Genomic DNA, 144,179 nt, shown 5'->3' on the forward strand with positions numbered 1-144,179 from the left:
TAAATCGATCCACGAATCGACACCCGTACTCCACCTCGGCAGGAGGAGTAAGCGGCATCGACGGGGGAGCTGTGGCAGTCAACTCGCCACCGTGAGGATGGCCAGGTAAGTTGAACTAAGATACTTCTTAGTTCGAACCACCCCGCTAGTGTAGCCCAGGCCTAGGTAGTATTTCTGATACTCTCCTTTGCTCACCATATAGTATTGGTGAACTTTAACCAGAAACTGGTCTTTATCTCACCGGCTATAGCAGAACTATCACTCTTCTGTAATATGTCATCCTCATGATGTTACTACTCTTTATTACATGTTTATCCCACATTCACACTTACACAGTTTAGGATGATTTTAATTAAATGGCTTCAAGTTTCAATTAGTATTTTTAGATTAAAAGTTGATTTAATAAATGAAAATTATTCATATGCAAAACTAAATCATTCTACAGTATGTACACTTACAGAATTATGTATAACAGATTACAAAACAAGCAAAACAAATATCATAACCAGCAAAATCATCATACTTATAGAACTAAGGCATTTGCATTACATAAAAAAAAAATTCATTGTTATACCAACAAAAATATTGTAATTCAGAACTATCAATATTAGTCAAAGTGCTTGGTTTTTAAATATTTTCATGATGTTTTATTCATTCAAACTTCTTCCCAGAGATTATTTTTCTTTAAAGTCCTATTAAGCCATTGCCAAACTATTATTTAAAAATTGCTTACCGCAAAAATTCCAGTCACCTGTGTACTAATATTTGTGATCATTTCAATGCTTGTAATATAATTGAAAAAAGCAACAGTATTTTAAACGACTCCATACTGAGTGTCTACTTGCTGGAATTTATTTAAACTGAAAAACCAGAGAAGGACCTTTCTGAACAGCAGAAAGTAAAAACATCACCCGTAAACAATGTATTTAAATCTACCATTAAGAACTATTGCAAACAATTGAATTAGTCATTTGGTCTTTAAAATATAATAGATCACATGCATTTTCTAAAGCATTAACACTTCCACTGTTTGCACAGGAACAAATCTTTTTTCAGCTGAACCACAACAGAATATAAACCAGATACTGTTTAAGGCCCCTATCCTGCAAACACATATCTGCTTAACTTTACTACTGTAACCCCATTGATTGCAATAGTACTATTCACAGTCATGAAGTACAGCACATGTATAAGTGTTTGCACGATGAGGGCCTTAGCCGTGTATAATTTAGTGCTTGTTGCTGTTGACTTGAAAATAAATATGTTAATTTAAAAAGTGAAATTTCATCTGATGAAAACTATTTAGTCCTTGCAATTTTGTCTGTAGTTGTTGAAAGCAAGTATGGTAACAAATAAGAAATTCTGTGATCATTATTTAAGAGCTGCTTATGACTTTCCATGATATCAATGTTTTCCATTCACATAGACAAAAATAGAGTTTTTCTGGTATCCCTCAGTGTCTTAGAGATTTCTGATCTTCAGAGCTGGAGACTAAATGATACCTTTGTAGTATAGCAAGGCATAGTTTCTGTAAAAGGAGAAAAAATATACTATTTAAAATTTCAGCTTCTACTGGTCTGTGTTATGCAGAATGTCAATCTAGATTATCATAACTGGCCTTAAAATTGAAACTGTGCATCTGCAAAGGTGAATATATTTTGTGCCTGTCTGACTTCACAGGATTAGCACTTATGGGTAGAAACAATTTTTAAATATATATTTATTGATTTGCAGTTCACTTTTACCAAAAAAACCAACAAAACACCATAGTGTTTTGAATAATAATAATAATAATTTATTTAAATTTGCACAAAAATAAATGAGTATATATCCAATGCCCCGGGCTCCCAGGACAATTTTTAAAGACTACATTCATTAAAAAAAAATCTGTCAATTATCCCAGATCAAACCAAATAACCCAGGAACACCACAAATGAATGGACTTCCTCACATATGACATCCCCACCAGTCATGCAAATAGAACACCATCACTACACACTTGTTTTGTACACATCTTCAAGACCTTTAAGGCCAAATTCTGATCTGACATTTTTTGTTTATTTTCCCTCCATGGTGGTACTACTAAGGGAGCAGAGGGGGTGACCCAGCTCTAAAGTATAATTCCAAGTTCAGTGTGGGCCTGTTCTCTAATCAGGGCCTCTTGGCATAATAATAACCATAATTAGGGCCCTACCAAATTCACGACCATGAAAAATGCGTCACAGACCGTGAAATCTGGTCTCCCCCCATGAAATCTGGTCTTTTGTGTGCTTTTAACCTATACTATACAGATTTCACAGGGGAGACCAGCGTTTCTCAAATTGGGGTTCCTGACCCAAAAGGGAGTTGCAGGGGGGGAATCACAAGGTTATTTTAGGGGGGTTATGGTATTCCCACCCTTACTTCTGCGCTGCTTTCAGATCTGGGCGGCTGGAGAACAGCAGCTGTTAGCCGGGCACCAGCTCTGAAGGCAGTGCAATACCGTACCATGCCACCCTTACTTCTGCGCTGCTATCTTCAGAGCTGGGCGGCCGGAGAGTGGTGGCCACTGATTGAGGGCACATCTCTACAGGCAGCAGTGCAGAAGTAAGGGTGGCAATATCATACCATGCCATCCTTACTTCTGCGCTGCTGCTGGCGGTGGCTCTGCCTTCAGAGCTGAGCTCCCAGCCAGCAGCCACCCCTTTCCAGATGCCCAGCTCTGAAGGCAGCGCTGCTGCCAGCAGCAGCACAGAAGTAAATGTAGCAGTACCGCAACCCCTGCCCTACAATAACCTTGCGACCCCCACACAACTCCTTTATGAGTCAGGACCCCTACAATTACAACACAGTGAAATTTCAAATTTAAGTAGCTGAAATCATGAAATTTACGATTTTTAAAATCCTATCACCAAAATGGACCATGAATTTGGTAGCGCCCTAACCATAACGAATTTTGACCCCTCCACAAAGTTTGTATATGTTTGTTCAGATCCAGGGCTCGGATTCTGGCATCTCTCATCAAAACATATCTGAAAGCTCATCTTATTTTGAAAAAAAGACAAAGAACTTTCCCCCTCCTCCAATAGCATATAGAACTTTTACAGCTTTTAAAATTGCTTGTTTCATGTGCTCTTACATACGATTGTGCTCTTACACTAGTCTTCACTTTTTTATAAAGATTCAGGATATTGTTGATCTCTCTGTATAACCCAAGCATATTATTTTGATGTGGCCAGGAAATCTTTATGAAATCTACATTTATATCAGAAATAATGGGAGATGTACTAAAAATTTAGTGCATATACCTCTTTCTTTTATGTCCGCAATGTAGGCTTTCATAAATTCTTTCTCAAATTGCTCTCGATCACGTTGACTTTCTACGATGTCTTCAGTATCGTGATACAAGAATGTTTCAAGAGGATTATCCTTAAGGCTTATAAATCTGTAGAAAAAGAAATATTAACATGAAAGGATAACTTCTTAACATGAACAGCCAAATGTAGTTTGCTATATGTCAAATATTGATTATATTAAAAATAAATCCCTCTTCTGAAATTACAAACAGTTTGAATTGATTAGCTCTATGAATTATATTTACTAACTTGTTTTGTTTGGGTGTATCCCACACACAGTCCATGCATGTGACCAACAGGCCTGTCAGTTTTATAAGCCAGTCAACATTACTTAAAAGTGGCAACTCGCAGGCAGAGGGGGAGTTGTGAAGAATCACTATGCTTAAGTAATTGAACAAAAGTGTTTTATGGTCTTTCTATTATGGAGCAAGTAAATATTTTAGGTAGCAATGTCTTTACACTCTGTTCTCCCTAATACAATTCAGTACGTCCATACTGCAATATTTTTTTCGGTAGGAACAGAGTTTTAGCATTTTGGGGCATCTGTACATATCACACTTCACAACATCTGACCAGCTGTACCATAATTCTACAGCAACTCCTGATCAGAACAAAAAACTTCAACATAGACCCCATCCTATCCAGGTTTCACAGCATTCCAGGATTTAGTCAGAATTCCTTAGTTGATGATGCACACCCTTGGGAGTTACAGTTACTTCCCAACATCCATTACAACAGAGAAGTTCAATCTGCGTCCCCTTTTTGTCATGTTTGTAAATATACTAAACCAATACTTTGAAAATGAAAATCACATGGTTGCACAAACGGCTCAGTAATTCCATGCACAAAGTATGTGTACATCATTCTGAAAATTATGGGAACATCTCTTTAAAGCAACAAAAAGAAATTAATCAGTGAAATTTCAACTATCAAAAAGAAAAAATATCACTCCAATTAATCATATGGCATAGTAACACTACCAGGAACTGCTCTGTCATATTCAAATGACTTCAGGTCCTAAATCCTGAGTGTCAAATCAAAACATGGGATTATCATAGTTACAAATGGGAAAGACTTAGGAGTCCATCAATCTGCATCTATAGGATATAGTCTCTCAACCAAGAATATACACATTATTAAACTGACACAAACACTGAATGTTGAGAGGCAATAAAGTCTCAGTAAAAGTACAAAAGCACTCCTTGGTAGCAGGTGAAATATCAGGAACCCTGAGGTATACTTGTATAATTCACCACTGGACTTCAGTGATTTCATTGCCCTTAAAGAGTGGTTCTCATGTAAATGAGGTCAGAATTTTGCCCCAGGTTTGGTGGAAGTTGCACAGGTAACAACATACCCAGCCCAGCAAGCATGAATGCAGAATTCAATAAAAGGAAAGGAAAAGAGAATTGTAAAACTGTTTTTGAGGACCATTACTGCACTGGGTCACTTACCTTTCTACTTTTGAGCATATTCATTTCTCCCTAACTATAACTTACTTTAAACCTGTGGGTGATTCACAAACGTCTGTGGGTATCTCGACCAGATCATCACCACTAACCACCAGCAAGCTGAGTTTTGGCATATTGAGCAAAGCTCGTGGAAGATAAGTCAACTTGTTTTTCTGCAGGAGAAATGTCTGCAGTTCATCGAGCCTAAGGAAGCGTAACAGAGAAATGTGGCTTAAAAATACAATATATTTTAAAGATTTTTTTATTATATATGTGTATCTATTCAAACACCAACTGTTAATTTCTTCCTCTGGGAAAGAAGTATGAAAATATTCACATGAACTATATGCTTTTCCTTATGCTGTTTTGTATTTTCACAGAACACTCCAATGACTTCAATGGGAAGTTTCATACATGGTTTGACAATATAGATGCTAATAATACACCCGTGAGAAGAACTAAAAGTTGTGAAATCAGAAGCTAGAGCAGCAGTGTGCACTTTCGTGGTACAGTGAAGGTGTGTGCACACGATGCCATGCAACACAACGTGATGCAAAGTTCTCATGTACCTCGTTCTGTCAGAAAGTCATCAAAATATAGGTGGGAACAAAAATATATATGGGGACTACTTGTAAGAATCATGTGACCAGGATTTGGCCTTTATTTTGTTCCCCAAAATATAGGTGGGAACAAAATATATATGGGAACTCTTACAAGTATGACTGAAATCAATATAAAGGACCTAATCTTGTGGTTTAGGAAGTAGGCTTCTTTCATTTGTTTTGTGTCCCCTTATCCTTTCTTCACACAATAGTAAATTTGGGGCTGAACATTTGGTCTTGAGAGTGAATGTGGGGGCCAGAACTATAAAACCTGAGGTACTACTGTTTTTCTCATTAACCCCGTATAGGTGCTGGTTCTACTTCTAGAATAGTGATGCAGCTGTATTGCATGAGAGACATTTCCTTTGAGTTCTAGAAGGTGCGGCAAGTGATGCTTCAGCACATTAGACAGTGTTGCCAACTCTCATGATTTGTATTGTGAACCTCATGATATTTGGTGTTTCTCTTATATAAAGAGTAAAAGTTTTTAGTCCTCATCCTTGCAGAGAAAAGATTGAAGCAAGAGCACTCTAAAATCTCAGAAACCAGAAGGTTAATAAAAAGAACCAAAAATGTACATATTTAAATATACATTATTTTTAATCCAATCTTTTGATTTGGAGGGGCCTAGCTGAGAGTTTTAATATTTGGAGTTAGCAATGCTAGGTTATCAGCTGGATGAAACTTTGTAATGAGTTGGGTTAAAACCCCATTGATGTTGATAGGCGTGAACTCACCCTTCAGTTATCATAACTGTAAACATATGTCCCATCTGAGACCAAAGGTGTGTATGAACTCACTCAGGAGCTTATGGGCTGAGTATTGCTTTGGGTAGGGAGAGGTGTATGACAAACAGATACTGAGGTCACAGGCAAGAACAGAGAGAAAGAAGCAAAGGAAATGAAGCAAGAAAGCCAAGCCGTAGCACATGAGCCCAGTGTGACCCTGGAAAAAGCAAGAGAGAGAGTGAAACCAGATATTGTAGGGATAACAGAAACATAGTGGAATAGTAGTCATGGCTAGATTATAGATATTGAAGGGTATTTGCTGTTCAGGAAAGAAAAAAAGGGTAAAAATAGTAGAGTAGCATTGTATATTAATGATGAGGTATACTTTAAAGAAATTAGAAGTGATGGAATGGATAAAATGGAATCTATTTGGTTGAAAATCACTTTGGGGAAGAAAGCTAACTAATACTCCACTGGGATAGTGGATAGGGTATGCTACAGCCCCCCAGGATCTGATCTGGATATGGATAGAGACCTCTTTAATATTTTTAATGAAATAAATACTACTTGGAATTGTGTGATTATGGGAGACTTTAATTTCTTCGATATCCATTGGAGGACAAGTGCTACTAATAATGGTAGGGCCCAGATATTCCTGGATGTGATAGCTGACAGATTTCTTCCATCAAAGTCACCGAACCAGCAACAGGTGATGCCATTTTATATTTAGTATTAGTAAGTACCAAGAACCTCACAGAAGAATTGGTTGTAGAGGACAATTTTGATTCAAGTGATCATGAGCTAATTCAGTTTAAACTAAATGGAAAGATAAAAATAGGTATGTAACTAGGATCCTTGATTTCAAAAGGGCAAACTTAAAAAACTTATGGGAGGTATATAGGGAAGTGGACTGAACTGAAGAACAAAAGGATCTGAATGAGGAAGAGGCTTGTAATTCGTTTAAGTCAAAGTTGCATAAGCTATCTGGAGCCAGCATCCCAAGCAAGGGGGGAGGGAAATTGTAGGGAAGGGTTGCAGACCGAACTAGATGAACAGGTTATTAAGAGAAAGCAGAAATCCTAAAAGGAATGGAAGATGGTATGGATCAACAAGGAATACTACCTCTTGGAGGTCAGAAGATGTAGGGGGGGAAAGTGAGAACTGCCAAAAGCAAAGCAGAGTTGCACCTTGCAAAAGGAAATTAAAACCGATTAGACCCAAGGTTCTTTAGCCATATAAATAAAAAGAAAAGAAAAAAAGAAAAAGTGGGACTGCTAAGCTCTGAGGATGGGGTGGAGATCAAAGATAATATAGGCAAGGCTCAACACCTAAATGAATATTTTCCCTCAGCTTTTAATAAGGGTAATGAGGGGCTTTGGGATACTGCTAGGGTGGCTAATGGAAATGAGGATATGGAAGTAGAAAATACCACATGGGAGGTGGAAGTCAAACTCAAACAGCTTACTGGCCAAACTGGGGAACCAAATAATCTCCATCCAAGAATATTACAGGAACTGGGACATGAAATTTCAAGCCCAATAGCAAGGATTTGTAATGATTTTGTAGGGAGGAGGGTGGAAATTTAAAATTCATACAGATTAGTTTGCTTACCTACTGATGTTTACCAGGCTCGATAGCCACATTCAGCATGCTTTGGCTTGACCTTTCGCCCCACCTCATATTCCTTTCTGTGTAGCTGTACAGTTGCTGCCCCTTCAGTTGCAAGTTTGCTGCTTCTATCTCCACACAGAACATTATGTTGTTCAGGAATAAGACAGGAAGAGCAACTAGCTAACCACAAAACAGGGAAACTGACTACACACCATGTGGTCAACACACTAGAAAATTGAGGAAAATATATTTTGTTCTCCAATATCTTTCAGTAATGAAAATGGTAGGCTTGACTTGTAAAATACTAGATACATTTGCAGGTGGAAATGGAGTTTTCCAGTGATGGTGTCCCTTTCAAACAATAATTAGTAAATTAAAATTTGCTGGTTACTGTCATGTTACATTCTAAACAAATTTTCTAGTTCATGAGCCTATTTATGAAATGTAAGGAACTACCTGTCTATATCTTGTGGGAGATCTTTCAGTTTGTTGTTGCTAATATCCAGCCAGTGCAAACTTGACATCCGGAGTATACAAATTGGAATAGTGGGGAACTTGTTTGCTGACACATCCACAAATGTGACTTGTTTCAAGTTACTTAGCTGGAAAGAAACAATGCAGCATTTTAGGTACATTCTACAGAATGTTTTATGAGCAATCATTAAACTCTTCAAATAAATATTATTGCTTCTCCAGATCACTTTGAGTACTGAGGATTGCATAATGTTTCTGATTTGTACTCGGCTTTATGCCACACACATCACAGCCATCATTGTTCAGGTAGAGGGATACCAGACATAACTCCCTCCAGAACTTTTCAACACCTCTAAATTCACCAGAGAGACCTCTAAAATGACATGAAGTATTATTTCCCCTTTTAAAAAGCCTGGAGTCTGGGAAAACAGCAACTGGGACAAAGTATTGACCCTGGTCTTTCCCCAAAATGGTACAGAAAACTAACAACCAGTAAATAAAACTGTTTTGATAACTAATAGACTTAGTTATTACACACTATATATATATACTAAAAAGTCATTTTTAAAAACATCATGGAGGTTTTATCAATATATCATCTATTTACTTTAAATAGACTTCTTTGACTATACACTCATGTAATGCATTGAAAATGTTTAGCTAAAAGACCACTTGAGAATTGCAACTTTACCAGTTCACGTCAGCCTAGAATACGATCCAATATTTTGTTAACTAAAGCTGTTTAAAAATACATTTTCTGTGTCCCAAACTAAATATATATATAAAAAATGCACTAAATCCTTTTATTTGAAGACCTGTCAAAGGAATTACATTTTTAAATAATAAACTGCTAGTGTATCCAAGGTTAACTACAAATGTAAAGTAGACCAGTTTAAGAATTAAATGTGTTAAATGAAGGGCTCTGTGTACTAAATCAATTCTTTATAGTAGGGCTATCAATTAATCGCAGTAAGTAAACTCACACAATTAACTCAAACAAATTAATCGCGATTTAAAAAATTAATCGTGATTAATCGCAGTTTTAAATCACACTGTTAAACAATAGAATACCAATTGAAATTTATTAAATTTTTTGGATGTTTCTTTACATTTTCAATTATATTGATTTTGATTACAACACAGAATACAAAGTGTACAGTGCTCACTTTATAATATTTTTATTACAAATATTTGCACTGTAAAAAAGATAAAAGAAATAGAATTTTTCAATTCACCTCATACAAATACTGTAGTGCAATCTCTTTGTCATGAAAGTGCAACTTACAAATGTAGATTTTTTTTGTTACATAACTGCACTCAAAAACAAAACAATGCAAAACTTTGGAGCCTACAAGTCCACTCAGTTCTACTTCTTGTTCAGCCAATCATTAAGACAAACAAGTTTGTTTACATTTACAGGAGATAATGTTGCCCACTTCTTATTTACAATGTCACCAGAAAGTGAGCAAAGGAGTTCGCATGGGACTTTTGTAGCCGGCATTGCAAGGTATTTACATGCCAGATAGGCTAAACATTCGTATGCCCCTTCATGCTTCAGCCACCATTCCAGAGGACATGCCTCCATGCTGATGATGCTCATTAAAAAAATATTGCGTTAATTATACTTGTGACTGAACTCCTTGGGGGAGAATTGTACGTCTCCGGCTCTGTTTTACTCGCATTCTGCCATATATTTCATGTTATAGCACTCTCGGATGATGATCCAGCACATGTTGTTCATTTTAAAAACACTTTCGCTACAAATTTGACAAAACGCAAAGAAGGTACCAATGTGAGATTTCTAAAGATAGCTACAGTACTCGACCCAAGGTTTAAGAATCTGAAGTGCCTTCCAAAATCTGAGAGTGATGAGGTGTGGCGCATGCTTTCAGAAGTCTTAAAAGAGCAACACTCCGATGCGGAAACTACAGAACCCGAACCACCAAAAAAGAAAATCAACCTTCTGCTGGTGGCATCTGACTCAAATGATGAAAATGAACATGCGTCGGTCCGCACTGCTTTGGGTTGTTATCAAGCAGAACCCGTCATCAGCATGGACGCATGTCCTCTGAAATGGTGGTTGAAGCATGAAGGGACATATGAATCTTTAGCGCATCTGGCATGTAAACAACAGCTACAACAGTGCATAGGCGCCAACTCCGTGGGTGCTCCGGGCCTGGAGCACCCAAGGAAAAAAATTGGTGGGTGCTCAGCACCCATCGGCAGCTCCTCGTGGCCCTGCCCCCCTGCTTCAGCTCACCTCCGCCTCCTCCGCGAGCATGCCGCCGCATCCTGCTTCTCCCCCCCTCCCTCCCAGGGCTTTTGCCACAAAACAGCTGATTCGCGGGGCAGGGAGGGAAGGGGGAGGAGGGGGAACGCGGCGCGCTGGGGGAAGAGGTGGGGCCGGGGTGGGGATTTGGGGAAGGGATCCAATAGGGGCAGGGAGGGGGCGGAGTTAGGACAGGAACTTTGGGGATGGGGTTGGAATGGGGGCGGGGACGGGGTGGAGTCGGGGGGGGCAAGGGCGGGCGGCGTGGGCAACAGTGCCATGCGAATGCCTGTTCTCACTTTCAGGTAACACTGTAAACAAGAAGCGGGCAGCATTATCTCCTGAAAATTTAAACAAATTTGTTTGTCTAAGCGATTGGCTGAACAAGAAATAGGACTGAGTGGACTTGTAGGCTCTAAAGTTTTATGTTGTTTTATTTTTGAATGCAGGTTTTTTTGTACATAATTCTACATTTGTAAGTTCAACTTTCATGATAAAGAGACTGCACTACAGTACTTGTATTAGGTGAATTGAAAAATACTATAGCTTGTGTTTTTTACAGTGAAAATATTTGTAATCAAAAATAAATATTAAATGAGCACTGTATACTTTATATTCTGTGTTGTAATTGAAATCAATATATTTGAAAATGTAGAAAACATCCAAAAATATTTAAATTATATTGTATTCTATTATTGTTTAACAGTGCAATTAATCACAATTAGTTTTTTAATCGCTTGACAGCCCTAATTTACAGTACTAGTGTTCATGAAACTATGCAGACATCTTAAGTGACTGTCAAAGCAGATAACAAAAAAAGAAATATTTTAAGAGTGGAAATTAACTTTTAAGCAGGTATATGAGATGATAACCTACTCCAGTCCTGAAGTGAGATGTGCATAGGACTTCACCAATACTTGAACTAAGGCATTTTAGAATGCAGGGGAAATTTTCTAAACAAACAGTATAAACAAGTGAAAGTATGATTTTTAAAATTATTTCATTTGTAATAATGCAGGGTGTTATTAGTGACATTGGTAAGGGAATTTTCTTTTTCAGGATGAGATCCTGGCTCTACTGAAGTGAATGGCAAAATTTTTATTAATTTAAATGGAGGCAGAATTTCACCCTTAATATTTAACTTCACACTGCTCCTTTAAAATGTTCATATTCCCAGTGTGATGCTGTGTCAAAGTTCTAGCTTCCTTTCAGATACAACCTGATATTGCTGCCAGCTTTCCAAGAACAGGCTTTAGAACTTGAGGGAACCTATTCAAAGAGCTTTATTGAAGAATATTGGATTACATAGGATACTATTAAATTCAGCCTTCAGAATCAAGATAGAGGCGCAGAATCAAGATAGAGGCACAGAGGCTCTCAAAGTCAAGATACAAGTTAAAAGTCTGCCTGCTCCCACTTTACAGCTGCTTTCAGGAAGCATCAAAGTGGAAACCCTTCACAAGTGAGTCAAAGCTTTCAGGAAAACATTTTAAAGAGTGATGTGTCTCATTTCCAAACCGCGTCTCATTTCATTTTCCAAAAGCACGCAGTTCAAGTTTCTCTCAACTCAAAAAAATTAAATTGTTAAAAGTGTGTCTCTGCTTCTGACATAGAAAGCATAAATGGATCTGACACAGAGTCTAGCAAGGACAGGGTTAAAACAGAACCCCAAACAACCAGATGCCAATGCAAAGGTTGCAAACTCTCCTCAAGTAACAAGATCCCTGGTCTCTCACTTCCAACAGGACCTACCTGACATCACCCCTTTCACAAGCTGCCAAACATTTCAGTTTTCCCAGACAACTGCCACACTGCAACAGTTCTGTAATGTTAATACTACATTCCACGGCAAACAGAAATTTCTGCCCAGCGTAAATCGGAAAACATATAAAAACAAAGTGTTTTACTGAATTAGATGTTAAAAGGAACATCAATACTGCATGACTGCATGTTATAAGAATAGCTATTTTTCCATTTATTATATGCTATTGACAAATGATCTTTTTAATATTTAATTTTGTATTTCTTCAGAGTTTATAATCCCACAAAAATGAATTTGCCACAGAAATATGATTGTCTTGATACAACACTTTGGTTTGGCATGCCTCACAATATATGGGGCTCTAATTATATTGTGTAGGCTACAAGCCCTCATTGCTCTTTCTTTTAGGGAAATAGTTAACAAAATCTATCTGGTTTCTACACCGTGTTCCAGCAAAATGGAGTTTTGATTTAATCTGTCACTGAAATGCTACCAACAAACCCCTGGGGAATATGACACACTGGAAATTATGGCAGCTACATATTATATTTACTAAAGAAAATCCTATATATATTTATTTCCTTTTGAAAGACTAATGGATTTTTGCACCTCCTATAACATTTCATTTATAAACAAGCCTGCCAACCTTATCATTTTTACTTAAGCGGTTTATTTTTGCTATTTAACTTGGTTATCTGACTTTGAATCAGTCAGAATATAGGCTTTATGCAAGCTCCATTTTAAACACTAGGTACATTTGACAGTCTAACTACCTGGCCACAGTTATTGCGGTCCTTTCTGTTAATCATAATGGTCATCTTTATTTGACAAACTACCCATATTGCTTCTTATCTTAATAATTTTGCTTTTAAAGAAAATAGTTGTTGCAGCATTCCAGAGCTCCACTGCTTTTCTTTTCTCTGACAGTTAAAGTTTCAGTTGAGAGAAAAGGACACTATGTCCCTGAGTTGAATGAGTTGTTTGATTAATGGGTGTGTTTTTATTTCTGCTTTATTTTTGTCATTGAAAGGGATTTACTGATAAGGTCTGTTGCTTGTGGTTTTAGTATGAGCTGCCCATTGCAAGGCATCAGCAAATGCAAAGATCTGAAATTACAACACTAAATTAGATACAAATATTCTGTGGCAGAAACAATCTGACTAAAACCAACATAAGCCAGGAAATACAGAGAATTAGCACAGCTACGCTCAACTGCTTTCAGTTCTGTCCAAACAATTGGTGACCTAACACACGAGGAGCCCAATTTTGCAAGAAAATCCTGGCCCCATTGAAGTCAACATGAGTTTGGCATCATTGATTTTAATGAGGCCAGGATGTCACCCAACCTCTCCTGCCAGGTTTGGATGGCACTCAACACCTTGCAGGAGGCACTCAGTAACTTCCAGGACTGGGACACATCTGTGCTGCAATACGGATGACAAGAGAACTACTCAGGTCAATTCTTTAGCTTTAACTCTTAGCTAACTAGCTCTTGTCAATTTAAACTACACCCTTAACATTTCTTTCGTATGTATTTTTAAAAAATTATTATTATTATTACCATCAAGGTTTTTTGCAGAAGAGTACAGCAGTTAGCAGGGAGTTGGTAACAAGAAGTATACCCTATTCTCCACCAGAGACAGGATGCTAGATGAAACTGCGGCAAAACCATTCCTAGGGTTAGAGCCTGTGATTTCATCAACCCAGGATCTTGACAGTAACATAAAGAAACTCACCCCAAAGTCTTAACATGGGGGCAGGTTCCTAACTAGACGACAGAATTCTGGTAATTGAAGAATGTTAAATTGGTCCCAAAAGAAGATTTTCAGAGGCATTGGACACCCTTATCTTGTACCACTGGAGTCAGTCAGTGCAGCACCTCTGAAAATCAGGCCACATTTATTTTGATGCCTAATTCTGGATTTAGGAGTTTAACTTTAGGCACCCAAGTTTTAAAATGTTGGCCCTATTTCCTTTGACCCTTTTATCTTTAAAAAATTACATATACTTAAAGAAAACAGTGATGAAGTAAAATGTCTCGTGTGATTTGAGACGCAAGCAAAAATGCCAACTATTTCAAAGAATGAGTAAACTGGCTGCATATAAAATACTAATTATTACTGTAACATTGGGAAATGACCTACAGTAGACTGTAAAAGTGGCATCAGGACCACGTTGGGGGTGAGAAGAAAGACAACCATGTACTCATTGTTGTTATTATTTATTTGTATAGCTGTAGCACCTGGAGAACCCAGCCACACTGTGCTAGGTACTGTGCGCACACTGTATAATAAAATGATGGTCTCTGCTCCAGTGTTAGTTCTGTAGCTCTAGCAAGACCAATCCTTCTCCCGTTGAGTATGTCTGCAGTGCAATCAGTGGTGTGACAACAGCATGTATAGACATACCCGAACTAGCTTTGATCGAACTAGCTTGAACAACAATAGCAGTGAAGTTGCAGCAGCATAGGTGGCAGCACAGACTAGCCCTCAAGTACTCACCGTCCCAAGCAGGCTTGCACTGCTATTGCTACACAAGCTAGCTAGATCAGAGCTAGCACAGGTCTGTCTACAGGTGCTGTAGTCATACCTCTGATCACAATGTAGACAAACTCAATAGCAAAACTACCACTGACACTAAAGGCAGCAGGATTACTAGACTATACAAGCAAAGAGCCATGATGTGTGGAAGTGTTTTAACTGGTTTTACATTTTTCCTTTATTCCATTGACTCCTGTACTTTTGTTTCATCCCTTGATCAACATACATGATTGAAGAACTGCATGGTAATAACAAAAGCACTATGCTGCATAAAGACCTGATCCAGCAAGAAAAGCACACACTTACATTTAAGCATGTAAATCCATTTCAGTCAATGGGACTACAAAGGTGCTTAAAATTAAGCATGTGCTTAAGTGCTTTGCTGGATTGGGGCCATATAAACGGCAAATATCCCAAAGGGTTACTTCCTGTTGATTAGAGTTATAAATTATAAATCATCATACTGCTAGTACTCCAACCACATGTAATCCACATATCAATGCAATTTGCCAATACAAAATAGCTCTGTTTTCTAGATCTCCAAATCAGATAGCATAGGAACATGAGGGGGTGAAAATCTAGCCACACACCACTGAAGTCAATAGCAAAACTCCCACTTACTTACCTGGACCTAGAAAGTCACACCAAGGGCTTACTTTTCATATTCTTTAATTAAAAACACTAGTTAGAAAAGCCCTGTCAATAGTATTGCATATTATTTGACCTCTCAGTAATGTTCTGATGGTAAATATCTTTTGATTTTCAAAGATCTCTTTTAAAATATATTCTGCTCCATCACCAATAAATGAAAAAAAATGTATGTCTACTTTTATAACAGAACAGGTACAAATATACCATTTTGTTATGCTCCCTCTACACACTGCAGCAGCAATTAATGGAGAAATACTATTAGAGTGACACAGACGTAATGATATAAACACACAAACAAAAACATTTTGGCATGACCAGGCACTATATCTACTAAAGTTGTCATTTTGTTTGTTAAAAATGGTCATATTCGTTTTAGATCTTACAGAAACACACAGTAAATCAATCAATATTTGCCAAAGGGAGAATGAAAAAAAAAATCAGTAGAGAAGTAAATTTTATTTTCAAGCAGCTAGAAAAAGTATTATAAACCAAGAAGATGACAAATGCATTAAGAACTGTAAAGCACTGGTTGACAGTTTTCTTTTAGGTTGGTAAACTAGTAACGACTCACTTTAGAAGATATACAGAGGACATTTAAAGAGACAGTATCAGTACAATAGAATGTTGTCATAGGATAATATTGGCGGATGCTAAAAAAAAAATCAAGAAAAGATGAGATATAAATGTTAAGGCAAAGCTGAAAGGCACTGATCCTGTGCCTCAGTACTGTTACAGTTGCTGACTGATATACAGTAGATATATTTGGTCTGATGGATATTGGTGCGGTGCAGTGACAATGGCTGACTGTACCACTATGGAATTGTTGATTCTGATTAACTAAGAAACCAGGCTTTTGGGGTGCTTCAGCCAATCAGAGTTCAGCTGTTCTATAAAAGTAAAGGTCTTTGTTTTAAAGAATAAATTGTTTTTATTAATGAATCATAGTTTAAAACAAAACTTTTAGAGGCTAAATTCAGGAACAGTCCCCCTATTTTTAGGAGCTGAGAATAGAGGAATAAAAATGGTCTTGTAGTTACAGAACAGGACTAGAAGTTAAAAGCTTTGGGTTCTATTCCTAAGTGTCAGACTTCCTGTGTCATACTGAGAATCAATCACTCTCGGCCTCAGTATTCTTATCTGTAGAAATGGTAGTGATAATACTTTCTCTATACCTCACCATGGCTTTGTCAACCTTAGTTCACTAGCCTTTGGGAGGTCCTTATCTACTATGTTGATGAGCACCACAGACATGGTCTATAAATAATAATTAGGAAAGCAGGCAAAAGTACTCCCACTCAGTCTTTGGTGGAAAAGCCTCCACAATTAGGCTTGGGCTTGCTGCTTCCTAAGCTAACACTTTCATAGCCAAAATCCCAAGATTCAATGGAGTCACACCAGGGATAACCCTGTCCCACGCTTTAACAGATCAGGTGTAAAACTCAGCTGACCCTGTCCACATCAGTGGATGACCTTTTCAGTGCTGCCTGAAAGTCTATTATCAAATATGGCTCATTTTCTTAATATAGGTAGATCCACAGAATCTGCCTTTGGGTATGACACATTTCATGAGCCTACAACTGGGCACAATTTCAACAATTCACCTGGCAATTCAAAGTCTTGTCCCCTGCCAGGATTTCAGCAGTCTCCCTCCTTCACCCACGCAGAGTGCTCTCAGATTTGCACTTCCATTCCAGAGGTTTTCTTTTAAAACTTTTTATGCACAGATCCAATTATAGCTAGAATGGCCTTAGATGGAGTAACTACTTTTACTGTGCTTTAATTAATTACCACCACCAGACTAGCGTGGAATGTTTTCATCTCATCTATCCTGTTTATTATCCTGCATTATTCTTTTTCTCTCCACATAATTCTCAATATTTGTAACATGTAACAGGTTTCTTTATGTCCTGCCCCTGTATGCATGCACAAAAACTCTATAAAGCATGTACCACTAGGGGATTCAGAAAGAGATGGAACTATGGCTCCACCCCTCTCTGCCCTGGCCTGGGAAACTAACTGGCTGAAGAAGAGTGTGCACACTGCCCCCTCTCGACAGGTGGCACAGTGGTCATGAGGAGACACCCATAAGGCTGCCTAACAAGGACCTTCTTGTACACAAGGGAGCCGGCTCTCAGCACAGAGCCTCCAGCAGCTCCCACTGGATCACTCCCACTCTGCATCACCCTAACTTGGGGCTGTATCTTTAAAACACAAACATCCCACAGAATACATTGTATTATTAGAATTACGTATTCATTTGTTACAAATGTCTGCTGATGGAAATACAATTGATGTAGATGCTAGAACATTTACTTCTTTAGATTAGTGATAAATAAATAATAAATAAAATAAAATAATAATAAATTATCTGGCTCGATATTTAGCCAGCTGGCTCAGCCCTGAACAAGCAATCTGTATATGGCAGGAGGAGCAGTGAATCAAACAGAATTACATACAGTTGTATAAATATTCCTATGTAAAACCAATGAGTGAGGTCCTCACCCCTCACTTGCTCTTTTACCCCAATTAAAGGTCTGGAGCAGTATAAAGGGGTCCTAAAAAAAAAAAACAGTTCCAGGTGAGAGTGGTTTCCTCCAGCACAGACACTGCAGAGACAACCAGAAGGCTGCCTTCTAAGGACCCCTTCATAAGCCCTGGTGTAGGGGGCATGACAAGGGTGGGAGAGGCACCTTGAGGTGGAGTCACAGCACACAGTGCTGCAGAAATTCCAAGCAGTGCTGCCACCCATCAGGCAGTCCAGAGAGGCAGCTATAACTTGGATAGGCTCCTAGTGCTGTCTAAGATATGTTAGGAGCTTCTCCAACCCCCAGATGAGCAGGGCTCAAAGCTACCTTAGCCAAGCCTCCCCCGGGCTGCTAGTTTTGTACTGTGTCCATACGCACCTTCCAAAAAAGCCTATTTCTCTACCCATGTCCTCTCACTCTTAGGAACCTTTTTCTAATGTGTTGCCTAAACTTTTCTTTGCTTAGCTCTGTGCAATTGCTGATGATGTGTATTCCCATAAACATTAATCTGTATTAGCCAATTGAATAGTTCTGCATGGTTGTGTATAATTTGTATACTGTCACAGAATATTTTCTGTGCAGATAGCATTTCAATAATACCTATAGTATAGCATGGATATATCAGAACATGGGGTTGGGAGAGGAAACTGTGGATAATGAACAAATATTTAAGTGAACAAAATTAATTATGATTAATGGTACATATCTGAAATATTTGAGTTTTCATGATGGTATATGAAATTCAGTGCTGACAAATATAAACTGGAAGAAATAATGTCAATTACTAACATGCACATTGCTGATTACTAAATTAACTGGAACCCAGGAGGGATGGTGTCATAACTATAAAGGGAAGGGTAACAGCCCTCCTGTGTACAGTACTATAAAATCCCTCCTGGCCAGAGACTCCAAAATCCTTTTACCTGTAAAGGGTTAAGAAGCTCAGGTAACCTGGCTGACACCTGACCCAAAGGACCAATAAGGGGACAAGATACTTTCAAATCTTGGGGGGGGGGGAAGGCTTTTGTTTGTGCTCTTTGTTTTTGGGGGTTGTTCGCTCTTGGGACTAAGAAGGACCAGACATCAATCCAGGCTCTCCACATCTTTCTGAACAAGTCTCTCATATTTCAAACTTGTAAGTAAACAACCAGGCAAGGCGTGTTAGTTTACCTTTGTTTTCTCAACTTGTAAATGTACCTTTTGCTAGAGTGTTTATCTCTGTTTGCAGTACTTTGAACCTACGGCTAGAGGGGGGTCCTCTGAGCTCTTTAAGTTTGATTACCCTGTAAAGTTATTTTCCATCCTGATTTTACAGAGATGATTTTTACCTTTTTCTTTAATTAAAAGCCTTCTTTTTAAGAACCTGATTGATTTTTCCTTGTTTTTAGATCCAAGGGGGTTGGATCTTGATCCACCAGGAGTTGGTGGGAGGAAGGAGGGGGGATGGTTAATTTCTCCTTGTTTTAAGATCCAAGGGGTTTGGATCTGTATTCACCAGGGAATTGGTGAAGAGTCTCTCAAGGCTACCCAGGGAAGGGAATTAGCTTTGGGAGTGGTGACAGCGGACCAGATCTAGGCTGGTAGTTAAGCTTAGAAGTTTTCATGCAGGCCCCCACATTTGTACCCTAAAGTTCAAAGTGGGGAAGTAGCCTTGACAGATGGAAAGATAATTATTTAGGTGAATGAAAACTTCTGTTCAATGTACACTGGAGGCCAAAGAAAATACTACTTTAATACATAAGGAGTGGGATATATTAGAACAGTGAAATTATTATAGTGTTGTTGGGGGCCACTAGGCATAGCTACCAGGTAACTCGGGAGAGTGGAAGACCAAAGTGTCGATGAAGCTCTTTTGCTCTGGGCCTATCTGCACCCCCAAACCCCATCTTGTGAACTCTCACCTACTTCTGTGCTCACTGCTTACAGGCTTTGTAGCAAGCTGAAGCAGAAATGTAAGGGTCAGCTTTTCTAGTAGGCAGACTGCTGTAAACAGGCCTTGCAAGGCCACAAGATAAGCAGGCGTATGGGAACTTTTCTAATTGTAACTGCTAGAGAAGGGAGGGATGGGAGGTGTAAGAGGGAGTAACAGGACAAAGGCTTACACAGAGACTGCTTGAAGTATAAAAGGTAAAAGTTATTTGTATTTGTGGCACTGGATTTGAGACATGCTGGTCTCCTAGTGCCATTTCAGAGCTCTGAAATAAACTTGGCTTGCTTTCTCCCCTCGGTGTCTTTATTGGTGCCAAGCACACCGGGCAACGGACCATTTGAAGTCCGCCTCGAGCACTTGGGCGGTAACAGTGTCACTATATATATCAATCGTACACCTTGACCTGCAATACTATGTTGATGTCTGGTCACTCTGTCTCCAAGAAAGATACAGAAAAAATAGAAGGGGTCCAGAGATGAACAACAATGGAATGGAATGGAAAGAAATTTTCTCTATCATCTTTACTGAATATTTGCATTGCAGTAATATCCAAAGAGCTCAATCAAGCTGAAGAAAAATTGAAAAGACGATAACACTTTAGTTGAAAGAGCTGATGAATAAAAAGGAAATTTTCAGAACAATGAACAATAGAGAAATGGTAAATCAGCTGCTCCTCTATATATTCCCTTATAATCACAAGAACAAGAAGGATTCCAATTAATCCGAAAAGCAATAAATTTAAACTGATAAAAGGAAATAGTTTTCTTTACATAATTAACCTATGGAACTCGCTGCTATAGAATCATAGGACTGGAAGGGACCTCGAGAGCTCATCTAGTCCAGTTTCCTGCACTCATGGCAGGACTAAGTATTATCTAGACCATCCCTGACAGCTGTTTGTGTAACCTGCTCTTAAAAATCTCTGATGATGGAGATTCCACAACCTCCCTAAGCAATTTATTCCAGTGCTTAACCACCCTGACAGTTAGGAAGTTTTTCCTGATGTCCAATCTAAACCTCCCTTGCTGCCCATTTAAGTCCATGGCTTCTTGTCCTATCCTCAGCGGTTAAGAAGAACAATTTTTCTCCCCCCTCTTTGTAACAACCTTTTATGTACTTGAAAACTGTTATCATGTCCCCTCTCAGGCTTCTCTTTTCCAGACTAAACAAACCCAATTTTTTCAATCTTCCCTCATAGATCATGTTTTCTAGACCTTTAATCATTTTTGTTGCTCTTCTCTCGACTTTCTCCAATTTGTCCACATCTTTCTTGAAATGTGGTGCCGAGAACTGGACACAATACTCCAGTTGAGGCCTAATCAGCGTGGAGTAAAGCGGAAGAATAACTTCTCATGTCTTGCTTACAATACTCCTGCTAATACATCCCAGACTGATGTTTGCTTTTTTTGCAAGAGTGTTACACGGTTGACTCAAGAATAGCTTGTGGTCCACTATGACCCCCAGATCCACAGTACTCCTTCCTAGGCAATCATTTCCCATTTTGTATGTGTTCAACTGAGTGTTCCTTCCTAAGTGGAGTACTTTACATTTGTCCTCATTGAATTTCATCCTATTTACTTCAGACCATTTCTCCGTTTGTCCAGATCATTTTGAATTATAATCCTATCCTCCAAAGCACTTGTAACCTCTCCCAGCTTGGTATTGTCCACAAACTTTATAAGTGTATTACTGAGTCTAAGAGTGTAGCAGGATTCTGAAGAGGATTTGACATTTATATAGATAATGAAAACATTCACAGGTACATTAGATAGGATAGAAAAATAAGAGATATAAACCTTCAGGCTTCAGGACATAAGTCAACCACTACCTGCCTGGGGTAGGAAAAAATTTCTCCAAGGGGCTGGTTATTCCATTATAATCCATGACAGGAACACAACCTTTTGAGGAATCTGTTAGAAGCCACAGTCAGATAGGATATTGAACTAAATGGATGACTTATCTGATCTGGATAATAATCCTATGTATCTAAATTCTGAATTTATTACTAATTCATCAATTCATTTGGACTAAAATCTTTGAAGTCTCTTCTGGGGTGAAGCTATAGATATGATTAGCATTCAGTGTAGAATCTGCCAAGAAATAAGACCTTGAACCAGCAAAGCATTTAAGCATTTGCTTAACTGCAATAGGGCTGCTCCCATTAAAATTAAGCATGTGCTTAAGTGATGTACTGGCCTGAGGCCTAAGAAAACAAAAATCACATTTCAAAGCACTGACTCCTCTCTGATTTCCCGTGAATGCATTCCTTTCTGCAGCAAAGCTGGAGAGCAGTCAGGAGAGACCAGATCATGGCTTCTTTCACAGAAGATGCACAAGCTCCTTGATGCAATTTTAAAATGCTGTGCCACAGTCAATATCCAACATCAATTTTGCAAAGCTTTACATGGTGACAAAAATCTTTCTTTATCCCTGAAGTGATCTGCTTATAACCTGAAGAATAAGATTTAATTAACCTTATCATAGCCTGCATAACTATAAATGATATTGTTCATAAAATTATCCAGGACTTTCTAATTTTCAGCCAAAATAACTGGCTCAATGGCATGCTGCAGCAGTGAATTTCATAGGTTGCCTATCGGCTGTATGAAGACGCATTTCTTTACATTTGTTCTAAATTTACTAGCCATTAATTTCATAATATAAGATTCATTGTCCTTTCCATGTCACTTCTGATATATTACAGAGCCCAGCTCTGAGAGGTACTGGGTGCTCCTGCTAGGTTCTGAGAAGAGAGGAAAAGATATACGGATTGAGGGGAACATAAAGAGGGACAGGGAGAATGAAGCTGGCCACAGAGAGACAATGAGGAAATGAGGCAGAAGGAGGTTGGAGCAAACAATCAATACATAGATGGAAAAGAAAAGTTCACAACATCCACCTAATCAGACATACACAAAAGCCTTCACTTTTAGCAAACAATGCCTCCTTGGCCTCATTTGGGGGCCCGGAATCACCCACAGCTGTAAAACTCTTGCACAGTGTGTGGACACTTGATAATTGCCCTGTTCTGTTCATTCCCTTTGACACATCTGGCATTACTGGGCTAGATGGACCATTGGTCTGACCCAGTATGGACATTCTTATGTTCTTATGACAAACCTCTTCAACAACAGGAGCAGTAACCACTCTACTATGTCTTCAATCTACTTCCACCAAGCCACTAACATCACTTCCATTATATGTAGGCTCAGCGTCAGCCAACTTGTTCACCTTTAAGTCCCAATCTTTGCCTGACGCTGAAAAAGTACAGACACGGCATCTTCCAGGTAAAATGGAAAAATAATATGGAGCTGTGTGTCACGAACTGGGACATGGGCAGTCAGGCCTGGAGGCAGTGAGAGGCTGGGAGCCTTTCATTACCAACTGGCAGAGGGCACATCAAACCATAACTCACATCAAGCCTAACATACTCATTGCCTCAACCCACTGTTGACATAACCTGTATCTAAAAGGTGTCATGTGAGGTGTCATATTTAGTGAGGTGTCATATGATTTAGTTGGGGTTGGTCCTGCTTTGAGCAGCGGGTTAGACTGGATGACCTCCTGAGGTCTCTTCCAACCCTAATCTTCTATGATTCTATGATATGCAAACTGATAACACATTGGTCATGAATATTATTGTGTGATGTATGTACCAGCGGTGTATAAAGAATTTTAGATCTGTGTTGAAAATATGTTCTTAAAAGGTGTTTAGCAAGCATTGTATAAAACTAGCCTATCCAAGACAAAAAATATTGTTTTCCCTGTTTTCCAGTGTCTCCAGTGTAGACAGGTAATACCTCAGGAGGACAATGAAAAGTACATCTACATGCAAGTTAAACTAAGCCATCAAGCTTAAGAGGGAGAAGACCGCTTAATGATCATGACAGGGGATGGAGCCTGCACTCCCAGGAAGCTTTCTGGCTCTTGAAACAGAGACAATAGACTTTGGGAAATATAAGCAAAGTCCAAAAAAAAAAAAAGCCATTTTGTCATCCATCACCTGGGTGGCAAAGGGGAAGCAGCGCCCCTTGAGCTGATGAAAAGTGGATCCTCTTGGCCTGAAAACCAAGAGTAGCTGGAACTGTCTATAGGTGAGAAACCTGCTTAGACAAAGATTGTAACTTGCTGAAGTTGTTTTAGCTACAAAAAAGTGTGTTTTGTTTTGTTTCACTGTAACCATATCTGTGTCTTCTATTCTTACTTATTGTCATTCAAATTTCTGTTCTTTGTTAATAAAACAAGAATGTTTATTACAAAACCATCTCAGTTTTGTGTATGAAACTGAAGGATGAAATCCTCAGCTAAACTAACAGGCTGATGTGAGCTCTGTCTCTTTGGAGGCAGCGAACGTAATAATTTCTGAGTATCCAATGAGAGGGACTGGACACTGCAAGGGAGGTGGTTTTGGACAGACTTGGGACTGGAAAGGCTGTTGCTGTCACTCTGCAAGGAGTAACCAGGCTGATGGAAGCCAGGGTGAGGACATTGTATTGTAAGCAGGCGGCTAGTGTCAGGGCTCTGAGCCAAAGCCACGCAGCACAGAAGCACCCAGGGTTCCAGGGTGCTTAATGCTGTAGGTGAAACTCCAAAGCATCATAGAGGCCACAAACAGAGCCAAAGTTCAAAGCCACTGCCAGCGATCAGGAGTCAGAGCTGGAGCAAGGCAGCAGGGCTGAAGCTGGTCAGAAATAAGGCAGGAGCGGGACTGGGAACAAGGCCGGCACAGAAGCGATTGCAGCTGCAGGATTACGTAAGCATTAAGTTTCCAGCAGCCTGCCACCACTACTGCTGAGCTTAAATGCACACCTGATGGCTCCTTCCAGCCAACAGGGCAGGCCAGCAAATCAGGCAATTCTGCCATAGCCCAACTAGGCTCATTAACTGGGCATACCCAGCAAACCCCAGGCTCAGCTGAGAGAATTCAAGCCCACAGTGCACCATCTGCAACCACTGACACTTTGCACCATCTGCTGACTGATAGCACTGCATCCCATCTTCCTGTCCACCCTCACAAGAGTCTGTTGAGGATATACAGAAATGCATGGTTAACAGTATTAAATGTTGCTGACAACTATAAAAATTTAACTTGTAATCATGTAACTAGCCTGTAATTAGCTGATAACTGAGATGAATGTACACAGTAATTAATTTAATACATTCCTATTTAATATTTGGTACTGCCCAGAAACTCCAGTCATGATCAGGAACCAGTTATGCTATCCTTCCCACTTCACTAGTTTCACTCTATGGTCCATTGTGGAGAAGTGACTTGCTTTTTCCCTAACTCTCTTCACCCCCTTGAGGTGCTGTACATCCCCAGGGGAAGAAAGAGACAGAGAAAGCAATCCCTGTGTTCTCTTTATGCAGGCCATGCAAATGAGGGAAAGTTCTGCATTCCCTCTCCCACCACTGTACACCTATTTATGGATCAGGGAGAATCTGGCTCTGATTTTCTAGCTTTTGTGAATAGATAACATTTGAAGGTAGGATTTTCACAAGCACTCAGAGTTGGTCTAACTTTTCCTGCCACTGAATTGTTCATTTTTTACTTATGATCCAATACTTCACTCCTTGCTCAGGCAAAACTCCTGTAACAAAGTTTAACTTTTGACTTTAAAAGATAGCAAGGTTGGGCCAATGCTGAACACTATTGAAAACCCCACCCCTCATTTACAGAGAACAAAACCTTTTTAAAATTAAATCTACATTTTTATAATGAATTAGTGACATTCTAATGTTCACATAATTCCCTTTTGCTCAGTTTTTGGTAGCATTTGGTCACTACTAATAATTCTTTGTTTATACAAAGTTTTTGGTGCCATTTAAACTCTGCTTGTAGAAGGAGATGCAACTTTTGTTTAAAATTCAAGTGAAAGGTAAAGGTCACTGGTATCACAATACAAAGGTATACAGGGATCAGTTCTCTAACAAGGCAGAGCTATTATTGGCAAATGACTTGCTCTGGTAGAGAATGCAATGTCTTTGAAGTGATGTTATATTAATTATAAGATTTTTGAATCACATGGTCAAGAACTACATCAACTAATGCAGACATTCCTTTGTCTAACTACATAATCCTGTTTCCTAACACATTTGCATGTCCTTCTTTACTCTCTTGTCTTTTCAAAACATTTATAAGAACTCATGCAGTGCTAATGCCTTTGTCTATCTCCTCCGATACCTAACACCTTTGCACACACCCCCTTTCGATTTTCACACACTCCTGCTAATGTCTGGTATTATATCTTATGCCAGTTTCACAAAGCAGTTGTTCCTTACCTTGGATTGACAGCATTTTGGCAAATGCTATGATAGTGTGAAACTTGGCATGAGCGTTAGGTGGATTTGCGATCCAAAAAGCTTTAATCTTTGCAGGCGAGTATGTGCATTGAACGAACAACCAAAGCAAGATAAAATTCTCTCAAACAGAAAGTCAGCAAGGCTAAGCAACTGTACCTTTCTTAAACTGCAAAACATACTCTGTGAAATGCTGGTCCCATTGCAACAGATTTCAGTAGAAGCTGGATTTCACCTACAGTAGGCCTTTTGCCACTGACTTGCTACCTCCTCACTGAAGGAATAGCCAATGCACACAGTTTTGTGGTTCTGAACCTGTGCATGGACAAACCAAACTCAAATGATTTGGGCACTAATAAAGTTCATTTTTTACTTATGATCCAATACTTCACTCCTTACTCAGGCAAAACTCCTGTAACAAGATAAAGGTCTTGCATCTTGTAAACGGTGAACAGGCTAGTAACATGGCTGCTCAAGGAGAAAGTTAGGTGAAGTTAAGAGAAAAGGTGAGCCTTTTTCCTTTCTGGGTGATTAAAGTAAGGAGGCCTCTGGGAAACTGTTGACCAGTGTTTCCAGTTTATTTGAACCCATCTGTGCAACAATAATGCAAAACAAGATTACCACCTGTTACACTGAGATTATGGCATGCCAAAAAGAAAACATGATCTCCCAGCCCTCTGAACTTTGGAGGCCGGATATTAAGTAATAAAATTAAAATACATATGCATACACATGAAAACACAGAGGCGCGCACACACACACACACACACACACATGCTCACTCTGCAGAAGTGTTACACCTTATGTTAAAAATAAACAAACCACACTATGATTCCTTATGCTGCTTAGAGCTAAATTTACTAATTTTGATTAATTTATTCAAGGTGCTCAAGATATTATATATATATATATACACACACATTCTTTTTACTCTCTCTCATGATATTTTAGGATGCTCTTCTCTGACAAAATATTCATATGCTGGAGCAGGAGCAGATTCTCTACCCCATTTCACTCACTCTGCATTGTTCAGGCTGCACAAAGGGATGTCCAAATAACCTGCTGGGATCCCCCCTAACAGCAGCATACACTATTCACTGCATAAGAAGTTCAGAACACCAGACGCACCCTCCATTAACCTTTTTGAAATTTGATTTTCCTGAACAGCAAATCCAAAGTAGCTACTTAATATTTCCTATCAGAGATGCTTGTTTTAAAGGCACATGGTAAAAATTACCCCTCCACCCTGCATTGTTTTCTGCCCCACTGTGTGTGTGTACAGAGCTGAGTTAAAATGACTTGAAATCTAGGGTCTGAAGTGCTGGGATTTCAAGTCATTGTCACTTGAATCCCAGAGCTTCAGACGTTAGGATTCAAGCTGTTTCCACTCTGTTGTATATGCACACAAAAAGCATGTCTAGACTAGAATAAAAACATTTTTAAAAAAATTAGCTTTGTAGTGTTAGCTTGGTTTCACCTGAACCAGATAAGACATATTAAAATATAACTTGTGCTGTCTACATGAGACCTTTACAATGTGTTCATTAAAATGTGTTAGCAAAATGTTGGGTGGTGGTGGTGTTTGTAAAGTAAATAAATAAACAAATCTTTCTTTCTAGTCCAGATACATCCAAATGTGAAGAGAACATGATTTTGGGGGAAAGAAGACATCATAGGGCAGATCACCAGCTGGTATCAATTGTCACAGCTCCATAGAAGACAATGAATCTATGATACTTTGTGAGGACTTGCCCATTAGGGAGGATAGAGAAGGAGAGACACATGATCCTACCAACTCTAACTCACACAAAGCAGTCCTTATTGACGCTGGCGCCAGGTCTATTCTACAAACTTCTGTCAGCAGAGCTATGTCAGTCAGGGGTGTGAAGAGGTGTAATCCCTGACTGACACAGGGTGCCAAGTTACAGAAGCCCCTAATGTAGATACAGCTATACCAGCAAATCTGTCCTGTACCAAGCTCGCTAATTTCATTCATAGTGGCATCTGCACGCACACTAAAAGCGATTGGCAGGATAGTATGCTGGTATTCCTTCACTAGTAAAGCGCTCCAAGCACAAGTTACCTGTGGGGAAAAAAGTATAAGCTCATGTAGTTAAGGTCTATATCATAATGCATTTGGAAAAGGGGGCAGAATTAAGTGTGTGTTAATTCTGGTATTTCCTAACTTTTGAGTTCTTTGAGTTTGCAACCATAATGTTCTTTTAACATAGACTTTTGGGGGGCTTTGGGAGGATTTTTTTGGTATGGAATAATGATATAAAAGTCCAGAATGATATCAGTATTCACACGGCAGTTTATTTGACTACAAGCAGAACTGTTCTGTGAAAAAAAGACTTAACTATATATGGTTTCTAAGGTATACGATACCATACACAAAGCAAAATGTAATGTAAAAGACCTAAGTCATCATGTATTGTTAATGGTCCTTATCATTAAAGGTGCTGCACATCTGCTAGCAGCTGGAACTTACACTGAAGTAAATGTGAGTTGCAGGTGCTCAGCACCTCTCAGTATTTGACCCCATAAAAAACTACAGAAAATTCCTGACATATAGCAGTTATCTGTTGACTTCATATATAGCTGACTTGCAAATTCTGGGGCCTATGCACATCCTTTGTCATTGTGGACGAAATGTTAAAAACAGGAGCAACTGGTGCACCTGCAAAAATGCATGAACACATATTGCAGTTCCAGAACACAGTGGGTGTGCCCACAGATTGGACAGCTGGTTGTCAAATGGATGTTTGGGGGTGCAAGTGCATGATTTGTACATGGAATTGCAGGTGGATCAGACTGAATGTGCACAATGCTTTTGCCACTATTATGTAGAAAGTGGTAGCAGGTTATGTGACACACACAACTGAATTTTTCCCCTCTAATTCAGTCAGTTTGTAATATTTTCTTTCTGTATCTGTTTAAAAATCCAGAATTCTCTCCTTATAAAATTCCTCAATAAATTGCTTTAAAAGCTCAAAAACTTCTATATATTCTACAGCTGTCATAAAGAAAATGGATAGAAAGAGAGTAGGGAGACTGATTACTGAAGATGTAATTCAGTCTCAGAGTTCTGATGATCTCATAAACTTTTTATGGTACTGTCAGAAACTCTTGACTGAATTACAGGCATGTTATCAATCTCCCTGAATCTATCATCATATATATTATCAGGTTCTCCCTGGCCATTATTCTATGTACAATACCAAGGTAAAATTAGACTCTGATCATTTCTGCTGTGTTGAAGTTTGTCATTATTTCTCTCAAGCAAGTTTTACAGTGGAGAATATTACCTGCTTTCTTCAAGTTGCACATTTCTGTAACCTTCCAAGGAAGATTTTTTTTAAGGATTTTGAAAGTCAAATAAAAGTTGAACTTTCCAAATGACAACCTATTAATAAAAAATATCTGTGTGGGTAATTTTTCTGTACACACACACACACACACACACACACACACCATACCTCTAGTCATATTGGAGGTTGTGATGTTTCTCTTGTGAATCACTCATTTCACCCGATTGGTAATTTTCAGAAGTAAATATGTTCATCTCTTTCAGGTATTATAAGCATTTCAAAATCTCTCTCTCTTTCTCTGTCTCTCTCAGGTTCCAAACACAATTCAAGTTATTTCAATAGTTTTCATTCATGAAGAAGCAATTATTGCCAGTTATCATTAGGGTGACCAGACAGCAAGTGTGAAAAACTGGGACGGAGGTGGAGGGTAATAGGAACATATATAAGACAAAGCCCCGGATATTGGGGCTGTCCCTATAAAAATTGGGACATCTGGTCACCCTAGTTACCATCTCTTGCCCATCTAACAATCAGATGTCAAACACATATTACATTATCAAGGATAATGTTACTACTTTAAAAAACTGTGGTTTAAAATTTAAAATTTCCCAGGCAAATAGCCTATTTATCTGTATATTTGAATCAGACAGAGAAGATTTAAATCCACGTATCCTACCTCCAAGTGAGTGCATTAACCACACTCTCTCTCTCTGGCCCAATGAATATTTATGTAGCTACATAAAGTGGAACATCTTCAATAGGAGACACTGAATGCAACCACCTCAGAATAGCCTACAGCCTGGTGGTTAGAGCACTCACCTTGGTTGCGGGGGAGATCTGAGTTCAAGTCTGGAATGGGGATTCAAATTTAGATCCCCTACATCCCAGGCAGATACCCTAACCACTACGATAAAGATTATAAAGAGAGAGAGACAGGCACACATGGGATTTGCTGGCTGGCCTGATACTATAACTTATGTCCATATGCAATGTTTGCTTGTGACATGAGGTTGTGGGAGACAGGCTTGTGTGCACCTCAGTTTCTCCCTATTACACAACTGAATACCTACTTTCCACCCAAACATCTGACCTACAACAGAACCAAGAAGTTTAAAAAATGTCAAGGTTTAGGGAAGTGATAGTGACATTGGCAAAATGCAGGAAATTTCTAGATTAAAAATGAAATTAGCAACTTTATTTAATTTCACCATAGACATTTTGGACCAAATTGCTGCCTTAAATAGCAAACACCTGTTGAGTGTGTATGCAGTGAGTAGACAACCACACATCCAACATAAGGGATATACTGCTGTTGCAGGGCTGGGTGTCTCTCCATGGACCATCACAATGCAGTAAGTAGAGCTTACTGATCCTCAGGAGTAGTGTAAGCACCTACATTTCTACCACCAATTTTTTGCTGCTCATGGAAGCATACAGCATTATTTGCTTGGGACAGCACCGTGTTCTTTTAACAAACCATCACCCCATAGACATGGGGTTGCAACTTGGGGCATTACATGGATAAAGCTGACAACTCACACTTGTGTTTCATGGCAGGAAGCCGTCAGCAGCCTTCCTTTAGCCACCAACATTATGCAAAATCCCTTTTGGCCCCTTTCCCAGCCTTATGCACTAGAGCAAATGTGAGCAGGATTTAGCCATTTGTCAAATGACACTCAGACTCTCTGTCCTGCTCTGTTCTGTCTGTTCTAAGATATTTTCAATGACATTGCTACTAAAACTGTATTGTTGAAGTATGAGATGGTGTGTGAAATCAGTTTGTAAGAATGTCTGTTTATGCTGCATGTGATGAAATATCTAACAGCCCAAATAAATCAGATACAAGAAATGCAGTTAGAGATCTTACTTCAAATGGGAGCTCTGTAAGTTCTATATTTCCAGCCAAATCCAGTTTTTCCAGATTCTCACAGTTTCCCAATTCTGGAGGGATGCTCTTCAAATTATTAAAACTCACATTGAGTTCTTTCAGTTGTTTTAAACAACCTGTTAAAATAAAGAGCTAAAATCAGTAGGGCAGAAGCACAAAGGAATCAAAAGTCTATTCAGGTTAGCAAAGGAACAGCCACCCTATGTGCCAGTTAGTTAAAAAAAAAAGTATTCAGACATAAATATTGTTCAGAACATCACTGAAGTCCAGGGGCGGCTCTATGTATTTTGCCGCCCCAAGCATGGCAGTGAGGCAGCCTTTGGCGGCGCGCCTGCGGGAGGTCTGCTGGTAACGTGGATTTGGCGGCATGCCTGCGGGAGGTCCGCCGGTCCCACACCTTCGGCGTCCCCGCCGCCGAATTGCCGCCAAAGCCGCGGGACCGGCGGACCTCCCACAGGCATGCCGCCAAAGGCTGCCTCACTGCTGCCCCCCGTGGCTTGCTGCCCCAGGCACGCACTTGGTGCGCTGGTGCCTGGAGCCACCCCTGCTGAAGTCACTATGGGCCCAGTCCTTCAAGGTATGGAATGCCCTCAACTCCCAATGAGTTCCGTGGGAGTTTAAAGGACTCAGCATCTCACAAAAGGTCTGATCATGCTTCTATTGGTATTAATGGCAAAACTCATATTGACTTCAATAGGAACTGGCTCATGTGCAGAATTAGGCCCTCAGTTACTGCTAAAAAGGAATAAAGAGTTTGCCTTTTGGCTGGAGAGTGCTGTGACAATTGGCATGGCCTTTATCATCATTGATTTCTCCTGCCACCAAACTTACTGGAGGACATCAAGAATTGCATCTGGCAAGTATCAAGCATTATACACTCTTTTGTGTAATCTTGGTGACTTTGGTATTCATATCTGATATGAAAGACAAGGAGAATGTACAGTTATTACATTATTTGCTTTACTGAAAGCTATGCTCCTTGTCAGCTGGATCTTAGGCACTGATGATATCTTAGGGCAGCGTTTCTCAAACTGGGGGCCCCGAGGGTACTCCAGGGGGTCCGCGGGCCCCACTGAGAAACTCCTCTCCCCCCCCCCAACTCCTCTCCCTCCCAGCACACTGTGGAACAGGCTAACTACCTGCACTGGCTCTGCACCGCTCCCGGAAGCGGGTAGTATCCCTGTGGCCCTTGGGTGAGGGGGGCAAGGAGTCTCCACGCACTGCCTCTGCCCCAAGAGCCAACTCTGCAGCTCCCATTGGCTGGGAACTGCAGCCAATGGGAGCTGTGGGGGCGGTGTCTGCGGGCAGAGGCAGCACGCGGAAACCCCCTGGCCCCCCTGCCTAGGAGCTGCTGCCAGAGGGATGTGCCGGTTGCTTTTGGGAGCTGCCCAAGGTAAGCGCCGCCCAGCCGCAGCCCACACCCCTCACCCCTTCCTGCACCCAACCCCCCTGCCCCAGCCCAGAGCCCACACCCCACACCCAAACTCCCTCCCAGAGCCCACATCCCGCACCCTCTCCTGCACCGCAACCTGTGTGGGGGGGTGCGGGGTGCAGACGCTGGGAGGGAGTTTGGGTGCGGTGGGGGGTACGGGCTCTGGGCTGGGGCAGCGGGTTTGGATGCAGGAGGGGGTGAGGGGTGCGGGCTCCGGCCAGGCGGTGCTTACCTCGGGCGGCTCCCAAAAGCAACTGGCACATCCCTCTGGCAGTGGCTCCTAGGCAGTGGGGCCAGGGGATTCCTGGCCAATGGGAGCTGCGGGGATGGTGCTGGGGGCAGGGGCAGTGCATGGAGCCCTCTTCCCCCATCCCCCATCAGGGGCCGCAGAGACGTGCCTGCAGCTGGCCGCTTCCGAGAGTGGCGTGGGGTCATGGCAGGCAGACAGCCTGCCTGAGCTCTGCTGCGCCGCCGGCCGAGAACCGCACCCACTCCTGCAACCCAACCCCCTGCCCCAGGTCAGAATCCCCTCCTGCACCAAACTCCCTCCCAGAGCCTGCACCCCTCACCCTCTCCTGCACCCCAACACTCTGCCCCAGCCTGGAGTCCCCTCCTGCACCCAAACTAATATAACAACTGTTCTAAGGTAAGAAGTAGGTTATTTTGAATTAACTTAACTACATTCTACATGTTTTAAGACTGAAATGTAACCACAGAATGACTTTATATTAATTAAAAGGCAAGTTTAGTATAGCATTAGTAGTCTCAATGCCACAATTGTGATCATTTTGTTTTAAATTAGGAAAAAGACTTGTATACAGGGGCCCCACAAAATCTAATAGCCCCGGGCCACAGGAGAGTTAATCTGCTCTGCAAGGGGAGCCTCTACAGATTGCAGGGAAGGATGATATGCCTGCCTCCATGTCAGCCTGCCCTGGCCTACATTCTCCCCAGCTACCGAGCCCCATATCCACAGTGAACCCTCCCAGGGACAGGGCCTAGGATGGTTCTATGGAAGTAGAAGCCCCCTCCCTTGTTCTGTGGCATCTGAGGCAGATTCACTGAGCTAAGAGGCATGACCTGGACTTTAGTTTTTATTTAAGTTCTTTTACTCAGGCAAAACTCCCATTGCCTTCGGTGAAGCTTTGCCTCACAAAGAACTGAGTAAGTATTTAAGCTCTATGCACATAAGAAATTATTGTTTTCCCTTTTTCCTCTTAAGTGGTGTTTCAGTTAAACTGGCAGGAGAAGAATTAGCCTTTCGACTACAATAGACATAGATTTGGCAGTGTAGTATTATTGCAAAAGATTCATTTGGCTGGTGCAAGAGGATAATAGCAGTAGTTAGGGTGTTAATGTGTGAACCGCTTATCCTATTTACAAGTGCATCAAAATATAATGTTAGCCTATCTAGTGTAACATGATTTAGAGAAATGAAGGTATTATTTGTACTATTTAGCCTATCTTACATCAATTTATCACCTTGTTATAGCAAAAATAAATCATTGAGCTGTAGATGTGTGGAGGAAGAACACATCAAGTCTGATGGGAAAGATTTGTTTCAACGTGGACCCAATTACTTCCTGGCTTTAAACAGGAGTAACTCCCATTGAAGTTAATAGGAGTTGGAATCATTTAGACCAGAGGAGAATTTGGTCCCTGCCAGGAAATTTTTGCTAAAATTTCTTGCCATCCCTACTACCATTTCTGCTCCATTGGCGGATGGAGTGTTAACGTACACCAGGCTTCAGAGGACCATTAAGCCCTTTGTTGTCTAACCCTGCTCAGGGTAGATCTGCAGAATGCAGCATTACCACTTGTGAAGCTGAACTGGTGATAGCAACAGTGAGAAATCTTAACAAAATTGTCCTACTGATTGAGCAGGATGAGGTGGACAAGCACTGCCGTATTTGTATTTCCTTCCCTCTAAAACCAGACCTTATGTATCAGGCCCAGCCCCCCTTAAGATTGAGCAGCCTGAAATGCAGCCCGTTTATGTAGTCCTATAGGGGTACTCCCCCTTTTTGGCTGCATGGAATGGATCAGGATTTGGCCCCACATGTGTCAGATGGTGCTCAAGCATAAATTCACAATTTTAAAAAACCCACAATAATAAACTTGCTGCTAGTACAGCTTTGTGGTTGACTTCTCTTTATGAGGCTAGTGCACTGAGTTTTCCATTCCATAAAAAAATATAAATTAGAACATTAAACAGCTAACATCTTCTTGTATTTTCCAAGCAGAGGCAGTTAAAGCAGTAATGAAACCCATAGTTTCCCTGGCAATTTCATGTCTAAGAATTTTATTTTTAATTAGAACCTGCTATGCCATCACAGTTGTTGCATAAGATACCATTTATTCTCATTGTGATTTTTTAAACTCATTATTTAAAAAATTAAACCCAGTAATTAAACCCTATAACTTTTAATTTTTAATATGCAAAGCAGCACAATAGTGATTGCCATGCCACTTGAAGAGGTAGACAAGCCTACATTAGAGTTTCTAAGGGGATGGCTAAGTGAGTAAAAGCAGACAAAATTATAAAGTAGTTTTTATCACCTAAGGACAGTATTCTTCACCAATGTTCTTCCACCCGTATAAGCCTACAGAAAACTGCAAAGCAGGTGTCTGCATTGGTCCGAAATAGTCAAATTAGCTGGACACAAGAGCTTCTTTTGGTCCATTAAATGGTAAATTGTCTCTTTTCCTCATCCTCTCTGGTACACCAGTGATTCCGGCCTTGTTTTATTTCAAGGGGTATAAACTCTGTAGCTTACTGATGACAATTTAAATGTCAACATTATTCATTATTTCACTGCTAATCAAAGCATCCCAGAAAAAGAGAGGGATTATAATTTTTTGAACTATCTACTTTGGCATCAGATTGTGGCATAACAAATAGGCAAAGCTTGGGGTTGTGGGTGGTGCTTCAGAAACTACTACCATTTTTTAAAATTATCATTATTATTATTTAACAAAGTGACCTTGGTTAGTGAAATTTTGTTCTTTGTCCAGTTTTTATGTATCCACATCTAAAATTTTGGATTTAATAAATCAGAAAGCCAGTATCAATCCTGTTTGCAATTGCACTATTTTTCATGGACAGATTGAGATATTATATTTGGGATGGGGGATCTAGGGTCAGAAGGTTACGGATATGGCAGTGAGTCAAAGAGAACCTAGAAGTCCCTCTCTAGTAAAATGTGTGGAAGGGGAAGATGAGGACGTCCATGTAGGTTGGGAGGATGGAAACAGACTCCACCTGGGGAAAAAGAACTAGGAGTAAGAGACCATTTGTGAGGACTGAGGAGGAAGTTCAAGGAGTCAGAGAGGTGCAAGGAGTGGTGGGAAGAAATCTCTGTGGTGAGGAGAGGGAAGATGTGGGGTTTTAGTTTTATTTGTTTTGGAAGGAGGGAATTTGATGGATCAAGGCTCCATATAAACTTTATCTAACTATGATTTTTTTTTTCTGAACAGATAAATGGAATACGAACTCTAATCTCTCTGTGGACCACCAAAACAGTTGTATTCTTCTGGGACAATGGAGATCACAAAGTCCAGTACAAAGTGTATGGAAACCAGGGATAAAGCATTCTCAGTGGAAAGGATCTAGCTGTCAGATTAACATCTGGAGAAGGTTAGAGGAATCCAGAGTCTAATCACTTTTAAGAAATGCAGCAAATTCTTTCTATTTGATAAAGCTTTTTTCCTCCCACCCCACCCAGATCTTCCTATTATTTAAAAGGAGAATAGAGCCGGATATGTCCACCAGGGGATTTTTTTTTACCAGATTATTTTATCTGTAATGTTCTGAGATACTACAGTGATGGGAGGTAGCATAAAACCAAAAGATAAATCAATAGATGCAATTTTTTTTAGCAAAGAGAGGTTACATAAATGGGGCATGTGCTTGTCAGAATTCACCGTGGGAGCTCTGATTTATACAATGCCACTATCTGAAGCCCTTGGAAGTAATTAAGCAAATTTTTATTTATTTATTTTCATTGACCTTGGCAAAGTCCCTTGTTGTCTAGAAAGCAGAGGGGGGTTATTTGTTTGGTTTTTTACATTTTAGTGTATTATTCACCTTCTTGATATCTTAAGCAAATTAAAAGATAGATTAGACAGATAGATAAGATAGAATATAACACATATGTGGAGGAGACAGCCATGGGATAAATTATCTTATGATAACCTCACACTTCCCCTATGCCTACAAATCCATGTCTCCCAGTATTTATTATAATATCCCAAACCTGTGAGCAGCTGCAAACAACTGCCACTTTTTAAAAAGTCAACCTGCCAGAGAAATGTTTCCACCTTCCCCCAAATGGGAGTTTTTCTTCAAATGTTACCCTCCTCTGGACAATATTCAGTACTGAACATGTGAAAAACTTAAGATCTACTATCCTGCAACTCCTCTGGACTATATAACATTGGAAAAGGGGGGTTGAGTTCCCAGCTTAATTCTGGAAGCTCACTGAGATAGCACACTGAGAATTTTAGGTATTATGAAATCAATTTTAAAATGTAATTCATTATTTTTTCCCCACTCAGAGTTTTGTACAACTGGATCCATAGTACATCTCTATAAAACTCTAGTTTAGACAGAGCCGTGTGGTCTCATCATTGAAGCTAACAGATGTCTTTCCATTGGCTTCAGTGGACTTTGAATCACGTTCATAGTGAATTTCAATGGGGAGTTCCATATGCAAAGATTACTTAAAAGCCAAAGCATTTGCAATCAAGAGGGAATATTGTAAAAAATTCTCTAAAGCCATCCCTGTAGCAGCATGTTTCATTCTGTTTATGCAAGGTACTGTCAATTATCATGAAGCTACAAACAGAGGATAGAATATTCACCATGGTTCATAAGTTTCCTGGGGTTGCAACAGGAGCATAAAACAGCAAGCTTGAAGTTGCAGCATCAAGGAGGCTTAAGTCCAATCTAATGAAGATACCTTGATACTTGCTAGAAGTTATTTTGCTACCATTAAATTTACTTTTTAAAATACCCCTGATTTAACAAGTTTCTATGTTCTTGTAATGCTACAGTTAATATTGCCAAACAGGATATTATCTATGCAAATACAGTACCCATGATTGCTCAACCTGAAATGGAAAAAAACCCACCCTGATTTCTACAAGAGTGGGTGTGTGTGAGGGAGATGATAATTTGTGATTTACAAGTCTATAATTCACATATCACCAACAACATGATCAATTTAACTGCCACTTTAATGGAAGTTTTCACTTTTAAACTTACTACCAAGTGATGGAATGTTTGTCAAAGTAACAGAATAAACAACAGGGAATAATGTCATTGAGAGCTATTTTTAACAGCTCAATGGTGCAAGAAGTAGTTGTTTCCCTAAGAACAACTCCTACCAGGGGTCATCCATCAGCAGGGATTTAAGCCAGGACTTTCAATGCCAAAGCACAACTCTCCACCACATGAGCTGCAGGAGCAGCTTGACTAGGTGGTAGCAGACTAGTCATTAGAGCGGGGTAAACACATTCAGGCCCTGCTTCAGCAAAGAGATTAAGAGCGTACGTACATCCCATTAAGTCAATGGGTGTTAAGATCATGCTTATGTGGTTTCCAAACTGATGTCTCAGCCAGCATGTTAATAGTCAAAGAAACTTTCAAAGCCAAGCTGCCTTTTTAGACTAAAGTACATTTTCTAGATTAGACTTGAACTAACTGATTACATGTTCCATCAAAAAAAAAAAAAAAAAACCAAGCCTATATTGGAGAGAACATCAAGGTTTCACAGTTAAGTGCTCAAAATCAGGCAATCCCAAAGTTAAGGTTGAACACACAATCAACAATCCCATAAAGACACTCTAATTATATGACCACATAGTACTTTTCAAATAATGCAACACAATATCCTACAATTCTTTTATTTCAAAAACAAAATACAGCTTTGTGTATGGAAATTCTTGGGGGTTTGCTTTAAACAAAAAAAATCTGTAAAGTGAAAATTTGGCTAGATATCCCCCAAAACCTCCATCCCATCTAGTTTATGAGGTCTTCAGTAGTGACCCTCTGCCAGCCTGGCTCACCTTAGGAAGTCAGCTATCAAGGGCATCCTTCTGTTTATACCTGCCAATATGCACAGAGGTTTGCATGGAAAGACTTGTGCTTAAAGTTTTCCACCTGCATAAAGCCTGAGTAATCAAGTTCTACACAGGTAGATTGCAAAGGTATTGGGGGAATGAAATCCACCCCCTTAGCTGGTATTCTAGTCTATATCTTGAAATAGCAGCAGCAGCCTCTTCTCGTGAGTCACTTGATACAAAGGGACCCAAATACTCCCATTGACGTTAATGGGCTGTAGATCAGGCCCTTATGTCACAGAAAATTACACGGCAAGATTTGGATTGCTGGGACCCACAGCCCACCCATTACACTGGTCTACAATTTTTGAGAAGTCGTCTGCTTCAGAGATAAAATGTGCTATTTATTATGTATTTTGATGTGCTGAATTCAAATATGACAATTAAAACAACTGATTGGCTACTGTTTCTAAGATATTTAAGTTTTTACATTTTATGTCTATGTATATTGTGTAGATAGTAGAGTTTTAATCATAAATTGTAAACCTAGGTCTTTTCATGTGTTTATGGTTGCTTTACATGATAATATTTCACCTGTCCTGTTTATGTAACACTTTAAAAATCAGCAAAAGGGTTATATAAATACAATTTATTATGAAACAAAAGGCAAAAAACTATTATGTACATAGTTTAGTCCTATTCAGTGTCTACTCGACGCTTCTTGGCTTGTCTCTTGTATTCATTAAATGGAGCATCTCTTGTCACTGTCCAGCAATAGTCTGCAAGCATTGATGGGCTCCATTTGCCCTGATAGCGTTTCTCCATTGTTGCAATGTCCTGGTGAAATCGCTCGCCGTGCTCGTCGCTCACTGCTCCGCAGTTCGGTGGAAAAAAATCTAGATGAGAGTGCAAAAAATGTATCTTTAGTGACATGTTGCAACCAAGGCTTTTGTATGCCTTGAGGAGGTTTTCCACCAACAACCTGTAGTTGTCTGCCTTGTTGTTTCTGAGAAAATTTATTGCCACTAACTGGAAGGCTTTCCATGCCGTCTTTTCTTTGCCACGCAGTGCATGGTCAAATGCATCATCTCGAAGAAGTTCACGAATCTGAGGACCAACAAAGACACCTTCCTTTATCTTAGCTTCACTTAACCTTGGAAATTTTCCACGAAGGTACTTGAAAGCTGCTTGTGTTTTGTCAATGGCCTTGACAAAGTTCTTCATCAGACCCAGCTTGATGTGTAAGGGTGGTAACAAAATCTTCCTTGATTCAACAAGTGGTGGATGCTGAACACTTTTCCTCCCAGGCTCCAATGACTGTCGGAGTGGCCAATCTTTCTTGATGTAGTGGGAATCTTTTGCACGACTATCCCATTCGCAGAGAAAACAGCAGTACTTTGTGTATCCAGTCTGCAGACCAAGCAAGAGAGCAACAACATTCAAATCGCCACAGAGCTGCCACTGATGTTGGTCATAGTTTATGCACCTCAAAAGTTGTTTCATGTTGTCATAGGTTTCCTTCATATGGACTGCATGACCAACTGGAATTGATGGCAAAACATTGCCATTATGCAGTAAAACAGCTTTAAGACTCGTCTTCAATGAATCAATGAACAGTCTCCACTCATCTGGATCGTGAACGATGTTGAGGGCTGCCATCACACCATCGATGTTGTTGCAGGCTACAAGATCACCTTCCATGAAGAAGAATGGGACAAGATCCTTTTGACGGTCACGGAACATGGAAACCCTAACATCACCTGCCAGGAGATTCCACTGCTGTAGTCTGGAGCCCAACAGCTCTGCCTTACTCTTGGGTAGTTCCAAATCCCTGACAAGGTCATTCAGTTCACCTTGTGTTATGAGGTGTGGTTCAGAGGAGGAGGATGGGAGAAAATGTGGGTCCTGTGACATTGATGGTTCAGGACCAGAAGTTTCATCCTCTTCTTCTTCCTTGTCTGACTCAAGTGAGAATGATTCTGGTGCATCAGGAACCGGCAGTCCTTCTCCGTGGGGTACTGGGCTTATAGCTGATGGAATGTTTGGATAATGCACAGTCCACTTTTTCTTCTTTGACACACCTTTCCCAACTGGAGGCACCATGCAGAAGTAACAATTGCTGGTATGATCTGTTGGCTTTCTACAAATCATTGGCACTGCAAAAGGCATAGATTTCCTTTTTCTGTTCAACCACTGGTGAAGATTTGTTGCACAAGTGTTGCAGCATATGCGTGGGGCCCACCTCTTGTCCTGATCTCCAATTTTGCAGCCAAAATAAAGGTGATAGGCTTTCTTAACCACAGTGGTTATACTGCGCTTTTGTGATGCAAAAGTCACTTCACCACAAACATAGCAGAAGTTATCTGCACTGTTCACACAAGTACGAGGCACCTCTGCTCACTTTGGCTAAACAGAAATGTGTCCCTTTGCAAAATCAAACACTGACAAATAAGAGAGCACGACACTGTATGATTTCTAGAGCTGATATAGGGCAATTTGTTCAGCAGAGTGATGTAAGCTTCGTTATGATTGCATCATCCATGACCTCTAGGAATAACATGATTCAATTCATATAATGTATGACGCAATACCAGCTTCAGATTGCATCATTCATTGTTTTGCCTGAAAAGCAAGTACTGTCCAAACCCAGTCATAGATTTATTCATAGATCCAGTCAAAGATGTATTTTAGTCATTTCTGGTTTAAATTGAGATCCCTTCCCTTTATAACTCACTTATCCTCCGCCATTCCCAAGTCAAGGGTCGTATATACTGACCCAATAGCATATCTTGAAAACTAGAGCCAATCAACAATTTTAAGCATCATTTTCATTCTCAGTGACCCAGAATTAGTAACGTTTGACTACATTTATTTCAGAAGCATTTTGGCTGTAGAGCAGTGTTATCACGGCTTTCAAGACCAACTTATGCACAGTTGACCTGTAGACTTTTCCACTGCAGGTAAGGGTTGTGAAGACACCCTTCTTTGTCTGCTGTGCAGGCAGTTCCTCTCAGCACAGGGCTTATGTGGTGTGGAGAACCTCACACTGGCATAGTAGGGCCCCAAATCTTCAAAACTCAACATTATGCAGTGAGACCACACAAAGCTAAGCACCATTGAAAAAAACACAAAACAGAACTTAATTGGTAATTATAAACCCCACACAGTCCCTACACACAGGGCTGAATTTCACCCATAGAGCAGAGAAACTCCAGCTCCTATTCATAGATTCCAAGGCCAGAAGGGATCATTGTGATCATCTAGACTGGCCTCCTGTATAACACAGGTCATAGAACTTCCGCAAAATAATTATTTCCGTGGGAGTTGCATGAAAATTATCATAGGCAAAATTTAGTCCAATGAATGTATGGATTTTTTTAAAAAAAGATAAGTGGTTGGTAGCAAACAAATCTGAAACTTTTTATCCTCATTTACCAAGTTAGGTCTTGAATGGCTTCAAAATCATCCTTCTGTAGAGAACAGGTCATGCCAGTAATACCTAGTTTTATGTCTTTATTCCTTGAAACAAATGTTATTACTTTTCTTAATCAGCTTTGATTGGCAGGACTGACTCCTTTCTTAATATCCAGTATCACCAGAGACTGAAGAAACTGTAATGGCCTTTACCTGCTTCAAATGGTCAAGCAGTGGTAATTTTTTAATATGGCACACAATAGTCTAGGCAGTCCTGTCTTTAGTTAATTTAAGACAACTATGGTTAGCCATTTTTTTCATGTTACCTCACATAGAATCTAATTTTGGAATCATGTTTCCCCCCCATTCCCTACTGCCGCATCGTGGAATGTTTCCGCCAATTACGCCCACTGGCCTATGTCAGTTCTAAGGTTAAAGAACGGATAAAACAGCCAGACCGTGAGTGTTTATTTTATGTTCATAATCTCCTTGTTATGTCTTGTTTACAATTTGTTACACTATTTAGCCACCGGAATGCCCCTATAAAATATTTTTTTATGTCAGTGGGCAATTATCTGTATAAAATACAATGTAAGTAAACAAATAAATCAAAAGTATCACTGTTAATCTATCATCTGGGAAAGCCAAATGTGGCAGTGAACTCCAAGTACCAAGTCTCTAACTAAAAGAAATAGAAATAAAAGCTAAGGCCAGGTCTACACTAAAAAGTTATGTTGACACAGCTACATTGCTCAGAGGTGTGAAAAATCCACACCCCTGAGCAAAATGACTATGCCAACCTAACTCCCAGTGTAGACAGTGCTAGGTCAATAGAAGAATTCTTGGGGAGACGGATTAACTCCCTTGACGGGAGAACCCCTCCCATCACTGTATTGAGTGTCTTGAATGAATGAATGAATGAATGAATGAATGAAGCGCTACAGCAGCTCCGCTGCAGTGTTTCCAGCAAAGTTATTGCGTAAGATTCTGGGATAGATAATTGAAAAGAGGGCGGTTTCATTTTTTAAGTCTTTTTTCTTTTTCATTTCTTTACTTGAATGAATATACTGGCATTGTATATAGATATATATACTGACACCCGAGTTGCGTCATCTGCAGGGCATGGACCTGGGACCTCTCGATCTCAAAGCAAGAGTCTCTACTGCCAAAAGAGTAGGTAGCAATAGCAGACTCAAATCTCTCTGCCTGGCCTAGGCACTAGAGTAGGGCAATAGCCCTACTGTGTTAGTGTGGTTTACAGCTGCACAGAGGGTTTTTTCTACTTTGGTAGTACCAATTCCAGCAATATTCCTCATTTTAAGTATAACAAAGCTCTCTCAAACTGGTAGAATCTTTCAAAACAAAATACAGTTTTGAGAGACCACTGTAAACCACTAAAAGGCCAAATAGTATGAGCATTTGTTTAAATTTAAAGTAATAAAAGCCAGACTATATAAGAGTTAAGAATTAAATTCTGTCTTTAGCAAAACCTCTGGTTGCCTGGATTGGAAACAGCGCTTTTTTTAAGACCCCTTCACTACTGAGGCGAAATGGATGGATTAAAAGAAGGCATTTTATCCAAAATTATATGTTGTGGGTTTCCCCATTGCTAGTATCTGAATTTTTATGTATTTATTTTAATTTGTGTGTGTGTGTGTGTGTGTGTGTGTGTGTGTGTGTGTGTGTGTGTGTGTGTGTGTGCGCGTGCACGTGCTTTAACTTGTGTGTTTCAGGTTGGTGTTCTGTGATGTTGTTCTCATTGTTGATAATCTAACAATGGGCCATAAAATGCTGTCCATTCTTAAGTAGAACTTAAAAACAAACAATGGCACCATAGAAACCAAAGTCACTGCCTAACAATAGGTGAGTGTCATTTTCTCTTATATTTTGGCCAGGTTTGACTGCAAAATATCATTCATGATTCAGTACATATAAAGTATCTGAAAAACAGTAAACATCAAGGCATAACTATTTGCTGAAAACGGTAGAGAGAATAGACTTTGGGACTGGGTTGGTCTATATTTACTCGTAGCTTCATGCCAATTGACCACCATTCATTTGCACATTTAACCATAAAATTAAATAGCTAAATCCAAATCAACATACCAATTTCAACTGGAAGATGTGTGATCTGGTTATTTGATAACTCCAATACTTTCAGCTCTTGAAACAGGGCAATGTAGGCTGGAATGGTTTGTATCTGTGTTTTGTAGATATGCCATTCTTTCAGATGTGTCTGTTCTTTCAATGAATCTGGAAATTCCTGTAATGAAATGAGATTACATAAATCAAGAGTATTTGGCTAGTGTTTTATTTTTCCATATTTCTGAATTAAAGCCAGGCTAACATCTATCCTCTTAATTTCCCTTTGGTTGTCTTGGGGTAGGATGGTACTTTGCTAACATCCCTTCCAGGAGGAGCATTGCCACTGCTCACTGCTACCTAAATTGGTTTACAACAGTCAGCCTGGACTGTGGGTCCTGTCCAGCCAGTGATCGTTTTCAACCATCCTATCCAGGTACCAAAGTGTATTTGGTCAATAGGGCTGCAGTGCATAGTGCACATCATTTACAATTTATTGCAACAGGATGGTAAATATTGTCTTTGCAAAGCAGTTATAATCAAAGGTGTTGAAAAGACTTCAAAGAAGTGCAGACAGATCACCATCCAAAGCCACTGGGTCAGATTTTGCCTTTTAGTATACACACACAACTCCCAGTGACTTCAATTAGACTTCTCTATGCAGAAAACTGATGGCAAAATTAGGCTCACTTGTTGGAATTCAACAGGACCTTCTTATGGAAGGCTTAAGTGCTACCATAACCAGCAAGGCAGGGAGTGTGACACAAACCAACGACTTCCCCACAAGTAGGGAAGGCCAAGACTCACCCAGGATACAGGAGTGACCAAAGTCACTATGAGAAGTCAGTGAAGGTGATGACCTTAGACTGGGGAAGGAGAGGGAGGGAATAGTTATTTCTGCATATGTTGATGATTATTTACTGTGAATGTTGCCTAAATAAGGCTGTGGGTATTCTCAACAAACCCACTGTATTAATATTCAATTTGTCTTGGAGAAAGGGCAAAAGCAGTGGACTTATTCCCAAAGCATCTCACTAAGACTTTATTCACAAACAACAGAAAAAGAATGGATGCATTTCAGCAGGGTCTACATGGACCAATTAATGTACAACACATTAGTTTGCTTTAGTAATCACACCTACATAGAGTGCATTACATCACCTTATATAGGCAAACCGTTATTTACACAATTAGGCATCTAATGTTAGGCACCCAGATTTGACAACTTTGGCCTCACTAAACTGTAGAATTAATAAAGTTTGCATTCCTATATGCCTCCAAATTTAAGCATAGCAAGTTGCTCCCTTACTTTTCACTATAAAAATATTTAATGTTCTCATGCTAGTTTGGATGTTGGGTTTCTTCAGTCTTCAACTCAAATAAGTTTAGTCATAGAGGCTACAAATTAAGCAAATCATATAAGTAGATGCTTATCTATCAGCACATGAGTAATCTCATGCTCATTTAGCAAAACATATGCTTAAGTCTTATTGACTTCAGCATGTGCTTAAGTGTTTTGTTGAATCAGGTCCAGAATAGTCTGGTCCTTTGAAATCTTCCTTTTAGCATTTATCAATGTTTCCAAATTTGTCTCCTGCTGAGAAGGAATATAGGGTATGTCTACACTGCCATTAAAAACCTGTGGCTGGACTATGCCAGCTGACTCAGGCTTGAAGGTGTCAGGCTAAGGGGCTATGCAACTGTAGTGTAGACTTTTGGGCTCAGGCTAAAGCTTGGGCTCTAGGACCCTGCGAGGGGGAAGGTCAGAGTTCGGGCACCAGCCCGAGCCCCAACATCTACACCACAATTAAAGAGCCCCGCAGCCAGAGTCAGCTGGCACAGGCCAGCTGTGGGTCTCTAATTGCTATGTAGACATCCCACTGAGACTGAAGAGTGCAAACTCTTTTTAACTTGGTCATATAGCGACATAGCAACACTGGGTCAAAATCGTGGGTAAAATTTTCAGAAGTGTCTAAGGCTGGGTCCACACTACCCGCCTGATTCGGCGGGTAGAGATCGATCTTCTGGGATCGATTTATCGCGTCTCATCTGGACGCAATAAATCGATCCCAGAAGCGCTCCCCCATCAACTGCGGAACTCCTGCTCGCCGAGAGGAGGAAGCGCTGTCGACGGGGGAGCTTGCCTGCGCCGCGTGGACCCGCAGTAAGTAAACTTAGTTCGATCTAGGAAACGTTGACTTCAGCTACGCTATTCTCGTAGCTGAAGTTGCGTTTCCTAGATCGATCCCCCGCCCCAGTGTGGACCAAGCCTAAGTGACTGGGAAGTCTAAATCCCATTTTCAAAAAGTGACCTGGGCACTTAGGAGCCCAAGTCCCATTCACTTTCACTTTCTGACATAGGACTCCTAAATCACTTAAGCGCTTTTGAAAATGTTACTCCTGGATCTTTCTTTTGGCTCCAGGAAGCATGGAAATAGTGTCTTTAAACAGCTCATTAATTAGAAGCAATTTTTGTCTTGCCAATTTCTAGAATTATTTCAAATACTTGGGAAAGAATTTGCTACTGGGGTAATTTACAAAACTCCATTCAGTTTAACCCATGTGTTTCAGGTGTTTTGAATGATGGGGAGTGCAGGTTTTTTAAGCCTTTGAATTCATACTAAATTGTTTTAGTTAATTGGTTTTCAATTCTGACCAACTTTTCATGGTTTGAATTATGCAACAAATGCCCTAAACTTGGGTCAGATAGAAATCAGTTGATAAAGATGAAAATTAGGTAATTTTAGACCCTATTTTTGTAAAGTAGCATATCATCTAGCAATCTTACTGCTAGGTTTTATATCATTCTGCAGTGGTAACATCTGAAATAAATAATCTAGCTGAGGCGCCATTACCATCTCTGCAGCAGTAACTCTGCCTCATAAAATGAGTTTTAATAGTTTCCACCTTTACTCCCTTTAAATCTTTGTGTGTGGGTTTGGTTTTGTTCTTTTAGAATTTTACATTACAAAGGCAACTTTAACTGCGAAGGCCACAATTTTAACTTGTTTTTAAGATCAGAAACCTCAGTTTTTCTTTAGATTTGTTAGTTTCCCCCAAAATATTAATACGGTGACATATTTTAATAGGTTCCTCTTAATTAAGCACCAGTAATAGTGCTACTTATGTACAGCTAAATCATTCATCTTAACTTGATTAGCAGTACATTGAAACAGACATTCAAATGCTGACCACTGGGATTTTTTTAAAGAATAATTTAATGCTAGTTCTAATTCCATGACTTCATATATATATAAATCTGCAGACATTGAGTCTGTATGTAATTCTTTTTTTTCCCCCTTCTCTTTTTCATATGGATTGTTTCATTTTTGGCTTTATTTGCCCAGGAAGTATATATCATATTTTGATCCATTTTATATATTTGTCAGTTTATGGTAGTTAAAAAATAAAATGCCTGAATTGCCTCAAGGCTGGTAATGAGCAATCTTTCTAAATTCTTGTGGAAGATTACCCCACCCTTTCCTTCCCCCCGACCCCTCCAAATGTGCAGTACTTATTTTTACATCTATTATAAATAAATAAATCATAAAGGTTGAAACTATGACTGCTTTCTTTCATCTCATTCTTGATTTTCCCCACCATTACGGGCTAAACTGAGACTTAACTTGAAGCTTCAACCTATGGGGTAACACATACTTGTACCAGCCAAGGAGGAGCTCTCAGAAGGAATTGGGAGTCAGGGAGGAAGTGGCGGGGTGGCCCAGTACTTAAGGGGCTAACCTACGACTTACAAGATGCAGGTTCAAAGGCCTTCTCTACCACATGTGACTGTGGGCAAGTCACTTAGCCTTTCTATGTCTCAGTTTCCCATCTGTAAAATGGAGATATTAGCACTTCCTTACCTCACTGGGGTGTTGTGAAGATAAAGACTGTGAGGTGTTCAGATAGGATGGTAATAAGGGCCATGTAAGTAACTAGATAGACTAGAGACACTCCATTTAGTCACAATTCCTTCAGAGCTCCACTTTGGCATGAGGGTTAGATGGACGTTGCATTATCCCTTTACCAAACCCAAGGTATTTCTCTTCCCCCACTGACTGGTGCACACTCCTCTCCTCATCCACTTCATTCCCACTTGCTAGGGAGGGACAGTCTTTGGCATGCTCTCCTCCCATCCCAGAGGCAAGGTTCAGGTAGCTGCTCCTTGGAAGTTGGGAAGAGTGGACGGCAGAGAGAAAGCACATTACACTTCCTTGTTCCCTGGCTCTGCCGTGATCTAGCTCTATTGCTGTCCCTTCACTGGTCTGCCATTTCTTTCCATCTTGTACACATTCTCCTAACATCTGTTATTCCTAATTCACCAAAGTGAGCACTGAGGGTGAAATCCTGGTCCTGTTGGAGACACATGGCAAAACTCCCATCAGCTTCACTGAGGCCAGGATTTCATCCTGCGTGTTCTCCATAAGTAAAAAGATAATCATGCAAAACCTTTTTCTTTGTTAGAGAGAGACTGATCCAACGTGCAGGGCTTTTCTCTGTTATCTCAGACACAGATCCCAGCCATCTGACTCCTTCATAACTTTGGGAATGAATAAATAACAATTTAGGGATTTATTCCATTGTCTGGAATCAATCTGAAAGGCTTAGAAAATTTTACTTATGTTTCGTTAAGAACTAAGGATTGCTATATTAGTATCAAGTAGGGCTCTCAAGCAATTAAAAAAATTAATCGTGATTTATCACACTGTTAAACAATAATAGAATACCATTTATTTAAATATTTTTGGATGTTTTCTACATTTTCAAATATATTGATTTCAATTACAACACAGAATACAAAGTATACAGTGCCCACTCTATATTTATTTTTATTACAAATATTTTCACTGTAAAAAAAACAAAAGAAATAGTATTTTTCAACTTATCTACTACAAGTACTGTAGTGCAATATCTTTATCATGAAAGTTGAACTTACAAATGTAGAATTATGTACAAAAAACCCTGCATTTAAAAATAAAACAATGTAAAATTTTAGAGCCTGCAAGTCCATTCAGTCCTACTTCTTGTTTACATTTGCAGGAGATAATGCTGTCCGCTTCTTGTTTACAATGTCACCTGAACGTGAGAACAGGTGTTCTCATGGCACTGTTGTAGCCAGTATTGCAAGATATTTAAGTGCCAGATGCGCTAAAGAGTCATATGTCCCTTCATGCTTCAACCACCATACCAGGGGACATGCGTCCATGCTGATGACGGGTTCTATTCGATAACAATCCAAAGCAGTGCAGACTGACACATGTTCATTTTCATTATCTGAGTCAGATGCCACCAGAACACGGTTGATTTTCTTTTTTGGTGGTTCGGGTTCTGTAGTTTCCGCATCAGAGTGTTGCTCTTTTAAGACTTCTGAAAGCATGCTCCACACCTCATCCCTCTCAGATTTTGGAAGGCACTTCAGATTCCTAAACCTTGGGTCAAGTGCTGTAGCTATGTTTAGAAATCTCACATTAATACCTTCTTTGCGTTTTGTCAAATCTGCAGTGAAAGTGTTCTTAAAATGAACAAGGTGCTGGGTCATCATCCAAGACTGCTGTAACATGAAATATATGGCAAAATGCGGGTAAAACAGAGCAAGGGACATAGAATTCTCCCCCAAGGAGTTCAGTCACAAATTTAATTAACGCATATTTTTTTTTAAGAGCGTCATCAGCATGGAAGCATGTCCTCTGGAATGGTGGCCGAAGCATGAAGGGGCATACGAATATTTAGCATATCTGGCACATAAATACCTTGCAATGCTGGCTACAAAATGCCATGCAAATGTCTGTTCTTATTGTCTGGTGACATTGTAAATAAGAAGAGGGCAAATTATCTCCTGTAAATGTAAACAAACTTGTTTGTCTTAGCCATTGGCTGAACAAGAAGTAGGACTGAGTGGACTTGTAGGCTCCAAAGTTTTACATTATTTTGTTTTGGAGTGCAGTTATATAACAAAAAAAATCTATGTTTGTAAGTTGCACTTTCACGACAAAGAGATTGCATTACAGTACTTGTATATAAATACTATTTCTTTTGTTTATCATTTTTACAATGCAAATATTTATACTCAAAAATAATATACACTTTGTTTTCAATTACAACACAGAATACAATATATATGAAAATGTAGAAAAACATCCAAAATATTTAATAAATTTCAATTGGTATTCTATTGTTTAACAGTGCAATTAAAACTGTTAAAAATTAATTGTTTTAATCACGATTAATTTTTTGAGTTAATCGCATGAGTTAAGTGTGATTAATCAACAGTCCCAGTATCAAGATATTCTTTCTGGACTTTTGGTACAGTAATCAGGCCAAATTCAAACCTGATTGCAGTGGAGTTGAACCCACTCACACAAGGTCTGAATTTATATCAATTGTCTAGACTTCCAAGCTTTCTCTGACAATCTTTCTTTATACCCAGTATTATATGGGATAAACAACCTAATGTTTTTCTATAGTGTGCCATTTTTTCAGGATATTCCCTCTTTCAATACATATATCTGTGTTGCTAAACCAGTGAGTAGTAGGAACTGAAATTTACACAGGCTTTATATTTTTGCTTTCCTCTTCGATTCCCTGGTGGTTTTTTTGTAATCTTCAGCCACTGTATTGAAGCTGGCAAGCAGCTGATAAATTACTCCATGAAGAATGCCACTTGGAAAATGTTGAGTTTTAGCCTCTAAGAGTAAAACGATATCACAAAACACCTTGATTTTGAAAAACTATTTAAAGGCAATATACCAAGGTACCCACCCCTTATTTAAGTATCACCAGTGAGAACAGAATCTACCTGCTAGAGATGTTTCTGAACCAAAACTCTGGACTCCAAACACTCAATTTTTAGAGAAGTTCAGATTCTGATCTCAATCCAAACTTACCACTCTATCTGCAATGGGCCAAACCAACAGCCTGGAATCAAATACCTCCCTTAGTTTTGAGAAAGTTTGGAGCTGGTTCCAAACTTTAAGACTCAGACCCATCTCTACTCCCTAACCAGGGCAGGTTCTTCATGATCTCATAAAACATCTGGGGGTGTATAATAATGATATAATGATGCGACAGAATTTGTCCCCTCTGGTGTGGTTATTTCACATAAAGAAACTTGACTTATTATGGCAAACACATAACTCACTGTCACCAGCAGGTTTGGAATAACAAATGGAAGTAGCCTCCTTACTGAGTCACAAAGTAACTGAAATTCGCAGAGTAAAACTGAGAGAATAATTTGCAATAAATTATTTTTTCTGTGAATTTCATGTATTTTAATCTTCATTAATTGTACCTGAGGTCATGATTTGTTCATAAATAATTATTTTACTGTAGTTCATTAGCAAGGAGTTTGTTGAATGCATTTGATATTCAAGCTTTTTTATTGGACATGTACTGCTGGAAATGAGGGTCAAGATCCCCAGCTGGCATAAAGCAATATAGCCAAGATCTGGTCCATGGTGTTTTTCAGTTCTCTGACTGCGTGACTGGATAAGTATAGGCACTTTTTCTAGTGCTAATGCTGACAGTCACAAATTCAAAAGTTGCTTTTCCTGAAAATTTCCAACATTCACTTAAAATTTGCTGATTCCACGAACATTCTTGACGGTAAACTGCTTTCTGTGAATAACTAATGAATGAAACACTTAAATGGCAAGAAGCCAGTCAAAGTAAATTCATTTAATAATTCAAATAAATATTCATGGCATTGGGGTTTTTTTTACAGCCCTCACCCATCTGCAGTAGCTAAAGCTTTCTCTGAAGAACTTATTTAATTCAGTTGGTACACGTTTGTGGTAAAATCACAAAGAATCTCAGCTAAGAGCTTTATCAATGGTTGTCATTCTCTGCTAGGTAGCTGATTCAGACACATGTTGTTCAGAGTCTAAAAGCACTACAACATTATTTTTTCATCAGGGGTTCACTTGGGAGATTCTCTAAGGGCAGATAAGGATAAACAACATGGAGAGGGAATTGCACTATAAAGGGAGACCTCTGAAGGAGCTGCAGAGAGAAGAGTCATGCAATGGGAGAACAAATGAGAGAGAGAGTGACTCCATAAATTCTGATGTTATTCTGGCATAGAAGTTTTCTTTCCTATTTGGCAAGTACACCCTATAATAGTTAATTCCTGGATGGACAAATTTCCATATAATGGACACCCCACTAACCTGGAAGATTCAAATGACACTACTTGGAAAAAGTTTTGTAGACCAATACACTAGATCCACTGTCCCAGGACTACTCAGTACTTACTGTTTGCTGCCAGGTTAGCTCTATCTGTGAACTGGAAATCTACACTTCAACCCAAACTGTGGTTCCAGAAATTAATCTATACATGTTCTTCTACCACCCTCATCAACTTAATAGCTCAGCACCTTCCAGTAGTGCATTACATTATGACTAACATCTGTCATGTATGGTTAACTCTCTCTTTCATGCTCTCCCCAGGGAGAGAATAGTGGGTGCAGTGAAGTGCTTTGTTTTATTAGGGTTTGTTGGAGGGTTTTTAACTGTAGATGCTGCTATATGTTTATATCACAGAAGGCAAGGTCAAAGAAGCATGCCTTGCTCTTATAGCAGAAGGTGATGAAGTTTGTGACGGTCCTTCATTTCTGTAGGAATTCCACAGATTCAAGGTCAATCTACACTGTAGCTGTGCAGCTCTTGCTGCAGTAGTATAGACATGCCCCTAGTTAAATAGCTAGGCAGACAAAAGCTACTCTCTGAGTAGCTTTATGATTTCCCCCCTTTTCTCATAATACACACATAAAGAATTATCTCTGATTGTGAAAATAGGACATGCTTCAGAACACTTTTATCTCTCTAGAAACCAACTCCACTACTAACTGACTGGCATCAGTTGAGGAAGTGGACTCCTGATCTCACTTCTAAACTGAAGTATCATGAAAAGCAATGCCAAGTGTTATTTCTACTACTCCATGACTGGTAAGTTTTACTTATCATTTTGTTTTAAACAAATGCAGAACAAAATTTGTCTCTGAACCATCAAGGAATGCAAGCAAACCTTTGGGTATTTTAAAAGTAATTGACAAGCCAACCTAAGCTGATATCGTTACTGCCGTCTCCTTTGCACCATAGGTGGAACTAGGGAACAATCCCATTGTATTGTGATGGTTTACTACCAAGCTTTCCAGAGGACTACATTACACACATCAGTGCAGAATTAATGATCAGCATTGTGACATTGCACTCTATATGATTTTACGAAAATCATAATGATTATATGATGAGTGTGAATATAATGTAACTAAAATATGCTTCATGCAAAAGGTCTCTTGTAAGGTATAATCTACTGACTGTGGTCATCCTATTTGTATAAATGTATCACTCTTGTATCTGAAACTAGAAATATGAAATATAACTCTGATGTCCTATTGAGTTATGCAAAGTGTGGGCCATTCATGGTGATTTGGAATCTTAATGGCTCCCATTAACCAGGACAATTGACTGTAGATGGCTCTGTTTTACTTGTAAGTCTTCCTGTATGCGTGTGTGCTGGCAAGTGGGCAATGAAGTCTGTCAGTGACATGTGATCATGTCACCTGAACTGGAATCCATCTTTAACCTGGTGCATTTCCATTGAGAAGGAGGGGTGGGAACCCAGAGGGACAAAGGATTCCCGCCTTATGCAAAAGATATATAAGTGGGTGGAACAGAACAAATGGGGCAGCCATCATGAGAAATCCCCTAGCTACCACCTGAGCTGGAACAAGTGCTGGACCAGGGGAAAGGATTGTGCCCAGACTAGGAAGGCATCCAGTCTGTGAAAGAAACTTATTGAAACATCTCTGAGGGTGAGATTTTATCTGTATTCAGTTTATTTTATTTTGCTTGGTAATTCACTTTGTTCTGTCTGTTACTACTTGGAACCACTTAAATCCTACTTTCTGTATTTAATAAAATCACTTTTTACTTATTATTTAACCCAGAGTATGTACTAATACCTGGGGGGAGTGGGGGCAAACAGCTGTGCATATCTCTCTATCAGTGTTATAGAGGGCGAACAATTTATGAGTTTACCCTGTATAAGCTTTATACAGGGTAAAACAGATTTATTTGGGGTTTGGACCCCATTGGGAGTTGGGCATCTGAGTGTTAAAGACAGGAACACTTCCTAAGCTGCTTTCAGTTAAATCTGCAGCTTTGGGGCACGTGGTTTAGACCCTGGGTCCGTGTTGGAGCAGACGGGCGTGTCTGGCTCAGCCAGACAGGGTGCTGGAGTCCCAAGCTGGCAGGGAAAGCAGGGGCAGAAGTAGTCTTGGCACATCAGTGGCAGCCCCAAGGGGGTTTTTGTGATCCAACCTGTCACAAACATATTTTAAAACTAAAAATGTTATTAACTTATAGCAAGAAAGGAAGGTAATATTATTGTCACTTCTAATGCAGTAGAAAACTACTCAGAATGGACTAGCATGTCAGGCTTTGGCATAAAATGTTTTGTTAGGAAAAAAAAAGTGCCATGCTAATCAGCCAAATATTGCAGAAAAAGGCTCAGACTAAGCTTACCGTCCAGTGATCTCCAGAAAGTTGAAAAATAAACTTGCTTCTTTCTTTGTCTGTTTCATCTGACAAAGTTCTCTTCTTACAGAGCTGAGAGTTCTTCTCAGTTTTATCCAAGACCTTCACAGTGGTATCTATGAAACCATTCTTTAGGTATGCAGATTGTGGAATGCCTTTCTTTCTGCACTCTAGTACAAAGTCCCATTCTTGTTTTATCCTGAAGTAGTGCAGATAAAGAGTTTCTATGAATCCAAATAACAGAACTCAAAAACTTAAAGTCTTATATTTTAAAAGGAGACTCACTCCAACCTCCAAATTAGTGCACACATTTCATACATGTAAATAACATTTGAATACACGCAAATCAGATGGAAACCCATTTGATTTTTGTATAAAACAGTCCTACTTGCACTTGGAAATGCATAGGCATCTTTGCATAGGCAAATGACTAAAGATGTAAATTATGCATGTAAATTTAGAGGCCATTTTTAGAACTCCTGGCCCAAGAGTAATGCTTGGGTTTGTAAGGATGAATAGTATAATTCAGATGAGTAGGGTCTTCTTTAATGCATCAGCTCCAGAAAATAATGCACATATATAGGGCCTATCCTATATGAATTTTGCCATGGATTTCAATAGGAGTAGGCTCACACTAAACAAGTTACAAATATATATGAATACAATGAAGACCCTACATTGGTCCTGGGTTTATGCCCATAATTTTGCAACTGGAAAAATATTTTCCCAACCTTTCGCAGCCATTGGAAATAATTTTTCCTCCTGACTTTTTAGATTCAAGTAAAGAGTTTTTACCTAGAAAAGAAAAAACGTTGTCTTCTAAAATTATGATGTGTACGTCATAGAAGAGGTGAAGTTAAAGGTCAGGTAATATATTTTACCCCTGCTAATTTCAACATGAATGTTACTTAGGGCTTGACTATGTGGAAAAAGTTGCACCAGTATAAATGAGGGAGGCATTTAATTTTAGAGACACATATTTTGGTTTAAGGGTAGCTTATTTTGGTTTGGCTCAAGTCAATTAAGGAACAGGTGTAACTAAACCAAAATAAGCCACTTTTATACCAAAAGAAGAGTCTCCACAGAGCCTTTTGCCCCAGTTTAACCATATTAGTTTAAAAGCCAATTTAAATTATACTGATGCAATTTGGTAATGGAGACAAGCTATTCTATGAACCCAGAAATCACTGGCAAAACAGGGAGCAGACAGTGGCAAGGTAAGAGTTAATAGAGAGTTCACATAGGAACAACTAGGAAAAATCTAAAAAACACTGTTATAATATACATTGGGAAAAATAGGTCCAAGACACCTACATACTGTTTTCTAAAATTATTCTACCAGTGAGTGCATCTAATTAACTATAAAAGCTTTTTGTTGTTGTGAGCGAAAAGGTGGGCAAGACAGAAGTGTGCAGAGAAAAATTAAAATAAACCCCAGAAGGAAAAAGAGGGAAGAGAAAAAGAAAAACAACAGGATTTGAACCATTAAAAGAGGAAAACTAAAAAGTACCCAAACCCCTAGAGTTCTTTTCTCTGATATCTTAGAAATAATCCTAACTTAGATACCACTGTTGTGCTGCTCCTTCTTTGTACTCTCCTCCTTCACTTATCCTCCAGGTATATGCATTCTATAATTGTTGAATTTTGATTCTGTGGCACAATCCTCACACACCCGTGGAATTCCTTGATCATCCACAAAGAATTAAAAATTTCACTGTGATAATTCAGTGAACTGAAAATTGGCTTTTTTGTGCCTTGCTTGCCCTTTACTCAGCCAGTCCCATAAATGGTTGTTTCATTTCTAGCTGGTTGAATTCAGGAAACCTGAAGTAAGTAGACGAGGTGGGAGCACAAAAATCTTCCCTCAGCCCAGAAGCAGGCCACCTCCACGCTGACCGTTATTCCCAACCCAGGGAGACTTAAGACAACACAATAAAACCCACAAAGGGGAAGATTTAGCTCTAAATCCTTTAACTGTGGTAACAACCAGGGAAGCATTAATGACAAGAGAATGTATTTTCCTCTGATATTTTACTGATAAAATGTAGAAAATACAAACATCTAGAGGCAACAATACATTGTTAGTTGAGTAAAATGCAGTTAAACAAAACCCAAACCTCTGATAATTCAATTATTGATCAATGCAGCAAAAGAGGAACTGAATGCAAAAGAATTATGACAACTACAAACTTGATGACAAATTCAGCAAGAATATAATCACACAGTGAAGAAGAAATTTTACATAGCCTTTTAATGTCAGCTTAATGCAATATGCTCTTCAGAGCTTTTATAGAACGATCTCGCATGGTCATCAGGTTAAGCATCATAGAGAAATACTGCATGTGGATGGAGAGTGAATTATACCAATGGGGCAACAAACATGTCTGATTTTATCCAGTATGTGTCAGAATAAAGACATGGTCAATTCCAAGGGCAGATATTCTAATCACTTGCAATCATTGCTTGTACCACTGGGGCTGCATCACCAACCAAATATGAATCAATACAGCTTTCCTTGCACAGAAAAAGACTTCTATATAGGCTTGGAAGAATTTGATTTTTATCAGTAAACATCGATTTTCACCATACACACACAAACGAACAAAAAAAATTCATCTATAATAATCTAAATTTACAGATAGGCAAAGTAAGAAAAATACTCCTTGACAACTTCTTAGGGACTGATTTAAGTATATTTTCTGTGTATATTTTGATGTGATGTTGACAGTTTGTGTTTTAGTAGTTATAAAGCTTTAATTTTTTGAATCTCCATCTTTACTGTCATTAATTACCGACAACTATGAAAATTTAAATAGGTAAAAACCTAAAAAAAAATGCTTTAAAGTTAATGTTGACATTATCCATCAAAATTAGAAAAAATAAAAATTAAATTCTGCCAAGCCTACTTATAAATCAATGGTTGGCTCATTATTCAATCTACTAGTCTAATCTGATGCCAGGTACAAAATTCAGAGAATTTTCGCAGACAAATTGATAAACATCATTAAATATAATGATACATCTGTCATTTGTATGCTACAGGTAATATCAGACCAAGGTGACAGGGACAACTAGGGGTTCATCACTCCGTTCTAGCTAATCACTGTTAAAGTATGTGATTGCCATTATTTCTTATGGAACCCTTATCAAAATAAACTGTTTTATCTCTGATTGACAATTTCATATAAGGGAAATTATGTATTATCACACTTCTGCTATCAAATGCTATCATGCATGCCTTTGAAAAACAAAAAAAAAGCCTCTGTTGTGAGTGAGAAAATTCTATAAAACAGTGCAACAAATTCTTGGGTGGTTGGTGCCGGGGGAGGGGGCGGGGGGGGGAAGGGTTGTTTTAAGAAAACACTCTACTAGCAACTATTTAACACTTCCAGTCCTTTTTAAATCTGTTAACATTTCTCTGAGGAAAGTAAGTAGATTTCCAGTCTAAATGCTTTGTTTTGAACACTGGCTTTCTTTTAAAGGCCCTGGAAATCCCTGGAACACATTTTCCCCTACAACAAATGCATAAAACAGTGAGGAAATATTTTATTGGACCAACTTCTTAACTCATCTGCCTTGTCTCTCTAATATCCTGGTGTTGTGAGAAAACCGGATTTGACGTAACTTGCAGCCATCTTGTGTACGTAGCGCCATCCCCCGCCTAAATGGAAGCGAGGACACCACATAGCAAGGACAAATTATTCCTAAGGCAGACAGAACAAAACCAGCTGTACACTGCAGTTTTACTGAGCGTGATAAAGTGAAAGGACAGATTCATGAAAAGAAATATGGGGAACTGACTTTGAAATTTTTTTGCTGAAGCTGCTTTGCTAATAAGGAGAATAATGAATTGTTATTGGCTATTGAGAGAAACAGTTACCACTGCTTTGGGTTCTGAAAGCGCTGGGTAACTCTGGGACCAATATGGCAACATGTAAGATAGTTACAGAGAGACAAACCTCATAACCCCTAAAGTTTATTTTTTGTGTTCTTTTTATTAATTAGTAATAGTGTTACTGTTATTAAGCTGTGCAACAGCTTGATCCTCATCCTAATCGTTAGTTAATGTTTCACTTGTTTTAAAGAGATGGCTATCATTCTCATGGTATTTAAGAGATAATTTGGCCACAGTTGGGCCCAAGTGCGATCTGAGGCCCCAGTTCAGCAAAATACTTAAGCATATGCCTAACGTTAAGCACAGAAGTAGTCACACTGGCTTCAATGAGGTTATTTCTGTGCTGATAGCTAGGTATATGAATAAGTACACCTTGCTGAAACAGAAGTCACTCTTGCCCTAGAAATCTGTCAACATTGTGATAACCTCGCTACAGACCAATCGAGTATCAGTTTTCAGTAAGCCCTCAAGGTAGTATTTTTGAGGTATGGAGTAGGATCAGCAGAGATTATGACTATTTGTTTAAGTGTTATTGTTTTGGTTATCAGGGCCGGCTCTACCTTTTTTGCCGCCCCAAGCAAAAAAAAAGCCGGCCGACGAACTGAATAGCCAGAATGCTGCCCCTCAGAATGTGCCGCCCCAGGTACCTGCTTCCTCTGAAAGTGAGTGGTCAGAAAGTTTCTCAAAAATAGCTGAACCATTTTTTGCTCAATGAAGGACCAAAAATAAAATACTTTCACTATTATAAAAATTCTTACAGCTTAAAAAAAAATAGCCACGAGCAGTAAAACAACTGGAACTCAAACAATAAAGTCCAGCAGAGAAATAGAGGAGAGGCTTTGAGTGTTCTAGTGAAAGTTAGTTTTGATCAACAAAGTTATAAGCCTTTGAAAAAAAGTTACACGCTGCACATCGACTGAATATAGTCCAAGCTTTTTTCATACATTCAGAAAGCGTCCAACTCATGGTTAACTTAGCTACACACTGAAAAAGTAAGTGAAGATAAGAAATGTGAGAGACAGTTCTGCAAGCTCTGCCTTATTCACTTCATGTGTTGTTGGTGGGCTGGGAATGAACCAAGGGTATTTACTGAGCCACTTCTTGGGGAGAACCTTAGGTGGCTAGACTGGACATTTCCACATTTTTCAGAGCTTAATGGTGCAGTCTTAGCTTTGTATTAACAGTGTGTTTGAATTGTACATTATGGCATAAGTTATAAGGTACTTACCTTTTTGTTTGTTTGTTTGTTTGTTTGTTTGTTTGTTTGTTTGTTTGTTAAAGAAGACAGAAGGTGGAGGTAGACTTCCACATGATGAGTGCACTTAACATACTACATGAAGCTTCTCTGACAGCATGCCAGATTTGTATTTACACTTCAGTATTACGGGATGCAACAAAAAATCACTGAGTATCATCAGAATGTAGAAGAACCAATTTGAAGCTGTATTGTAAGCAACATTACTTACATTTTAAAATGATAGTCTTTATTTACATGCTGACATTGCATTAAACCAAACCCATTCCCACGCATTAGCTGCTGGCTCTGTTCTCTAGAATTTGTGTTGATTTCTATACAGATGTAGTGAACATACAATACTGTACATCTCTAACATATTGTGACTTATAATTTAAGCCATGATCCGGAAAATTTACTATGAGGTTTTCTGGTAGGTTTTGGGATCTTGAATAAAACCATCATTTACTCCTGAGGAGAATACTGTGGCCAGTGTTTTAAGAGACAGAAAAGCAAAACACTAAGCTACCTACTGGCCTGTAAAAGTGCCCCGCTATTCAGCAATACACCCGCTTTTCTGAGTTTATCTAACCCATCTCCATTTCCGAAAACCACCTCTCGTACAGTACTTCTATCTCCCCAAGTGCATTGAAATACCAACACACAACTTTCAAGTGCTTTGGGAAGCATACAGAACCTCCCTGCTTATGTAGAAAGTCGGTTTCTTTTCAATCCATTAAGTTCCTCTCCAAAATAGAAACAAGTTTGCAGAAAAAGCTTCATCCTAGCAGAAGCTGTCCCCCACGAGGGGTACAATCAACCTTTACCCAAACAAAGGGTATGTCTACACTACGAGGGTATTTCGATTTCACTTAAATTGAATATGTGGAATCGATATTGCAAAGTCGAACTTGTGTGTCCACACTAAGGACAGTAATTCGACTTTGTGAGTCCACACTAACGGGGAAAGCGTCGACATTGGAAGCGGTGCACTGTGGGCAGCTATCCCACAGTTCCCGCAGTCCCCGCTGCCCATTGGAATTCTGGGTCGAGCCGCCAATGCCTTCTGGGTAAAAAAAAAGGGTCGAGGGTGCTTTTGGGTAATTGTCGTCATCCGTCTGTCACTACCGCCCTCCCTCCCTCCCTCCCTCCCTCTCTGAAAGCGCCGGCGGGAAATCAGTTCGCGCACTTTTCGGGTCAGTGACAGCACGGACGCCACAGCACTGCGAGCATGGATCCCGCTGCGACCATCGCTGCAGTTGTGGCACTTGTCAACGCCTCGCAGGTTATCATCCACCTTTCCCAGAGGCAGATGCAGATGAACCAGGCGAGGAGGCTACGGCACCGCGGTGAGGGCCTGAACTCTGAGAGGGGCACAGACCTCTCACAAAGCACGGGACCCAGCTCCGAGGACATCACGGTGACAATGGGTCATCTGGATGTTGTGGAACGGCGATTCTGGGCACGGGAAACAAGCACTGACTGGTGGGACCGCATAGTGCTGCAGGTCTGGGACGAATCCCAGTGGCTGCGAAACTTTCGCATGCGGAAGGGGACTTTCCTGGAACTTTGTGAGTTGCTGTCCCCTGCCCTGAAGCGCAATGACACCCGGATGCGAGCAGCCCTGACTGTCCAGAAGCGAGTGGCCATAGCCCTCTGGAAGCTTGCAACGCCGGACAGCTACCGGTCTGTCGCGAACCAGTTTGGCGTGGGCAAATCTACAGTGGGGGTTGTTGTGATGCAAGTAGTCAACGCAATCGTCAAGGTACTGCTCTCAAAGGTAGTGACCCTTGGAAACGTGGAGGTCATCATAGATGGCTTCGCCGCGATGGGATTCCCAAACTGCGGTGGGGCTATAGATGGAACTCACATCCCTATCCTGGGACCGGACCACCAGGCCAGCCAGTACATCAACCGAAAGGGCTACTTTTCAATGGTGCTGCAAGCAATGGTGGACCACAGGGGACGTTTTACCAACATCAACGTTGGATGGCCGGGCAAGGTTCATGACGCTCGCGTCTTCAGGAACTCTGGTCTGTTTAGACGGCTGCAGGAAGGTATTTACTTCCCGGACCACAAAATAACTCTTGGGGATGTGGAGATGCCTACAGTGATCCTTGGGGACCCAGCCTACCCGCTAATGCCCTGGCTCATGAAGCCCTACACTGGCGCCCTGGACTCTGAAAAAGAACTCTTCAACTACCGGCTGAGCAAGTGCAGAATGGTGGTGGAGTGTGCTTTTGGACGTCTCAAGGGGAGATGGAGAAGCTTACTCACTCGCTGTGATCTCAGCGAAACCAATATCCCCATTGTTATAGCTGCTTGCTGTGTGCTCCACAATCTGTGTGAGAGCAAGGGGGAGACCTTTATGGCGGGATGGGAGGTTGAGGCAAATAGCCTGGCATCTGATTACGCCCAGCCAGACAGCCGGGCGATTAGAAGAGCACAGCGGGACGCGCTGTGCATCCAGGAGGCTTTGAAAGCCTGGTTCCACAGTGAGCAGGGTGACCAGTGACTTTTAAGTTTCTGTACAGAGAAGCTGAACCTGCCCCCGTTTCTTTACCCAGTTAACGATGACTATCCTCTCCAGTTACAGACCCCCTCCACCCCCTTCCAAAAAAATAAATTCAGTTTTATTTTGTTAATGAACACCGTTGTCTTTATTACTGTTTTCGCGGGAATGTTTTAAACCTGGAACGCAGACTGTGGTGGGGAGCGGGTGTAGTGTACTGATGCAAATGATCCTTCTAAACTCCAGGAATGACAGGATTCGCAGTGGCGGACTGGTTGTTTCAACGGAGCCTGCCAGCCCTCCTGAGCGGGACTGCGTGTATGTGGGGGCTATGTGACTTTATGGCGGGGGGAGGAGGGTTACAGATCCCCTGCTGCGTGGCTCTGTGATCCAGGACAAGGACCGCTGCATAACATCTGTAACTGCCCTCCCCCGCCACAAAGTCACAGAGCAACCCCCCCTCCCCCCCCCCCCACGCACAGAACATGAAAACCACCTCCCAGACTGACCAGGGTAACTAGTCACTGCACTGTGTATGTGCCCTGCTGCTGGACCTGCCCCCGCCTCTGTACCCTGCTAAAGGTGACTGTCCTGTCCAATTACCAAGCCCCTTCCCCCACTGCAGACAGACTCTCCCTCAAAACAGCATGACTGAAACAGTAATGAACAAAAACGTATTTTTTATTAACAACCACACATGAAACTGGGGGGTGAAACTTGGACGGGGGCTTGCTTGAGGCGGCCAGGAAAGGACTTTTCAAAATTTTGGGGAATGACAGCCTTCTGGTGCTTGAGCAGTCTGCAGGGGTGGAGTGAGAGTTTTCACGGACTCTTCCGCCCCTCCTTCTTTGGACTTTGGGCGAGGGGGGTATGGGACTTGGTGGCGGGGGAGTGCGGTTCCTGATAGACTGCAGCGGGGCTCTGTCCTCCTGCCTCCATTCCTGCAGAACATCAACAAGGCGCCGGAGCGTGTCCGTTTGCTCCCTCAGAAGTCCAAGCAGCGTTTGAGTCGCCTGCTGGTCTTCCTGCCGCCACCTCTCCTCACGTTCCATGTGTGTCCGGTGCATTTGGGACAAATTCTCCCTCCACTGGTTATGCTGTGCTGCCTGGGCTCGGGAGCAGCCCATAAGTTCAGAGAACATGTCCTCTCGCGTCTTCTTCTTCCTCCGCCTAATGTGCGCTAGCCTCTGGGAGTGTGATTCCAGGCTGGGTTGGGAGACAGTTGCAGATGTGGCTGTGGGAATGAGGAAAAGGCAGTGAATTCCTCCGAAAGATAAATGTAGTTGTGAATCAAGAACCTTGATTCACAAGAACCTAGTCTTTCTCTGTGAACAAGACCATGAACCACACCTATCACATGCACACTCAGGACAAGGTCAAATTTTCGAACCTCGCCTTCAGTGCCTGGGCTTTTGCACTGCCGATCTGGGAACCGGGGCAGGACACGGTACTCTCTGTAGCAGGCAAAGATGGTAAGCCGTAGACTTGTTGCAGATTAAAACTTTAGGAGTACCACTGGCCACCTTTCACATTGAAAGCACTGCCAGTCTGTGCTGCCAGCAATCGGCCAAGCAAGAACTCTGGCCCTGTCCCACCCCCTCACGGATGTGCCAGGGAAAGATCTCTGGATGCTGACCCTCTCCTGCCCCCACCGCGTGGCTGTAAACCAGTGGTCACAGTTCTGTAAAGGAACTTGTTGCAAGCAGTCCCAATACTAACAGTCCCCTACCTAATTCAAAGCAGGTTGTCATGAGCGACATTACTCTGATGAGGATCCTGGACACCGAGATCCAAAGGATGCTTCGAGAAAGCATGCAGAGACCGGGGCCCTATGCCGCCATGATATGCAAGGCACTGATACCAGAGTACCTGCTTGTCTCCTGGCGCGGGAACGTCTCGTACTTTGGAGGACCAAGTAAAGCCGCTCTCCCCAGGAACCTGATGAACAGGCTATCCCTGTAAATAGTTGTTACTGATTATTTAAGTGCCCAGGGGGAAGAAATCATGAATCAAAGATTGTTATTAGTATTAATATTCAAGTTTTGTAAAAAATAAAGGTTTATATGTTTAAAGCACTTACCGCTTGATCCTTCCCCTGAATCTGTGTCCGGGTTACATGCTGGGGAGGGTTGGTAGGGGATCTCTGTAAGGGTGATGAAGAGCTCCTGGCTGTCGGGGAAATTAGCTTGGTAAGCGCTGCCGACTGCCTCGTCCTCCTCATCTCCTTCCTCATCTTCCACGTCCGCTAACATGTCCGAGGAACCGGCCGTGGACAATATCCCATCCTCAGAGTCCACGGTCAGTGGTGGGGTAGTGGTGGCGGCCGCACCAAGGATGGAATGCAGTGCCTCGTAGAAACGGGATCTGTGGGGCTGGGATCCGGAGCGTCCGTTTGCCTCTTTGGTCTTCTGGTAGCCTTGTCTCAGCTCCTTGATTTTCACGCGGCACTGCGTTGCATCCCGGCTGTATCCTCTCTCTGCCATGGCTTTAGAGATCTTCTCATAGATCTTTGCGTTCCGTCTTTTGGAGCGCAGCTCTGAAAGCACGGACTCATCGCCCCACACAGCGATGAGATCCAAGACTTCCCGATCAGTCCATGCTGGGGCCCTCTTTCTATTCTGGGATTGCACGTCCATCTCTGCTGGAGAGCTCTGCATCGTTGCCAGTGCTGCTGAGCTCGCCACGCTGTCCAAACAGGAAATGAGATTCAAACTGCCCAGACAGGAAAAGGAATTCAAATTTTCCCGGGGCTTTTCCTGTGTGGCTGGTCAGAGCATCCGAGCTCGGACTGCTGTCCAGAGCGTCAACAGAGTGGTGCACTGTGGGATAGCTCCCGGAGCTATTACCGTCGATTTCCATCCACACCAAGCCTAATTCGATATGGCCATGTCGAATTTAGCGCTACTCCCCTCGTTGGGGAGGAGTACAGAAGTCGAATTTAAGAGCCCTCTATGTCGAACTAAATAGCCTCATGGTGTGGACGGGTGCAGGGTTAATTCGATTTAACGGTGCTAAATTCGACATAAACGCCTAGTGTAGACCAGGCCAAAGTCTTTCCTGGTGTGAGACATAAAATATAGAACAGCAACAACAACAGCAAACCTTTTCTTTCACTAGGGGCATAATAAATATCATTCCCTCTATAGCACTTATTCAACACATTCTACTTCCTACTAGAACTGGGTTCATTCCACAACCTACCCCTACTTGTTTGCTTTTCCCTTTCATACCCTATGCTGGGTCCTGATTGTTTATGTAGCCCAGCTCCATTGGCTCCACTCCTTAATCCTTTTCTTTCTAATTTCACAACTCTGGAGAGCCAACAGGGAAACAGATGGTTCACTTGACTTTGCCCAAGTGGATCCAGGGCCCAGCTATCCAGGGCCTCATCATAGGACCCAGATAGGCAACACACCCAGTCACAATTTTTCACATCATCATACTTCAGAGTTAGGATTTGCTGACAAGCTGTTAACACTTTAGAGTGGAACTCTCAGTAAAAGGTTCATAATCTTTGTCACTTTTAACATAAACACAGTTCAAAAATGTATGGAATTCCTTTATCAAAATCCATGTTTGCATAGGTAAGGTTTCCTCTTTGTAAAATCTTGTGTCTCAGAGGATTACAAATGGAGGAGAATCTTACATTTTTCACAGTGAGACTGTTTTAGAACTTTTAAGAGCTAAATTCTGCTTTCTCTACTCCAGCAAAACTCACTGGGAGTTTCTTTCAACTAAGGCTTACAGAATTTGACTAAATAATAGCAAGTCCCTTCAAACTCAGCGCTTGTCCATATGAGACTTAGTTTGTGGCAAGCCAGGGTGTAAATCTATAGCGCACTACTTTGTCACACACCAAATTACCATGTGGACCCAGCTACTTTACACTAAAAGGTCCCTTTTGACCTACTGCTGTTTGAAACAGCCTTCTCTTTGAATCCCTACTTCTAAATGATCACTGTGGGCCAGATTCTGATACCCTTACTCACACTGAGTATGCACTGAGTACTTCTATTGATTTCAGTGGAAATACTTGAGAAGAAAGGAACTACTCAATGTGAAGAAGGGCATCAGAATCTGGTCCTACATGAGACTCCCTAAAACAGTGAGGTTTTATTCCTCCTTACCAGGAGACAGTGGCTCCTGTTAGGAATTTAATCCCAGGTACATTCTTTATCTGTAGTTGAGGGTTACTTGGAAAGGTTCCAAATATTTTCCTGCCTTTCAAAGCATCAAAACAAAGCAAAGGAATCACTTCCAATCTGATCCTTATAATTTGGAGCCCCAGTGATCAGTACAAACTAGGTGCATGAGCACCTACTCTTTCCATGTGGGAAGTGGCTTTTAGGAAAGTCATATGCATGTTCTGATTGATAACAAGCAGCAAAATCTAAAGCTGAATTTCTGTCTCTTTTTTTTAAGTGGTTAGCAATCATAATCTCTCTAGTGGGCAGCTTTTATGGATGGTTTCTCAGATATTATGTGAACATATATACAACATAAGTAGGGACAGATTGTGTGCTACCCTTGCTCACCTGCACAGGGGTGAAGTAGCACGCAAGAAACCTGGCCAATGTTAACATACAAGAAACCTGGCCAAAGTCAAGTCCACTCCCTGTGCTCTGTGGATAGCAGGGACTACTTGCTCTTGATCTCTGCATGGAGGTAGGTGACCAAAAGATGGTGAGGAGGGGTGGGAAGGAGGCGGGGTCGGAAGGAGGCGGCGTCATGTATTAATAATGCCTGCCCTCATACACACACACCACTGGCCCACAGAGTGGGGGGAATTCTATACCAGCCTAATCACGGATTCCAAATCCTTACACACACAACACATGCAGGGAGCAATACTGGAGAAATAATGAATGTCTGAGGCAAAATCTCACTAACACTTCTCTGGGATGGTGCAGTCCACAGCGCACCCTACTCAAGGATTGTGGCTACATGTCACAAAATAGACTTTACAGTACATGAATATTTATAAGTGCCAAATCCTACTCCCAGTGTAGTAGGAGACCACTTCAGGCATAATACTGTGACTATTGCACAACATGTTCATGACTGTTATATAAACTTGAAAACAGGGATTCTTAATCTGATCTGGATAACCTTGTAAATATAAACAGGAAGCAACAGAGGGTCCTGTGGCACCTTTAAGACTAACAGAAGTATTGGAGCATAAGCTTTCGTGGGTAAGAACCTCACTTCTTCAGATGCAACATCTCTGTTAGTCTTAAAGGTGCCACAGGACCCTCTTGCTTTTTACAGATTCAGACTAACACGGCTACCGCTCTGATAATAAACAGGAAGATTTATCTTGAACTTCTACTCAGGGAGACAAGTTTCAGAGGGGTAGCCGTGTTAGTCTGTTTCAGCAAAAAAAAAAAAAAAAGAGGAGTCTTAAGGTGCCACAAGACTCCACGTTGTTTTTACTCAGGGAGAGATTGTAAAAATGGCACTTTCTTACTCAGCAGATCAACTTACTGTCTGAATTCAGTCAGTGCTCTTTTCTTTTCAGGCAAAACTGTTACTTTGGTGAAAAGCATAATACACTGTGTAAGTGCTGTGTATTAAAACAAACTAAAAGCAGAGAAAAAAAACTTTTGGATTAATAGCTCTCAGAAAGTAACTCCCTACCAATTGCAGAGAGCGGTTTCTTCCCACCTCACCTGCTCCTGCTTTAAAAGCCATCAAGCTTTGAGGGGCTCCTGCTGGGATAATGAGCCTTTGCTGCATCCACTAATGTAGGATGGTGCATTAAGGTTAGAATTTTTGAAAGGGTGCCACCAACAGTTGTTGCTACTGAGAATTTGAAAACTGGTCTGAGTGCTCTTTTGACAATCTGGCCCAGGAGACACAATAGGCAACAGTAGCTGATATATGTGTTTTTAAGCACACACGTCTCTTGGAAATTCTGTCATGTGACAAGAGGGTTTTTCCTCTAATTGTGAGTTTTGCATTAATTGCCATTTTCTTTGTGACTTTGGCCACATTATTTTAACTCAGGGGCGGGCAAACTTTTTGGCCTGAGGGCCGCATCAGGTTTCATAAATTGTATGGAGGGCTGGTTAGGGGAGGGGGTCGTGGTCTGGCCCCCACTTCCTATCTGCGTCACCCCTCCTCCCCCCAGGACTCCTGCCCCATCTAACCTCCCCTGTTCCCTGACGGCCCCTCTGGGACCCCTGCCCCATCCACACACATCTGCTCCCTGTCCCCTGACTGCCCCCGGACCCCCGCCACCCCATCCAACCCCTCCTCTCATTCCTGAAGGCCCCCTCGGGACCCCTGCCCCATCCAACCACCCCTTCTCCCTGTCCCCTGACTGCCCCCAGAACCCCTGCCCCTGACTGCCCCCTGCTACCCCATCCAACCCCCCTTCCTTCCTGACTGCCCCCCGGGACCCCTGCCCCCATTCAACCCCCTGTTTTCCCCACCGACCACCATCCACACCCCCACCCCCTGACCACCAGCCTGAACTCCCCTGCCCTCTATCCAAACCCCCCCTGCTCCCTGCCCCCTTACCGCGCTGCCTGGAGCACCGGTGGCTGGCAGTGCTACAGCCGCGCCGCCCAGCTAGAGCCGGGCCACGCTGCCACCACCGCCGCTGCCACCACACAGCACAGAGACCAAGTCAGGCCGGCTCTGCAGCTATGTTGCCCCAGGAGCTCCCAGCCCCGCCGCCCAGAGCATTGTGGGGAAGGGGAGACAGCAGGGGAGGGTCCAGGGGCTAGCCTCCTGGGCCAGGAGCTCGGGGGCTGGGCAGGACGGTCCCGCGGCCTGATGTGGCCTATGGGCCGTAGTTTGCCCACCCCTGTTTTAACTGCTTGATCCTGCACCACTGAAATCAATGGGACTTTTGAAATTAATTTCAAGAGGTACAATATCAATCTATAACAACACAGGTTTAGGTTCTGATATACTTACACTGAGTAATTTCTTATTCCTGGAGTACTCCCATTTGAAATCAATGGGATTATTTGGAGAGTGTGATGCTTCTCAACATAAATTAAGAGCATCAGAAACTGGCCTAGTGTTGTGGGACAAAGTATTGTATACATTTCAGTCTTTAAAAAATTTCCCTTGTGGATATAGAAAGTTCAAATGCTATATATTGCTGTATTCTATACCAAATCCTGGGCCTACCCTCATTGGTACAGAAAATATAATGAAGGAATTTGGAACCTCATTAATGAATGTAAGATTGGGCAGAACAGATCACCAAGCACTGTTACTTTAGTAGAAGACATGGGTAATGAGAAGCACAGATGTCAACTACAGCGAGATTGTTGTCTTCATGGAAAACATGACTCACAGGACAGCTCTGGGTCTTGTCCTAGTCCACTGGCAAAAAGTGAGGTAGCTAAAATTAGCTGCGTTGCAGCAGAAAAAACTACTCCTTACCATATTAAGGTGCCCTCTTTTTTTATCTCTGTTGAATTTCCCCGATGTATGTCAGTTGTGGTTTGCTTTTGTACTAGCCAACACAAATAGGAAACAAAATGATCTGTGGTTCTGAATGTTTAGAAAACCTACACTCTGTACAAATGAGTCGGAGAGAGAAAAGCAGAGAGATGGAGAGATGCACAAATTAGGGGTCAGATTGTGGCCAGCCACTACATCGGTGCCCAAAGGGTGCATGGACTTTTCCTGCCTTTTTCCCCTTTGCAGGGGCCAGCAATAGTCTGGCCCAACAACTTTGTGGGCACTAGTTGCCTGAAAGGGGGCAAGAAGGTGAAAGGTGAAGGTGAGGCCACTGGCCTATCTCTCATCCCCAGATCAGTCAGAGAAGCTGCCTGGCACAGAAAAAGAAGCACTTTGCACCTCCTTCAAGCAGCTTAACTGTCTTAGGGTTTTATACTGCCACCCATCATGAGAGTATTTGAGTCCCTCCTATGTAAAATCAATAGCAATAGATAAATCCCTGTGGGACTTCATGGACTCTCTGGCACTGTCTCCTTTTTGGGGTAAAAGCTCTGCTTAGGGTATGTTGTTTTGTCTTTGTTTGGTAGTGATTTAGGGACAGCAGGAGGTGTCAGTGTTGTGTCACTCTTATGTTGGAAAAACTTTTTTCAAAGAAGAAGATTTTACAGCATTTCCAAAAGATTCTGGATTCGCCTGATCTCCCCTGGAAGTTTGCTCCATAGCCAGATCCCCTACACAAGAGTGCTTTCGGTCATGTGCCTTGTCCTGGGCTTTTAAACAGTGATGTAGCTACTATATCAGGCTGAGTTGCACCAGAGAACCCAGGAGTAACTCCTGCTGGGTCAGCCAGATTTCATTCTAGAGATTTATGCTGTCCCCTTCACCAAAGGCACCATTCAGCCCTAGGCACTGTTCAGCAAAGAGATTCTTTTCTTTTTTTTTCCCTCTTCCCTGAGCAATAAAGATGGTATCAGTCAAGTCCTATAACTACTGCATAGGTGCCGACTTTCTACATTCCCGGGGGGTGCTCAGGGCCACCCAGAGGGGAGGGACAAGTGGGGCAATTTGCCCCAGGCCCCGGGCCCCACAGGGGCCTCCACGAGAATATAGTATTCTATGGTATTGCAACTTTTTTTTATGGAAGGGGCCCCCAAAATTGCTTTGCCCCAGGCCTCCTGAATCCTCTGGGCGGCCCTGGGGGTGCTTGACACCTGTATCACCCCAGGCCTGCCCCCCACTCCAGCCCTGGAGCATTCATGGAGTCAGCACCTATGCTTACACTATCTTCCTAGTATAATATTCCAGTTACTCTAATTGAGATGATCACAAAGAAACAGAAATATCACTTAAACAAATCATTAATAAACTATAGTAAAGCAACCAGTATGAACAGTAGGGGTGAACACTATTGTATTCAAGCCTTTTGTTTTGCATTTAGGTTGGGTCAACAGAAGGCTCATTTGATAGTTCTTTTGTTCTTGTCCCTTTTTTCTCCTTTATGGTATTCAGCAACACTGTACCTGCATGTATATTTCTTCCCTTTTTTTTCTGCTGACAACATAACAAAACATTTCTTACTATTGAATTTCACAAGTATATTTTCATAAGTGTTTCACAATAAATGCAGTACCTTAATATTGCACTTTTCATGAACAAGAATAGAAGAAGGGGAAAGCACTTCCGTATTTTTTAATTAAATCTATGCAATAAACTAGCAAAATATCCCATCAGTAAATTGCAGTCTACACACAAAGTTCAGTAACTAATAAGACAAGGCAATATACATATAATCTGTGCTGTATTTCTGTTACAGTCATTTGAGGGGAGGTAGAAAGTTGCGTCAGCAAATCCAAACCAACTAAATTAAATTGGATTCCTAGGATCATTTGACTATCCTTTGTATGTAATGAAATTAACAAATATGTTAATGAATTCAGTTAAACAGAAGAACAGTAGGTTGGCTTACTTCTCTAATGAGCTTTGTGCTAATCTTTCCTTCTCCTTCTTTCGAGTTTCTTTATACTTCTTGACTTGAGTTTCCCAGAAGCCTCTTACAACAGAAATGTCAAATATTATCACCTGATGTCCCATGTTACTGACATTAAGCTTTTCCTGTAAAAAACAAGTGTATCATTAAGATGTCATCATAAAAAGGGAAGAAAACAATTAATACAAATATTTAATGTTCTGGTCCAGTTCCTTATAGCTTGCTTGGAAAAAAATGGACAAAGAAATATTAACTTGATTAAGTATCATCCAAAAAAAATATTTTTTTCTTTAATGATTCAATTAACAATAATAGTAATAATAACAGTTTATAAAGTTCCTGTCAATCCCAAATGTTCCTAAAGTGTTTACCAAATTTAGGCCATCATCCTATTGACCCCTTTTCATGCTTCTAATCCTTATTCCAATCAATGGGACTACTTGCACAAGTAAGTGTTCATCATGTGATTAAGGGCTGCAGGATCAGTCCCATTAGATACAGAAATCACTTCATCTACTACTGAAATGCAATCACCAATTTGTGAAAGGTGGCAGTTGTTTAGTAGAACATAGCAATAGGACCTCCATTTAGCCAGGTACGTCACATGCCTACTTTTAAGCAAGCCATTGAGTACAGTTCTGAATTGGAGCCTAAGCCAAGAAGTAAAGTATGCTGTGTCCAGCCAAAACTGCAGAGACAAATTAGATACAGGGCTATTACCTGCAACCTGCTCCTGCTCTTAGGGCTTGTCTACACTATGCAGCTTTTAGCGACAAGGCTGTGTCGACATGGCCTTGTCACTAAAAGTCAGCGTGTGTGAATGCTCTCTGTCGGTATTTTGTCGGCACTTTGGCCGACAAAATACTTCCAGCCCCGTGAGCGGTGTTCGCTTTGTCGGCAGGAGAACTGCCACTCACGTCGGCAAAACTTTTGTCTTTCGCGGGGGGGCTTTTTTGTCGACAATGTCGCAGTGTAGACAAGCCCTTAGTGAAGTCAATGGCTAGATTCCCATTGCTTTTAATAGGAGCAGTGTGGGAACTGTTCTCTCTTGCTCAGAGTCATTGCTGAAGATGTAATCATCTCAACTCCATTTTTTTATCATGAGATGCAGCTAATCTATCTATAGAGGGCTTTTGTTATGCCTACTTGTTCATAAAATGGTTCACTGAGCCAACATGAGGAAATCTTATAAAACAGAACTCTGAAAGCCTTTTAAAAATAATTGCTTCCACCAAGATAAAAACTGCTGTTTCTTCTCTTTTTTTAACTTCACTTGAGATTTCATTAGATGCCACTTTTATTACATTGTTCGTTAGTAAAACACACAAAGGCCTTGAGCTGTCAAGCTACTGTTGAACAAATAGTCTGTCCCTTACCGTAGTGTGTATTTTCAAGGTTTCAGCTATTAATTTTTCCAAGTTCTTACTCTGATCACTGTTTCCAGGCCTCCTATTCTTCCACGGGGGTCACTTACAGTCTGGCCTTGAGTCAAAACACTTGGGGCAGGGGAAGGCAGGGAGAAATGGTCACCAAATCCCTATTTTTTTCTTTTATTCTACCTTTTCTTAATGCTCTTTTTCTCTTAACCTACAAAATATCTCCATACAAGAGGGCATATTAAGAAATACAAAAATACATTGTTTATCAACAAAGCACCCCAGTCTCCCCGAACCAAACCCTTGGGGTGACTTAGGCAAATGCAGACTGATAAGAACAACAAGTAGGGTTATATCCTATTTGTTATATCTGTAAGAAAAATCCTAAGTACTATCATGACGATTCAGTGCCTCTGAACTCGGACATAGGGATAGGTCAGGTATTTTGCTATGCCAGTGTCTTTTGTATCTTTGGATGACTGTATGAACTTTACCTTTCCTGCTTGTAAAGAAGCTTCTGTTGTTTGTTTATATCTGAGTGTTAACAATGAAGCAACAAATAGCTCCCAGTGTCTCTTCAACCTACTGCTGACAACAGCAGAGTCAAAACCCCATTAATAGCAATGTCATGAGAACACTGACCTTACTCCTCTGTGGAAAGCTTTGTCTATAATCAGATGTGTTGTACAAAGGCCATGTCTACACTAGCGAGCTTACAGTGGCACAGCTGTACCGCTGCCAGATCGCTCATGTTGCTCTCCCGTTGGCATAATTAAACCACCCCCAATGAGTGGCAGTAGCTATGTCAGCGGGAGAGCATCTCCTGCCGACATAGTGCTGGCCACACTGGCCCTTCTGTCGGAGTAACTTACGTTGCTCAGAGGGGTATTTTTTTCACACCCTGAGTGACATAAGTTATACCGACAAAAGTGCTAGTGTAGACATAACCTAACTTCACTACCAATTTACAGTTTGCCACTTAGGAGAAAATACTCTTCTCTACTTCACAGATAGCTGGGCTAGCTGCTAGAGACCTTCACATGAGGAAGGTGGCAGGAATCCTTTCCGCATCACAGTTTCATCATGCTCCCCCACGTGCCCAGTCATCCTGAACAAAACTCAGCTCCCTTTCCTCCCCGTCCTTGCACCAGCAGACGTGGGAGTAGTCTCAGCCATGAGTGAGAGGGCTGTCAAGCTCTGCACACAGCTCCTGCCTCTAACTAGAAGGAAGCAGTAGGTGAGAGAGGAGAATACACTGAAACCAGCATATTTCTTATCTTGTGCGGGCTTTCACCATCCAGGCCAGAGGAGCATTTGCTCTAATGTCTGCAAAGTTTACTCTTTAACTGTATTGAGTTTGCAGCTGAATACCTTCTTCCGTGGATGAGGTCTGCTTCTGAATTATATTACAGATCATCAAAGCCCCTTTCTCAGATGATGCATTGTTATAATGTTCACTCCGTCTTATGAAGTGTTAGTGAGACAGATCATGAAAGCAAGGCTCTTTGGTAATATACTACTGTATAATGAAAGCACAGTGCCTTCCAGGGAAGAAAGGCTCCAGGACTATAAAGAGAAAGCAAGGGTATGATTTACAATAGCATCACCTCTGGAAAAAGGAGTTCTGCATATGGGAGTCGATGGTAGCAGATAATTTTACCACTAGTAATTCACACTCATATATGGGCAATTTAGTGGGCCTTAATCAATATCCTCAAATGTAACACATTGGGCCAGATTCATCCCTGGTGTATCTTTATTGATTTCAGTAGAGTTCGATCAGGAACTAAGCTCATCCATTAACTATAATTCATGGCTATTGTAAAGAATATTGTAAAATCTTTGCCTGCTGTTTAAGGGAATATGATACATTGCATACAGACTATTTTTCAAAGTAGTGTATATTATTTTTAAATAATTAAATTGGGGGTGAAATGTCCTTTTCTGGTATCAACTGCTGAATGATTTTAAAGTACCATTATAAATACGTCGTTCCAACATTATCTCATAGCTGCAGGCTGTAGAAGTTGAATGTTGTTGTTCTCATATCTCATTCTTTCTGCTTTTGTTATTTTCACATTTGTTTTCCAGACATAAAGGGATTTAAAATCGATTTTCTGTTTTACTTATTCTTCAGAAATACAACTTAGGGCCCAGTCCTGAAAACTTATACTCATGTGAGTACTTTTAAAACGAGTAGGCCCATTGAAGTCAATGGAAGTACTCGTTTGGATAAATCTATTTGTGTATATAAGCATTGGTAGAATCAGGGCCCAAAAGGCCAAGAATAAAGAGATGGTATTTATCAGATGTTTTACTGAAATAATTGTAGCATTTATGCACAACTCCATCATCAGGATGAGTATCTGCTAAGGATCTGGCATGCATGACAACAGGCACCACAGGCTATGGCTTGTAGCAATTTTTGACAAAAATCTATAATTGTCTGTCCAATGTTCTAGGTGCTTATCCCATAAATAAAAAATTATTAGTATTAAGGTAACACCTAGGAACCCTACTTGAGAACTAGGATCCCACTGTGTTAGGTACTGTACAAATACAGAACCAAAAGACAGTCCCTGCCCCAAGAAGTTTACAATTTCACAATATGAACATAAACAAGGACTACACATAAATATATCTATCTCAGCCACACGATCCTCACCAGCTTTAACCAAGAAAGAGAAAAAATGGCCTTTGCAATGTGTTCAGAAGAATAATAAATCTGGGCCTGGCAGACCAAGTGAGGAAGCAAGGGCCAGAACTGACAACTCCTCACCGAGGCCTGGTCTACACTAGGAATTTAGCTACGTCTCTCAGGGCCATAAAAAATTCTGGTGTAGACAGCGCTTCCATCAACCTAGCTATTGCCTCCTTGGGAGGTGGATTACCTTTGCTGACAGGAGAAGCCTTCCCATCAGTGCACCACTGTAGCATTTTCAGTTTAAACATACCCTGAGAATGCCCTGCCAGCAGCTCCCTCTCATTTATACCAAGGGAGCTCCAGCTAAATCACTTTGGTTAAACTCACCTGTGGAAGTATGTCATGGGAAGAGTGGCGATCTCTGAGGTAACCATGACCCAAACAACGTAAAACTTTATAAGATAAAACTAACACTAAATTCTACTCAGCAGCTCCAGGGAAACCAGTGCAGATCACAAAGCATGTGCTCCAAATGTGCAGTTTCTCTTAATAAACAGGCTACAGCATCCTGCTTTAGCTTCTGAATGGTACCAAATCATAGCCCTGGGTTGAGCACAACCCATTTATCTAATTTTGAAGCAATGAAAGCATGAGTAATTGTGACAGAGCCACACTGTAGAGATAAATCACACCCATCTTGCCTGGTGGATATGGAAGAAAGAACTCTTTGGCAGCCATTACTTAGGACTCCAGGAGTAAAAAAGTCTACCAACTCTTTCAGCTGCTTCTACCAGCCCACCATCATCACTTCTGTCTTGTTGGGAGTGAATTGCAGCCAGTGAGTGCTCATCCAAGCCCCCAGTTCATTTAAGCACCTATTTATATAGTGGCCTAGGTGTGTGTGGCACCTAACAATTTACTTCCTTCTGAGCACAGTTCTCACTGATGGATGTCATGTGGCTATACTGTAGTAACAATACATTAAAAAAGAAAAGACCATAATAAAAGGCATATTATAAAAGTGGCCATTTAATAATAAAGTTGATATAAGTCACTTAGATATTTCTTCCTTTAACTTTTCCATTAAAGATCAAGTTAATGCTATTTTAAGCAGCAGCAATAACAAAAACATGCAGATAACAGGTATGCAAAAACTGAGCTTGTCTCCTGCATTATTTTCTATGTACATATTTCTAGATTGCCTATCACTGTAGCACAATGCCTAGGTAACAATTTTCATTAATCTGTTCAAATTCTACTCTTAGTTAAATTAACTGATCTCATAAACGAGATTCCCCTTTATCATTTTTCTCATCGCACCTTCTGAGACAGTTTCTCACTGGGTTATTCATTAATTAGGTCTTTTAATCGTGGATTAATTAGCAGTTGAATTACAGTATTCCTTATACTTGTCTACTGTTATAGCACTAATGTGTTTGTCATCAAGCATGATAGATGTTACATTTGCAAGGGGATTTATTACAGATGTATTTCCCCAGCACCTCAGTGAACAGACAGACAATCTATTCAGCAAAGTGATTATTTCTCCTACAATGGAACCAAAAATTTTTTTGCTGATGTTTGTGGTTGTCATAACTATAAAGGGAAGGGTAACAGCTCTCCTGTGTACAGTACTAAAATCCCTCCTGGCCAGAGACTCCAAAATCCTTTTACCTGTAAAGGGTTAAGAAGCTCGGGTAACCTGGCTGACACCTGACCCAAAGGACCAATAAGGGGACAAGATACTTTCAAATCTTGGGGGGGGGAAAGGCTTTTGTGTGTGCTCTTTGTTTTAAGGGGTTGTTCGCTCTTGGGACTGAGAGGGACCAGCCATCAATCCAGGTTCTCCCCATCTTTCTAAACAAGTCTCTCATATTTCAAACTTGTAAGTAAAAAAGCCAGGCAAGGCATCTTAGTTTTACTTGGTTTTCTCAACTTGTAAATGTACCTTTTACCAGAGTGTTTATCTTTGTTTGCTGTACTTTGAACCTAAGACAGAGGGGGGTCCTCTGAGCTCTTTAAGTTTGATTACCCTGTAAAGTTATTTTCCATACTGATTTTACAGAGATGATTTTTACCTTTTTTCTTTAATTAAAAGCCTTCTTTTTAAGAACCGGATTGATTTCTCCTTGTTTTAAGATCCAAGGGGGTTTGGATCTGTATTCACCAGGAGTTGGTGAAAGGAAGGAGGGGGGAAGGGTCAATTTCTCCTTGTTTTAAGATCCAAGGAGTTTGGATCTGTATTCACCAGGGAATTGGTGAGAGGTTTCTAAAAGCTTCCCAGGGAAGGGAATGGTGGCAGCGGACCAGAACTAAGCTGGTAATTAAGCTTAGAAGTCCTCATGCAGGCCCCCACTCTTGTACCCTAAAGTTCAAAGTGGGGATACAGCCTTGACATGGTGGCAGAGCGGTGGGATTCGTTTTAAACCCAAAAGCCAGTAAGATTATTTTTTTTTCCTTCTAGCTGCTTGGAAAGCAGAGCTGAAGGTAGATGCATATCTTATCTCTCCTTGCCTGAAGGCAGAGGTGTTAAGTTTTTTTAACAAGAGCCTTTGTTAAGAGAAGGGTTCAAAGTGAGAAAACTTTGACTGGTAAAAGGAATTTACAAGCTGAACTGTTTTTTTTCTTTTTACATCCTCGTGAGTAGCTAGTTAGAAAGTCTCTGTTAACTCAGCAGCAGCCAGAGCTGAGTACATCCCAGTTTCAGTCAACTGCAGAGGGGTGTGACCCAGCACAAGAAAACAGGAAAATGACTACCAAAGAAGTAGCTAACAAAATAGAACTGGCCAAACTAGAAGCAGAAGAAAATGAAAGAAAACATCAGAGACTGCTTCAAATTAAAAAACTTGAAACAGAGGCCCATGAAAGAGAAGAAAAAGCCAAAGAGGAGGCCCACAAGAGAGAGATGGAGCTGGAAAAAGCCAAAGAGGAGGCCCACAAGAGAGAGATGGAGCTGGAAAAAGCCAAAGAGGAGGCGAGAGAAAAAGAAAGGAAGCATGAACTGGAAGTAGCAAGTGCTAAGCAGGATGCATCAGACCATCCTAGCAACTCCTCTCCAGGTACCACTTCCCATCCCAGGAAATTCCCCACCTACAAGGCAGGCGATGATACTGAGGCCTTCTTAGAAAATTTTGAAAGGGCCTGCCTTGGATACAGCATCACTCCAACCCAGTACATGGTAGAGCTGAGGCCGCAGCTCAGTGGACCCTTAGCAGAGGTGGCGGCTGAAATGCCTAAGGAACACATGAACAGTTATGAACTTTTTAAAAACAAGGCCAGACTCAGAATGGGGCTAACACCCGAGCATGCCCGTCGGTGGTTCAGAGCCCTAAGGTGGAAACCAGATGTGTCATTTACCCGGCATGCCTACCACATTGACAAAAATTGTGATGCCTGGGTATCAGGAGCAAATGTTAAATCTCTGGAAGATCTGCTTTCCCTAGTAAAAATGGAGCAGTTTTTAGAGGGTGTTCCTGAGGAAATAGAAAGGTACATCCTAGATAGGAAGCCCAAAACTGTAACCGAGGCGGGGGAGATTGGAGCCAAATGGGTGGAGGTGACAGAAAAGAAAAAAGCTAGTAGCAGTTGGAGCGAATATCAGAAGGGGCAAGCCGAAACAAAACCTTATCACCGGGGACAACCCAAGGCCCCACCCACATCCCAAGGGAAACCCCAGATGCCTTCTCACCCCACCACACCAGTCTCCATCACCCAACATCGCCCCGGTGATACCTTAGCAGGGCGATGTTTTAAATGTAATGAACTGGGGCATATAAAGGCTCACTGCCCCAAGAACCCCAACCGATTACAGTTCATTACACCCCAATCACACCAAAGATCCCCAGACCCAGATGCCTCTCTCATACCCTCGGAGCGAAGGGAAACCTTGAGAGTGGGCGGAAAGAAGGTTATCGCTTGGAGGGACACTGGGGCACAAGTGTCAACTATCCACCAATCCCTAGTGGACCCCAAACTCATCAACCCAGAGGCTACAGTGACAATTCAACCCTTCGTGTCACAGTCTGTAACCTTGCCTACAGCCAAGTTGCATGTCCAGTACAAGGGCTGGTCAGGAATGTGGACTTTTGCAGTCTATGACAATTATCTCATCCCCATGCTGCTGGGGGAAGACTTGGCCAACCATGTGAAGCTAGCCAAGAGGGTGGGAATAGTCACCCACAGCCAGGCTAAGCAAGCTTTCACCCCCATCCCTGTTCCTGAGCCGTCCACCAGGGCCCCGTCTGTGTTACCGGAGACCCAAACACAGGTGGTGGAACCGGATCCCCTGCCAACGACTGCAACAGCCGTAGTGGATCCAATCCCAGAGACCCAGCCAAAGCCAGTCCCAGAACCGGAACTGGCAACGCAACCAGCACCAGAACCATTGCCAGCACTGAGTCCAGCGCTTGCAAACCCGTCTACAACTCCAGTGCCAGAGGGCACCAGCGAGCCTGAACTGGCGGAAGCAGCAGATAACCCTACCCAAGAGGCTCAGCCAGAGCCTGAAATACCACATAGTGCACCAGCGGACAGCGGTTCACAGTCAATGGAAACAGCCCCAGCACCTGCATCGCTTCCAGAGGGACCAAGCCCCAGTCCACAGTCCAAGGAGGAACTGATGTCTCCAGCATCAAGGGAACAGTTCCAGGCCGAGCAGGAAGCAGATGACAGCCTTCAAAAAGCTTGGGCGGCGGCACGGAGCACCCCACCGCCTCTCAGCTCTTCTAACCGATCCTGGTTTGTTGTAGAAAAAGGACTTTTATACAAGGAGACTCTTTCTGGTGGGCACCAGGAAGACTGGCATCCTCAAAGACAGTTAGTAGTTCCCACTAAGTATCGGGTAAAGCTCTTGAGCTTAGCCCATGATCATCCCAGTGGCCATTCTGGGGTGAACAGAACCAAAGACCGGTTGGGGAAGTCCTTCCACTGGGAGGGAATGGGCAAGGACGTTGCTAATTATGTCCGGTCTTGTGAGGTGTGCCAATGAGTGGGAAAGCCCCAAGATCAGGTTAAAGCCCCTCTCCAGCCACTACCCATAATTGAGGTCCCATTTCAGCGAGTAGCTGTGGATATTCTGGGTCCTTTCCCAAAGAAGACACCCAGAGGAAAGCAGTACGTACTGACTTTCATGGATTTTGCTACCCGATGGCCGGAAGCTGTACCCTTAAGCAACACCAGGGCTAAAAGTGTGTGCCAGGCATTAGCAGACATTTTTGCCAGGGTAGGTTGGCCCTCCGACATCCTTACAGATTCGGGAACTAATTTCCTGGCAGGGACCATGAAAAACCTGTGGGAAGCTCATGGGGTGAATCACTTGGTTGCCACCCCTCATCACCATCAAACCAATGGTCTGGTGGAGAGGTTTAATGGAACTTTGGGGGCCATGATACGTAAATTCATAAATGAACACTCCAATGATTGGGACCTAGTGTTGCAGCAGTTGCTTTTTGCCTACAGGGCTGTACCACGTCCCAGTTTAGGGTTTTCACCATTTGAACTTGTGTATGGCCGTGAGGTTAAGGGGCCATTACAGTTGGTGAAGCAGCAATGGGAGGGGTTTACGCCTTCTCCAGGAACTAACATTCTAGACTTTGTAAGCAACCTACAAAGCACCCTCCGACACTCTTTAGCCCTTGCTAAAGAAAACCTAAAGGATGCTCAGGAAGAGCAAAAGGCCTGGTATGATAAACATTCCAGAGAACGGTCCTTCAAAGTAGGAGACCAAGTCATGGTCTTAAAGGCGCTCCAGGCCCATAAAATGGAAGCGTCGTGGGAAGGACCATTCAGGTCCAGGAGCGCCGAGGAGCTGTTAACTATCTCATAGCCTCCCCCATCTCCAACATAAAGCCTAAGGTATACCATGTTAATTGTCTTAAGCCCTTTTATTCCAGAGAATTAAACATTTGCCAGTTTACAGCCCAGAAAACAGATGACACGGAGTGGCCTGAAGGTGTCTACTATGAAGGAAAAAAGAATGGTGGCGTGGAAGAGGTGAACCTCTCCACGACCCTTGGACGTCTGCAGCGACAGCAGATCAAGGAGCTGTGCACAAGCTTTGCACCGATTTTCTCAGCCACTCCAGGACAGACCGAACGGGCATACCACTCCATTGACACAGGTAATGCTCACCCAATTAGAACCCCACCCTACCGGGAGTCACCTCATGCCCAAACTGCTATACAAAGGGAGATCCAGGACATGCTACAGATGGGTATAATCCGCCCCTCTAATAGTGCATGGGCATCTCCAGTGGTTCTAGTTCCCAAACCAGATGGGGAAATACGCTTTTGCGTGGACTACCGTAAGCTAAATGCTGTAACTCGTCCTGACAACTATCCAATGCCACGCACAGATGAGCTATTGGAGAAATTGGGACATGCCCAATTCATCTCTACTTTAGACTTAACCAAGGGGTACTGGCAAGCCCATCACTAGATGAACCCGCTAAGGAAAGGTCTGCCTTCGTCACCCAGGCAGGGGTGTATGAATTCAATGTACTCCTTTTCGGGTTGCGAAATGCACCCGCCACCTTCCAAAGACTTGTAGATGGTCTCTTAGCGGGATTGGGAGAATCTGCAGTTGCCTACCTCGATGATGTGGCCATTTTTTCTGATTCATGGACAGAGCACCTGGAAAAAGTCTTCGAGCGCATCCGGCAGGCATGACTAACTGTTAAGGCTAAAAAGTGTCAAATAGGCCAAAACAGAGTGACGTACCTGGGGCACCAGGTGGGTCAAGGAACTATAAATCCCCTACAGGCCAAAGTGGATGCTATCCAAAAGTGGCCGGTTCCAAAGTCAAAGAAACAGGTCCAATCCTTCTTAGGCTTGGCCGGATATTATAGGCGATTTGTACCACACTACAGCCAAATCGCCGCCCCGTTGACAGACCTAACCGGAAAGAAACAGCCAAATGCAGTTCAGTGGACTGATGAGTGTCAAAAGGCCTTTAACCAGCTTAAGGCAACACTCATGTCTGACCCAGTGCTAAGGGCCCCAGACTTTGACAAACCGTTCCTAGTAACCACAGATGCATCCGAGCGAGGCGTGGGAGCACTTTTAATGCAGGAAGGACCGGATCAAGAATTCCATCCTGTCGTGTTTCTCAGCAAGAAACTGTCTGAGAGGGAAAGCCACTGGTCAATCTGCGAAAAGGAATGCTACGCCATTGTGTACGCGCTGGAAAAGCTACGCCCATATGTTTGGGGACGGCGTTTCCAACTACAAACAGACCATGCTGCGCTACAGTGGCTTCATACCGCCAAGGGAAATAACAAAAAACTTCTTCGGTGGAGTTTAGCTCTCCAAGATTTTGATTTTGAAATACAACACATTTCGGGAGCTTCTAACAAAGTGGCTGATGCACTCTCCCGGGAAAGTTTCCCAAAGTTAACTGGTTAACAATTGTTCTTGGAATGAAACATATTGTTAGTTTTTAGATAATCAGTAGTATGTCTAAAGGTACATGTGTCTTATTAACTCTGTTTTCTCCTAGAGCTCCAGGAAAAAAATCACAGCCAGTGTGGAACCGGACGTCCAACACTATCTGTGATTTGGGGGACGTGTCATAACTATAAAGGGAAGGGTAACAGCTCTCCTGTGTACAGTACTAAAATCCCTCCTGGCCAGAGACTCCAAAATCCTTTTACCTGTAAAGGGTTAAGAAGCTCGGGTAACCTGGCTGACACCTGACCCAAAGGACCAATAAGGGGACAAGATACTTTCAAATCTTGGGGGGGGGGAAAGGCTTTTGTGTGTGCTCTTTGTTTTAAGGGGTTGTTCGCTCTTGGGACTGAGAGGGACCAGCCATCAATCCAGGTTCTCCCCATCTTTCTAAACAAGTCTCTCATATTTCAAACTTGTAAGTAAAAAAGCCAGGCAAGGCGTCTTAGTTTTACTTTGTTTTCTCAACTTGTAAATGTACCTTTTACCAGAGTGTTTATCTTTGTTTGCTGTACTTTGAACCTAAGACAGAGGGGGGTCCTCTGAGCTCTTTAAGTTTGATTACCCTGTAAAGTTATTTTCCATACTGATTTTACAGAGATGATTTTTACCTTTTTTCTTTAATTAAAAGCCTTCTTTTTAAGAACCGGATTGATTTCTCCTTGTTTTAAGATCCAAGGGGGTTTGGATCTGTATTCACCAGGAGTTGGTGAAAGGAAGGAGGGGGGAAGGGTCAATTTCTCCTTGTTTTAAGATCCAAGGAGTTTGGATCTGTATTCACCAGGGAATTGGTGAGAGGTTTCTAAAAGCTTCCCAGGGAAGGGAATGGTGGCAGCGGACCAGAACTAAGCTGGTAATTAAGCTAGAAGTCCTCATGCAGGCCCCCACTCTTGTACCGTAAAGTTCAAAGTGGGGATACAGCCTTGACAGTGGTATATTTTCTTCCTTTTATTTACTGGACTTCACTGAGAAGCTAACAAATTTTCATAAATATTGAAAGAGACCTGCTATATTTATAATGAAGCTGAATTTGGGGACATGTCTATGTGAAAGGGAAAACTGAAATTTAAAAATAAAGCAGAATATTTTTTAATGAGGGAATCATATAGGCTCTTAGCTACAATGTATCTCTGTTAATTAAAAACAGGAAAATTAAGGACCCACTTACCTCAGGGCTATTTTATGTCACCAGTTTTTAAGCAGGACGCCCCATTGACTTAGCCCCCGGTTGACTTAAGGACTACAGACTTGATTCTCAGGTCTGGCCAAGTACCACATGGTATAGGACCCTAGTTTTAAACTACCTTTATCTTTTCCATATTCCAGAGTCCTCCAGAGGCAAGTTTAGCCCCCTTCAGAGATTATAGCATCCTAAAGCTCTCTCTAAACTGGGCTCAGTTGCCCATGGAGCCCTTGTGTCCCTTCATTCTAGCCACGCCTTCTTCTGCACTAGTCACAGTCCCTTCACAGGGATCTGTGAAAGGGGATGTCAGCAAGCCATTTTGCTAGCGTTCTGCACCATTCCCTTACATGAGAAGTATTCCCTGGCCAGTTTAAGACCCTTTTATGTTGCAGGAACAGAGTAAAATGCCTATGTCTGACCTGTGAATCAGGCCCCACATCTGCCCCAGTTACTGCACTTGGAAGGAACACTTCAGCTATCAGTCTCAAAATCATGGGAGCCGGGGCAATGTGCTCTTGCCAGCTCAGTTCCTTCACACTCTGATGTCATGGTGATGAGTGCAGTATAAGAATTTAGGGCACACCAATTAGATAGATTAGAGGGAGGGCTGCTCTAAATTACTCCTGCTCCAGTGACTATATTATGCCATCAAGACTTGTCACCTCAGGGCCACTCCACTGGCTGAGGAGCTCTGGAGGACAATACACTCCAGCTCTGCCTCCTCCTGATCATGGACATGTCCTCAGCCTCTCCAAGAATTCCCTCCACATGCCTTGGTATGTAGGGACCAGGTGGCACAGAACTGGTGACACCAGGTTTACATCCCCCAGGGATTCACTTTCCATCAGGGCAGTCCTCAGCTTCCCCATTAAAGCAGTTCTCTATCTCCTTTGTGCTGTCAGAGAGGTGCATAGGGGATGGAGCCAGCACCCAAGATCTGAACCTTTGTGCACTGGGTGGTATCTCACATCACTGATCTTCTCAAGGATGCTGAGTTAGTTGCTATAGAGGTTCACACAGTGCATGCTCACAGTTTTTGGGGCATGGGGATGTTCAGTACCATTTTAGCCTACAGTAAGGAACACATGCCCTCATATCACAGCGATGGACACCATGCAAATACTTTTACTAAAGACAACAACTATGTTTAACTTAAAATGGTATGTTTTGTTCACAAAGATCTATTAGCTGGTTAGAGTTCCTCTACCAGTGCTAGATTAGGTGTAAGTGGCCTTCAGAGGCTGAAGTTCTATAACTCTTTTTCAATTCTACCGTAAATTTTGACAGCCAGTGAAAATAAATGACCAATCTGTCCAACCATTTATTTTATTGAAAAGCATTTTCACACCAACATATGTCCTTGAGATGTAATAGCAAAGGTTTATTACAGCGCAGACGTGGAGAGAGCAAATATCTGGAGTCACAAGCATTGTGTGTGTATAATACAACAAGCTGGGTTGAATTTGTCCCAGGTGTAAATCTACTGAAATCAGTGGAGTTACACCGGAGGTGAATTTGGCCAGCTATCTTTAAAATATAAAACATATACATCTCTTAGGGTGTAATATGCTGCATTTCTGTTCTCTTTCTCATATACATATCTTTCTCTTTTGCAGTTCATTAGAAGCAACAAAGACCTGATGACAATTTCTCCTTCCTGCTTCCCACCCTGACCCCATGAATCCAAAGAGACTGTAAACTGTAATCAGCAAAATTGCCACTTACCTACAACTAAAGGAACACAAGTATCCAGAGCTCCTGGGTATGCACTGTGGTTAGTTAATTGGAGACGCAGAGGTTGTTTACAGCAGCAACATAGTTCATGGTGAGCCAGATCTGTTTGAACCCCACAGCTGACTAGCCTGCCACATGCACTAATATGCTATATTTGTACAGTGATAACATGATCTGTGGTCTGAGAACAGAGACATGTGCAAGATAAAATATCTATACTGCATGACTCAACAGTACGAGAAACAGCAGTGTTAATAGAATAGCATCTTACTTGAACTATGGAAAAGTGAGAAAGCTAACATTACTTGGAACTGTAACCTACAGTTATTTAAACCACACACAGGTGCCTGTGTACTTTTCCACTTGAAAATGGCATGGGTAATCCATACTTGAAATTAGTTAGATAGTTTTCTATTGTTACTGTAAAATCCTTGCAATTAACATAACTTGTATAGACTAGAAACCTGTTAATACAAGAAAATGAAAAGAGAAAGGAATATGGAAATCCTCTTCAAAGGTGAAGACAATCAACACTACCCTCATCCCCCCTATTTCAGGTCCATTTAGAAGTTTTATTAAACTGTAGGTAAAAGCTGTTTGCTGTAACTCTGGTTATAAGGTTAATTTTAGAATGACCCATCTAAAAATGCTTCTGTTTGGTAACAAAACAAAGCATTTTGATTATAGTCTCTCTCTTGAGTTCAAATCTAAAGAGATCAGATGATGGGTTACAATAGGGGGGAGAGCAAACATCAATTCCTAATCTGAACCACCATAAATTTCAGGATGGCTGTTTTCAGATTCAAATTCTTAGATTCAAACCCACCCCAGTCGTTTTAGTTCGGAGCTGGATCCAGAACCAAAAAAAGTTGTACAGTTTTTGTTCTGATGTGACCAATCTCTCTTGAGAACTGTTCTTGTGAGATTTTATCCCCAGATGGCGATCATCTGATTCTGTGAGTAACTAATCTCTTGCGAGTTCCATCATTTAGGGACAAAGTCTCACAAGAACAAACATTGAGAGAGTTCATAACCCAAAATTGAATCCTAGCCCTGATTAGGCCTTGAAACTAAACGTGAATCCCAGCTAAATGTAATCCATATTCCAATCTTAACACTGTGGCCCATCACTCGATTACATAAAGTGGGCCAGATCTTCATTCCCATTCCATCCACTGTTGCCCATTCCTGCTCCTCTAAGGTGCCAGAAGCTGGAAATCCATCCTAATGGGACAGCTGTGTGTTCTCCTTGCCCAGGAGAATCCCGAAGCAGGTTAAAGATACATAGTGTGCTCTGTGTCATCTGCTCCTAGCCCAGGCCCAACATAGGGAGCATATTCTTCACAGTGATATTATTATGATATGAGTATAGCATAATTATGCAAGATAAGTCATGTGAAGTATCACTGGAGAAGTTATAATTTGCTGAATATGATTATCCTATGTATCATTTTTGTATCTGAAGTTATGACGATTGACTATGTATCTGTATTTCAAATGTAGTTACACCTGGGTAATGCCCACTAGACAACATGCTTTCAGTCTAGATGGGAAGGGCCTGTTCAGGGCAATGGGCCATTAGGAAAAAACAATAGGCCTTAGGAGAAGCTTCTCTCCCACCTGGGGAGCCTTCCTGAGAACGCTACAGACAGCCTCCTCCTAGCAATGGCTGCTATGACTCTACAAAGACATGTTAGGAGACCACATGTCTCTAGACTCCATCTTCGGATGTCAGTGGTTTTCCAGAGACTGGAACCAAGCTTTGGGAACAAAGGGTTCCCGCCCTATGCAAAAGCTATATAAGGCAGGGGAGTGACATCATCTGGGGTTCTTCACTCCCCACCCAAGAAGACTCCTAAAAACACCTAAGGAACAAAGACTGAGTCTCAAGGAATTTCTAGCCTGTGAATGAAACACCTCGGGATTCCAAGCTATAAAGCAAGTGCAGCTTGCCCCTTAAGAATCTGAAGCCTGCATTATTATCTCTTAGGGTAAGAATCTGCTAGTTATGCCCAATCTATTTAGTATATTAAGCTTAATTTGTGTTTTTTATAATTTGCTAGGTAATCTGCTTTGATCAGTTTGCTATCCCTTATAATCAGTTAAAATCTATCTTTTGTAGTTAATAAACTTGTTTTTGTTTTATCTAAACCAGTGAGTTGGAGTGGTGTGCATGGGAATCATAACTCATGGGCAAAGGCTGTTGTATATTCCTCTCCACATTGAGGGAAGAGGGTGAATTTTATGAGCGTACGCTATAGAGTTCCCTGTGCAGTGCAAGACGGTATCATTTTTGGGTTTATACTCCAGAGGAGGTGCATGCCTGAGGAGCTGGGAGTTGCCTTATCTGTATCCTTCCTATGCAGGGTGTGACGGCTTGGATCACAGAAACCCCCTTGGGGCTGCCAACTGATGTGCCAAGACTACTTCTGCCCCTGCTTTCCTGCCCTGGCAGCTTAGGACTTCAGTGCCCTGCCTAGTTTGAGCCAGACCTGCTAGCCTGCTGCAAACCCAGACCCAAGGTCTGAACCACGTCCCCTAACAGCTGTAGGCTTGACTGAAAGCAACTTACAGAAGTGTTCCTGTCTTTAATACTCAGATGTCCAACTCCCAATGGGGTCCAAACCCCACATAAATCCGTTTTACCCTGTATAAAGCTTATACAGGGTAAACTCATAAATTGTTCACCCTCTATAGCACTGACAGAGAGATATGCACAGCTGCCCCCCCCCCCCGCACGCAGGTATTAATACATACTCTGGGTTAATTAATAAGTAAAAAGTGATTTTATTAAATATAGAAAGTAGGATTTAAGTGGTTCCAGTAGTAACAACAAAGTGAATTACCAAGTAAAATAAAATAGAACACGCAAGTCTATGTCTAAGAAACTGAATACAAATAAAACCTCACCAGTTCCAGTAAGCTTCCTTTCTACAGACTAGACTCCTGCTAATCTGGGTCCAGCAATCACTCACCCCTCCTGTAGTTACTGTGCTTTGTTCCAGTTTCTTTCAGGTATCCTTGGGGGGTGGAGAGGCTCTCTCTTTGCCAGCTGAAGAAAAAATGGAGGGGTCTCCCAGGGGTTTAAATAGACTTTCTCTTGTGGGTGGATACCCCCCTCCTCATTCCTATGCAAAGTCCAGCTCCAAGATGGAGTTTTGGAGACACATGGGCAAGTCACATGTCCATGCATGACTCAGTTTTTACCAGCCAAGCCACATTTCTGGGAAGGCTCAGATGTGGATTGGCATCTTCAAATTCATTGTTGGCTTAAGTGTTTTTCGATTGGGCACTTAATTTGCACTTTTCTCAAGAAGCTGACCAAATGCTTTACTAGGCTAGTTAAAATCAAGCCAGTACACAGCCAATATTCAAAACTTTGAATACAAAAATGATACATGCATACAAATAGGATGAATACATTCAGTAGATAATAACCTTTACATAGATATGTTACATGGCATATGTAGCCTAAAACATATTCCAGTTATGTCACATATACAATCATAAGCATATTCCATAAAGCCTTATGGGGGCACCGTCACACAGGGGCTGGTCAGAGAGCCTGCACGTAACTGCAGCTGGGTGTGTCCCTACCTGTATGTTTGCTGGTGAAAGTGCAGGCTGGAGGGCTGTGCAGTTTGTCACAGCAGTACAGTGCAAGAGGGAGCCAGGGCTGGTGGGTCAGGGGACTCAGTAGTACCCCAGTTCCAGGTGGTACCCTGGTGTGAACCCATCACAGTGGACTCCAGTGTTCTGGGGGCTTTCTAGGTGTCATGGGCAGCCTGGAGGAAACCTTCTATTCCCCCTCAACCTTGGATGTGCCAAGACATACCTGAGAATCTAGTGCAGTATGTTTGCCAGTAGAAATGTAACCAGAAGCATTTCTATTTCTGTTCCTCTACACTGATGAATTTTTCTTACCTACATTTGTATAATAACTATGGTGACTTCTGTCCAATTTGGGGGGAAATTCCTAGAAAAATACCTTTTTTTCCCTTTTTCTCCTTATGAAATTGTGTGTGTGTGTGTGTGTGTCTCTCTCACACACACACACACACACACACACACACACACACACACACACTCTTTCACTCTGAGTGCACTGGTCAATTTCATTTATAGGGAATTCTGCTATGGGACTTTCTATATTTGATTATGCCAGCCTTTTCTCTATCCCCATTTTTATATCTCTGTGCTGGTGCCCCATTTATTTTTCTGTTGTAAAAAAAAAAAAAAAAAAAAAAAAAAATCTTTTGGCTGAAATTGTCAGGAGGAGGAAATAAGTTTTTAATCAAAAATGGCTTTTCAACTACAAGGAAAATGTTGCAGAATTTGGTTGGATTTTTAATGGTTTTACATCAAAAAATGAGAAATCAAAAAAACTTTTCTGAAAAAAAATGTTTAGTTTTTGGTTAAAAAAAATTCTTGGTTTGGTTTTTGAAACCTAAAAGATTGATTACAGTTTTTGAAAATCAAATTCTTTTGGGGTTTGATTTCAGTTTTTCATTTAAAAGGAACCAAAAGAATTTCATGAGGGAAAAAAAAAAAAAAACACATGAAAAAGAATTGGCATTTTTCGACCAGCTATGTGCATTACTCTTCAGCCTCAGCAATTGTAAGCATTAATTACAGCAGTTGGTCCTGATTCTGATTTCACTTATTAGTTTTACTTCACTATAACTTCATTGACTTCAGTTAAATCACTCCTAATTTATACCAGTGAGAGAGGAGAATCAAGTCCATGAACTGCAGGACTAAAAATGGAGTTTTGCCTTTAGTCCTGAAAGAGTGAAGATCTGATTCTAATTACGATGAGCTCTTGTGGAACTGAGTTCCACTGTCTTCATGCAATTCTTGGTGAATTTCTGTCTCCTGTACTCGCAGTCTAATTTATCCAAACATCAAGCTCTGTTACACTGAAGTAACGGTCACGGAATGAAAAATGCATCATTGGACAGTTAAGATTAATCCCGGAGGCCTCTGAATATTAACATAAAGGCTTGGGAGCCAGTGAAACAATGCATTTGGATGATGTGTTCACAGAGAATGTGTTATTCATGCAGTCTGATGCATTCTGTATCAGGTGGAGCTTTTTCAAGGTGTGTGGCTTCTTTCCTAAATTGCAATAAACAAGCCAGGAAGCCACAAATGTACCAATCTTCACAGTCAGGTCCGAATCCAGTAACACAGGCCTTGGCTACACTTGCAGATGTACAGCGCTGTGAGTTAAACCTGTCTTCGTGCAGCTGAGTAGGGAAAGCGCTGCAGTCTGTCCACACTGACAGCTGCCCAGCGCACTGTTGTGGCCACATTTGCGGCAATTGCAGCGCTATTGGGAGCGGTGCATTATGGGCAGCTATCCCACAGAGCACCTTTTCCCATTCTGGCGCCGTGGGTTGTGGGAAGGGGGCGTGGGTGCAGGGGGATTCTGGGTCCTGTCCCAATGCCCCGTGATGCATCGCTTCGCATCCCAGAAATCCCTTTGTTTCCGTCCACCTTTGGCGCCATCTTTCAACGGTTTCTGTGCAGCGCGATCTGTCTGCGGGAAATGGAGTCCGAACTGCTGAGGCGTATGCTGACGAGTCTCGCCAGCACATCACGTTTGGCTGTTGAACTATTCCTTAAGATCCAAAGTGACAGTGAGAGTGAGGGTGAGGAGTCCGACGATGCTATCGAGCCGCGTAACGCATACGACACGAAATTGCTTGTGGCATTCACGGACATGCTCAGCACCATGGAACGCTGCTTTTGGGATCGGGAAACAAGCACCGAGTGGTGGGATCACATCATCATGGAAGTCTGGGATGATGAGCAGTGGCTGCAGAACTTTCGGATGAGAAAAGCCACTTTCATGGGACTGTGTGAGGAGCTCGCCCCCACCCTGCGGCACAAGCACACAAGATTGAGAGCTGCTCTGCCAGTGGAGAAGCGGGTGGCTATTGCAATCTGGAAGCTGGCAACTCCAGACAGCTACCGGTCGGTCGCAAACCAGTTTGGAGTGGGAAAGTCCACCGTTGGAATCGTGTTGATGCAAGTTTGCAAGGCCATTAATCGCATCCTACTCAGAAGAACCGTGACTCTGGGTAACGTGCAGGAAATAGTGGATGGCTTTGCACAAATGGGGTTCCCTAACTGTGGAGGGGCGCTAGATGGGACACACATTCCAATTCTGGCACCACTCCACCTAGGATCCGAGTACGTTAGTCGGAAGGGGTATTTCTCTATGGTTCTCCAGGTGCTTGTGGATCACCGTGGGCATTTCATTGACATTAACACAAGCTGGCCCGGAAAGGTGCATGACTCACGCATCTTTCGGAACACTTGGCTGTTCAGGAAGCTGCAGGCCGGGACTTTTTTCACAGAGCGGAAGATCACAGTAGGGGAAGTTGAAATGCCCATTGTGATCCTTGGAGATCCCGCTTACCCGTTAATGCCGTGGCTCATGAAACCCTACACAGGGAGCCTTGACAGCAGCAAGGAACGGTTCAACTACAGGCTGAGCCGGTGCCGAATGACTGTGGAGTGTGCCTTTGGCCGTTTAAAGGGCCGCTGGCGATCTCTGTATGGGAAGCTGGACTTGGCCGAACACAGCATCCCCGTGGTTATATCCGCGTGCTGTGCCCTCCATAATATTTGTGAAGGGAAGGGTGAAAGCTTCACTCAGGCATGAACCTCCGAGGTTGAACACCAGGAGGCTGAATTTGCACAGCCAGAGAGCAGGGCTATTACAGGGGCCCAGTGCGGGGCTGCAAGGATTAGGGATGCTTTGAGGGAGCAATTTGAGACTGAAAACCAACAGTGATATCTGGTGCCCTGCACGGGAGTGAAGTGCAGTAGTTCCAATCTTTAGGAATCAGTGTTTGCTAAGCAGACAAGCAGACTTGCAGTGCCTGTTTATTTCCTGGGCTAAGGAGTCTTTTACTTTATGCAATAATAAAGCGTGTTTTCAAAGCCAAAGAATCCATTTATTGAAAAGAAAAAAAATTTATTTATTGAAAAGAAACAAGGGGGTGGAGTGGGGAACAGTACAATCACAGATTCGCCTGTGTCCTGTCTGGTGTGCTGTGCAGTGAGTGCTGCACTTCAGGACAGCTATACTGCATGGTGATGGGGGTTGAGTGCAGAGGGTAAGGGTCATGGTTTTCACGGCTGGGTGGTGAAGATACTGGTGTTGGAGGCAGCGGGTGGCATGAAGAACACGGAAGTTGGGGAAAGTGGGTTGGAGGTGACAGTGGGGCACAACGGAAAGAGTTTTGGGACAAGGGCTGTAGGGGGCGGGGTGGCGTTTGCGGTACTGCTCCTCTTTCTGCATGGCTACCAGCTCCTGGATAGCATCTGCTTGGCGCTCCAGGATGCTTATGAGCCTATCAGTGCTTTGCTGCCGGTGCATGGTGCTTTGCCGTTGGTGCGCTGCGTTTTCCTGGCGGATCCTGCTTTCTCTCTCCCTCCAGTCCTGTGCTTTCTCATTCTCTTTAATAGATTGCTGCATCACTTCTTGCAGCATGTCTTCTTTGCTTTTTCGCAGTCTCTTCCTGAGTCTTTGCAGTCTCTGAGCAGGTGATAAGAGGGACGGCTGAGGTCTCAAGGTTGATGCAGCTGTATAGGCAAAATACAACATTTAACAGAGGCAGCATTGTTTATACCAGACAGAGTAATGATTCCCCCCGCACTTAAGGAGTAGAAAACACACAGGGTCTACACAATAGCATAATTTTCCCCTCCGAAACAGAGCACACATATCCCACGGGAGCCTCAAAATGGTGAGTAAGGGGGACTGATTGTTTCAGGGCTGCACTGTCCTCTGGGTTTCTGTGCCTTGGGGAGAGCCAACAGCTTCAGGGGGCACCTACACTGAACACTGTCCCAACATTTTCCACAGGAGTTCGTCCTGGACGATATCTCGCTGCTGAGGGTGACCTGGGAAGCAAGGGAGGGTCTTCTACTGCAATGCGGCTTCCGCCCTGGCCCATATGCACAGTGGCGCGGACACATTAGCCTGGCTGGGACAAGGACCACGGTGGCTCTCCCGATAAACCTGCGCAAGCGCATTGCACACGTTCTGAATGAGACATTCGAGGAGATTACCGAGGCCGATTACTGCGATGTGATAAACCGCATCAATGCACTATTCCGCATCTAGGCATGCATGCCTAACCCTCCTCTCCCAAAGAGCGCGCACCGAAAAAATTCCTTCCCGGAAAAAAAAAACCGCTTACCGGGAACCTGCTCTTCTGTTTGTCCTCCACCAAGTACCAGCCGCTGCGACTGGCTACCTTCCTCCTGGCTTGAGAAGAGCTCCTGGCTGCATGGCTCCAGGGATTCCGGGGTGTCTCCAACTGGCCCACCACCATCACTCCCGTTTTCCTCCTCCTCCTCTTCCTCCTCCTCCCCCCCCCCCACCGGCTCTGAAGTGTCCATGGTGGTGCTCGGAGTGGAGGTGGGGTTAACCCCAAGTATCGCATCCAGCTCTTTGTAGAATCGGCAGGTCGCAGGGGGAGCACCCGAGCGGCCGTTTGCGTCGCGGGCTTTGCGGTAGGCACTCCGCAGCTCCTTCACTTTAATCCTGCACTGCAGGGCGTCCCGGTCATGGCCCCTTTCCATCATGTCCTTTGATACCTTCCCGAAGGTATCGTAATTCCTACGGCTGGAGCGCAGCTGGGACTGGACAGCTTCCTCCCCCCAAACACTGATGAGGTCCAGCAACTCGCCATTGCTCCATGCTGGGGCTCACTTGGTGCGTGGAGGCATGGTTACCTGGAAAGATTCGCTGATAGCACTCCACGCCATGCCGGGCTGAGCAAACAGGAAGGAGATTTTTAAAATTCCCGGGGAATGTAAAGGGTCGGTCACATGGTTGGTTACCTGAGGCCAGGGCAGTAGAGTTTGAACTGATGACCAGAGTGGCTAGAACAGGCATTGTGGGATACTGCCGAATAATTCTGGAGGCCATTCACAGCGCATTGGGCGGCCACACTGGCGCGGCAGCGCAATACTCGCTATTCCTCTCGGAGCGGTGGAGTACATGCAGCACTGCAACCACGGAGATAAAGCGCTGCAAATGCCTTGCCAGTGTGGACGGGGAGTGAGTTACAGCGCTGGGGGAGCCTTTACAGCGCTGTAACTCGCAAGTGTAGCCAAGGCCACAGAGTACAGTCTTCTGGCCAGACCAAAGTGGAATGGCATTTTTTGTGGAATGGCTATTTGGGATTCCAGTAGCAGTGAGGAGTCCAAAAAGACTCTCAATCTGAGAACTGATTCAGAAATTGGAAGGGGCGATGACCACAATAGAGGGAGATACTATGGAGAAGACAAGTTCTTCAAAGTGCTTCCCTCTTCCCATCAACATCGCACTATCTTTTCCTATGTGTTTGTACAGTGCCTAGCATAATGGGTTCCTAATCCTGACCCTTGTCATTGTGTGCTACCACCATATAAATATTATTATTAATTATTAATAATAATAAGAAGTCACCGGATTCTTGACTTGTTTCAGGTCCACCAACTGCTATTCATTCAGCTGTTAATGGGAAAGGCATTGTTTGTGTTTGCTATAATGAGATGTAGAGCTGGGACTCAGAAATAGACTGCTGGCACTTCAAGTTATGTTGCCTCCCCAGCTGCAACAACTGATTCATATAGATGTTGAATAAATTGAGAAAGAGGACTGTGCCTCCAAAGGAGAAGGTGTAAGTGAGGAACTGTAGCCCACCCCAACCCCCTGGGTTCAGTTCGAGGAAGGATTTGGACCATTTCAGGGAGTTGTAGGAAGTGTTTGTAGAGATAAATAAATAATAATAATACCTAGCTCTTACACAGCACTTTTCTGGAGTACATCACCAAGCACTTTACAAAGGAGGTCAGTGTCATTATAACCAGCTTCCCATCTGTAAAATGGGTATTTAAATCTTCAGACTAACTGTATGACTGAATACCAGAAAGTTTGGCAACTAATAATACAACCTGATCCACATCATATCTGAAAAAGCCTGTACTGAGTATTCAGTTCCCAAAGCTGTTTCCAAAAATAGCTTGTTCAGACGTGTTCAATTGCTTCTTTGGTTTCACAGAGCCAGTTAAACCATAAAGAATTAAGACACAGATCAAGGGTGTTAAAAGAACCCATCTTTGTACTTTCATTCTGCTTAGAACACACACACAACTTCCAATTACTATATCTGAACACTACCTGCTAGCCTATTATTTTGTATAAAACAGCATGAGTGGCTACAATTATCTCAGGAACAAATAACCCAATCTATTGAGTAAACAATATTAAACACTAGCTGCATAGACATAACAGTTCTCCTGCTCTCTCTCCCCCACTTGTTCAGATATGAAGTAATAAAGTTCTGAAAATATTCCATTTGCTAACAATCTCTAGAAGACCTCTGAGATGAAGGGTCAACCCCTGGATGATAGGGGATCCAGAATCTCCCAGTGCAGTTCTACCATTGGTAGAAATAGAGAGAACATTAGGGGTTGACAAGACACTAGTGTTTTTACCATCGTGTCATTGAATCCTGCTCAGAACAGATCTATTCTAAACAGCACAATAGAGAACAGAGAATTTCAGTGCCCTTCTACACCAGAGCTTGCCATTGTTGCCACCCCCAGTAAAGATGCATCAGTAAAAGACTTCCTCAAAACTCCTAGTGTAGGCAATGCTTTAGTGCAACAGTGTGGCAAACAACAGCTCCTTGGAGATACACTTCTTACAAATGTCTAGTAGAAGCTATTCCCCATGAGAATGGCCCAGTGTCAGGCTGAATTCAAGGTGGAGTTAGCGGTGTAGATTTTCCACTCACTAAAGAAGCTGTGCAGTGCTTAACCAAGACTCAGTGTTGACAAGAATACTTGGCCACCAAAATTATTTCTGCTTGTTGCTTTATTTTCACAACATTCATATGGCCTTCAAGAGCCATCTGTACTTGCCAGAGCTGCAGAGTGACACTACACTATCCACAAATCCCACTACAAATCATTCCAATAGGACAGCTCATTACCTATTTGAAAGAAATGTATCAATGCCCTTCTGACCTTGTGAAGTCGACCTTTCCTGATATAGTCTGAAAGGGTACTGGGGAACGGGGCCAACTTTTAATTCCTGGCTTAGCTGCAGCTATGAGACAGATGCTCTAAAATGTGTCTGGAGCATCCATGCCAAGAAATGATTAGTATTCCCAGCTCCCAAGGATTCTTAGAGTAAGCAATTCTCAGAAGCCCACAAGAGAATGAGGGGAAAAGTTGATCCTCAATACTATTAAAGAGTCTCAGAAGTCATTTTGGCTTGTGGAGGCTATTCTTTTGGAGGTGACGCATCCATAGATAAATTTGCAATAACCTGCAAATTACTAGCCAAAAAACAGCTAAGAGTTCCTGTAGGATTTAAGGGAGACTCACAGCATTTTAGTGGAGATTTTTGCAAGATACTGGAACACTTTCCAAATCTTTTTGAAGGAAGGACAATGCTATGACTGCACAAGTCTTGTACAGGCAGTAGATAACAAAGCTATAAAGAACACAAAGCACTATACAAATAATAAAATAATAATAATATTGTTAATGCTTGATGATTGCAGATGTGTGCAGATGTAAATCCAGAGCAAAGACCCATGCTCAATCTCAAGGCCCCTTTTTTAGAACTGCTTCCACTGGAACTTGATGGTAACCGACTCACCTCACTTAAGAAGTGTTCTCTGAGCTGAGTAATGGGAATGTTATCAGTCAATTGAACTCTTATTTGATTTTATTATGCAACAAACCAAACATACAGCAGGCCCCTGGTGTAATACTGATTTGTTATGTCTGATTTGTTCACCAATCACTGCTCAGAACCCTGGTGGTACTTGAAACAGGAGGGCATTTTGGTAGAAGCCAAAAATCAACTGATATCCTCAACAGAGGCAGCAGTACAGTGAGTGAAATGCCGCTAGTCTTCCATCCATATCAAAACAGTGAAGGAGCAGAACCTTCTTCCAGGAGTTCACATCCTCATCAAGGCCTAACACAATGAGATCAATAGATGGAAACCTGTTGCTTTCCAAGTAAGGCTAAAAATAGAAGCAGCACAGTTATCCTTCTCACTAATTTTCTGTCAAGAGAACAGGAGTGTTATGAAGAGGAAACAGACCATTGGCCTATCTACTCTACACCAACATCCTACCATTGGCAGCCTGTTCAGAGATTAGGTTTGAGGGGGAGAAATGACTTACCGAAGAGTACATCCTACCATACGTCCCCTGAAGTGATCAGCTTATGTCCTGTGGCATTGCATTTTAACAAACAGCAGCAATTCAGAGGAATGATTCTGAACCTGCTCAGAGGCAGCACACAGACAAGGACAGACTGCTGTAACAGGAGTGGTTGTAGTAACAATGAAATAAATAGCACCATCTACTGACTAAACTATATTAATACCTACTTAATTCACATACATAACAATAAGCACCAAATATGATCCCTTCTACCTTCAACAATATTGTCATGCTATGAAGAAAACAAACATCCAGTTTCTCTCTCTCTCACACACACACACACACACACAGCGAAGGAGCCCTTTTCCAGTACATGCTGAGTTATGCAACTGGAATGTGGAATGTCATATGGATGGATGATGGCTTCTATGCCGTAGTTACACATATCTGGTACACAGGTGTTTGTATTAGCAGTCCACTTAGGGCATATTTACACTACAAGCACTACATCTGTAGAGTTGCACCTACGCCACTGTAGCTCTGTAGTGTAGACACTTGCTACAGTGACTGAAGGCGTTTTTCCATCACTGTAGTAAATGTACCCCCTCGAGAGGCAGATTGACAGAAGAATTCTTCTGTCAAATTAGCAACTGCCTACACCAGAGTTTAGGTCAGCTTACCTACATCACTCAGGGGTGTGAATTTTTCTACAACCCTGTGTGATACAGCTAGGGCAGCCTATTTTAGGTGTAGACCAGGCCTTAGTCAGCAGCATTCTGGGTGGGACCAAAATGGAGAAGGATCACTCCCAGAATGAAAAAGAGGAATTGTCTATGTCCACTAATTCATGAGCAATACTATTTTTCTTTAAAGTGCTGGGGTACTACTGAGCTAAAGAACTCTCCATTATTCAATCCTTGATATCCAATCAGGTCTATACATTGTCTTTTGATAGGTCCAACATACCTTTCAGTAAGTATATGTAGACATGCCATGAATTATTTTACACAAGAGACAAGGAAAGATAAGAAAACAGGGGTCAGGTGTTGTGGGGTCTAAAAGGCAAGGACAATAAGTGTGAACTTCATGCAGTGGAGGACTGGGGTCACTGAGGAATTCAAAAAGATAGACAAGGAAACTGATGTTAGCTTTTTGTATAGACTGAAGTGATCATAGGTGCCAAGAAGCCAGAGAGGAAGGGCTTACACTGGTATCAGGAAACAAACACCTCCTATTAGTGCCAGATACCTCACAAACCTTGTCTCCACTAGGAACTAATGATAACTAACATGAGATAAAATCCTAGCAAAGCAAGGCATTCGTAGTTTTAACATAGGTTAGCAAGTTGAGGTAAATCAGTGGTTCTCAATGGGGTACACGTACCCATGGGGATACCTACGCAGAGGTCTTCCAGGGGGTACATCAACATCCAGATATTTGCCTAGTTTTACAACAGGCTACATAAAAAGCATGAGCAAAGTCAGTACAAACTGAAAGTTCATACAATAACTTTTTTATACAGCTCTATATACTATACACTGAAATGTAAGTGCAATATTTATATTCCAATTGATTTATTTTATAATTATATGGTAAAAATGAAAAAGTAAGCAATTTTTCAGTAATAGTGTGCTGCGACACTTTTGTGTTTTTATGTCTGATTTTGTAAATTTATTTAGGTAAAACTTGGGGGTACATAAGACAAATCAGACTCCTGAAAGGGGTACAGTAGTCTGGAAAGGTTGAGAGTCACTGGGGTAAATCATAGGCACCCCATAGTCTTTACCTCAGTCTGCCCACATGTGAACACTGCAAACTGCCTGGTCTTCACTAGAATTTTACAATGTGTCAGCTACCATGCAGTAAGAACACACCCAGGCTTTTTTCCTAGTGAATATGCACCCACAGCTCCATTCAAAACCATGTGAAGTCACACACAGAATAAGGCACAATGTGGTTAAATTCACTGAACACACTAAGACAAGTTTATCCCTGGCATAACTTTATTGGCCTCAGTGATAAATTTAGCCCAACAGTTTTTAAAAACTAAGTTGTGATTTGCTTTGCTGTGTAATGTTGCCTGTAAGTCTCACCATAGGGCAGCAAGCTCCCCAAGGGCAGTATTTGTACTTTTGCCAAATTGTTGATCATAACTTTATAAAGAAGAGAGCAACAAGGGAAAAGAAAAGTTTTAATCCATACCTATAAAAACTGTGAACAGAAGAACAAGCAGTATCTATTTCTTGGTAATGAACCTGATCCTCTCCCACTGGGAATATATCTAGATAAAAACAGCAAAAAAGCTTAGTGTGTAAGTTCTCATCTCAGTGTCATCTTGTTTATTAGATTTAAATTTAGTTGACACTTCCATGACCTAATAAATGTGTCAGCGAGTGCTCAGGTAAATATGGTAACTCTGTGTGCAGATAAAAGGATCAGCAGACAAAGTGTCCATGTGAAAAGGAAGAAGTTTGCCCAAATTAACATTTCAAGGTAATAAAACTGGATTTGGAGTTGTAAAGTAAAAAATATTAGTGAATTTTGCTTGGGTTCAGATTTCATAGGAAAAGATTCACCATAGTTCTAGTGCTACCAGAGCCCAGTTAGTGATGTAGTCCTTCTTTCTCTGCTGTACATACTGTCCCATACTACCGGCAGAGAGAAGAAAGAAATGTACAACAAAGCAGCATGGGAGCTGGCAACATCAACCTCCAAGAGGCAGTACCCGAGGTCTCCACACGACTATTAACATCAAATCACAACTGCAAAGGACATTTAAAGGAAGGAAAAGCAATGTCCTCGTGTGAGGCTGTAGGGTTGGGTTTGTTGTTTTTGGGGTTTTTTTAATATATTGTGCTAGTTTGTAATTTGCGGGAGGAGGAGGACAAAAAGAGAGTAGGAACAAGAATGAGAAGGGAGGGGTGGAGGTGGTAAAAATTGAATTTTAATGTTATGACCATTCATAACATGCAATGTATTGACATTAGTGTTGATAGGGTAATTCACTCTGAAATGGTCAATGTTTTCCTCTGTACATGATTCATGGAGCCAATTAACAAGTGTTGGACACCATGAAAACAAATATAGAGCAGCAAATGAAGTATCATCCCTGGCATAAGCCTACCAGATTCCCCATACTCCTAGTAACTCACCAAAGAGAAAATTTCTCATTCTAAGTACAGGTTTAAGCAGTTGGGCTTTGTATCAGTGTCAACAGTAAGTACTAAAGGTGCTCTAACCATTATATATATATATATATATTATCTTTCGCTCTGTTGAGCAAACATGACAAGTGGGGGCAGTGGTAATTACAAAAGGTAATTACAAGTGGAGACAATGCAGCTCATCACACAAGATGATGAATTGCATGGAAGAATGAAGAATCCATGTGCAAAGAACTAATGATTTCTGACTTGCATTACACACAGATTAAACAATAACTTTAAAATAATTAACCTGGAGGACTGTAATATTTAAAAAAAAAAAAAGTTACTAATTATTTAATTTGTTGAAATAAGTTGTCCCATTAGGACCAGCATTCATCATTTAGATTTGGAAAGGAAGTTTTAATAAGTCAAACCTTCAGTGCAATTTTAATGACATTGTTACAGATTTATAAATAACAGTATCCTGGTAAATGTCTAAAGTTGAGAGTTTTTATGATGGTAGAATGGCTTCATGGTTAGAGCTGGTCAGAAAATTTCAAGAAGTTAAAAATAAACAAAGAATGAAAATAATTTTCAATGGAAAATGTTTCCATTTTTAAACTAGCTCTACTGATAATTACAGCTAACCTGCAAATAGGCAGCAGGGGAATCAGAACTAAAGATATTTAGCTCCAAAAATCACAGGCTTGTAGCATGTAAACTGAAGAAAGAATATTTGCAGCATTAAAGAAGGTTTATATCTTTGTGGGCCAGGCACTAGCAGATTCAAAAGCTTATGGGGAGGTGTATTTTTTCATAGCTAAGAGCTATATTGCGCTTTTAGGTGCAGCTCTGCGTAAGGAAGAATGGTCCAGTGCCTAGGGCACTAATCTGGGATTTAGGAGACTTGGATTCCGTTCCCTCTTCTACTACAGACTTCCTGAGGCCTTGTCTACACTACAGGGGAAATTCGATCTAAGCTACGCAATTTGAGTTACATGAATAGCGTAACTCAAATCAACATAGCTTAGATCTATTTACCGCGGGGTCCACAATACGCAATGTCAATGGAAGACACTCTCCCGTCGACTCCCCTTACTCTTCTCGATCCAGTGGAGTACCGGAGTCGACGGGAGAGCAACCTGCGATCGATTTACCAGGTCTTCACTAGACCTGCTAAATCGACCACCGATGCATCGATCACTGCTCGTTGATCCCCTGGTAAGTGTAGACAAGCCATGAGTGACCTTGCCCTTGGTCACTCAGTGTCACTATGCCTAAGCTCCTCATCTGTAAAATGGGGATAGTAGCACTTTCCTACCTCACAGGGTTATTATGAGGATACATTAATTAAAGATTGTGAAATGCTCAGATATTACAGTAATGAGGATCATAAAAATACCACCAACAATAAGAGATAGTGTCTAAGCTGCCAGTAGTCATACTGTCACTCTGAGGGACAATTCCTTCCCTGCTTGTCCGTTGCTTCAGGTGGATAGTAATTTGCGGTGGCTAGTGCATGGGATGGAAGGCCACAACCAAGGTTCTCCCATTCCCTCCTGTTTCTCACCCAGCTGCTCTGGGGCGGACTGGTGTCTGCACAGTGCCAACTTACACCTGCGTACTATGACCCAAGGTCTGGGTTCTTACTCCCCTATATGGGTGTGTAGTCCAAGTCAAAATCTAGTCCTTAGTGAACACAGTTGGCTGTTTGCTTAATTTTAATTTCCTTTTAAGAATACTCACGACAAAAAAATAGAAGAAGAAAAAAGTTGTAAAAACTGTCACAATAAGCATCATTTGTTGTGCCTACATTCCTAACATTTCCTGATTGCTACCTCCCACATCCTCTGCAGTGCAGCTATCATATTCACCGTCCTCTGGAATTCTGCCTTTTTCACTATGCAACCCAGCATCATTTACTACACATTTTCCAGACTGTCCCGTGAGGGTTCATATGTACTTTCAGTTACACTAGAGCAAATTCAGAGTAAATCTACTCCAGATTTACACTCCTCTCCTTTCTTCCTACTTCCCGATTCAGAGTCAGTGACTTTTATAGCTTTCTTCCAAAAAACTCATGATTGTACATGTGGCTGTTATGTAAATTGTTCTAAGGTCCACTTATATCCAGTTCATGTATCAAGTCGCTGACATCCCCGTTAGTCATCTTCCATCCACAATCATTTCAAGGGCCATGTTACCAATATAACTCGAGGTTCAATCATGTTATTGAACATGACTTTGATAAACCATTTCTGTTATACACTGGTATAACTTCTAACCCAATGCTAGCTGTAGTGAGACAGACCCAAGGATGGGGAGCTCTTGGGATGCAGTCAGTGATGTTTGTGTCATCCCTTCCTGCATCAATTTTGCGTTGGGGGTGTGACGTTATTGATATAATCTGGGACCATATAGATCATTGTTGCAACCAAGGTCCTGTAGTGGCACCCAAATCTTGTATAAAGGGGGTCAAATGGGGTGTCTAAGACAAGGTTATGGATTACTGGTTATAATTATGCTGTCTATATGTGTGTATCAGTGTTATAGTTGAAGTTATGAATATTGGCTCTATACTGTCTGTATTGCAAACTTATGCTATGCTTCTGGGTGACATCCCAGACAAGCTGGTGTTAGCTCTGCCTAGCCTGCTTGATGGCCCATTAAGAACCATCAGCTATACAATGGACTCATTGAGAAAAGGCAAATATGCCTTGAGACTCAGCAAAGTATGCAGGGACTGGCCCATGTGACTCCAGACTCCATTTTGCTGTAATTTTCCACAGTAAGAACAAAGGGGTGTTCTTACACCTGGAAAAGACTATATAAGGCTGATGCCTCATCTCCATTTTGTCTTCAATCCTGCTTCACACCTCTGGAGAAACTATGCTACAAGCTGAAGCTTTGAACAAAGGACTGAGGACCCATCCCAGCGGGGATGTATTCCAGAGACTTGATTGGAACCTGCAGTTTATTCTATCGCTGCTGCAAGCCTGAACCAAGAATGTTGCCATTACTGTATGTAATTGATTCCATTTAACCAATTCTAACTCTCATCTCTATCTTTTTCCTTTTATGAATAAACCTTTAGATTTTAGATTCTAAAGGATTGGCAACAGCGTGATTTGTGGGTAAGATCTGATTTGTATATTGACCTGAATCTGGGGCTTGGTCCTTTGGGATCAGGAGAACCTTTTTCTTTTACTGGGGTCTTGGTTTTCACAACCATTTGTCCCCATAACGACAGGCACTGGTGGTAATACTGGGAAACTGGAGTGTCTAAGGAGATTGCTTGTGAGACTTGCGGTTAGCCAGTGGGGTGAGACCGAAGTCCTCTTAGTCTGGCTGGTTTGGTTTGCCTTAGAGGGGGAAAAAACCCCAGCCTTGGGCTGTAACTGCCCTGTTTGAGCAATTTGTCCTGAGTTGGCACTCTCAGTTGGGTTCCGCCAGAACCGCATTGTCACAGTGGCGTGTCCCTCCATGCCATACATCTTACTCCATTCACTTCTGCACTGCTAATAAACTCTGCATTATTTCCCCCATATTTAGCTTTAATGTGAGTTTTAAGGTCAAATTCTTCAGTGACCACAGAAACAGCATTTGCACACAGGGCACCAATGCTGGGCTCTGTGTAGCTTGCCTGTGAGTTTATAACAACAGGGTTAGCATTTGCCGTGGCATGTGGGGTTGCTGGTTTTGGGCTGCCCTTCAGTGTTGGGCAGTCTGGTCTCATGTGGCCCAGCATACCACAGTGATAGCATGTAACCTGTTCCGTCCTGGGATGTGAGTTGCTACCCTCCGGGCCCCCTTGAACTCCTTTAGAAGAGTCAGGTTTACTTTTAAATCCTTCCCTCCTCTTGAACTGGGGAGAATGGTGATTAGTTTTCCCCGGGGTTTTACACCCTTCTTGAGCCCTGTTTTGGGTATGGGCATCCGCAATCTCTGCTGCCCGTAGGACTGACTCAGGGTCCCTATCACACACAGCTGCTCTCACATTGTCAGGCACAATGTTTAAGAACTGTTCCAAAGTTATTAAATCCAGCAGTTTTTCAAAACTCTCATGCGCCTTGGCTCCCACAACCCACTTTTTAACAAAACCCATCAGCTTATGAGCACATTCTACAAAAGTACAATCCTTAGACATTTTAAACTCTCTAAACTTAACTCTGTAAGATTCAGGAGTAACCTTGAACCGCCTTAACACAGAATCCTTAAACCGCTCATAATCTAAGGCTTCTTGTTCCCCCAAGTCATTAAATACCTCCCTGGCTTTTCCAGTCAGTCTGGTCAGCAGGACAGGCATTCGCTGACCCTCGGGGATCTGGTACAGATTGCAGAGGCGTTTAAAGGTAGACAAAAACTCCTCTATATCCTCAGTATCGTTGTAAATGGGACACATCCTTTCCCAGTTTTTCTCATGGTGGGGGGGAAGTGGAGTACCAGGTGGGGATGACTTTCTCCGCTCTTCCATTACTTGGAGCTGAAGTCTGGCCATCTCCTGTTCAGCAGCGAGCAGCTCTAGACGCCCCTTACGAGCTCTCTCTTCTCGCTTATCAGCCTCCTTCTTTCTTTGATCGGCTTCTTTCTCTCTCTTAGCAGCCTCTTTCTTTTTCTCAGCAGCCTCTTTCTCTTTCTCTCTTTCTAATTCTGCTATTTTTTGCTTCTCCAGCAATCGAAGATCTGCTAGTTTCTGTTCATGCTCAAATTGCAGTTTACTTGTCACCTTTTGCATCCTAATTTTTTCTGCATCTTCTGTAGCCTCAGGTAAGGGCTGTGCTCTTGCCCCCTGATCACTGGCTATTAACAGATTTCTTAGTTCTTGATTTGTAGCTTTCTTTTTAAAGCTTATCCTCTTTTCTGAACACAAATTTTCCAGGGCTTTTTTGCCAAGTCCCTCATATGCTCTTTGCTCAGCCATTGCAGCAGCTCTTTAACCAACAAAACTCTCAATCCCAAAATTCAAATTTGGATAGCGTGGGGTTCTGACCCAAAGCTTAATTGACCTGGTTCTGTGGATCCTGCCGACTACGCCACTGTGACAATGCGGTTCTGGCGGAACCCAACTGAGAGTGCCAACTCGGGACAAATTGCTCAAACAGGGCAGTTACAGCCCAAGGCTGGGGGTTTTTCCCCCTCTAAGGCAAACCAAACCAGCCAGACTAAGAGGACTTCGGTCTCACCCCACTGGCTAACCGCAAGTCTCACAAGCAATCTCCTTAGACACTCCAGTTTCCCAGTATTACCACCAGTGCCTGTCGTTATGGGGACAAATGGTTGTGAAAACCAAGACCCCAGTAAAAGAAAAAGGTTCTCCTGATCCCAAAGGACCAAGCCCCAGACCCAGGTCAATATACAAATCAGATCTTACCCACAAATCACGCTGTTGCCAATCCTTTAGAATCTAAAATCTAAAGGTTTATTCATAAAAGGAAAAAGATAGAGATGAGAGTTAGAATTGGTTAAATGGAATCAATTACATACAGTAATGGCAAAATTCTTGGTTCAGGCTTGCAGCAGCGATAGAATAAACTGCAGGTTCCAATCAAGTCTCTGGAATACATCCCCCGCTGGGATGGGTCCTCAGTCCTTTGTTCAAAGCTTCAGCTTGTAGCATAGTTTCTCCAGAGGTGTGAAGCAGGATTGAAGACAAAATGGAGATGAGGCATCAGCCTTATATAGTCTTTTCCAGGTGTAAGAACACCCCTTTGTTCTTACTGTGGAAAATTACAGCAAAATGGAGTCTGGAGTCACATGGGCCAGTCCCTGCATACTTTGCTGAGTCTCAAGGCATATTTGCCTTTTCTCAATGAGTCCATTGTATAGCTGATGGTTCTTAATGGACCATCAAGCAGGCTAGGCAGAGCTAACACCAGCTTGTCTGGGATGTCACCCAGAAGCATAGCATAAGTTTGCAATACAGACAGTATAGAGCCAATATTCATAACTTCAACTATAACACTGATACACACATATAGACAGCATAATTATAACCAGTAATCCATAACCTTGTCTTAGACACCCCATTTGACCCCCTTTATACAAGATTTGGGTGCCACTACAGGACCTTGGTTGCAACAATGATCTATATGGTCCCAGATTATATCAATAACATCTTCAACTGAGGCAACCCACATTAAGCCTTTCACAACCTCACTTCATGTCCTGTCACAAAGTGTCCAACCATTTCATCATCTCAACATCTTCATTTTCCTGGTGGAAAGCATACTGATTTCTTTTCTTGTGGCTGGCCAAGTCTCTGTTCTATGCATTAGGATGGGTCAAATTACAGTTGTATACACTCTACCTTTTAACTTTCTCATCTTTTTATCACAGAGAACTGGGGTCAACTCCCACCAAGCAGCTTTGGTACATTGCCAGGTGTCACTTAGGAGAGTGGCCCATTGTCAGCAACCATTCATCCTAGGTATTTAAATTCTTTTCTCACTCTTTTAAGATTTCTGCCTGTAATATCCTTTATGATTGGTCCTCCTCTCACAGTTATCATAGCCTCAGTCTGACCAACATCAACGTTAAGTCCCGCCTGCTCCAAACTGCACTGCTGCTGTTCAAAGCTGGTTTGCAGGGTCTCACAATCTTCTGCACATATCCCTAAATCATCAGAAAACAGCATATTCTAAGGAGGTCGGCTTCATATATTCTCACATCTAAGATAACTGCAAACAAAAAAGAGGCTCAACACTGACCCCTGCTGCTGGTCTACATTATCTGGAAATTCTCTCCTGTAGCCCCATTTGGTTTTGACTATGGCAGTCGCTCCACCATAAATAAACTGGATAAGATAGGACATATCCTTCCAGCATACCTCTCCATCACAAATCCACCAAATCAATTCTCTTGGTATAAAATCATACACCTTCTCCAAGCCGGCTGTGACAGAGTGCTAGCCGCAGCAGCACCCTGATCACTAACATGCTGCAGCATGTAAAAGGCTCCAGACTCAGTTGTGAGCAATTAAACAGTTTCTGTTGAGGGATTATGGGCATCTCGGTGGTCATTACTGGGCTAATGCTGTATTTGGAAGGATATAAGTAGAAGGAACAGGAAGCAAGGGGGAGTTCAGAAGGTGAACTGTGCTGAGGAGAGAGACTGTGTGGAAACCTCTTGCTACAAGATGTGTGTGTTATGTTCTATGTGAAAAAGAATAAAGCATAAAAGGTATGTGCGGTGAAAGGAAAACAGTCTGGGAGTGTTTATGGCTGTGAGGTGACACGCTGCTGAGGGAGCACTCTGTGACTAAGATCATGCCCTTTTCTCTAAACTTCTCCATGAGGATTTGTTGGACAAATATGGCATCAATTGTACTCCATCCCAGCATAAATCTACACTGACCCTTCTGAATTTCAATTGTTTTAAGCAGATGCATTTCAATAATGCCCTCCCATACTTTCATAGCATGTGACATCAGCTGAATTGGGTAATAACTAGCACACACACAGTGTAATATCTCCTTTATGTTTAAAAATTGGCACTACAAAGCTTTTATGTATCGGAGGGGTAGCTGAGTGAGTCTGTATCCACAAAAACAATGAGGAGTAAGAAGTACGTAAGCACGAAAGCTTATGCCCAAATAAATTTGTTAGTCTTTATGGTGCCACCAGATTCCTCGTTGTTTTTTCAAAGCTTTTATGCCAATCATCTGGCATTTTCTCTTTCTTAAGAATATAATTGAACAGACTTGTAAAATACAAGAGAGACAAACTGGGTGAGGTAATATCTTTTACTAGACCAACTTCTGTTGGTGAGAGAGACAAGCTTTTGAGCCACACAGAGCTCTTCTTCAGATCTGGGAAAGGTACTGGAGCATCACAGCTAAAAGCAAGTAGTTAGCACATATTCTACAGGATTATTCAAGGTGAAGTGGCCCATTAACATCTCTGCAGTCATAGGACCAAAAGGGGGGTTAGTAGGTTACAGATTGTTGTAATAAGCCATACATTCAGTGTTTCTGTTCAGTCCATGTTTTTTAGCATCTAGCAGAGTTGTTAATTTAAGCTCCCAGACTTCCCTTTCCAATGACCTCAGTGCATCCACTAGTACTTTATCTGGCCCAGGTGCTTTCTCCTTTTTCATTTTCTTAAGTGCATCTATTCTAGAATTCTCTTCCTCCTGTATTCAATCTATCACTCCTCAGTTCAGTTTACATGGTTTTAGGGCTTGTACACGTTGGCGCTTATTAAAAATCACCCCTCCCCCCGAGCAATTTAAATTCTGCTGAGACAAGCGCTGTCCTCACCAGCTCTTAGGTCAGTGTGAGAAGCTCTTCTGCCGACATAGCTGCCGCTGCTCGGGGAGGTGGAATAATTGTTGATGGGGGAGCTCTCTCCCGTCAGCATAGAACATCTGCACTAACAGCGCTATAGCAGTGCAACCACATTGCTACAGCTGCCCGCTGTAGCGATTCTAGTGTAGACTAGCCCTTAGTTCCTCCCTGGGGTTCACTTCATCCATCACTCTTTCAAAATAATTACTCCAGATTTTAGTGATTGATTGACCATTCATTTGCAAAAATAACAGGAGTACTTGTGGCACCTTAGAGACTAACAAAGCTGCTACTCTGAAACCATTCATTTGCAATATACCATGATTATTTCCAATATGAGCAAACTCATTCACATCCATTGTCTTCTCTGTTTCCTTAACTAGTTTGTAGATAGTCTTCTCTCCCTCATGTTCTTCTAGTCAGTTATATAGCTTGTCACAACAACATTTTTAGCTGTTGCAACTCTTCTTTAGGCCTCATTTTTTGACTCCATATTCACCATTTTATCACTGCTCAAGCCACTGGCCTGCAGCTTATTAAAAGTTACCTTGTTCTTCTCAATAGATTATTTAGCTTGAGGAGTCTACCACCAATGCTCCTTTCTTACTTTTTTTGGCACTGATTTCCTCACTTCTAGGACTTCCTGTGCTATTTAATTTGTACCTGTTTTCCTCCACACATCCCTATGTGTAGTCAGGAAGTCTATGCAAATTACTTCTTGCTTCAAGATTTTTTCACTCCCATCTTAAGTTTCCACCAGTTAGGCCTTTCCACTTCCTAGGAGTTCAGATGTTTCTGAGATCTCTGCATTCTGAGGCCCATAAAAGTTATGTCCAGATTTACACCCTGGCAATTGCAAAAAGAATCTGGCCAAAATAAGATAGAGATTTGCAGAATCTCTGTGAAGTTCCCATGTCCCTGACTCATTCACTGCACTCTGTCTAACCTGCACACTGGATGAGGCAGGGATCCTACAGAAAAAATATTGGGTTAGAGCCTCATATAGTGTAAACTTGTATTGGTCCATTGACCTCAGCAGAATAGTGTCAAGTTACACCATCTGAAGACCTGGTTTATTTTATGAATATGTAATTAAAGACTATGAATCAGATTCTCAACTGGTGTAAATCAGAATAGTGCCATTGAAGTCAATGGAACCACACCAATTTACACCAGCCAAGGATCCCCAAGGGGCCTCATTCTCATCTCAGTAGACACTCCATCACACTAACATCAATGAAATGAGAACCAACCCCCTTCTCTTCAGAACTGCATGTAAAGCCCCTACCATGCTTTCAGCACTGTACAAATAATACATCTGTTTCTCTTAGATCAGATTTTGGGTCTAGCATTTGAACTAAAGCCCCTTCTAGTTCTTGCAAACTAATTAAATGGAACAAACCCATGCAAAACTGTATGAATTTGTCAAACCCAGGTCTTGCCTAAAGGTTTGCAATAATATTTGCCCATTGGAAAACTGGGTTCATTTAAATACAAACCTCTTCAAACTTTATGGTTTACAAACCCACACAAATTTGTTCTCATACAAAAAAATCATTAATCCCTTTTTAATCAAACTTGGAAGGTTCTCCCAGCTCTAATGCTCAGGATATTTATGTGGAGGAGCTGATAACTACTATCACTGTCTCCTCATTGACTCTTCACTGGCAGCTTCACACTTCTTGCAGTTCTGAGAGCATTGATTTAAAATGGCCTGTAATGCTGCCAGTTCAATTTAACACCAAGAAACTAAAAGAAGAAGGGGGGAGGGGATGACTATGCAAAGAAGTACTACACAGCACCCTACAACTTGAAAATGTTTCCTCTACTATGTTCTAGAAGAAACAAGGTTTGTACTCTGTATATTTCTTTTTGTTTCATATCAAAACAGGGGAACAAAGAGACATTCCAGGACACATGTTAATGCCTAAAGCTAAATTTTAGTAAACAACAATTTATATCTAAATATGCAGGGCTACATTTTCAAAAGTTAGCTTGCAAGTTATTTTACATAATGCTCACAAAATTTTTCACATGAGAAAAGAGTTGCTTGATTTTTTTTCAAAGACCACACTACACTGGGGAAATTTTGCAAACATTCCATTAGATTTGTTCCAAACAGGGTTAGATGACAATACTTAAAATACTAGCACCAGCTATGCTCCATCAACACAAGCGCTCCCACCATTGCTAACACTGGTGGAACTGGACCATCGTTAGTAACAGTATGAAACTTTGCAAAAATTTCTCTAGAGAAAGCAAGACTTCCAGCCCTGATTCTCCACTGCCTTGCCCCTGTGTAGTCATTTACCAGTGCACAGTGAGTGTGTAACTTAACAGCAGGTGAGACTAGTTGGGTGAGATAATATATTTTATTGGATCTATTTCTGTTGGTGAGCGAGACAAGCTTTTGAGCTTACACAGAGCTCTGTGACCTGAAGAAGAGCTGCATGTAGGCTCAATAGCTTGTCTCTCAGCAACAGAAGTAAGTCCAATAAAAGATATTACCTCACCCATCTTGTCTCTCTAATATCCTGGGCCCACCACAGCTACAACAACGCTGCATACAATAGTAGACAAGTCATATCCACTCACCTGAGGGGTCTGTCTGCTGGCCCTTCTAAAAGACTCTGCTTACACAAGTGTAAATAACAAGTAACTTCACTGAAGTGGAAATTGGAGAATTGGGGGAGTATTCATTGGTAGCAGCAAGCTCAGTTCTGTTGTCCCTTTAAATGAGCTCTAGTGGAGATATCAGTGTGTGGAGGAAGGTAGACAGGTGATAATTAACTTTCAACTGTTTATTGATTGACCTGTTACAAGGAAAAGCTAAAGTAACACTAACAATTCTCTGCTTGTTTCTATCAGACAAAACAAAGAAAGTTGCTTCCAGGTTTCTCTGTGGATGATGGTCCTAGCCAGTAAATGAAGGTGCCTGTTAAATTGGTAGAATACTGAAGTTATTTTTACAGCATTTGTCTCCTGAGAGAGAAGGATAATGAGCAAGAGGGTCTCAACTAGGTTAGAAACATTGAGAACATCACCTTTGCAACTGTCAACTTTTTGACTGACTTTTTGTTATCTTAAAGAAAAAGGTTTTCTTTTTTTTCTTTTTTTTTTTCCCACTTGGCAGTAATTACTTAAGATGAGAGCTGAAATTTTAATAACTGAATATTTACCTGCATTATGGGTTTTTTTTTCCTTCCTCCCCCTTCTGTCAAACTGTAATTTTGTTTCTTCTTTGCAACTAAGTTGAGTTCTCTATCTGTTTTAGATGGGTTTTCATTTTGGCTCTGTTCTCTGACACTGTTAAGCTGGAATTGAGAACTGGTAAGAGGATTTTTCTTATTGGTTGAATAGCAAAGGGGGTCTTTAAAATATTACCTTTGATTCTTATACTATATAAATGTATTTCTCTATATTCAAATTAAGAGCATGAAGAAAGGAACCCAAAGCACAGGACAAATCTGGCTGTTCTTGGAACACAACCACCTCTGAGATATTTTGACTTTTCCCTGAAGACCATTAATGAAACTAATGGCTTTTCAGAGCTGCAATCTCATGTACCTTTTATTGGCCTCACAGACAGTAAGTTAATGAATTATGTATAATTGGGAAAACTGTACCAGCACCAGTCTTTCTACCATATGAATAGTGAGAAGAGTGCTAGGGGAATAATTCATAATGAATAACTAACTTGAAAATTACCTCTGCTCTGTTTTTCTAACTGTCTATGTGCACTCAAATACTTATTAAAGACATTAAACAAATAAATCTTGGTCTGTAGCCCATATCTGGGCATGGGCCACCTAAGTCACTCTATATGTTTCTATTCCCTGTGATTCTATTCTTTAAAGTCACATTTCTGATGTGAATGCTTATGGAAGGTGAACTTTCTTTGGAGTTTACTTGGCTATTGGAGAATAATCAATGTTTCTGCAAACCTTCCTGCCAGTGAACTAAGGCATGATCACTGGCCAAGGCAATTCCAATGAGTAAACACTTGACAGTATTTACCCAGGGCTAATTGAGGCTTTTTTAAAATCTTTTGTTCCAGACCCCAACTATTGAGATTGCTATGAATGCATCCTCTATTGGTTTAAGTAAAATCAAATACGTTTTAAATAATGGGCGTAGGGTTGGAAATTAAATTTACTTGCTGCAACTTGAAAATATTTTGCTCTGCATTAGGCCCTAGAATTGTTCTTGATGGTGAAAAAACAAACAAATGAGTCCAATATAGCTTTTTGCATAGTAGTCTTTACAATTTCTCCAAGGCACTAATTTCTTGTTTAATAAATCTCTTGACACTTCTTCCTTTAGCTGTAGCTTTAACTGAAAAGATACTCAAAGGCCTTCCCCATATCATTGCCAAATTATACTAGTCACATGATAGTAAAGTTTTCCTGATCACAGTGGATTGGGATTATTTTACTAAAAACAACTTTGTGGACCTAGGTTCCTGCCCCCCTTGACTTCAGTGTGTGGTAGACAATAACATGAGAAAATCATGGGACTGAAGGGCTGTGTTGGTTCTTAGTCTGTATTGGTACTAAGGTATAGGCGTCCAAAACTCAAGTAACCTCTTGTTGAAAGGACACGTCTTCTAATTCTTTACTAAATATCTATTTCTCACTGTCTGTCTAGTTCCATGTATTTCAGTGCAGGTGAAAGGGATCCCCATTTATAGCTGTCAAATGCTGATAGGCATGCAAATAAGTGTAATTTTTTTTTTTTCAAAACCCCAGGCAAGAAGTTAAATAGACACTGCTGCAAAAATGGAGGAACCTGTATCCTAGGCAGTTTTTGTGCATGTCCAAAATATTTCACTGGGCGATACTGTGACTTTGATGAACGGAAAAGGTAAAGGAACGGATGAAAGTGGTGTATTTTGTTCCAATGGGATCACCTTTAAAATCTGAAATCTGTTCTTCTTAACAGAGACTGTGGTGCTGTTCTCCATGGAAACTGGCTACAGAAAGATTGTTCCCTATGCAAATGTGTTTATGGGACTTTGCATTGTATCCCACAAATGTTTCAAGATGGTTGTGGTAAGTAAATTTGCTTAAGAGAATGAGGTAGCAGATGCATAATCTTCCATCCTCCTCCTTAACATAAACAGGATCTAAAGCTGTAGGTTGCAAACAAGTTTAATGCAAACATTAGAAACAAGAAACTTAATGTCTTAAATCTTGGAAGATTAATCTGTTTAGTAACTATTCTCAAAAGAGGCACTATCGCCATCACTGTAATTTCAATAGTCTGCACTAGTGCCAGTTCCAGGCTTTCAAAAACCATGAGTCAGGTCACAAAATATCCTGAGATTTTTTTCTTTAAGCCAAACTTTGGGTTCTAGTTTCTGTGCCTTTAGAGCATACACTCAATGTTTTAAGATTCTCCACCCTCCCCCCCCCCCCACCCCCATAACTGAAGCTTACTTTTATTTTCTTTTTAATGAAAGCTGAGATTCTCATGCAATTGTTTGATTCCAGCAGCTAGGGCCTTAAGAAAAACACCAAATATTATGTGACTTGCAATAAAACAGGAGTTGGCTTCTTATCCAAAATTTCTATGTTGCTAAAGCTAGTAAATTGGATGACCTACAGCTAAAGAATTTGACTTCTGCCAGCTATTTAGAGTTTACAGACTGAATGATAGTGAGGACTGTAAAAGCTCAGACTCTTTTATCTTGTGAATGTTCAGTATTAGCAGCTATTCACACCGTCTTTAAACACCCTGTGCTACTGACTGCCCAGTAGAAATGCATTCTAAGGCTCAAGTTTTTTTAATGAAACCAGAAGACCACCATTGAAAGAGCTACTTGTTTCATTCTTCCTTTCAGATGAAGACAAATATGAAGAGGAGATTCTCCGAATACTTTCCATGAGTTCTAAACTGCAGCCAACAGGACATATCTGGCTTTTTACACTGTTTATATTCCATGTTATGGTATGAAAGCAGAATAGAAAACTTCTGTTTTGTCTTTGTGCTTGTAATCAAGATTTTATTTTTAATTTATCTTCAGACTTTTTTTTCTCATGGGGAAAAGTCCTGTAGAATTGTAATAGTGCTGGTTGGTTTTTTTTTTATCAGCTCTTTTAACAGTCCCATAGAACTCAAGGGAGACTTCCGCTGTAGGGATCTACAGGATGTTTTGATTTTTAAAATGTATAGCAAAGGTGTATCGTTCTCTCAATTTTATGTGGGTTTTTTTAGAATAACTGCTATATAACTCTACTGATTTCATCTCTATTTAATTTTATAAGACTTTCCCAGAAATGGAGTGAAGTTTTTTTAAAAAGCTTGCACTCAAACATTGTAAGATAATACTAAAGAAATAGTTTAGTGGGAAGACTAATGTACAAAAGATGTAATATTTCAGTTTTAGCTGCAAATATGAAAGGTAGGACAACCACTTAAACTGTGCAAGTGGGTTCACTTTATTGAATCTGAAGTGGAATATAGTAAATTCCTACCCAATGTACATGATATATTCCTCATCCTTAGATTCTAAGCTTTACAATGAAGTGAACTTGGGAAGACTATTATAAATTATAGTTCTATATAACAATTCTAATTGCTGGCACCAAAAAAAACTTCTAGAGATTGTTTAATAGAAAATGCAAATCATGATCCAAAAAGTGTCATAGGCTCAGATCAGCCAGCCATATGTAATTCCCCCACCTTAAGACATCACAGCCACATGACTTCAGAACACACTTTTTTTGTAGTGATGAGTTAGCTAATTGAGGAAAAATCCTAGTGCAGAAAAGGCAGTATGTAGCCTTCATACTAGGTAGTAGGTCACATTAACTCCATGGTGTCCCACAGTCTTTAATTTGACATGGCAAGTTGCATGAAATTACAAGCTACCTTGTCTGCAGTAGGATTTTACCCAAGTTAGCTAACTTTAGAATACATTTTATAGTGATTATTTAATTCTTTAAGAGCCACTTTATAAAATTGCTGAATGTATACACCTCTGGCAAACCCTACACTACACTATATAGTGGCAGTGCCACAGCTACTCTGCTATAGTGTAGACGCTTGCTACCACCACTTGAGACTCGCTGTAGTTAGGTCAATGGAATAATTCTTCCATCGACTTAGCTGTGGGCTGGTCTTCACTACGGGGAGATCGATTTTGCGGGTCTAGTGAAGCAGGGATTGATTTTGCAGGTCTAGTGAAGACCTGCTAAATCAACATCAAAGAGCTCTCTGGTCGATCCCGGTACTCCAGCTCTCTGAGAAGAGTAAGGGAAGTTGACTGGAGAGAGTCTCTCGTTGATGCAGTGCAGTTGAAGACACCAGGGTAAGTATCCTTCACGTAGCTGGAGTAGGATAACTTAGGTCAATTTACCCCTGGAGTGAAGACAAGCCTGTATCTCCAGTAAAGATTAGATTAACATAATTATTGTGCAGGGTATGACATTTTTCAGAACCCTGATGATGTAGCTAGTTTGACCCAAGTTTTAGATGTAGAGCAGTCCTCAAAGTTAGAGAGCTGATGTCTGTTTGTGCTAATTTCTCACCACTACCTCTCTTTGCTCTTGGGGGCATTCACCCCAATTCCTGCACCACACTCTGAGTCTTCAGTGCTAAAATCCTTACTGCTCTGTAGTGGTGACTAGGAGAATTTTTTCCCCTTCTTTTAAATAAAAAGCTATCTAGAGCAAAGTAGCCCCGTTCTAAATAATGACTTTCTTCTTAGTCACCTTAACTACCATTACCAAACTGCTAATCAAAATGACCTACCCCACTACCTGTGGCAGCAGTAGTGAAGACAAGTGTTCTGGTCTAGGGTCATGGTGCTTGTGCAGCACTGCTACTCTGTGCTGCTTTATTAAAATGTAAAGGCATGGGAGGGAGGAAAGCAGGGCTTAATTCAGGTTGTGTGTTTAATGACAATAAACCTCCATATCACCATAGTGTGGTAATACAACACTGGCTTGGGGAGCTAGAAACAAATATAGCAGAAATGGAACCCAGTATATTTAATTAGCATCTAAAAGGGCAGTTAAGGGCCTACAATTTCAAATAACTAACTTTCAGTTTTCATGTGTGTTTGAGGGGAGGGTGTTGTGGTGTGTTAGCTTTAAAAAAAACCAACTAAATAGTGTGGGGAAAATTCTGGCTTCATTTAGGTCAATGGGAGTTTTGCCATTGACTTCAGTGCAGCCAGAATTTCACCCATGATATCTGCAAACTGGGTCTGCTTGTCTGGCCAATAAATATTGGCCAACCACAGTACATCAAGTCAAACTTACTGAGCTGCCTAGACCACAAAAAACACAAAACTCCAACAAATATCAGTCAACTTGAATGCAGAATTGCTTATGCTATTTTATCATTACTGCTACTTGAACAAAATTTAGGGCTCTTGAACATTGGAGTAAGCTATAGAATTTTATAGTGAACCAAAGATCTGAACCAACCTACAGACTTCTACACTGTTATGCTTACTATCTTTTACTGTAAAAACTTACTAACTTTGTAAATTGTAAGCTATAATTATAAGCTTGTTCTTATAAACTTCAGTGTCCTTTTAATTTCTGAACACCTTCCCCTTCCTTCCAAGGAAAAAGGTACTTATTATATCTTAATGTGGCTGTTCCTGGGACTTACATGGTCCAATCTATTTGATTCCCTCATGTATGTACATTAGCAAACTTTTGAGTAATCGAAATCTGTTCAAAGAATAGCTTTCATGTGCCAAGAATTTAGGCCTGACAAGTCAACGTTTCAGTAGGTTGCACTTTAAATTAATAATTATTAAACAAGTTCTCTGCTAATATGCAGTACATACCTCTAAGAGCAGGATTTGTCTTTATTTCTAATAAGCATGGTTGGCAACAGTCACTTTAATCACAAAAATACATAAGTGGAAGCTTACTATAGTTGCTCTCTTCCTTCTAAATTTTCCTGATCTGCTGACTGACCAAACATCAAACAGGGCGAGGGGGAGGCCCTGTGGCTAGGGGCATCACATTATTATTAATACAGTATCACTGAGCTAGGCACTGAACAGCCATAGGAAGAGACAGTCCCTGGTGTGAAAGGATTACAGTCTAAAATAGACAAGACAGAGGCGGAGAGAAAGTCAGCTCTATTATCTTCATTTTACATCTAGGAAAGTGAGGTAGAGAGTTGAAGTGACCTGTCCAAGGTCAGGAACTCTACTGCTGATGTAGGAATTGATTCTAGATTTGCTGAGTCTAAATCACAAGACCATTCTTCTTCTAATCTTTGAAGACCCACAAAGGCTGGTTCTTGGGACTAGTCCAGTGCTTCCACAAACTACTCTTACTTTTGGAGTAGAAAATATTTATAGAAAATGAAGTATTTTATATCTGGACAGTTGCTTCTCTCTATCCTCTTAGAATTACCTCCCAAACATTACCCAGACTTCATTTGGTTACCAGTTGCAGTACAGAATAGCCATCACTGGCAATAATTTCATCAAATATAATACAGAAATCTTAAATTGGGTCTGAATTTCTTCCCACTCTACTGTAGTTTCTTTTCTAATATCATTACTAATATAGATATTGTGTCAATAGGTTAATAAAGTGCTGCTGGGGCAATCAGTCCAGATCTTACAGCAGTCCAAAAAAGCTTAAAGATGGGGCATGAAGCTAAATGTTGGTCTGAACATCTCTGCACATGGGGACAGTCTGGAAGCATGGTCATGCCCTGAATGCTTCAGCTTTCTTATCTTTTGCATGGTAAACAGTAGGAAATGCTCTCTCACTAGTTAGAAGCATCTGATCGAATGTGGCTTCAAAACCTGGATAGGATGATTCAGAACGAGTGTAGCTGTTTTGTGTTTTTTAAAATGTATTTAATTCTGAAAAGGACTATAATTAAAAAAAAAAATACTGTTAATTAAAGCCAGACTTGAATCTTTCCAGGAAGGAGAGTAGTAGAGAGAACCCACACTCCTAGCAACTAATAGTTATACCAATATAAAGATGCCTTACAGTGGTATAACTTATTCCCTCCCCTACATGGGAATAGCTCTACCAGTATAAAGCACCATTTTACCAATATAACTGCATCCATGGTGGGGGGTTGAATTGCTTTAACTATCCTGATATAGTTAAAGTGGTATAACTTTTGTGAGCATATAAGCCCTGAGAGAGAGATGATACAACTTCACAGGGCTTTGGTTGATTGGTCTGTCTACTTACCTTTGTTCCTTTTTGCTAGCAAAACTGAGGGATAGTAATTTATCTTTAACTCTGAATAAAATGCCTACTGCTTTTTTTTTTTTTTTTTTTTAACTGTTTTAATCTCACAATGTGACTTTAGGATCATACTATATTTCCTTGACAAAGCTCTCGCCGCATTAAGTGCTCTTTAAGGAGTAGATCAGGAAAGATGCTGATCCTCTTCAGTGTCTTGTGCATAGTGCTGTCGGCTTGAGGGGAAATGCCTGTTGTGCACAGCTGGAGCTGGTGCCAAGCTGCAGCCTTGCAGGACAGTTCGTGTTGACAAGACCTGTTCTCTTCCCATATGTTTAAATTGAAAAAATATATATGTAGTTGGCTTTGTCATTTCAGTTTTTCCACTGTAACTGAACAGCAACCTGATGTGACCATTTGTTGGGTGCAGGGCTTTTATGGGCAATTACATCGTTATTCATTTGGATCACAGCATATTTAAAATACGATAGCACAGCCAGTGCCATCTGATTTATTAGGTGGCTGCTGCTTTGAAAAGTTTGAACAATCAGCTCCAACTACAACTGCTGCTATAGGAAGTCTTCACAGAAATGCTGTTTGTTTGACCTTTTTGGGACATATTGAAGTTTTTATAATTTCTCAATTCACAGTAATTTTTTTTTTTTTGGTAACTGGAGATAAAACCTTGATGCTGTGGGGTGATGGGTAGGAAATACATGTTAAAGCTCTGTCAACACTAGAAACATGTACCACTGTAACTACCAGTATAGTTAAAGTGGTACAACCCCATAGTGTGCGTACAGTTATATCAGTGTAAAGGTGCTTTACACTGGTAAAGCTATTCCCAAATAGGAAAAGGAATAAACTATGCTAGTATAGGGAGCTTTATACCAGTTTAACAGCATCCACACTAGAGCTTTTACTCATATAATCATTTTTGTTTTAAAAAAAATTACACCCCTAACTGAACTAGTTATACCCATAAAACTTATGTGTAGACCAGCCTTGGGTTTCTTGTAGATTTTCCTAACATAGCTCCTCCCTCTACCAGGATCTTCTGAGGAATTGAGTGCTTTGTTTATCATATCAAGCTTGAGAAGGCATTGATAATGGCATTAGGAAGGAATAGTGTCATCCAAGTTGTAATGTACCATAGTTGTCTCACTTGGATTGAGATTAGAAGGCTCATTCTTCTCCATGAGATCTCCTGTACTATGAGATTGATGGTGGGAAAGCAGATGTATCCACCCTGTGGCTGTGTGGATTTACTGAGCACTGCATAACTTAAGAAGAATTAAAGTGTGAGATGCTTTAACAGAGCTTTATCCTCTTGTTTCGGCTCTTAGGCCAGAGCTGGCAGTCAGAGTTTAGTGCCATAGGGACCTCTCCAGCCTATAGGAGAGTATAAACTCTTCCTAGGCTTGGCAATGTCTTGTGAGTAACATCCTATCAGCAGCCCTTCTGCTCCATCACCTGTTTTATTTCATTCTTGTCATAGAAGGGGTGACAAGTTTGCTTGGGGAGAAGCCCAAGTGGCAAAATTCATATTCAAAATAATGATACATCAGCCCTGAAACCTCATTTTTACTGCTTACCTTTTGTTTTAACAAATATTTTGCCTTTCACCAGCGTGGTCATTGATGTGGATACAGATGCATTGTGGGCTTGTTGCTGGAGGACTGCTTGTACCAGTACAGGTACTTCTGTCCACACAGGCATTGTGCCAGTAGGATGGTACTGGGGAAAGCTTAGGTTGCTTGGGGACCTGGTTTAACTTCACCAGCAAAAGTTCAGGGTTTTATCAGCATGATTCAAAACAGAGTGTGGACACATAAAAGGCTGTGCCAACAGAAACAAGTTTTGCCGGTAAACATTTGTAGTGTAGACCAGGCCTCAAGTACTGAAAAAATGTCACCCACTTGCCTCAATGGGTGGGGAAAGCTGAGGGGGTTGGCAGCTAAGTTTCCTGTAAGCCAGCGCAGCGCAGGTGCTCAGGGAACCCACCCTGCGGGACCTGCCGCAGCCGGGGGCGAGGCAGCCCAAATACAGCCCCGGCCAGACCTGCCTCTGGGAGAGGTGTGGCCCAAACGCAGCCCTGGCCAGACCTGCTGTGGCTGGGGCGCCCCTCCCTAGGCACAAACTCAGCCACGGACCTGCCACAGCTGAAGGAGGGGCACCCCTCCCCCGTCCCAACCCAGACCTGCCACAGCTAGAGAAGGGGCACCTATCCCACGGCCCCAGCCCCGGAACTGCTGTGGTGGGGAGAGGCACCACTCCCTCCCCAGCCCAGGTGCTGCTGCAGGAAGAGAGAGCTGGGGGGAGTCCTCTCTCCCCACTGTAGCCCTATGCTCCTATAGAGAGAAGAAAACAGATTTTATTTAATAGCTTGTGGGCTTTTTTTTTTTCCTCCAACCAAAACATCATCTTTCCTTTCCCCTGATAGCTTCTGTTATTTGTCATTATTATTTAATCCTTATTCTAACTTGTGGTTTGGGAAGACATTACAAAATTACCTTTGTTAGTCAACATTTGACACCTTTGAGTACAGTGAGTAACAACTAGCAGCACAGTCTGAGTCACAAATTCATGCAACTTCTCTGTCCCTGTATTCACAACATAAACATAATTTTTCACTATTCTCCACTGGTAAATAAGTGCAATGTCGCCTCATTCCGTAAAGTTCCTTGTCATTGTAATGCACTGCTTGCAACATAGCCATGTGAGTAATTGGCTTGCACAGCTGTGACAAGTTAAGAGCTCTCCATATGCAGCAATATGACATTGTTACCTATTAATGACAGAGGTCTGGTTACACTAGAAAGTTTTACCAGCATATATCATTCCTTAGGAGTGTGAAAAAAATCACATCCCAACATGACACAGCTATGCTATGTAGACACAGTTACACCAGCAAACAAGTCCCTTTGCCGGTATAGTCTATTCCATTCAGGGAATTGGTATAAGCTATACCCACAGAAGCACTCCCCTAGAGGGGTTGCCAATGTTGCTATAACTGCACACTCTTTTTAGTGTAGACAAAGCCTAGTTCTGCCCGTATAGCTATACCAGCAACCCCTTTTCAGTATAGACAAGGCCTGATATAACAGTCTGATCCCAAGTGAATAACTAATCATTGCCATGCATGCTCTGACTCAATGGGAGAGCCCAGGAGTGGACTCGGCATGTGCAGGGCCCCATGTAATGTAACACACTGGACCTAAAGTCTATAGGTCTGCCCCCTGATTTGTGAAGCTGCTGCAGCACATGCTGGATTTTGCACTGAACTCTGTGTTCTGAGGCAGCTGCAAATAAAATTCAAATGCAGCATATTTTTTATTGACTTACACATGAAACCAAATAATACTATCAGTGCAGTGTCTCCTGTTGGCTGTTTGATATGTTTTAAATTTAAAACCTGTACTGAACTTTTATGCTGCCTCCTAATTTTCACTTTTCAGTGTGCAGCAAAGGTAATGCAAAACTTCAGTGTAGAAGCTCAAGAGGAAAGACACACAATTTTCACAGCTGGATAAAGGGTAGTCAGGGCTTTCTAGTGCCCTGCAATGAGCAGGAGGTTGGTCTGGGGTTTTGGCATTAGGAAGAAGCTTTTCATCTCCTCTTTCTTTTTGCATTGTGGGCAGGGTAGATGAGGAGTTGAAATCTGGAAGGTTGAACTTTGTTTCAGGACAGTTTGATGGCAGTCAAACCTCCCCACCAATCCCACCCACCCACAAAGTCCAGCAGTGATGGATAAACAATGATTAACAGTGAAATGGTTAACATTGTTGATATTTAAATTGTCATAATTACCTTCCAGACAAAATACCCCATTGACAAGAATGGGTGTAGTTCTCACTTCTCTCAAAACTACTGCTTCAGGCTGCCATTTTGCAATCTCAGGAATTCAGCAGTGCAGGAGGTCACATTCAGGATTCAGCAGATTTTCTTTGCATCCATAGGGCTTTTCCTTAAAAACAAAACAAAACAAAAAAAATAAGAACACGTAGGACCTTTCTAAGTGGGGAAAGTTACTGCTGGCATAATTATACCACTATACATCTGTAGTGAAGACAAGTTTAGAGCCGTCTGTTAGAGCTGGTCTATATACAGTTTGAGAATCACACAGGTTTACACTCACCATATTGATCAACTAAAAGATGGACAGAGCTATACAGTACAACTGTCTCCAAAAATTGGAGTAATGTGAGTGCAGTAGCCTGTATGTTTTTGTTGGCCTGACTTATCTCATTTCCTATGTCTGCAACATTATTTTGCACATCCTATTACCTATATATACCTAGATTGCATAGCCTATTACCAATGAAAGCCCATGATGCCGTATGGGTGTAATTTGTAAAGTGTAAAAAAGCAAAAAAAAATTGCTAAAAACTGGATGGCAGCAGACCGCAAATCCCAGTGGTGATTGAACCTCATGATATGCTAAACAAAAAGAGCTCTCAACCATGCTTATAGCTGTTTCCATTGCTTCACGCGGACTCAACGGACAGTCTAGGCTTCACAGTGCCACAGAGAGACAATAGTCCTGTAAGCTTATTATATAGCTCCTTGCCAAAAGCACCTCCCCTAAAGTAGCTGGGATATCACATTGTCACACAACACTGATCCAGGATCTATTTCAGAGATGGCAGCTTGCCATCCAGGTTTTTGCATCCCTACAAAACCCGAGTCTGTTAGCAAAGTACTATATATGGAGCAGAATGTGTGGATCAGGCATTTCTATCCCTGCCTAACAGTGAAAAATCTTTAGGGGAAATCCTTTAATCTCACTAGCTGATGATATAATGTTTTTTGAGAGAGCAGCTTGATATCTCAGTAATGTTAATGTACACATAAAACTCTCCCATTAGCAGGCAAAGTGACAGAATGGAGGGAAAAGAACAGAGGTGACAAGTGAGTATGAATGTCTTATTGAGAGGCTTGCCTCAGATAAAATGAGATATGGTTTTTCCCCTTTGATCTGGGTTTATGGATTATTCCCTAAAATTGTTAATTCTGCAAGATGTCAACCACCAAGGAAGAGCTACGTTGACACATCACTGAATAACTCAATCACAACACAATACAAGCAAAACCGTCCCTTGTCTCTACATGTCATGCAGGCCCTCTCCATGCCCTATTCGGATTGCCAGCCCAGGCACAGAAGTCTGCTACTCCCCTTCCCCCCCCCCCCATCCCCGCAAGCCAATGGGTGAAGATGGGATGGAGAGGGGCAGTGAGCTGGAGGAATAAATCTACATTAGGGGTTTGTACCACTACACTTACGACACCAATGCAAATTTTAGTCAGGGCTTTAGAGACAGAAAAATAGTATTAGGCTATGACCACACTAGCACTTTCGTCAGTAAAACTTTTGTTGGTCAGGGGTGTGAAAAAACACACCCTTGACCAACATAAGTTTCACCAACAGAAGCGCCGGTGTGGACAGCGCTATGATGGTGGGAGACGCTCTCCTGCCGACATAGTTGCCGCTACTTGTTGGGGTTGGTTTAACTATGCCGACAGGAGAGCTCTCACAGAGCGGCCTCACGGGAGACCTTACAGCGGCGCAGCTGCAGCGGTACAACTGTGCCCCAGTAAGGTCTGTAGTGTAGACATGGCCTAAGAAACACTCCTAGGATATAGATACGTGTGGCAGGAGAGGAAACACGGACACTATACAAGACTGAAGAGAAGGCACATGGAGTAACAGAAGGATCTGGAAGATAGGAACAGAAAAGGTACAGAAAGAAGAAAAACAACCCAAAAAGAAGTTATTAATTTTACTGCATAGATAGTTTAACATTTGAAGCTAGGAATTAATGGCCAAATTAGGCAACTGACAGTATTAAAAGACAAAATCCCTTTAAATTTAGATGGGCGGGTGTGACATCCCTCCCCAGGCCCATCTTCACTTGTATTTGACATCACCCTTGTTTACATTTTTAAAAGGTCACAGGTGTGGAAGCAGTAGCAGCTCTTACCTGGACCCAGCTGGCAATGGAGGCATATTAGATTGTAAGTGTAGCGTTCATAATCGAATGCCAAGTTATATTTATCTGTGCCCTGGCCCTTTAAGGAGGTCTGCTGATGAGATTAAAGGGGACACAGCTGGGAAGCATGAGGTGGTCCTAGGAAAGTTTTGGTGTGCACCAGTGTGACAGAGCAGGAGTGGGGCTGTGAAAGCTGTGTTTATATGGGGTTGAGTTTTGTTTTTGGTTTTTTTTATGGCTAAGTTTAATAAAACCCCAGTTCTAAAACCATCCCTGGTCGGGGAGTGTAACAAACTTTTTGGGTCAGATGCCATCTCCCTCCCCCTGTTTGTTCAGTGCCAAGCACAAGTGTAGTTGCTACTACAATACAAATAAATAATTATGTGCAGTTCAATGCTACCTCCTTCCTGCTCAGCAGCTCTGAAAGCAAGTGATGATGTTGTCCCTCCAGGGGAGACACACAAAAGAGAACGTTTTACCTGTACGTTCCAGATAAGCGAACAAGTGTCTGAGCCCACTCTGAATAAGATCTGGAGAAATTTCAGCTGCTGTGGTGAACACCAGCCATAGTGAGGGGTACAGAAGCAAGACATTCGTGACATAGTCCTTTCCCCAGGTTGTGGGGATGCTGGAAAAAAGACTTGCAATTACAGTTCCCCTCCCTTGGTCTGTGAAGAGGAGAGACTGACCCCTGTGCATGCACACAACTACATCCAGCAGCACTGCCTGCCCCACAAAAAAAAAAAAAAAAAACTATGACCACTGCTTACAGGGTTAATAAGTCAACATGCACTGCAAATCAAGGCGTGTTTTTACATTGAGATAGGTAATTTGAGATACCACTGTCAGTGTAAGATCTTAGCAGAGACAAAGCAGGTAGTTTTTATCTCGATGTAGTTAGTCGGGATGAACCCTACATAACCCTCTTGGGGTTCAACATGACTAGCTACCACCAAGTAAAAACTACCCGAGCCTTGCATATATTGCAAACCCATATATATGTGCATAATTTTATTTATATGAGCAGTCCCATTTAAGTCACTGGGAAGTAGTTACGCACATGTATAAGTGTCTGCAAGATTAGGGTCAAAGTTTGTAAGTGGAACTGTGGAAGAACATTTGGTCCTAAGAGAAAGATCAAAATTTATAGTTTGGTGAAAGAAAAAGAAAAAAAAAGATGGATTTTTTTTTCCTCATTAATTTGTGTGTGAAAAGCAAGGGCAGGTTTCCAGGTGAGAAATGGTCACTGTGGTCCTGCATCCCTGTAGTCAGTGTCCTCTGTAAAAATAAGAAAATTTTGCTGTGAAAATGGTGGATTTTCACTTAAGGAGGAAATTCATGAGCACTCTCAAAGTATCTCTTAACTGCTAGTTTTAAACCATTTGAGATAAGCCAAGCCTCATCATGAATGTGGTAATATATACTTAAGTCAGGCTGTAAACTTGACCTGAATGCATAGATATTTGCTCTGCTGGCATTTGCTTGAGATCAATATTTTTGCTAATTAGAAATTCACACCCTTCCCTCTTTAATCCTTATCCAAACAAAACTGTGTTAACAGAACACACATTCACTATTTGTGTTATTGCTTTATGGCTTTGAGTTCCCTTGGTGACTCATGCTATTGTGGAAATCTCTGTTAAATTGTTTTTTGAAATCTTTGATTACTCTGTGAAACCTCCTTTTTTTTTAACCTTTGTAAAGTAGCTAACCAAACACTGCGGAAATATCCTGTGACTTACAGCAGCATGTTGTTATTATGCTTCAGCCACTTAATTGGAAGATACTCTGGGATACAATCAGAGGCGCTCCCCTGAAATAAACATACTGTTGTGGCCAAGATATAGGCAGCCTGCTCTAGTGGATCTCCATGCATCTGATGAAGTGGGTTCTAGCTCACAAAAGCTTATGCCCAAATAAATTTGTTAGTCTCTAAGGTGCCACAAGGACTCCTCGTTGTTTTTGCTCTAGTGGTTGGAACAGGAGTCGGTGTCGAGCCTCGGGTCAAAGACAGATTCAGAGACCAGGTGCAAGGATCAGAAACCAGAAATCAGGCAAGAAGACTGGGTCCAATGCAGCAGCCACACAGAGCCCAATTGTACAGGCAACTTCCTGCGCCTCTCTTTGGGCTTAAATAGGAAACCCTGACCAATCAGTGTTCACAGTGTTCCTCTAATTAGGCCCAGGGGAGCCCTCCCAGATGTATCTTCATGTTCTCTCATGACTTGCAGGTGGTAAGTAGAGAGCTGCTGGGTGGGAGTAGGGAGGCAATAGTTGTCTTGGACCAATGTAGACCCAGCTTCAAGACATGTAGGGCCATGGTATATACAGGCAGAAATATTTAGGTTAAATATGGTGCTGCCCAAGACAATCTCTCTTTTAAAATGTGGTCCATCCTATGATAAAATCTGAGAACTAAACTTTAGTTTGAGATCTAAATTTTTCAAAACTAGGCCTTTAAGAAACATTTCTGTCTACCAGCCAAGAGCTGAAGATAATTTGATAGTTTCTGTCAAACATTTGTTTTTAAAATGTGAGCTACTGTACTTGTGAAAGGTATCAGCCTAACAGCACTGGACACTAACACTCTCTCTTTATCCCCAGAAAATGTAGTTCTGAAAATCAGGAGCGGCGCCATGGTTTTTGTCGCCCTAGGTGGCAGCGCTCCTCCTCTGAGCATTCAGCGGCGGGGGTCCTTCCACTCCATGTCTTTGGGGCACTTCAGCGGCGGGTCCCAGGACCCACCGCCGAATTTCCGCCAAAGACCCGGAGCGGAAGGACCCCCCGCCGCCGAATTTTCGCTGAGGGCAGCAAAATGCCACCCCCCAAATCCTGCCACCCTAGGCAACCATCTAGGGTCGCCTAGTGGAAGTGCCGGCCCTGCTGAGAATGAAGTACATGACTGCCCAGGCAACTCACCTAAAAGAGTGACAAGTTAGTTCAGTCTCCCTATTCCTGCATTCTGTGGCCTCTCTGGCTATGTCTTCTCTGCAGAGTTAGCCTCTCTGATCGACACCAGGGTTAGCGTAGCCCAGGCATCGGCAGCTACACTGCAAAGCCATAGTGGAGTTAGTGTGGTGCTGCACTCCCTTGTGTGTGTGTGTGTCTATGTCTTGATAGGAATTCTGGGGCCATAGCTCATGGCTCTCTGTGTGACTAAGCTTACCCACTGTGAATTGTGGAAGAACTTGTCTGTCCTTCTGGGCATCTAGGGAAATTGTGGGAAGGCACTGGAGGACTATAAGCACCCAAGTGATTTAGCCTGCATTCTCACTACAAAGTAGGTGAGTTAAAAAGCTGAACCCAGACCATAGGCACTGACTCCGGGGCTGCTCCAGGTCTGGAGCACCCACTGGCAGCCCCCCATCAGCACCTCCCCTCCCCCCAGCACCTCCTGCCCACCGGCGGGCCCCGCAGATCAGCACCTCCCGCTCCTTCCCCGCACCTCCCACCTGCCACAATCAGCTGTTTCACAGCATGCAGGAGGCTGGGGCGGGGGGGGAAGAGGGAGGAGCGAGGACGCAGCACGCTCAGGGGAGGGGGCGAAAGTGGGCGGGAAGAGGTGGGGCGAGGTGGAAAGGGGGCAGGAAGAGATGGGGCAGGAGTGAGGCCTTAGGGGAAAGGGTGGAGTGGGAGTGGGGGCTGGGGCCTGAGGCAGGGCCAGGTGTTGAGCATCCCCGGTGTGACGTTGTGCAGTCTACATGGTTTTATAAAAACATGATAATAAGTGAATATAATGTAACTGGGATAGTTTTATAAAAAATTTGATAATAAGTGACTATAATGCAAATGGGATATGCTTTGTGCCAAAGGTCTCTTGTAAGGTATCATTACAAAGCTCATACTCTACTGAGTGTGATCATCCTATTTGTAGAAATGTACCACTCTTGTATCTAAAACTAGAAATATAAAATGTAACTCTGAGGGCCTATTGTAATTATGTAAAGTGTGGGCCATTAATGATGGTTTGGAATCTTGATGACTCCCATTGTCTGCAGATGGCTGTTTACCTGTGAGTCTCCCTGTATATGTGTGTGCTGGCAAGTGAGTAATGAAGTCTTGCAGTGACATGTGATCATGTCACCTGAACTGGAATCCATCTTTAACCTGGTGCTTTTCCAGTGGGGGTGGGTGAAAACCCAGAGGGACAAAGGGTTCCCGCCTTATGCAAAAGATATATAAAGGGGTGGAAGAGAACAGAGAGGGAGAGGAGCCATCATGGAGAAACCCCTAGCTAACACCTAAGCTGCAACAAGAGCTGTACCAGGGGAAAGAATTGTGCCCAGGCCTGGAAGGTGTCCAGTCTGAGAAAAACTTACTGAAGCATCTCTGAGGGTGAGATTATCTGTATTTAGTTTGATTAGGCATAGATTTGCGCATTTTATTTTATTTTGCTTGTGACTTACTTTGTTCTGTCTGTTACTACTTGGAACTACTTAAATCCTACTGTCTGTATTTAATAAAATCACTTTTTATTTAGTAACTTACTCAGAGTATGTATTAATACCTGGGGGAGCAAACAACTGTGCATATCTCTCTATCAGTGTTATAGAGGGCGAACAATTTATGAGTTTGCCCTGCATAAACTTTATGCAGGGTAAAACGGATTTATCTGGGTTTAGACCCCATTGGGAGTTGGGCATCTGAGTGCTGAAGACAAGCACACTCCTGTGAGCTGGTTTTTGGGTAAACTTGCAGCTTTGGGACAAGTGATTCAGACCCTGAGTCTTTGTCAGAGCAGACTGGAGTGTCTGGCTCAGCAAGACAGGGTGCTGGAATCCTGAGCTGGCAGGGAAAACAGAAGCAGGAGTAGTCTTGGTACATTGGGTGGCAGCTCCCAAGGGGGTTTCTGTGATCCAACCCGTCACACCCGGCACTTTGGAAAGTCGGTGCCTGTGACCCATATCACCTAGCTTGGGCTGGAAGTACCACTTGATTCAGATGAGAGGTATTGTGTGTGGATGAAAAGAGGGTTAGGAGCAACACCTAAGTAACTGCCCTGTCTTCAGTGACGACATACCCTTTGTGGAAACTGTCAGTGGGGTATAGAGGGGCCAGTTGGGGTGGTAATGATTTTATGGAGTAAGGCCACCAACTTATTTCAGACAGGCTGGAGATAACTGGATAACAATGATCTTTGGTCATTAAGGACTAAGCCCAGATTCAAACATCAAGTGACCTAGAGCTAGAAATCTCTAAATTCCATACTGAACATCTTGAAGAACCCTGTTCCATTAATCTCTCTGACTTTGTCAGGTACTTTTAGACAATTTCAATATCCATATTGAAATTGAGGCTCTCTCACTATTTCTTCCCTTTTAACCTTTCTGCTTGGAGCCACCAGAGCTGAAAAAGGATTGGGATTCTTTCAAATAACTATAAATTGTATACTTAATCAGCTAGAAGGGAATTAACTGAGTGGTGCAAGGTATGTTATGGGTCTATTACAGGAATGGGGGCATGAGGTTCTCTGGCCTGCAATGTGCAGGAGGTCAGACTAGATAAGCATGATGATCCCTTCTGGCCTTTAAGTCTATGTCCCCACCCTCCCATCTCAGGCTGAAAGTGTTTTGTGCCAGCATGGAGATCAAAAATGAGTCCTATAATTAAACTTGGATATCTCATATGGGAATGCAGAGCACTACCTTTTATCCACTGGCAGCTCAGCCTTCTATTCTCTTCCCCGCTCCTTCCTCCTTGTCTTTCAGTGTCATACCTGTTTTCAATTTTGTTCCCTTCCATTAGATGATTTTGCCTTTCCTGACACTTCTGCCTGAATTATTTTCCTAAAAAGGCAGAGATTTGTACAAGATCCTCAGCTAGCATCATTGACTTCAGTGGAGACGTGCCAGTTTACAGCAGCTGAAGGTCTGGCCTACTCCTTAACCAGATGAATTTAGCCTTGTTTTCATCTTCCCCCCCCCCCCCGACCCGCCCCCAACCCCTTTTCTCTGTTTCCTCTTCGTTTATTTTCTCTCTCCTATGCTATTTTCTTTCACCTCTCTGTAACCTCTTCCCATTAGTAAGAAGAGAGACTTTTGGGAGCTGATCTGGGCAATTTTTGTGTTTTAAAATAGATTTTGGAATTTATCAAACGGTTCAATCAGGGCTCCAATATGTCAAATACCGAAATGTTCAGAGGCACAAAATCACATGGTATGAACTGGTGAAAATGTTGGCTTAATTACTCTGTTAATATAATATACATGACATAGCTATTTTTCCCACGCAAAGTATTTTTACCTCCTTGACTTTATCCTAACTCCCTAAAGTTATTCACCCCCTGACAGCTGGTTCCTGTATCAGTGTGAACAGGTGCCTTTTAGGGCTAGAGGTTCACCATATCACTCCTTTCCTTTTCTGGTTACTGTCTATGTTTTGGATTTTAGAGTGCGTCTGTGCAGAGTGCACAAAAACAAAGCTATTAAACATGTGTTTTAAATTAATTGCTTTCTTGGTGGTTGTTTTAATACCTACAAGCACTATGCAATATTTCTTTTGCTTGTTACAGAGCCATACTTAAGAAGGGAATGTCTTACAATTCACAATCACTCGGGGTCTGTGAGAGAAGGAATTAACCAGACATATTTTAACAAACAGTAGGAGAAGGCTATTTAATTAACTGTCATAAGAAGGCATATAAGGTAAGGGCCTGATCCTTTAATCATTTAGGCCCATATCCTAAAAGGCGTCTAACTCCTGTTGATTTTAATGGGAGTTAGGCGCCTAAATATCTTTGAGGGTCTGGGCCTTAAACATGCGAGTAACTTTATTCATATGAATAGTCCCACTGAAGTCAATGCAAACTGGTCCACATGAGGGAACCCCTATGCAACTGTGTGCAGCCCTTTGTACCATAAGGCAATGGCTGGACCCATAGGCCTGTATGGAGCCCCATATAAGTCAAGTATATGGGTGTCTACCTGAGTGAATCCAGTTGCATTGACTTCAGTGGGTCTATTCAGGTGAGTAAAGTTATGTACCAGTATAAGTTTTTTTGTCTCTTTCCGCCTCCTCCCCTTCCCCAACCCCCCCTCCCCCCCCCCAGGATTCAGAGTCCCCCTCTCCCATTTTCCCTGAAAAAGATGGAGGTTGCTATAGTCTTTTGAAATTAGAGTCTATTCAGTCTATAAGCAGACTACATTTCCTCAAAGCTGGTTGGGATGTCATGTCAGAAGGTTTCAAGCATACCATGTAACCATTTAAGCGCAAACACAATTAAAAGCTTGCTGTTCCTCACTAATCTCAACAAACAAATGATTAAAACAACACTGATCACTTAAATTCGTAACCCCTCTAGCCAAAAAAAGGAAAAGTAATTTCAAAAGGATAATTCCCAAGTTAAGCTTTAACGTGTTAGCCTGAGTTTGAACAGCTTTCCCTAAGAACCTGATTCTATCTATATAGCTCTTCCAAAGACCTTTGTTGCTTTTCTGTTCCACCCCTTTAATCTTCTTGTCAATTTACAACATTCAAGCACATTGAAGTGACCCATTGCTGAAAGAGAGACGATTCTATTCATTCTGTAGCCCTAGGTCTGCTTTAACTACTTGAAACAACTGCTTTATTTCCAGATCATGCTTTTGGCTTTAGTTACTTGTGGCTTTTTTAGTTCCATCTGCACTGGATGATTTTTGCATTCTCACTGCCAGTTCATGCACCTGGGCAGCCTGTAAAGTACTTACACCAAAAACTTGCAGAACTGGCTTTTGATATGGGGTGCTCCATTTTTAAGTGCTCAGATTCAGATGCTAAGGAGCAACTTCTGAAATTTTGGCTTCCAGGCCAACAAATAAATGGGTTCCCAAGAATTTCACAGACATTCCAGCTATCGCTAGAAGTATACCAGGTATGATGTGAACAAGTTTTGAAAGCACCTCTGCCCACACAGCTTCAGTTCAGATAGTTGCTGCACTAATGTGGAACAGAACCCAAATGCATTACAACTGCAGCAGATCCTACAACAGTTCCTCCCAGCACAAACCATTGTTCTCTTGCTCACCCCTTCAGTGACCACTCTGGATAAGGGTTCCTCAGCAATCTGTGCACCTTCCCAGGGTGCCACATGGGGGGTCCCAACAAGAACTCTGTTGTCTGTTCTTTGAACTTACTTCAACTTCTTAGTACCTATCTCATCATCAACATCCACTTAGGTGATATTGCTGCATTCTTGTACAGGCCACCTAGTGCTTTTGGATTTGAAACCATCATTTCCTAACAAAGAACATCTAGGACCATGCTGACAGCTGGCCTAAGGAGAATGCCCTCACTAGGATCTGCTAATGAGAAGGTCTATTCAGAACTGAACTTTGCCATTCAGAACAACTTAGTGTATACCAAATATTTCAGGGTATGCCTTACGTGCCGAGTTAACTTGGGTGAACAGCCAAATACAAAGCTATGCACAAGTTACTGTGTCTTCACTGGTGCCACACTCATCCTCTTGTGTTGCTAGGACTTCTGGGAGCATATCTGAGAGGTTTTTGAGCTGCAGTAAGATGAGTTGCTTTATGATTCTTTCCAAGTGATTTATGGGAGAATTTGTCTGTCCTTCTGGGCATATGGAGGGGAAGGGGCTGTGGGAAAGCATTGGAAGACTATCAACACCTGCAGTGGTTATCCTGAATCCTCACTGCTAAGTGGGTTGTTTCCCAGTCAGAATGAAAAGCTCACTCAGGTTTTAGCCAATAGCTCCACACAAGCTAGCTAGCTCTGACTGCAAACACCACCAATCTTGGGTAAGAGTGTTTATGTGTGTGGACGGGAGGAGAGTTAAGGGAAACTCCCAATTAAGAGCCCAACTTATCTCTGCAGTGAAGACCCACTGTGATACCCACAGTGTCAGGACGAATTTAGCATAAATGCAGTGTCAGAATAAAATGAAAAGCCACAAAGGGGAGTTCAATAAGGCACAGGACAACAACAGATCACTAAGGCAGGATGACACTCCCGCCCCTTCCCAAGCCATTATTGAGCCTAAGGCACCCACTCAGCCTCCCATGATGCAGGACATTAGAGAGTCACCTGGTAGAATGGTGATGGAGGAGGAGAAGATAAGATAAAGATAAGTGGTGTGGCAATGAGTTGGGCCAGGAATGTGACCAAAAGTCCTTGGCCTGTTGCTGTCCCAGCTCCCTACTGATTGAGACTAGAGCAGCGAAAAGATTTTCATCAAAACATTTTTTTTAATGGAAAATGGTTTTTCAATCAAAAGAAAATTAATGGGATATTTTCATTTTGGTCAAAATTTTCTTGTTTTTCTAGAAAAAAAAATGAAAAACCAAACAATTTAAAATTTAAATTTAAAAACCAAACAACATTTCAGGTTTTGTGAGGGTTGGGTTTTTTTTGGTTCCTCCTCCTGCCGGTTTCTTTTTTCTGTAACACACACACACACACACACACACACACACACACACACACACACACACACACACACACACACACACAGTTTTTCCAGTAGAAAACAGGTGGAACGGAAGGGGAAAAACTCAAAAAATCCACAATTTTTTAAAAAAAGAAATCAACATCTTTTGTTTCATTCAAAATTTTTCATGGAAAACATAGCATTTTTCAGCCTGCTCAAATTGAGACAAAACAATAGACTTAGATAAAAGAAGACACACCAAATAACGTAGAATATTTGTTACTAAACTGTTTTCACTCTATGTGTGCATGGGCAGGCAGTAAGAAATAGAGTCATTGCAAGGGCAGACCTAGCCACCATTTAGGGCAGAACTCCCCATCTTCTCCTCACACCACTTCCAAGGAGGGCATGGATTCCACCTGGGGTTCCCTCACCAGTTCTTACAGTTGTTTCCCCAACACAGTAGTATCACTTCAGTCTAGCTTGGACTGCCTTTCATCCATATCCTGATCTCAGAAAGACACAGAGAGAAGTTGGTGCAATAAAAGATATTACGTTACCCACCTTGTCTCTCCATTGCATCAGTCAGGTCCAATGGGATGAAAACATAGAGTAGATTATCACATGCATAGGGAATATACCACAACCCATGTATTCCCAAACAGGTCTTGTCTGTAAGGAAAATTGCACCAGTTTACCTAATGGTGTGAATTTAAATGCATTTAGTTAAATGTGTGCAATCCCCTGCCTGGATGCTCTTATTTTGCTTTAAGACTGGTTTATTTCAGTTTAGGTTAAGTCAGTTCGAAATAGGGTTAAACTAAACTAAAATAAGCCACTCAAACTGAAATAAGAGCATCCACACAAGAGTTTCACTGGTTTAACTAAACTAATGTAATTAAACCAGTGCACGTATGTAGAAGAGTCCTAAATTCCTTAACTGCCTCATATACACATTGAGCAGAAGGGGTGAAAAATGACAGATCTCTATGGTACCCCACCTGAGAGATCCCTTAGGACAGAAGAGCAATTTTGACCAGCTTTTGGTTTGGGGAGGTGGAGAATTAATGTAACTAGAACATTTGATTGAACATTTGTAAGTTGTAAAGTGAACAAACAGATACCTTCTATAATATAGAAATTATTAGCTCCTGGGCTGCAGTTCTAGAAGCAGCTGTAGCCAAAAAAGCCTCTAGCTAGAATAATACTAGTCTTCCTTTCCAATGCAGCCCTTGGTAACGATGCTATTAATAGCCCATGTGCAGTTTGATAGACCTCCGGCTGGGTTTCACAGTGATCTTAGAGATTTTGCACTTTTGTCAGATGCACATAGAGGACTCTATGTATTGCCATGCAACTTGCATCATGGATTTCTCAGTCCCAAATGAGTATTCCCCCAACAGGTAATTGTTTTCCATTACTTCTTATCCTAGCTTGCCAACTTGACCCTATTCTACCCGTCAGCAGATCTGGTCCTAACCCTTAAGTGGAATTCAAGCCTGTAAATCTCCCTACCCACCAGACACTTTAGTTGGTCTTAAGTCAGGAACTGATAGGAATACCATGCTCTGAGTGTCCCTAGCCTCTGTTTGCCAGAAATTGGGAGTGGCCAACAGGGGATGGATCACTCGATGATTGCCTGTTCTGTTCAGAACCTCTGAAGCACCTGGCATTGGCCGCTGTCAGAAGACAGGATACTGGGCTAGATCGACCATTGGTCTGACCCAGTCTAGCCATTCTTATGTTCTTATATTGGCAACATCCCTAGTCTAAACTCTCCTTACTCCTGAGCTGAGTCAATATTTCCAGCATGGAGTTCAGGCAGTTAGTGATACCTAAATTCTCCATTTCCTGCTCTCTGTCCCACCTCATTCTCTGCTGAAATCCTGACAATGACTTCCTCAGGTGCCAACAGATTTTTGGAAGCTAGGAAAGCTGTCAGAACAACTATGCAAGATGCTTCAATTCCTCTGGGGTGTGCTCTATACTAGAGATTAATGCAGAAAGTGGAAGGTCCTTAATCTTCCAGAATAACCTGCTGCTCATACATTAGGGATCTGTGCTGGGAATTGTGAGAGAGGTACCTTGGGAGACCCACAGGCACTGATATATTAACTTCTGAAAGGAAAGGCTTTTTCCTGTGCCCTGATAAAGCAATTTTGTGTGGACATGCTGCTGAACTCATCTACATAAACCAGGTAGGTAAGTGTAGGCTCACTGAACCCCTCCCAGAACAAGCTGTACTAGAAACACTTAACTAATGTTTAACCATCAAAAAGCTCTCTAGTATAGATAGAGCTTGATTGAAACTGTTAGGACCAATTCCTCCTGTCTCCATTCTTATCTTGTTTACAGCTGATAAAAGGAGGTGGGCTTGCTCTCATGACAGGTTTCTCTCAGATTCTTGTGCATAAGCAATCCCTTTCTGGTAGATTTTGTTGACAACAAACATTGGAGGCTATTCTGCAGTTTCATGCCAAACTCCTCTCCATAAGCAAAAGTGGCATCCTAGCTACGCCTGTGGCCTCAGTCCATACATGTGCCCTTTCTGTGTGACTGCAGGGAGAAGAAAGAAAGGAATAAGGTAACATGGTGAGAAACATTTATCAATTGATTTACAGCTCTCTGGGCCATCAAATCTTTCACTCCTTAGGGCTGACTTCAGATCTTAAACAAATGGCACAAAGTGTGAAGATGCATCTATATTTCTTTACAAGCATCCTCTTTTTAAAGTTACCTCTAGTATAAAACAGGGGTCTTGATACCAAAAAAGTAGTGCGACATCACTGACATTTGAATCAGTATTACATTTACTAAAAAAAATATTAAGTGTTCTGTCTCCATGTTTATTTTGCCCTGTTTACATTTTCTGGCTTCCATCTGTGGTGAGGGAGAAAAGCAGTAAACTGGATCCTGAGTGATAGTGTGGCTGTTAGCTTTATTTTCTAACTAAAGGGACACTGGCATGTAGATTAATTAACCATTTTGTCTAATAATAATAATAATAAATTATTAAAAGCATTTATCTAGTGCTTTACTTCTTGAACTCAAAACATTATCCTCATTTTACACTTACGGAAAATAAGGCATGGAATTGGAGATTCAATTAGAATCAAAGGAATTTAATGAGTTTGATTTAAAAGCAAACAAACATTGGGAAAACATTTTATTGAAATATTCCCCAGCAGTGCTAAAAAACAAACACTGTTAGTGCATGCAAACCTGACACTGCCTAGTTTAATTACATTGCCCAAGCTGCCTGAAACACATTATGGCCCAGATTCAGGGAAGCATCCCTATTCAGGACAGCACATGAGCATGTGCTTAATTTAAGGTCAATAGGAATAAACAAATGGCTAAACCTAAGTATGTGCTTAAGCGCTGTCCTGAAAAGAGTTGGACTTGAGCACAGGCTTAAGTGCTTTCCTGAACTGGATCCAAAAGGAGCAGACAGCAAAAATCATGAAAGAGTAAACTAGATTTTAAAAGTTATTCCAGTTTAATCTGAGATACTATTAACTCAGGTAAGGATTCTGTTTTTCTGACATTATTTAAATAGACACAATCATGATAAAAATCAAAGTCTCAGCTCTAGATTCTATGTTATTGGTATACCCACACCATACAATTGGATCGAAATATGCTCTGAGTTACTCTGGATTTACAGTGATGACTGGTCTACACGCAAACTTGCACCCAAATGGCAGAGTTAATTACAACAGACTGGGTTATTTTGGTGCAAGTCTGTGCTCTGGAACGAAAGTGGTTAATGTTGATTTAGCAAAAAGTGGTTACAAACCTAAATTAGAATACAGCCAGCTAAAACTGAGCTAAAAGTCCTGCATCTGCACTGAGGAAAAGGTTAAGTTTAGGTCCAGTTTAGCCAGCAGGTGGTATCTAAGGCTTTGCTACCAAAAAAAAAAAGTGTGTTTTTACATTGTTAGCTATCTCAATGTAAATTCTAGTGAAGAAAAGACATGGGTAGTTTTTGTACTTCAGTGTTGCTGGTTGAGGTCAACCTCAGGTTTTTCTAAATGAACAGTGGGGACACATTTTCTTCCCTTATCCACACTGCACACAATGAGAATAAATTGTGCAACTGACTGGCGGTCACTGCAAAATGTATGGAGCCTGATTCTCCCCTGCTTGCACTTTGGGTAGTCATTTGCACCTGTGATAAGTGATTCTGAAGTGGTAGTTTTACAGCCACCTTCCATTGTCTTTGTACAGTTGTATTTGACTTTTCAAGGAAACGGGGAATTGGGTCCATGATCTGCCAGGTCAGGGTGTTCTTTGTACCCTGTGATGGCATCTCCATAAATGTGGTTTACCCATGGTGTTTAGAGCAAGCTAAATTATATCTTGATTATGGTATCTGAAAGAGAGAGATCTGTAGGCAATTTAGTAAGTTCAATTTACAGTTGACACTGAAGTGAATTAGTGATGCCCTCGATGCTCCCCCGATGCATAGACAATGTTTCGGTGGATGGCTACATGAGTGTTACAAATTTTTCATCAAAATTAAGGCTCCAAATGCAAAACTTAAGTCTCATTGACAACATGTGGATTTGTGACACTCTCTGGAGAACTTTGGGTGTAGGAGTCAAAAATAAATTATACTGCATGCTGTCAAAGCTATTTGAACCATAATGTTTCAGACAAATATTATTTCCTCATATTGTCTTGTTATATTTACACTAGTCAGTTACATCCAATAAAGAATTATGAAGAGACCAACTTAGGATCAATCAAGGAGGGACATAGTAGGCATAAAAAGTTTGAATATAGACCCACATATAATATAAAAATTATGTATATACACACATATATACTTCTGCCCTTAAAGAGCACAAAGATTCACCAGAATGTGTTTCTCTTCTGTAGCTGTCTCTTCAAAGGGGTAGAATTTCACCCACTGTGTTCATAACGAAGGAATCCCTACCTTTATAGATTACATTAAAAGGATAATGTTATATGATAATTTATATCATGTTAATATAAGTTACAAGATCAGCGATATATAGGATTTGCAATAGAGGATCACACTATTAAATTTAATCTCCAGCCTCTGTCATTGCCCAATAACTCATGTTATTACAGAAGGCAACAAATTGAATTAAATCACATCATACATTGAGGCCCACAAATTCTAAACTTGTGTGCCTAAAGTGAGTGCTCAGTCTTTTTGAAAATCATGATATTTATTGAAGTTCTAAAAATGGATTTAGGTACTTAACTTTAGGCATCCAATGACCTGATCCCCCAATTCACTGCGTGCAAACAGAAACTGATGTAAATAGCACTTTTTGCTCCACCTCCAGCAAGCTGTGTGTGGGTAAGGGGTGGGGTGGACTAGCAAACTCAGAGAAATGATAAGTGACTGTCTGTCGCTACCTCAGTGAGGATCTATAAGCAGCAGAGCTGGGAACTATGTCTCATCTATATTGCTATGGGCTGGAGATAAAAGGAAAAGTTTCCTCCGTTTTCTCTTCTCTGCTCTTTATCCTGTCTCTTGATGGAGCAGTCACAGTGTATGGTATGAAGATTGCTGCATGTAACAGCCTAGACTGATCTACCTTGGAATCGTGCATCTAGTCAAGCTGCTGAGAATCACACTAGAATTGCAGAGTGACGGAAAATGTACCGGGGACAGCATGTTCGGTAAGGCTATCTGCCGGGCAATTACTTTCTATAACCTGAGAATCATTTGATTTGAGTCAAACTCTCTTTATGTAATTTAGAGCAGACAATTTAAACAAGAGTAACAGTGAAACAATGTATTTGTGAACTTTAGTTCAAATGAAGATTAATGCCTACTTTTGTCTTCCGTGCTTTTGTAATGGGGTACTTTATTAATAGGCTAGCTGTACTCAACAACTGTACATAGCAACTTGAAAACAACCAAATGTATGAATCTGTGGCATTATGTAGGGAAACTAGATTAATACATACACAGTTTTTTCCATTCACAAGTTTATTTTGTGGTGTGCTAATTTGAATTATTAGTATTACACTACCTGTAGCCTATCAGCCACTGTATATTTTTTAATAATAATTCATTTCAGTATTCAACAATGTGCTTCATAATTTTTATTTCCATAAACTGATTTCATCTTTTTTTATTTTTGTAGAATTCTTTTTGCTGTGAGTCTGGCCTTGCAGGTCATTCATTATGGGAAAGGTAAGGGGAGCTTCATTTTTCCCATCTGTTTTCGTATGCAAGTTTTTCTGAATACATGTGTGTTGCTCATTTCAAACTGTTCTTTCCCTCCCCTGCCGATTTCACTACCTTTCCAAGGCCGTGAAAAAGAGGAGCATAAAGGTGATGGAGAAAATGTGCATGCAACAGCCCAAAAGCAACAGCCAAAAAATCAAGGCACTACTCTACATATGTTTAATGACATGAATCGGAGTGATGAGAGCAGCAAGCAACAGAGTTCGAGGACTTTTGTACCTTTCACGGGGCTTACAGATAGTAGGTAACATTTCTATATCATCATGTGTGCGCAGTGCTGTAATATTGCTATATTAACCATTTGCAAGGTGCCTTCATAAGCATTCGTTCACCATCAGTAACCCTTTGCAGACTGTCCTCCTAAGCGCTAACTAGGCTGGATTCTGATAGTTTAAACTGGACAATTTAGAAATCCATGCGTACTTCTATTTATAAAGTGAGCATATAAAATTAAGGTTGAACTAGGTTTCTTGCATCTACAAAACCAGTGTCAAGGATAAAGAAAATAAATGCAGATGTTGGTCTTACAAATGAGGTGTGCACTAGACTTGAGGGGTTTTTTAAATGATTTTATGTTTTATGGTTAAAAATTCTCTTTAAATTTAAATTTTAATCATTTTTATTTAAAAGTGACTGTCTGTAAACAAACAGTAACACCCCAAAACAACTGCAGATTTCTGCTTCTCATATCTTCACAAAGTTTGAGGTGAGAGACTCCAACCCAGTCAGATCTCCTTCGTTTCTGTTGCACAGCAGAGTAAAGATGAGTGACAGTGCTAAAGAACAACCCTGATTTATAAGTGTGACTGAAATCTGCCTCTGTCAAAGTGAAATATTTCAGTTCCATACATACTTCTTCTGTAGAAGTTGTCAGGAGTTGCTTCTTGACCATCCTGTAATCCCTAGTAGTTTGCTTTTAATCCTTAACTAAACAAACTCAGCTTAACTGAACAAACATTCCTAACAGGCAGCTAATTTTATTGCCCCTAAGGACAATAAAACTAGACATCCCTAAGATCCTTTGGCAGCTACAGAGACCTGAAAGAACAAATGAGGTTGTTTCAAAGTGTTCCTATTTCTTACTAAACTATGGAACATTGTCTTTTAGGTAAAAAACTGAACAGGCATTGTTGTCAAAATGGAGGAACCTGTATTCTGGGCAGTTTCTGTGCATGCCCAAAACACTTCACTGGCAGATATTGTGAGCATGATGAGCAGAATAGGTAAGAAAGCAAAGATGAAGGCAGAGATCCTCCAGGTTATTACTGAAGACAAGCAGGGAAATGCAAAACCTCTCCCTTGTCATTGACAGCAACTGTGGCAGTGTTGCCCATGGAGTCTGGGTGCAAAAGGGTTGTCGATTCTGTCGATGTGGCTATGGGATTCTGCACTGCCTTTCGGAAATAATGCAAGACAACTGTGGTAAGCAGATGGTTATTTAACTAGTGGGGAATAAATGGGTTTTTTTAGTAGCTACCTGACAACATTCTTTTCTGCAGAATTTGCATTTTCAGAGAACATGAAACTTATTCAGTGGCCTGGTCTACTTTTGAGAACACATTAATGTAATGGTACTTCTACATTTGCACTTCTAAAGCATCTCATCCACAGATCTCGAAGTACTTTGCAAATATTAGTGAATAAAGCATGAGAACACTCCTCTACAGTAGGGAGTTATTTCCCCCATTTCAATTAAAAATTAAAGAGGTTAAATTAGTAGGCCAGTTTTTCAAACACTTAAAGCAATGGGACTATTCATATGTGTAAATTACATGCATAAAATTTGCTGGGTCAGAAGGTTTAGAACCTTCTTGAAAATGATTACCAACATAAAATACAAATAAAGCCTTTACACTTACTTAGAGCCTTTTGTCAGAGGATCTCTCTACATGTTACAAGCTTCACCTTAACTCTGTGGGGCAGGGATAGACTATATTATTCACATTTTATACAGGAGGAAACTAAGGCATCAAGAAGTTAAGAGACTTGCACAAAATCACATAGGAAGCAGGTGGTAGAGTCAGAATGGGAACCTAAGGGTGGATGAATACCACTTTAATCTGTATCTTAATCTTAGGATATGTCTACATTTAAAACGCTACAGTGGCACCTCGCTAGCACTTCAGTGTAGACACAATTTAGGGCTTGTCTACACTGGCAATTTACAATGCTGCAGCTTTCTCACTCGGTGTGAAAAAACACCCCCTGGACCACAGCAAGTTTCAGCGCTGTAAAGCGCCAGTATAGACAGTGCACCAATGCTGGGAGCTATGCCCATCATGGAGGTGATGTTTTTAGAGCACTGGGAGAGCTCTCTCCCAGCGCTCTGCTGCGACCACACAAGCCACGTTAAAGTGCTGCTAGTGTAGACTAGCCCTTATTCTGATGGGAGTTAATCGAACTCCCCAAGAGGTGGTGGCTAGGTTGACCTAATGCTGTCCTC

General features: G+C 41.5%; 2 protein-coding genes across 2 annotated transcripts in view; one reads left to right on the forward strand and one right to left on the reverse strand.

Annotated features, from left to right (window-relative positions):
* Positions 1–1,478: 1,478 nt before the first annotated feature.
* Positions 1,479–72,058, reverse strand: LRRC2 (leucine rich repeat containing 2). Its single transcript, XM_065406877.1, has 8 exons — positions 71,934–72,058; positions 54,893–55,103; positions 44,393–44,549; positions 31,357–31,493; positions 8,184–8,329; positions 4,835–4,990; positions 3,288–3,424; positions 1,479–1,528 (listed from the first exon to the last, which is right to left on the reverse strand). Exons 1-8 carry the CDS (start codon positions 72,056–72,058, stop codon positions 1,479–1,481), a joined length of 1,119 nt encoding a protein of 372 aa, XP_065262949.1.
* Positions 72,059–141,139: 69,081 nt separating this feature from the next.
* The window catches only part of LOC135880698 (cryptic protein-like), a 3,756-nt gene continuing 716 nt past the window's right edge, over positions 141,140–144,179 (forward strand). Inside the window, exons 1-5 of the mRNA XM_065407055.1 lie at positions 141,140–141,162; positions 141,633–141,682; positions 141,800–141,976; positions 142,845–142,959; positions 143,049–143,158. Of these exons, the coding sequence (XP_065263127.1) occupies positions 141,140–141,162; positions 141,633–141,682; positions 141,800–141,976; positions 142,845–142,959; positions 143,049–143,158 (475 nt within the window). The remainder of the gene's footprint in view (positions 141,163–141,632; positions 141,683–141,799; positions 141,977–142,844; positions 142,960–143,048; positions 143,159–144,179) is intronic.

The sequence above is a fragment of the Emys orbicularis genome, chromosome 6 (assembly GCF_028017835.1).
Source record: "Emys orbicularis isolate rEmyOrb1 chromosome 6, rEmyOrb1.hap1, whole genome shotgun sequence".
Lineage (NCBI taxonomy): Eukaryota > Metazoa > Chordata > Testudines > Emydidae > Emys > Emys orbicularis.

What these genes read in the sequence shown, in the direction of transcription:
- LRRC2 (XM_065406877.1), bottom strand. Translation starts at nt 72,058, where the DNA reads ATGGGACATCAGGTGATAATATTTGACATTTCTGTTGTAAGAGGCTTC. An exon ending in ACATCTTCCAGTTGAAATTG is followed by an intron (nt 31,494 to 44,392) that starts GTATGTTGATTT and finishes TTATTTTAACAG; the next exon opens with GTTGTTTAAAACAACTGAAA. An exon ending in TTACAGAGCTCCCATTTGAA is followed by an intron (nt 8,330 to 31,356) that starts GTAAGATCTCTA and finishes GTTTCTTTCCAG; the next exon opens with CTAAGTAACTTGAAACAAGT.